Source organism: Helicoverpa zea, chromosome 22 (genome assembly GCF_022581195.2).
Source record: "Helicoverpa zea isolate HzStark_Cry1AcR chromosome 22, ilHelZeax1.1, whole genome shotgun sequence".
In the NCBI taxonomy this organism is placed as follows: domain Eukaryota; kingdom Metazoa; phylum Arthropoda; class Insecta; order Lepidoptera; family Noctuidae; genus Helicoverpa; species Helicoverpa zea.
The window spans coordinates 5382546-5510927 of NC_061473.1; the positions used below are offsets into that span (position 1 = coordinate 5382546).

At 38.1% G+C, this 128382-nt stretch overlaps 6 protein-coding genes, 1 long non-coding RNA gene and 1 other non-coding gene across 10 annotated transcripts; 4 read left to right on the forward strand and 4 right to left on the reverse strand.

Annotated features, from left to right (window-relative positions):
• Positions 1 to 2914: 2914 nt before the first annotated feature.
• LOC124641120 lies at positions 2915 to 18193 on the reverse strand. The gene is made up of 13 exons (XM_047179103.1): positions 17976 to 18193; positions 17478 to 17616; positions 16834 to 16978; positions 16024 to 16187; positions 13731 to 13848; positions 12976 to 13099; positions 12217 to 12346; positions 9147 to 9332; positions 8378 to 8522; positions 4756 to 4887; positions 4198 to 4285; positions 3623 to 3837; positions 2915 to 3175 (listed from the first exon to the last, which is right to left on the reverse strand). The coding sequence occupies exons 1-13, from the start codon at positions 18083 to 18085 to the stop codon at positions 2943 to 2945; spliced, it is 1929 nt and encodes a 642-aa protein (XP_047035059.1). The 5' UTR covers positions 18086 to 18193; the 3' UTR covers positions 2915 to 2942.
• On the reverse strand, positions 17746 to 17817 carry Trnae-uuc. Its single transcript has one exon. It is a non-coding gene; the product is annotated as a tRNA-Glu (tRNA).
• A 491-nt stretch (positions 18194 to 18684) lies between the features above and the next one.
• On the forward strand, positions 18685 to 21818 carry LOC124641121 (dysbindin protein homolog). The gene is made up of 3 exons (XM_047179104.1): positions 18685 to 19285; positions 19730 to 19894; positions 21621 to 21818. Exons 1-3 carry the CDS (start codon positions 18781 to 18783, stop codon positions 21704 to 21706), a joined length of 756 nt encoding a protein of 251 aa, XP_047035060.1. The 5' UTR covers positions 18685 to 18780; the 3' UTR covers positions 21707 to 21818.
• An 85-nt stretch (positions 21819 to 21903) lies between these two features.
• LOC124641122 lies at positions 21904 to 26724 on the reverse strand. Its single transcript, XM_047179105.1, has 7 exons — positions 26335 to 26724; positions 26130 to 26226; positions 25414 to 25543; positions 25016 to 25118; positions 24441 to 24538; positions 23838 to 24111; positions 21904 to 23732 (listed from the first exon to the last, which is right to left on the reverse strand). The coding sequence occupies exons 1-7, from the start codon at positions 26440 to 26442 to the stop codon at positions 22404 to 22406; spliced, it is 2139 nt and encodes a 712-aa protein (XP_047035061.1). The 5' UTR covers positions 26443 to 26724; the 3' UTR covers positions 21904 to 22403.
• Positions 26725 to 26987: 263 nt separating this feature from the next.
• LOC124641118 (serine/arginine repetitive matrix protein 1) lies at positions 26988 to 106159 on the forward strand. Of its 3 annotated transcripts, XM_047179101.1 has the most exons (18): positions 26988 to 27495; positions 76489 to 76528; positions 93940 to 94101; positions 94696 to 94986; positions 95458 to 95653; positions 96148 to 96235; positions 97404 to 97535; positions 97913 to 98206; positions 98609 to 98741; positions 99576 to 99689; positions 100737 to 100919; positions 101435 to 101569; positions 102100 to 102268; positions 102911 to 103041; positions 103487 to 103592; positions 104149 to 104267; positions 104678 to 104909; positions 105252 to 106159. In XM_047179101.1, the coding sequence occupies exons 3-18, from the start codon at positions 94046 to 94048 to the stop codon at positions 105381 to 105383; spliced, it is 2511 nt and encodes an 836-aa protein (XP_047035057.1). In that variant the 5' UTR covers positions 26988 to 27495; positions 76489 to 76528; positions 93940 to 94045; the 3' UTR covers positions 105384 to 106159. The 3 variants fall into 3 exon arrangements, with proteins under 3 accessions (XP_047035057.1, XP_047035056.1, XP_047035058.1); XM_047179100.1 differs by lacking the exon at positions 76489 to 76528; XM_047179102.1 differs by lacking the exon at positions 76489 to 76528 and having other exon boundaries at positions 98609 to 98732.
• An 11653-nt stretch (positions 106160 to 117812) lies between these two features.
• Positions 117813 to 120109, forward strand: LOC124641339. Its single transcript, XM_047179399.1, has 2 exons — positions 117813 to 118438; positions 119343 to 120109. The coding sequence occupies exons 1-2, from the start codon at positions 117863 to 117865 to the stop codon at positions 119976 to 119978; spliced, it is 1212 nt and encodes a 403-aa protein (XP_047035355.1). The 5' UTR covers positions 117813 to 117862; the 3' UTR covers positions 119979 to 120109.
• LOC124641338 lies at positions 118435 to 120951 on the reverse strand. The gene is made up of 3 exons (XM_047179398.1): positions 120629 to 120951; positions 120119 to 120431; positions 118435 to 119263 (listed from the first exon to the last, which is right to left on the reverse strand). Exons 1-3 carry the CDS (start codon positions 120772 to 120774, stop codon positions 118475 to 118477), a joined length of 1248 nt encoding a protein of 415 aa, XP_047035354.1. The 5' UTR covers positions 120775 to 120951; the 3' UTR covers positions 118435 to 118474.
• A 462-nt stretch (positions 120952 to 121413) lies between these two features.
• LOC124641340 lies at positions 121414 to 124005 on the forward strand. The gene is made up of 2 exons (XR_006985667.1): positions 121414 to 122473; positions 122819 to 124005. It is a non-coding gene; the product is annotated as an uncharacterized LOC124641340 (long non-coding RNA).
• Positions 124006 to 128382: the final 4377 nt, after the last annotated feature.

Genomic DNA, 128382 nt, shown 5'->3' on the forward strand with positions numbered 1-128382 from the left:
GTGTTTGAATCTGAGCTTTGCTTCTACGAGAATATTCTGCTTAGAGGTGACAAAATTGTTATCCCAAGAAAATTAAGGAAAGACGTACTCGATGCTGCACACGAGGGGCACCCAGGGATAGTAGCCATGAAAAGTCGACTGCGCACTAAGGTGTGGTGGTTGCGAATCGACAAAGATGCGGAAGCAATAGTCAAACAATGTAAAGGATGTACTCTTGTTGGATTGCCTAGTCATCCTGTACCTATGAAACGAAGAGAATTGCCTTCCGCCCCGTGGGTGGATATTGCCATAGACCTTCTGGGTCCTCTGCCAAATAGCGAGTACTTGTTAGTGGCCATCGATTATTACAGTAGATACAAAGAGATTAAGTTCACAAGGTCTATTATTACTAGTTCACAAATCATAAAACTATTAAAAGAAATTTTTAGCCGTCTTGGTTATCCCAGCTCGTTGACTGCGGATAATGGTGCTCAATTCGTAAGTCAAGAGTTCAAAGATTTCTGCCAACAATGTAATATACGATTATTTAACACGATACCCTACTGGCCTCAGCAGAATGGGGAAGTAGAAAGGCAAAATCGAGATATACTAAAGCGGTTAAAAATAAGCCAGGTTGATAAAAAAGATTTACATGAGAGCGTCTGGGAATATCTGATGATGTATAACTCAACACCACATTCAGTGACTGGTAAAACACCTTCAGAACTGTTTTTTAGAAGATTAAACCGGGATAAAATTCCATCTTTGATGGACAATGATTATAGAATTGAAGATTCAGAAGTTAGAGACAGAGACACAATTATGAAAGAGAAAGGAAAAGAATATGGGGATATGAAGAGAAAAGCACAGGATAGAACAATATCGGAAGGGGATAAAGTGTACGTAAGAGACATGAAGAAAGGAAACAAATTATCAACAAACTTTGAGGTAACACCCTATGTAGTAGAGAGAACTGAAGGTGAAACTGGAGACGTATTAGTTAGGAATGAAGAGACTGGTCAACAATTGAGAAGGAATGTAATTCATTTGAAAAAGGTTGAAGGAGAATGGAAAGTTCAACAAAACAAAGAAGACGGCAGACAAATCCAAAATGGTAATGGAAGTGACAGTGATTAAATTAAAATGGTTAATTATGGAATAATCAGAGGAAAATTAAAGTGATTTGATTGATATATAATAATATTATGTACATGAACATTGTTGAGTAAATAAAACAAAATTAATAACAAGGAAGGGATGTAGTGTTCTGTATTCAATAAATGTGTTGTCTCGTACACACGGGTAGTGGAGAGGGGGTAGTTGCGCGCGAGCAGTGAGCGAGAGCGCACGTTCTCCCGATACTGGTGTGTGACCGAGCCAATAGGCAGTGTTCGTGACATAGGGAGTACTACATTTACCTATGCTTACGTATTAGGTAATATTTAGTAATATGTACCCATACTCCATTTTAGTAGGCAATACAATAGTTAACTATAGAAAAATATTCTTGATATTACTTTTTATTTAAAAACTCAGTTTTAAAAAAGGCTATCTTAAAATTAGCGTAACTTTGTTTTCCTACTTAAATATTAATAAATTGTAAGAAGCAACCCTAAGCACGGCCACGTCACGGTTGCGGTTACTGAACTGTGCGCTATGGCATTGGAATAACAATCAAGCGCTCGAGCTTTTAAGGTTCATTTTATAACGCAGCTAGGAATTTGTAGGTAGTTGGGGAACTTGTAGGTGCTTATAACAGTAGGTATGGACTTTTTTGTATGGAGTGATTTATCTGTTACATAGTAACTATTATATAATCTGTGCTACTAGTCCGTACTTAGACTGTACACTAATAGCCGTTCCCAATATTCTATCTGTGGTTTTGCTTAAGTACCAGAGATAGGGATTTGACACCACTTGCGATGGACGTCGAAGTAATTAAGGCTGCGGCTATTTATTTGTTCACTACTACATATATTTATATTATACTACACTACTATATTTACTACTCTCCTCCGTGTTACTACTATATTTATTTTTACAAGCAACACAAAAATGTACTATCCTCAGCGGTCGGTGACGAACTAAACATTGGCCGAATGTGTAAACACCACCCGCCAAGCTGGGCCACGATTCCTTTGATGTGTGCCCAAAAAACCGACAACTCGCCGAATGCGCGCCAACCTTGACAAATGTCCGCCAACATGCACCAATACCCCGTGTACACATTGGTGATGGCGTGTATTGGCCACGCTTGGGCCAATGTGTATTGGGGGCTATAATCATCGGCAAGGATATTGAGCCTGACCTTCACCTGCGCAGAAGTGATTTATTGCCATAAGCGTACGGTGCGCAAAGCGATCCCCACTCTTCCGCCGAGAGCTCATTATCCGTGCCGATAACTATACTTATATGTACAAATCAACACATAGACAGAATTAATAGAGAATTTTGAGTACAACCGTTATAGAATAAGCTTCATATTGTTAGGCGCATCTTAGACGATCCTTTAAATTGCGCAACATTGCATATTCACGACTGAAGCAATGATTTTTGGCAAAAATGTCGGTCTAGGAACCGATAGACTTTTTTAAATTCTCAAGTGTTAGGTTTTGTTCTGAAAAGATGAACTGTTACCCACAGGAACTGGTAACTTGGGTTGTTCATGAATAATTTAAAGTTTAAAAGCTCTTCTTGAAATTATTATTGAGCGCACGTAGGTACTTACTACATGTCCGTTTCGGCCACGCGGCATCAGAAATTACAGCGTCATAAACTTAAAAAAAAATAAAGCCTTTATTTCCCTTTTCTGGTTTGATATAATTATATATGTATAGATTGTGTCAGCCAAGAATATTGTATAGGTCTGTTTTGCACTAGATTTAATACGAACAGTGTTTTTTTTACTTTTTACTTATAAAATAAAACAACTTTGTCGATTATACGTTTTTATTATTCTATTTTCACATGTTAAGATTCTCTATATAGTAAGCTTCATATTCTTTGTAAGTCTTGCCATCCACAGTTCTGTTACAAGATATATGTTTTTTCAGACTATTGTCCGACCAAAGTTGAAGGTTTTCCATACCCAAGTCGAGAGTTTTAGTGCTCTTTTGAAGGCCAATGATATTCTCGTTGAGTTTTTTCTTAATTTTGTCAATTGTGTTCCGTTCTTCGTCTATTTCTGCTGAGATATCTAAAAAAAAAGGTTTCATTTAAACAGAAGTTGTCTATGAAGCTGAAGAGTTTGTTTGTTTTAACGCGCTAATCTCAGGAAGTACTGGTCCGATTTGAAAAAAAAAAACCGCGTTAGAGAGCCAATTTATAAAATACGGCTAAAGATTTGCGCAGAAGATCCTACAGGATGGGAATGAATCCGCTAGCGAAACCACATCAGTAAACAAATAATTTTTTTTTGCACATCTTTGGTAGTAGTCACCGGTAGTCAGAAACCAGAAAGTCTCACAACCAGTTGTACTAAAGGCTATTGGGTTGCCAGGGTAACTGGGTAATGGAGGTCAGAAAGGCAGTCACTCCAAGTACTACACTGGCCTGCATCCTGTTAGACTGGAAGCCAACCTTAACATAGTTGGGAAAATGCCTAGCAGATGATATTTTTGTAATCAGGCTTGTAATATATTACCTATTGCCAATTCCTTAGTCTGATTCCACTCTAGCTCCTTCAAGAATGCTGCCGCATCTTCTTTTTTCTTCATCAAAAGTATCAATCGTTCCAGATTCTTCGCCAGACTGACAGACGGGCAGAGAAGCGAACTTGTGACGTCATCGCGTTGCCAACTCGAATGTAAGCGCTCGATTGAAGACTGTAGCGTTTCGAAAATCCAAATCTTTTCACCGCTGGAAAGTAAATGTGTGTGAATAACGTTTTATACAGAAGATTAGTTTATCCATGCTATGTTTTCAAAACCTCAGAAGTTGCTTATATGACGCTAATAAACATATTTACATGATATATGTAATATTGTTGTAACATTTATAGGCACCGAAATTATTGAACTGATTTGTAAAAAAATTTCACTGTTGGAAAGCCACACCCACAGTCATCTTGAGTAACATTGGCTATATTTTATCGCAAACTGCCGAACCAGTTTGGTTGAATATTAGTGATGAGGTACTTCAAGTCTAACACTTTTACTTACCTTTACCAGTTTTGTGGTAGTTTCTTAATAAAGTATAGCTTATTACTTGTTAACGTACCTATCCAAAACCAATTTTCTATTGTTTTCCAGACAGAAATTCTTCATGTAAATTTTAAGCTCATCAATGAACGTTGGAATCGCGTTTTCTGAAAAAGAGTATAAAAATGAAATTATCAGAATATTGCACTAATATTATATGAAAAAGTTTGTATGACATGTGTAGATGTTTGTTCCTTTTTCACTTAAAAAGTACTGAATGGATTTTGCTGAAACTTGGCAGTAATTTAGCTTCTGTGACATATACACTACTTTTTATACGGGTAAACATCGTTCTTTCAGTACGCGGACGAATTCTAGTTTTAAATGATAAGCAGGTATAATCGAGAGGCAAGATTTTTTTAGTTTGTTTCCATTGAAAACGCTCCTAACTGAATGGATTTGAAAATTTCTCGCAATGTTGCAAAGCTACACTATTCCCTGGCAAAGAATTCATCAAATGACCATTTGATGCCCGGCAGCGTGAGGGAGTGTCACTTTTACTGACTAGAACCCATCATGTTTATGTACCAGGGCTCTGATAACTCTTTTTTTAAGCCCCGGCAGTTTTTATGTTTACCTGAGTTATAAGAACAGTTGTCAGATGTGTCAAGGTCCATGCTCAGGTTGACTCTGTTCCTGTGCCTCTCCCTCCACTCTTCGTAGAAACGTCGGAGAGCTCCGACTGACTCCGATGGCAGTGACAGCTGACCTGACAAATGTAAAAAAACTATTAGACAGGGTTTTTAACTATAGTATGGCCATAACCGCTGCGCACTCCCCGAGGTACGCGCGGAGAGGCGGAGGGTGACGCAGTCTGTCAGTCCGCCGTCAACGCTCGTGGCGGCAGGTAGTGTTATTTGTATCGGACCGTCAATGTCAGATGCACATGAGATAAAAATTCAAAGATGGGTCGTGCGTTATCTCGAGATGTAAAAACCGTGATTTTTAAAGTGGCTGAATATTTCAAGAAAAGAAAAGTAGACAGAGAAAGCTTTCCGATCATGAAATATCATGTCCAGAAAAATGAAAATGATTACTGGAATCGCGATTTTAGGTTCGATAATATTATCGATTCATTCATAACAAATTTGCAAGACTCTGATTCAAGTTCCAATGGCGACACGGACAATGAAGATGATGACGAAATGGAAGATGAAGTTGAAACAGAATCTATGTCGGAATAACTTAACTTCTTATACTATCTACATATATCTATCTGTTTGTAATTATAGTAAATTTTCAATAAAAAAAATCCTGATTTGAATTTTAACTTTAGTTCTCATTCATCAACTGTCTAGGTTTTTTAATACAATATCGAGCATAATATAGATTCCGACCACCGTTCCGCCACAAGTCCTGCCTTAGCAATGAAAACTGATATCGTTAGATTTGTCTGACGTGTATTGATCTCATGTGAACTTATGCTCTTTTTTCCTCGCCTCCCACCTCGCCTTGCATACCTCAGGGAGTGCACAGCGGTTATGGCCATACTATACATATACTCCGTTTGAGTAGGCAACTGCGGTACAACTCAATTGAATAAAATTTTAAGTATTTCTTACTTTATTCAATACTACACCTGTTTTCCCGCGGTTTCACTCGCATCCCGTGGTAACTACTGCCCGTACCGGGGTAAAATGTAGCCTATGTTACTCGTGGATAATGTAGCTTTTGAATGGTGAAAGAATTTTTAAAAACGGTCCAATAGTTTTTGAGCCTATTCATTACAACCAAACAAACAAACAAAGTTTTCCTCTTTATAATATTAGTGTGTAGATGTAAGAAGATCCATCAAGATCATTTCTCATGATTCTACAATGACATGATCTTCGCATGTTATTATCGTATGTATCAATACAACGAAGGAGAAAAGACTAGCGGAGATGCCCTAACGCAGGTAGGTCACGCGCCTTCAGGTAGGTCAAATACGTCACGACTACGTCACGGCAGGCGTGGCTGGACACCGCCCATATATCGTCCTTTACATCAAACTGACATCTTGTCATGGTTGTATTTTACCACAATTTCAACAGATTTTATATGTTACTCGATTAAAACGATGAAATGCGCTATCATTAATTGTAGAAATTGCTCAGGATCCAAACTCAAACATACCATAGGATAACATTTTACGTGTAAGTAATATTTTAGCTTTAAAACATATTTTTTGCTAGAGACATCTGTCGTCGAATAGCTGCATTTCTAGAACCTCTAAGTGAATTTGTATTATTTTCGTATCAATCTTGTATCAATGTATATTATTGGTACCAATTTTTGCCTTAAAAAGCAGCTTCATTTTTCCTTGCATCCTACAAGTTTTTTTATAGATTATTTACAAACCAAAACATATGGTATATTATCATGAAAATTTAATATTATAAAAACACCATCTTTCGGTAAGTAGTCGACTTACGTATATTTGAAGTAAAATTGTGTTCATCAAGACAGAGAGACCCGTTACAAAATTAAGTGCTACCAGACATCGAAAATGCAATCACCCATTCTTAAAAAAGGTCTTATTTAAAAAAGCTGCAATTATCTTAAAATTAATCATAACTCTTACTATGTAGATTTATTTATATTCATCACTAGCCGTTTTCCCGCGGTTTCACCCGCGTACCGTGGGAGCTACTGCCCGCACCGGGATAAAATATAGCCTATGTTACTTGCATATAATATAGCTTTCTAATGGTGAAAGAATATTTAAAATCGGTCCAGTAGTTTTTTGAGTTTATCCATTACAGCCAAACAAACAAACAAAGTTTTCCTCTTGATAATATTAATAGATCACCAATGTTTTACATAGGTATATTTCTCTTGCCGTACATACTTTTTGAATGTACCTTTACTCAGAGCAACATCGGACACACATAATGTCAGCCACTTAGTGGATGCGCCGTTATGATATAGTTGTGAAAACTCTAATTTGATAAACACTGTCCCTATAATTTTAATTCCCATTTTTCTTGGTGAATTTCGTAATGTGGCAACATCGAAAATAACAACAGTCATCGCAGCACGGTTTTAGACATGTTCTAGAACAAATAGAACGAATTTTCGTGCTTGTGATGCCATAGTGGCTAGTAGACGAACTAACACAATGCCATAAGTTGATACTTAAATTACACCATGGGGGTATTTTAGACCCGTGGTGAATAAAAATGATTTTTCATCGAGTCTTCGTTTAATGGTTCCTAGATACCTATTTCATTTCTGGAGGAGTAAATAAATTGTTGTGGGGCAAGTTCTCTGCACAAAATAATACTTATATAACAATTAATTTTCTAACTTTTTATCTCTCTCTTTTTCTTCGTTCATTTCAAATGAATGCTTCTTTAAACTTTCTAATTGAATTACTATTTTAAAAGAATTATTAATTTTGAGTATTTACTTTACTTTTGAGTATGTCACTAGTGGTCGATGTTAGTTTAGGGTTAGATTTTAATCATCCTATTCCACGCTAGATGGATTTACAAAAAATGGGTGGCTTCCCATAAAAGGCGTATAAGGGTGGAGCACGGGTGGAGACAGTAACGTTCCTCGTCCCCGCTCACCCGAATTTTGGCGCGCTGCTTTGTTAGGAGATTTTTCGTTAGGGCATCTCCGCTAGTCTTTTCTCCTCCGTGATCAATACATACAAACTGTTATACCTATTACTTTTTTTAAAAGAGTAACCATGGAGTTTCTTGATCATTCTTCTCTATAAGAAGCTACTTTTGGAATGGGCAACTAGAATCACATCTATTTATAATTTTTGAAGTTCATAAGTGCTTGTAAGCTCATCAATGTACCTTTAGCGAGAGTTAAACTGCGGAATTTGTTAAACATAAGGGTGCGTCTACACGGTGCATGTATCTGGAGCAAGTTAACATGCGCAAGTGACAAGAGCACGTGAGGGGATATTTTGCTTTGGTACATGCGCGAGTCGCTGGCCCCGCACGTTTTTAAACTACATGTAACTTGCGCATGTGCCTCCACTTGCGCAAACTATTTGCACCTTGTAGATGCACCCTAACATACCTTTTTTTTAACGACGTCAAAAATTATCAAATGACCCCTCCCGCTGTGGGTTAGCAGCGGTGAGGGAGTGTCAGACTCTTACTGACTAAAAACCGTCGTGTTCCGTCATAGGGCTTTTATGTGCCAGGGCCGCGGTATCTCTTTCGAACAACCCGCAGCCCCGGCAGGCCCTAACATACCTGGGAATCGTTCGTGGTCATTGAACCCGGTGTCTGTGTGAAAGTTGTTGAACACATTTATAAGGCACTCCCTCACGTTCAGTATTTTACGATCAGTTATAGCTAATGATGTTATCAACCTCTTCAAGTCCTCGCGTTTGGTTATCTAGAAGAAAACATATGGGCAGATTAGTTTTTTTCTTCCTAGCAAAAATAAATAAATAAATAAAATAAAAATAAAAACACAGTGAACAGCGGTTGTTTATGGGGGCTGTCTTTTGTAAACTTGATTTTCAGAAACTGATGATTTTCAGCTTACTAACAGGGTAAGTAGGTTGTGGAGGTAGTCGATCCATGTAAAACACTGATTCTTAGCACCGGGTTAGACTGGAAGCCGATCCCAACAAGGCTAGGCAGATGAAGTTTTTGTAATCAGGCTTGTAAAACAATATCTATTGCCAGTCCCTTAGTCTGATTACACTACAGCTCCTTCAAGAATGTTGCCGCATCTTCCTTTTTCTGTACCATTCGTATCTAAAGTTCTATACTCTATCCACGGAAGCAAGAGCTAAAAGGTAAACAAAGAATGACACTTTTTCAAGATGGCGGTATAACCCGACCGATGACAAAACGTCACATTTTTGTGTAAAATGTTCGCAGTATCTGTGCTTTTGTCATCGGTCGGGTTATACCGCCATCTTGAAAAAGTGTCATTCTTTGTTTACCTTTTAGCTCTTGCTTCCGTGGATAGAGTATAGATTGATGTTTTTGTAGGTTCGGGTGTACTCACGATAGCCTTATCAAGTGCAGCAATATGTCCCCTGGCGCCGCTAGCCGGGAGCTGGTGCTCGGGTGCGTGGAACAGGCCGGCGCGTGACGAGACATGGCCGTGCAGTGCCCGCAGGCCGGCGGCGCGGGCTCCGCTGCACGCGCGGGCGGCGAGGAGCACGGCCAGCTCGCACGATGCGCCTGATAGCTGCAGGAAGTACATACAATAAGGGGCTGCCTCCACGAGCGAAAGAATCGCGGCGATATTATCGCCGTGTCACGTTTTTCTATACAATCTCTATGGAACCGTCTCCACACGGCGATATTATCGCCGTGATGCGACGAGTGGCAACGAGCGCGCAAAACGTCATTGGGTGATTTTCAGAAAAGAATACCCTGTGACGCACAGGAAATATTTTTTTTTTATTTCGTGAATTCTATTTTATTTACTCTAATATTAAAGAATATATTGTTAACTAGCTAAATCTGCATTTTAAATTAAAATTATAATATGATTTTAAGAAATATTAAAGTTTTTCTGTCAGCGTATGATGCATAGTATTCCTGAACGTCACAAAATATAATTAATTAGAAATAAAACAAACAAGTATTAAAACGAAATCAACTTATGGTGGCATAAAGATATACTTAAAATCTTTTAAAAACAAACAAAACGATAGCATAATTCTATAAGATTACTAAATAATCAGCTAAATAATTTCACTTTCGTCACTTCTTGGACACATCTCACTAGAAAAGTTGTCATTACTAATGATACCCGCTACAATTTCCAAAATCAAGCCTAGTGAGAAATTTTAGATACTAACAAAATACTATGATGCCAAAATAAACGCTATAAAATGAAAAATATATATTTTTAAACCATTTTTGTAACATCCAGAATATGGGACAGTGACTATTATGAAAATTTCGTGATGGATAAGAATAATTTGAGCAATGTCCACACTGCCGATTTTAAAACACAATTACAAAGAATAAAGTATTAACTCACTAAATTTTTAGATATAAACCTTTACACACACATATATAAACAAAACCGATTAAATGTAAGCCTTTTCGTTTGATACCTACCACACGCGCGGACAGGACGCTCCCATAAATTATTTAATTGTACACTAAGCTTTACAATTCAAGATCGTTACGATTTTGTTCCGGTAGTATGTAACGTGACGCACAGGAGGTGACGTTTTCAACTCACGAGACTTTTAAAATTGAAAATAACTAATATTTATTTAAAAAACCTTGTTTTTAGCCTTACTAATCTAATAATGATGAGTTGTTTATGTTATATACAGTGTTATAGAGTTAAGAAAACAATTTATTAACCTTTTAAATACTGCCACTATCCGGAACAAAAATTTTGCGCGCCGATGATACCAACATTGTCGTCACAGTTTTAGCCTTAACTGACTTTAAAACGGCAATGGCGGAATCCTAATACGGTCATAAAGTTGCCAAGAAGGTAAAAAAAACACAAATTAGTAGATTTTGTCTTGAGTACGATATCAAATTCACCGTGACGAAACCGGATTTTCCGGAACAATGATTTTCGTAGGACAACATTAAAATAATGATATTTCTTAAAATAACAATAAATTTTTGGCATAAAAATTAAAAATACGTTTTTAGAAATACAGAGACTAAGTTCAAAAACTTAAACATACCCAAAAACGAATATTTTAGAAGTAAGATGTATTTGAAATCTCCAAGAGCGCCATGGGACACACGATATTTATACGTCCTCTTTAGGTTTATTTTAAATATAAAAATAACTATCCACTTTTTATGCTACATATTGATTTAATTGTACATTAAAATATATACCTAAATTTATCAAAAACTCACTTTCACACGTGCCATATAAAAAAATCAAAATAAAAATGTTTGAAGGTGTGGGACAGGCCGATTTTGCTAGGGTCAAGTTTTCTGAAAAACACCCCATTACATCGTCGCTAGCCCGCCGCGACTAGCAACGCGGCCGCCGCGACTAGCAACGCGACCGCCGCGACTAGCAACGCGACCGCCGCGACTAGCAACGCGACCGCCGCGACTAGCACCGCGACTAGCAACGCGACCGCCGCGACTAGCAACGCGACCGCCGCGACTAGCAACGCGACCGCCGCGACTAGCAACGCGGCCGCCGCGACTAGCAACGCGACCGCCGCGACTAGCAACGCGACCGCCGCGACTAGCACCGCGACCGCCGCGACTAGCAACGCCGATCGACGAGCGCGCGGCGGCACAGTAACTGAATCCCTTCTTTGGCAACGTGACGTCAAGGAAACGCGGCGATACCGTTACGAGTCGCCGCGGAATCGCCGCGATACCGTAACGACTCGCGACGATACGCGGCGGAATTATCGCTCGTTCGCGGAGATTATCCGACGATATAAGGGCGGACTCGTCGCGATTCTCTCGCTCGTGGAGGCAGCCCCTAAGATATAGATAATCAAAAGTCATTTATTCAAAGTAGGCTTAAAATCAGCACTCTTTGAAGGTCAGATTTACAAAAGACATCCCCAAATGTGTTTTTGCTGGAAAGAAGTGGTGGACCAAACTCCCCAGCAAAGAAAGTTTTAATGTTGACAAAATGTAATTATATTTATTACTAACGTCCCGCTGCGGCTTTACATGGGATAACAATATTTCCCCACTATTCAATGGATGTTATTATACATATAAACCTTCCCCTTGAAACACTCTATCTGATACAAAAACCGCATGACAAATTGGTTGCGTAGTTTTGAAGATTTAAGCGAAGATACATAGGAATATAGAGACAAAAAAAGCATTTGTTTTATAATATGTAGTGAAGCCTTGTTAATTACACTATACTGAAAATTAGAGGGGAGGTAGCTGAGACCCAGGAGACGGATATAGGATTTTTTGCCACCATTAGGGTACGAGAAACAGGAAGCCAATGTAATTATATTAATTGCCAGTCTTGCTTTAATTCAAACTGTAAAACGCTTAACTCCAGTATACCAAGTTTCATCAAAATCCATCCACAGTAACAAAAATACATATAGCCTCACAAACTTTCGCATTTACAATATAAGTAGGATACTAACGTTGAGCTGCGCAAGAGTTTCAGCCAATTTGTTCTGCGTGTGTTTAATGTGTAGTTTGTTCTTCATCGCGTTGAGAGCGAGCGAGCAATGCATAGCCGATGTATGTGCCAGCACCCATTGTGGAGTTACCCTGAAATACAAAAAAAAACACAATTTTAGACACAACTGGTGTTAAGAAAAACGGCAAAACAAAAAATCTGATTACACTGTTCAACAGCATTTTGGTGCAAAGGTGAAATATATAATTTCTTACAGAATATTTGATACGTAATCGAAGTCCAGAACACAAAGTTGGTACTTTAAGAGGGGTATATCTCTAAATCCCGACGTGCTATTATGTTCTGGATTTCGATTACGTATCAAATATTCTACAAGAAACTGTATATTTCACCTTTGCACCAAAAAAAATAATAATAATTTGTTGACCAGTGTTAAATACGTAATAAGTTAAAGCCATGTATTCACTGGCAAACAATGTTTCAGATACACAGTTTCTGAAACATCACGTAGATGTTTACAGCAACAATGTTTCGGAAACTCTGCCGTCCACATCGTCCACAGAAACAAAATTATATGTTTCTGAAACAAAATTATTTGTTTCAGAAACACGTATGTAGATATTGTTTCTGAAACAGTGTTTATTAGCAATCTGACTAACTAGTTTTAAGTTAAAATACGAAAATGTTATTAATCTGGAAGCCTTCTGTAAGAAGCTACTTTATAATATTAGTGTTTTTAAGTTAATTGTATATATAATACCTCTTATTTTCCGTAATATCTTGTACAGTGGCTGCAGAGAGTGAAGTGACGAGTGACGCGCGCCTTTCACACAACTGTGGCCAAAGCGAAGCGCCGCATTTCACTAGGGACGATAGTTGCTCTTCTGTGAAGAAAAATCTTATATTTACTGCTGGGCAGTGCTGGGCTTAGAGCATTTAACCTACAGATCAAGCGAAGTGAGGCATGCTTGTTGTATTTATAAACAACTAGCTAGTTTTCTCGTGGTTTCACTGACGTCCCCTGGGAACTATGTAACTAGGGGACGATGAGGCTTCGCAACGGTGGAAGAATTCAAATCGGTTCAGAAGGTTCCTATTACACTATAGATATATCCTATGTTCCTATTACGCTATAGTGTAATAGGAGCCTTCAGGGTACAAACAAACCACCAAAAACACGTTTCTCTTTATTATATTGGTACAGGTGACTCGAGCTCGAGAACTCTGACAATATTGAGCGCTTTCGAGCTTACGCATACAAAGACAATGTGCTTGCATATGTATAAGTATGGCTCACAAGGTTTTGTGAGATGAAACATCTTTCTATAACAGGGCAGGTTAACTAAAAGCTTGTGAAATAATAATAGAATGGTGTACACACCATATAATATAATGGTATATGAGGTGGATATAGTAATAGGTATACACAGACAAGTATAGCCTTTTTCGATATAAAACATCTATAATAGGCAAGTTGAAAGCTTATAAAATAATAATAGAATATGTAAAACTGACCAGAGTCATTAAGTTCAGTATTGTTGGAGGCGATAGAAGAGCTCGCGAGCGGAGCCACGGTCACAGATAGGGCTGCGCGATTGTTCTGAGGGCGACTCGTCACCTTGTCCAGCTTGCTCTGAAAAATATACATAAAACAATATTTAGATTCACACACAGCACATTTGTGGGCATAAACAATATAGTTATCATCAGCCTATCCTTTTCTTGACTGTTTATGAACTATGTTGGGGTTGGGTTTCAGTCATACTGAATGCATCTCAGCACCAGTGTTCTGCATGGAATAACTGGCTATCTGACCTCCTCACCACAGTTACCCGGGCAAACAAATAGCCCTTGGTTAAAGGACAATGCTATTCTTTGTATGGAAGTTGGGCTCAAGAGTTGCCCACAGTCACTGAATAGTGTATTAGGTTCCATAGGCTTATAATAGGTCCCAGACCGAAATATTTCGAAATCTATCCCAGGAGTCCTGAGAAAAACTGGTTTGACTCTTATTCAATATTACGAAAAATATGCTTACGAACTCTTAATATTCCAGTTTTATTACCTTAATTGAAATTAATTATATTAATTGACAAACACGAGCGGTTGTATACGACAACTTTTTTTTAACCAACTTCCAAAACTGGAGGAGGTTCTCAGTTCGTTTATATTCTTTTTACGTTTGTACGAGCATAACTCCGCCGATTACCAAAAGATTTAAACAATTATTTCATTTTCTAAAGGGCTTATTTCCCAAATGGTTCCTTTATCATCCGGTCCAGGGTCTGATGATGGAAACCCTAAAAAATCGGGTGCAACTCTCAAAAATTGTAGGCTCATATCAAGTAAAACCTTGTCATTTGGGTAAATGTCTCCGACAACATAAAACAGTGGAGGTTAAGATCTGACCTGACGATGAAGGCGACAGAGAGACTAGGGAACTCCTCAACGGTATCTACTAACTACCTCGTGTTTGAGCTTATTTTATTCGTCTTGATAAGATTTTTCTAGTAGATAGCTCATAGCGCAGGAGTCTTGATCTTCTAGATTTTGTACTGCGGTAATTGCCTTTTTTTCGGGAAATCAGGGTCAGTTCTTATTAGAATAAAATGCTTTTAGAATTTATTTTAAAATCACAGTAAGTAAAAAAAAATAACCCATTCCAACATTTTCCACTACTGGATAGACCGCCACATACTGAGCGTTGAGATTGACAATGTATATATGAGACCTAATTGGAAGAAAAGTCTTGTCAGGTTAATTTCGCGGGAGCCCTGGGACCGATTTCAAAAATATTTGGGTTTCGTATTAAGAGTGAAGTAAATAACCTATTTTGACAACTCCCACTACTGGGTAAATGCCTTAGACTTTGTAAAGTGACTATCTATGGAAAACATTTGAACCGGTTTTCCTCGGGACCCCAGGGAGCAATTTCAAAAATATTTGGGTTTTGTATTAAGAGTGAAGTAAATAACATATTTTGACCACTCCCACTACTGGGCAAATGCGTAAGACTTTATAAAGTAACTATCTAAGGAGAACATTTGAACCGGTTTTCCTCGGGACCCCTCGGACCGATTTCAAAAATATTTTGATTTCTTGTTAAGAGTGAATTAAAGAACCTGTTTTGACCACTCCCACTACTGGACAAATGGCTCAAGCTTTGTAAAGCGACTGTTCACGTGGAACATTTAAACCGGTTTTTCTCGGGACCTCTGGGACCGATTTCTAAAATATTTGGATTTCGTATTAACAGTGAAGTAAAGAACCTATTCTAACCATTCCCACTACTGGGCAAATGGCTTGAGCTTTATAAAGTGACTGTTCGAGTTTGACATTAGAACCGGTTTTTCTCGGGACCTCTGGGACCGATTTCCAAAATATTTGGATTTCGTGTTAACAGTGCAGTAAAGAACCTGTTTTGACCACTCCCACTACTGGACAAATGGCTCAAGCTTTGTAAAGCGACTGTTCATGTGGAATATTTGAACCGGTTTTCCTCGGGACTCCAGGGAGCGATTTCAAAAATATTTGCATTACGTGTTCAAAGTGCACTATGGAACCCCCTGGAACTACTCCCACTGCTGGGCAAACTTTGAGCCCACACCCTGGCATTGTCCTTTGATGTCAGGCATTCTAACATCTGACTACCTTTTTTTTTAACGACGTCAAAAATCATGAAATGACCCCTCCCGCTGTGGGTTAGCAGCGGTGAGGGAGTGTCAGACTCTTAATGACTAAAAACCGTCGTGTTCCGTCGGTAACTCAAAGCAGGTAAAGCCATTTGCAGAAAAAAAAAAACAATAACCTCGATATCGCTGCAATCTTCAACGGTGGCCAGTGAGTCAGCTATGTTCTTGGCTTCACCGAGATTGTCCTTCTTGGCTCTCAACTCTTCAGCCAGCTGCTGTAGTAGCCAGGCGCGACGCTGGGCCGCCTGCACTCGTTCCCGGGCCAAGTTGCGTTGAGATACTAGTGCAGAAAATATGTTAGAAATAAATAAGCAAAGTATGTGTATATGGAAATCAGCCTCATTTAGATTATATGGGTGTTTGTTAGTCTTTCAATTTCAATTTGCAAATTAATACTGGACGAATTTCGATGAAGCTTAGAAGCGATGGATTCCAGATTCAACCGGCAGTTCTACCTCTGTCTTGTGGGAGTCTCGGAGAAAAGTTGCCAATAGATTTTCTGGCTAAATAATATATTTTTTTTCTTAGCCCTTATTGTCCCACTGCTGGACAAAGGCCTCCCCATTTTGTCCCTACACCTCTCGATCCTTAGAGTGCTCCCACCAGACAGGGTTGTAGGCATAGGCTAAATAAATTACCTAACACTAATATATTTATTCTGATTGGCCCAGTAGTTCCTGATATTAGCGTGTTCAAAAACTCTTCAGTTGTATAATGGCATTCAAGGCTTTTTATAGCCAAGTTGGATGTTATCATATAACAACACCAGCCAATTGTGCAGGACATATCGCAGCTGCACTCACTATTCCTTTATTCTCTGTCACAACCTCAGGTTTTTTAATATGTATTAGCAATGATATACACATACTTGCCCTATAGTACATCGCAAGCTAGAAATAACAAATATTTTAATGACTACTACTTACATCTGCTAGAAACTTTGTCTACAAGTTGGTTAAGCCCCTGTCGAGCCTCTAGTACTCTGGCTTCTGCGTCTTTTACTTTTTCTCTCAAAGCAGTCTGTTGTCTCCATAGTGCGAGTTCTTCTGGTATCACTATGCTTGAGTCAGCCTGTGAAAATTATGGATAAGTTGAAGTAAATAAATGTATGTTTAAGATTAATCACCATAGTTTCAGCGTACACAGTTTGATGTAGGTAATATGTAAGAATTTAATATTATTAAAAAAAAAATACATTCATAAGTTGGTTGTAAAGGCCTAAAAGAAGTAAAATGATTTGACTTTGATTCATACATAGGGAAATTCTTACAGCAAAAAGTTCTGCCCATTCTTCATATATGTAGTTCTGGTATAGCTATCTTATCTATGTACGCACTATTATTATATTTGAATAACTAAACTTAAAAAATATTGATGGAACCTTCTACAAAAAAAACTACACATAAGAGAAAGAAATTACTGCTTAAAGTAATGATTCAATTAATTAAGTCATTCTTACTATTGTATCTGCACTGGTTTTTAGCTACATTTTATTTCTAAACAGAGTCTTGATACAAAATGTAATATCAAGATTGTTGTGTCTGCTCAAATAATGATTGTATGTATTTACCTTCGAGAATGCATTATTTTCTTGGCAGCGTTGCATGTCATTGACAAAGACTTGAAAACGCTTGCTCCTGATGGCATCCTTGGGCTCTACATGCTCCATCAGGCTGCGCCACACCATATAATACTGACCTCGGCACATCCTTTAGTTAAAACAACATTAAATTAATAAAAATATACCACAAATATGACCCACTGATTATATAATTCATTATTATAAAGATATGATGATATGATTCAAAAATAATAATTATTAAATACAAAAAAGAATTTTCCCGTACCGGGAATCGAACCCGAGCCTCCTGGGTGAAAGCCAGGTATCCTAGCCACTAGACCATACGGGATATGAGAAGCCATTCAAAATTGGGGTTCTTATTATTGAAACCAATAATAGCATTGTTTTGCATAGATATTGATGAATTACTGCACAAAACACGGAATTTAAATTCGTACAACTTTAAAGGGTAACATTGTTTAGGGATTTGTATAATATATAACTCACTCGGCAAGTTTGTCTACCGTAGGCACTTTGTCCTGCGGACATCCCATGGATAGCAGCCATTCTGCGAATTTTTGAGGCACTTGATCACTGCTAAGTTTTTCTTTATTCATCTTAATAGAAATAGCTTTGCAATCAATCACAAAAATAGTTTCTTTGAACAATCGATAAAATGAACAATAACAAGCAACAGACGGAAATTCAAATCTGTCTGACAGTGACTTTTGACTTGACGTAACAATTGACATTTTAGCCATAGACTAACACCGACAAGAGACCAAATGAACTCACGAAGGAACTTGCAACTCGACTAAAATAGGAACATAAAGTTCGATTAGGATTGCTATTACATACAATTTAAGTTAACGTTATTTAGGTTTGTAATCGTACATGAATGCCTAAATTGAATGTAATTTTTTCAGCGGTTCTCAGCTAGCTTTCAAACACCAGGCGCGGTCATATCATAACATTTGGGGGGAGATTGGAGGACGGAGAGGGCTCACGAGTCCCGACTAAAGTCCATTTCACGAAAGAAGTCCCGCAGACGCAGCGCTAGTGTCTATGCGATAGCTCAGTAAATACGTACAAAAATAAATAGTCAAAGTCACAATTTTCTGCGGGGCTTCTTTCGTGAAATGGACAATAGAGCTGTACATGGACCTCCCCTATTGAAACAACCTTCGTGAATGCACACCTACTGCGTCAACCAACAGCTGCCAAAGTCAAAAGAATGTCTAAAATTTATAAAAGTTGACAAAGCAAACAATGTTGATATTTTTGTCATAATATTTTTATCAACTTTAAAATAATGCTAGGCAACTTAAAAGATTTTATTTCTGTTGTGCAAGATGGGCTGGCTTCTAACAACAATATAAGACAAACGCTACAAGAAGTGCAGAAGGTGAAAAATATATTCAAAGACAAGCAAAAGTTTGCTCACGAAAGCAAAGTTAATTACGGAGCTGGTGGTGCTTTGTTAGAGAAATATCAAGAAGATTGGGCAAAAATACATGAAAACGCTGATAATAATGCTAAGGCAGCCGACGAAGTAGATAAATTAATCGTAGAGTTACATGAAGTGACTAAAAAACGGTTGCAAAGTGCGAATGAATTGGCGCACAATTTGTCTTTTATTCCAAGTTTGACTGCCTCCGTGGCGGAGTGTATGGACAGCTTGAAGAATGTGCAGGAGATGCTGAAGTCGGTAGAGGAGGAGCTTGTGGAATTTGAGGATATTGTCGAGAGAAGTAAAATGGAGAACTGGAAACTAGATCACCATTATCATTTGACTATGTACAAGGAGAAGAAGATGGGTAAATTTTGTATAAGTCTTGTTTTAGTACCCACTATTTAAGAAATGGCCCTGTACAATATTTTCGTCAAGAGTAGCTGATTATTTTGTTGATGATACTGCTGACCTACTTCATCTCACGTACAGATAAGAGATGAGGTTTGATAAGGATTCATAGAAGTTTGAAAAAAATGTTTAATGTTTGAGTAATATTGAAATCCATTTTCATGAACTTCTTAATTCAGCTTTGTACAAAAAAAATTAAACCAACTTCAATAACACACCTTCTCCTAAGTCTGACGAAAACCATGCTTAAAACTGCGTCAACATTGGTTCAGCCAAGCATGTAATAATCTCGCACAAACATACATACAAGGTCAACCTGAGCTTGGTTAAAAACCTCCACGGTACACTGTTTTTTTTTTCATACCATTTTATATCTAACATCAAGCTTCCTCTATTCCAGTGGCATTAGAAGAGGTTCGCAACAAACTAGCAAAAGAAAACAGTCAACTGAACTACGAGAGAGAGCGTCAACAACTGGCCGAGTTACAGTCCAGAAGAGAACAGAGTTCCAATGCGTTCCAGCAAGACGTTGCCAAGTACTTAGCTAGCGGTACCATCACAACGAGTAAGTTGATTTCGTTGTTTCATTTATATGTGGCGCCAAGAATCTATGAAAACGTCAAGTTTTTCGAAGAAAAAAGACTCGAGGCTTTAGACAAAAAGCGCCAATTACTAAAAGAGAGACCTAAGCCTTCGTACACCTATCTAGACTCTAAATAGTGCGGGTCAATTGTACTGCAGCGCTTGCGACCGGGTCTTCAAATCCAAACTCGGTTTTGCCAGCCACATCAGGGCTCACGCTAGGAGGTGAATTTGTCATAGGTTGCCATTATCGAAATCGATAAGTAGGACTATATACATAAATATATATGGCAGTAGAAAATAACAAGATTCCTAAGTGTATGAATTTACTACGAAAATTATAAACATTTTGTGAAAATGTGTGAAAGTTATCTCTCGTTTAGAAAGCTACCAAAAGATTGTAAACTTACGGATCTTGTTAATTTTCGGTGATACAATCTCAGGAACTGCTGAAACAACAATCTATGAAATCTCAAGAGCTTCCAACTAAATCCATCAAACCAAATAAAGATATGGAAGAATCTTTGGATTCAAATATTGGTTGTCCTTATCAGAACCCAAATATTTATAAAAACCGAAGTTAATATTGAATCCATTCCAGATATCCTAGACTGAAAAATAGGTGTCTTTTTAGAAGCAAAACTGTGTTAGAAATTGCAAAGGAGATGGCCAAAAAAAAACCCAGAGTCGACAGAAACTTCGTATGTATGGTTGGATTCAGTATAATTTGTAGATTACAAAAAGTATTTCATATCATCTAAAAACCATGGGGTTCTCTTTTTACGCGGTTTTTTCGATTAAGATTTTAGTACATAAAAAAGCTTAACCTTTGTGTTTGCTGTTCATTAGAAGTTGTGCATAGGGTAAAAACTTTACACTCAGGTGTATGTCTGTTAGCACTATACACGAGTGAAGGTTTAGAGCTGACCTGATGATGGAGAAGAGAGAAGGTAAAGGGAACTCGGCAATGGTTAATATTAACAACCTAGTGTTTGGGCTTATATTATTCGCATTGACGAGAACTTTTCTCGTATGCGAATAGTGACTAAAAAGCTAAAAAAAAATACAAAAAAACTTTTTTTTTTACTTTTAAGTTTTTTTTACTAACCTTTGCCAGTTCAGAAGTTTACACGAAGTTTTTTTAACAGGGAAACCTCTTCAAGTAGGAAAGAAAAGAAAGGGTACTTAATCGTATCTGGAGTGGTTCATGTGAATAGTGCAATGGGTGGGGGTCAAACTCAAGACCTTTTAATTACCAGGCAAACTCTGTAACTATGGGGATATTACTATTCGCATGTATAATGTTAATGTTCCTTGTTTTTTAGGTCCTTTATGTAAATAATCTTTAAAATCAACATAAATTCAACATATCCTATTTTTGTGAAAATATGGTACAGCTCCTATACCCCATGGATTTCAGGCTTGACTTTTTGGCACCATCAAAAGTCTATCATAATGAACCCATTGGTACCCATTTCGTTGCTGTCGATTCTGGGTTTTTTTACTATGAAAATTTGGCCATCTCCTTTATGCTATTAAAATTATCAAAGTTTAAGGTAAACCAGAAGGAATTATTTCTATTAATTTTAATTTTTGAAAGAATTCCTGGTATTTTATGAAGCTTTTCTCAGACTTTTATTATATTTTTTGTTTGTTTATAATTTCCAAAACTCAACATATTTATGTTAATTTTACATGTCTGATTACAGGTCAGCCTTCGACTCCTAAAATCACGCTCGAGCAAATACAACTGGATGATGACCGCACAGATTTGGAGAAATTCCTCGATAGTTGATGTGAAGCTTTGTTAGCAGTGGGACGTTTCACGATATCAGAGCTTGTACAATTAAGACTAATGCATTCTATTTTAATATTCCAAAGTTAATATAATATTGTTGAGTATTTTATCTAAGATTTTTTTTAGTATCCAGTTGTTTGCCAAAGTATTTTGGCCTCATCCACTCTCTATGCTATCAAAATAACACCCTGAAGTTTGAACAATTCATATAAAATTTATTTTTTTCGTTAAATACCTAAAGAATTCAATTTTTGTACTGTTAACCTTTTTCATGAACTGAAATTATTTTTCTTATTCAATAATAAAGTCAAAAATACAAAAATATATATACAAAGCATTTATGACTAGTAAAAATAAGCACATTGCTAAAACAGCTTTATCGGTACACGGTTCACGCCGGTCACGACATAGTTCGATACAGGTCTACGAGGGATCCCACAAAAACTCCATTCACAGCAATAATTATATCAAAAACAAACTCCGACCACTAAAAGTTGACGGACGCATCATATAAAATAGTCAAAAATATATCAGTACGTCACACACGAAATGAATTTACTAATACGACAACTAGGACGGAGACTAGGCTTCGCTGGTGACCGGCCACGAATGCCACAATTCACAATTTGCCACTGCTGTTCAACTGTCAGTGGCGGGAGTGTACAGGGTAAGTACAAAGGGGTAGCTCGCGCCGCTACGTCTTCCTCATGATGGGGTGCAGGTCGCCGCCGCCGTGCGCCGACATCTTGACCTTGCCCGCCACGTGGTTCTTGATGCACGGGCCCGCGTCCTTCATGGACACGCCGCCGTCGTCCAAGTCTTCGTCCGACGAGAAGTCCGACACGCACAGCGTCAGGTGCCGCTTCTTGGGCGGCACCACGTGCAGCGTCCATCGCATGGGGCCCTTGTGGTTGCCTTTCAGGTTTTCCCGAGCTTCGTAGTCCGTGTCTGAGGCCGCTCGCTGGGACTCACTTTTTAAACTGCGCAAGTTCTTACTCGGTCTATGGGTTTGCTCCTTTTTTTCCCCCCTCGGGGGGGTGTGGAAGTTTTTTAAATTCATTACACTGGACGTCTGCCCCTTAGAATTCAGGTCAGGAAAATTCTGTGAGTATATGACGACACTGTCTACCGGTTTCTCCTTATGAAATTTTGCCGGCTGCTTGCTCTTTGTATCGCTCTCAGAAGGAGAGCTTGAAGCACGTTTCTCTGCAGAGTTGCCGCTGCTGCAGCTAGTATTACTGTTGCTTGTGCTATATTGCTCAACAGCTTGTTTTTCTAGTTCCCGAAACTTAGTGTCTATACTCTCATCTGAAGCTTTGTACTGCTCCAACGCTTCTTTCTCTAATTCTTCAAATTTATGATCGACAGTCGGTGGGCGCACCCTTGACCCAGGGAGCACCATTTTTGGGTTCAGTTTCAGTAGGCCAGGTGTAACTAATTTCTGCGCCAGCCTGACGACCGGGGTGAGTCCAATAGGCGCCGGTGCGCTCATGCTGAGCACTGTGCTGTACAGTCGCTTCTTCCTCAGTCCGGTGTCCATGGCGGCCGCGCTAGTCGATGGCAGCTGGCCATCAGCCACGTTTTTGTCTTGGGTATTTGGACTTTCGGGCTTATCACCTTGTGTGGTCTGAGGTTCGGTGGTAGGAACCGTTACTTGTTCGTTGGTACTGCTGGTCGTTTCCTTTTCCTCGGGTAATTCTTCCTTCTTGCCGTCTTCGGGGTCTGTCCGCGCGGGTGCCTTCTGTCCGGCAGGCCCGGGCGGCGCGTGGTGCACGTGCGTGAGGTGGAAGCGGTGGTCGAGGCGCGGCGACGGGTGGTCGCGCGGCCACCACACGCCGTAGCGGCGCTCGGGGCAGCGCGCCGGCCGCTGGCCCGTGGGCGCGTACCGGCTCACGTTGGTGCCGCGGTAGGGCGGACAGCGCGCCGCCGACGCGCGCATCACCGCCTGCACGCTCGCCGACAGCCGCCCCATGGCGCGCTGGCACTCCGTCAGCTGAGGAGGCCGCGGCGGATCGAACTGGAACTGAGACCACATACTCAACTATGAAACTGCTCAACAAATACTCGACTGGATCTTCGTTGTACGGTAAGCCTATCTGTGGTAATCAGTTATTAAAGTAAAGCTCACTTTGCAAGTCGGGTCGCAGAAGAGTTGTGCAGGCATGTCGAGGCAGTACGCCGGCGGCGGCGGGGCGAGTGCAGTCAGTCGCCGCGGCTGGCGACGCCTTGCCCGCATTTTCCGCGACACCGCCGGAGGGCTGGGCGCGCGGGGCGCGTGCGATGAATGTGCGGGGCCCCTGGGCGCCTGTGGCGGGGCCCATAGTGCCCGCACGCTGAGCACCCGCGCTGCCAGCGCCGCTTCTTCGCCTGCGGCTCGCGCCCCACTCGGGCCCCAGCGCTCGCTAGCTGCCGATCGGTGCCAATTAATTCCTCTGGTCGTAAGATTTAGATAAAACTTAATCTCAGTTTCCCCAAATAAACACTTACACTGTTGTTATGTAAGGTCATAAAAATGGGAATAGGGAATATAAAAATGGATTATACCTAAGTACAAGCTCAACATCATCACAACTGTGACGTTTTTGGTATCGTGTGATCGAGATCAATGAGTAGACCTACTTCAGAACTCGTATTCCCTTCGTTAACTACTGGGGCATCAGTTACGTTTTTTTTTTCAAATGAAACCTGACTCAGACATTGATGTGAGAGAGAAAGAAAAAGATGGACGCACAAATCCTCGTCGGGCAGCATCCTGTACTGACGACGGCGGCGCGGAAACATACTGCGCTCTGCTGACTCGTCTACTAACTTGCGGAACCAGTACTCCACCTGTACACATACAGTAAGTTTTTTACTAGCTATTTCTAAATAAACAATAATGACCTAAAATTTAATTAAATAAGACGGTAACATAACAGTTTCAGGTTTGACCAATGGGCGATAAGTATACGGCAATGTTTGGCTATCGTTTTTCGATCAATCTGACAACTCATGGTTGTAGAACAACGTTATCGTTCTTATGTTGAAAGGATGGTTAGGTGGTTGCTGAAGATGTCCTACAGCATTTTACGCTAGAAATTTTTAATCAAGGCCATCATCTTCCTTCCAAAGAATGTTACTTGTGAGATGACAGCAGACAGAAGAGTAAGGAAGAAGAATGTATGCTACGTCGATCCAAATAAAAACTGGGAAAAGGGCAAGAGGATGATGATGACCTTCTTCCTTCCTTCGTTCAAGAATTTTATCTTAGCTACAGGTTGAGAATTTTTGAGGTCAAACTATATTTTGAATTAATTGTGTGGTTACCTCAGGCAGCATCCAGCATTCCGTGAGGTCCGAGTTTTCGCAACCCTGTCCGTTATACCCTCGCAAGTTTGTTCTTTCATTCGTACTTGTATAACATTTCTCTCTTGAAATAGAAAACAGGTTTTGTGAAAATAGGGTTCAATTCAAATAAAAGATGACGTCTGGCCACTATTTGAAGTAAAGCTTTTCAAAAATTGGCTCTCAAACAGCGGAGACGGGGTGTGTAAAGGGGGCAGTGTTTTCACATTCTAAATAAGTTGTGAGAGGATGTGGCTACATTCTTTAGTCGTGACAAATCTAAGCTAGAAACGCAACATACTTTATGGAGTATACTGTGAAGTATGATAGTAACATTTATCTATCTCATCTGGAAAACGACAAAATTATAAATGAACAACCTGACTTCGTCGTAATAAAAATTTCCATAGAATTGTGCCAATCTGGACTCTGGTATGACGTCTTTCACACTTCTTCTGCCACTACTGCTTCCATTTTCTTGGCTTTGGCTTGATATGGCACGTTTATTATCTACAATTGATCGCAGTCAGGATTGGTTGCTTTAAAATTAGAAGACCTACAGTCCGACAGTCTTAGGGCAAACCAGATCATATCACTACGCTGTTCCGGTAGTTCCACCGTGAAATTAGTAGAAACTCCTTGAAACAATTGACTGTCAGTGACCAGTAGGCATGTAGAAATTTGTCTCATTGAAAATATAGGACGAATCAGTACACTGTTGGTTGTGAAGACCTGCATGTGTTTTCAGAGGGCAGTTAGTATGTTTCTGAGAAATCATGGTCTTCTTGGCTAGACTCTTGCCCAAGTTTGAAGTTGGGTGAAGACCCAGTGTGCCTAAGAAGTCCTGAACTTTTACAATGATGTTTTTGTTCTAAATTCGACACTTAAGTGTCCACTATCCCTGGTTAAGGCGAAATATTAAAGGTTTTTAGACTACAGCAGTAATGGTTTCGTAACTACCTGAGCCATAAAGTTTTCGAAGTCTTCACAAAAGTGACCATCAAATACCAAAAATTTACAGATTTTGCCTCTCACAGCAAGTAGCTACACTCAAAGGCATATCCCCATAATACATAGGTACAAATTCAAGTATTACCTGTTAATTCGCATTGATTATTTGATTGCAAACTTTGTGATTCCAATGATGTGTCTTGTAGAACTTGAGACACGCGACAATGCTGTGCCCAGAGACGCTGAAAATCAAGAAATGATATACATTAACATGACTGTAAGGAAAATCTACTTCAGGCTACAAAAATATCTAAATGTCAAAAATTTCAGGAATTTTATCTAGGAGTTACCTGATTAGCTATAATGAATTCATCGGGAGGTTCCGTAGCCCATGTGAGATCCGCACAAAGGGCGATATGTGCCCACGCAGACGAGTACCGATCCACTTCGAAGCTCATTCAATGTGACATTTCACACATACAATTAATTATCTTTAGAATAAGAAACGAACTAATATAATAGTCACTAAATTTTAAGAGAAAAATTAACGGTAAAACTGTTATTAAAAACGACGACAATTTGAAAGACATTGGTGGTTAAATCTACAATAACAAAATTTTCCTCTTTTTTGATAGATACATGATATATTTTTTTCTTTTATTTTAAATCGCTTTTCGAATTTCGTACCAAATGAAATGAAAGAAATTGTCATCGCGATGGCTTGGCCGGAGGTTTGTAAGTAGTTTTTAGTTGTAGCTTTATGGTAGACGCTATTATGTAGGATTTATTTCTCCGTATAGCTCAAGAATGATGAAGAATACACCAGAAATGCTTTAATTATGTGGTCTTACTATTGCGAATCCATTTTATATTGATTCCAACTTCAAACTTGGACTGAAAATAATTATTTAACTTTGTATTGTGGCAACATAGCATTGGTAAGCAGGCGTTTTTGTGTGCTTACAACATTGTGTTGGTCCCGCCCGCTGGCGCTCGCCCGTCACCCGTTCACCCGTTATGTCAGTTTGGCTTGCGCAGGCAGGTGGCGTTGTCGTGACGATCGTCCGCGCAAGCGCGCTCAGCTGAGGTGGCTGAATGGACATTGACAGATCAGTTAAATAATTATAATTTATTTTATAATACTAAAAAAATAAACCTAATCAATTAAACAAACTTGGGCTTTTATTAAAAAAAAGTGTTACAAAGATTTGGCATTGTCGAGTTTGTATTGTGAACAATCAAAGAAGAAGAGTTTTTATAAAAAATCGATGATATTAAAACGAAAGATCGTATTTTCGTTGATATTTGTGTGTTAAACGACTTTAGTTTTGCAACAAGTGTGAGCCCCGCTAGTCGTGCTGAGAACGGGTTTCGGGACCGTTGGGTTTTTTGTTTATGTATATTTGTTTGTGGTATATATATTTTGCGAGTGAGTGTGGAGTGTCCGTTAGTGATGCTGCAATCGGGTGCAAGTGGTGACCGCTGAGCCGTCATCTCGCCAGCGTTGCTCGGTGAGTGATGTCCCTTTACTTGTCGATATTGCTATAACAGTGGTTATGCAAGTATTGTCACTGGAAAGTGCGCCGTTTCGTACTTGTTCGGAGTTCAGTTGAGCAGCGTGAACTATCTACCTGCCATGTGGATGTACCTGTTACTTTGGCGCAAGTTACTGTCTTTTCTAACATACAAATGATATATCGATCACACTTTTTTCTTGTCTTCGCAATACTTATTATTCTGTAGAGTCGTACCCACACGCCTTTGAAACAATTAATATATTGTTCTTATTGTTTTAATGACACCCAACAACCCAGTAGAGATACAAAAAAATCCTACCATTTTTTCTCGTTGATATGGTAACAAAGACAATTTCTAAAGTATGTAGTTGGAATGGTTCTATACAGTTTATTTATTTGTAGATATCTATCTATAACAGATATATATTTGCATAATAATGTTGTTTAGTTGTTGTATTCAAATTGTTATGAAATGCATCACAATAGATGATCGAACATGAATTATGCATCACTGTAATTATGTAGGTTAACATCACAGTTTATCAACTTGATTTATTTGATAAGATACGCCTTAAAGAGGTTATTGTTTCATTGATATAAATATACTTACAATATATGAATGTATACAGCCATGTATTTATTTGTATGTGTATCTATTAACATTGTTTGGATCAAAAGGTATATTTTCAGCCTAATTGTATTCCAAAATTAGTCACTTTTTCACTAACAATAGCTTAAAGATTTGCTCGAGATTACTAAAAAACGTCTCAAATAAACAATTTTGTGTAACATAACCACCTTTTAAAGCACTGCTATCAATTTATCCTTTTGCATGACCTTCCTTTTATCTTAACTATCCTGGTTTTGGCTTCCAGTCTAACTAGATCCCGTTTTCTTTTGCATTGTCATTAATTTTTCTTTTGTTTGATCCAGGTTTGGTTGTGGGCTGCCTGACTTGGCTTGAAATGGAGATATTTTCTTCACTTACCTGCATTTTAGCCCATTGCTTGTTTGGCTTGTATTTCATCTTAATGTACTGCTTAATTAATCATAGTTTGTAAAAAATCGGCATTTCTTCTCAGAGGTCTGTCAAGAGTAGCCACTGCAAGAAAGTTGTTGAAAATACATCGAACATTTTGTATAAACGTGATTATGGAGTTAACAATAATAACATAAACTTAAATGACCACGAAGATCACACTTGCTTGTATGTATTTCAACAGTCTGATTTAAATTCTTATTAGAATCTTATAACACTTTATTCTAAAGACTTAATAGGTTCTTACGCTATTTAAATCAGGTTGTTGTCTTAAAATGCAAGATGCACGCTATACTAAAACTGCCTAATTTTATTATGTTGTGCATGTTATTCGACTAAATTGGTTTCATTAAACATTTTTTTGTGGCATTAAACTAACTAACATCGTAAAATATCCATTGTGTTTCCATATTCCAAAATTCCCGCACGCATTCTATGTTACCCATTTATCTATGTGTTTACTAAAAACTACTAATAATAACATTAATGACTGGAAAGTCGCAATTAATCAAAATATCATATACTAGAAAGGTACCTACGAATTATGTATCCTTGGCTTATAGTTTCTATCTAGAAACCTCCATATTGTCAGACAGGATTATGTGGTCTATACTGTCAACCTCTGATATGACGTAAGCAGCCTAAACATTACATTATGGTACATTATCCGTAGCGAGAGCCTTACTATCGCCGGGCCAGGCTGCCCTTGGCCCCATTTCCCATTCTAAGTCTTCCCTAAGGACACCGCGATCCCTATATTTCGCCGAATGTAATGTAACTGAATTCTCAATGCGGCATCTTTTGGGAGCTCAAATTTTTTGAGAAAATTTAACGGTTTCCAATGGGTCTTAAGTACTGAACCTAGTAATTATACCTACATACAGGTTTGTTTACCTATTGTTTGGTGACGGCTAATAGATGTATGTAGGTATGTATTTTGTTACCATAGAATATATTACTGCCAAACTGATGCTAAATACGTTGTTTGTTCAATTAGCTTTTACAGAAAATTCATTCAGTTTTTAATTTAATTCAACACGTACCATTCATGTAAAGAAATCACTATGATATCATAATGCAAGATGGCGTGTTTGGGTACAAGATAGTCAACTTGACTGTTCAAGGTTTGATCCTAAAGACCCTTTTGTACCTATTTGTATTCTTATCTGTATCTCTGTATCATTTAAACCGCGTGTTCACAAACACTCATGACACTCTCAATCTGGTTATATTTATTGCACTATTTACCTACCCTCGTTCAAACTCCCCGACTTTTTCATGCGGGCCTAAGCAAATACATTTCAATATAACATCCAAATATTTTTTTGTTACGTCTTTCTCATCTGCATGCAGTATACCGCCCGGCTGTGTGACCTTGGCCCATTTTGGGGAGCTATCCCTCTAGGATCTTTTCAAACGCCCTCTTAGTTAAATAAATTATTCTTCAGATGGGGGAGGGGGCTTGGGGCACGTGTATTTGTATTTTTGAGAGGGTGCTGTGTTTTGAGTAGATAACATAACGTATTTTTCTTTATTGCCAGCATTTTATTTGAAGCCCTGATTAACATTGCATAAACTATACTGATTGCAAGCCATTTTTTAACTTACATAGCGTGAAGAATCGTAACATTTTGGATTCGTCTACTTTTATAACTGCCTTAAACAATGGGTCTAAAATAGACCCATTACATTGATCAATTACTTTCACTGTTCATCTTTAGAGCCCCTAAAGTAACTAAACGATTAGATTTCACTGTTACAGAATGCGAAGACAGTTAATCCTTCTAATTACATGAAAATACAAAGCGCACAGCCTCGGTTTGTGAGTTACAGACTAATTAAATAGCCTATTAAAATCTTACGTAATGCCCAGCTTCATAAAAAAGCAGTATCGAACGAAACTGTTGATTTTATGGCGTACTCGTTCCATGGTTGATTTGCGTAGATACTGCTACTGTTTACAAGTGACCCAGTTAGGATAATTTTTCATTTTGATGTAAACCGCTGACTTTAGATTATGAATTTTACGTAGTTTTATTAGAGTATAATATTGCTTAGCTGGGCTGGTTTTGCAATGTTCGGTTTTAGATCAGATGCAAAATAAATTGAGCTGCTTCACACGAAGCAAGGAGCGTGTATGTTGTAATTAGGTCCCCTGGAACGTATGGTTTAGTACCTAGTCATAAAATGATGGAACTGGATTAGATGCTGCTCATGGCTCAAGGCTCAAGGCGTCGACCATCCACCTCATATTACGCTCGATGGAACTCCTCTAGAAATTGTTGATCACTTTTGCTATCTCGGATCTACTACAACATCCAATCTTTGTAACAATAAGGAAATTGATACTCGCATTGGAAGAGCGGCTTCCAACTTTGGCAAACTCTCTACGCGTGTTTGGAGAAACAACAAGCTCACCATTACTACCAAGATCCTTGTATACAAAACCTGCGTACTCAACACGCTACTATACGGCTCGGAAACATGGACCACTTACTCCAAGCAAGAACGTCGCCTTAACGCTTTCCACATGCGCTGCTTGCGCGCGATACTCGGTGTCACTTGGAAGGACAGGGTACCTAACGAAGCTGTCCTAAGCAAGACCAACTGCAACAGCATCCTAGCAATTCTGAAACAGAGAAGACTTCGCTGGCTGGGACACGTTCATCGTATGGACACCGAAAGATTGCCACGTGAAGTCATGCTCGGGCAGATTGCTGATGCAAAAAGACGAGTGGGTCGTCCAAACTTACGTTTCAAGGATTGTTGCAAACGTGACATGGACAGCTTCAACATCAACGCTAATTCTTGGGAAGCACGCGCCAATGAGAGGCTCTTATGGAGACGCGACCTGCGCACCGGAACTGCAATATATGACGAAGCCTGGCTCGACAACATTAAGCAGAAAAGGCTTCGCATTAAGAATGCTGCACCCATGGTCGACCCGCGCTTCACCTGCGACAAATGCGGCAAGAAGTGTCGTGCAGCTATTGGCTTATTTAGTCATAAAAGAAAGTGCTTGCGGCACTAATAACCGCATAGACAAGCACTGCCACAATCATCTGTCCGAGATGCTCTGTGGCCAATGATGAATGATGATGGATTAGATGCTTGACTAATCACAGACAGAAAACAAAACAGGAAAAAGCCGAAAGCAGAAGTAAGAAGGCATATTTTAATACAAAATGTATCATTAGATTTTTCTTGTCGCCTTATCGATGTTGCCAAGATCCTTCGTGCAGTTATGAATGGCTATACGCTAGGTGATTAGCTTGCTAATTACTAGCATACTAAATGCATAGCTGAGCTTGTACTAACTACCCACACAACACACATACCCGATTAGTTACAATTGCAACACATTTTTCCCGCGTGAGTGAGTTTTTAAAGGTTAGGTGTGTTATCTAGGTGGATGACGTTACATGACCCTAGTGCGGTCAGTATAGGTAGTAAGTTTTACAAGTACTAGACTTCCAGCCAGCGATTTCAACCGCATCCCATGGGGATAACTTAGGACACCTCAATAAGCTATCTAAGCTAGGGCTATCTAACAATAGAATATGTCTGTAGCATCTAAGCGAGATGCTCATAAGCATACTACGCAGGATTCTAACTAAATAAAAATGCTTCATCAAGATTGTAAAAGTATTGTAATCTGTCAGTTTATTTTTTGAAGGAGAAAAATTAATAAAATATAAAACATAACACACACACAAAAAGTTCCGACTGTACAGGTTTTAGTCCGCCACATGTCAATAGAAGTAACTATATAACTACTTATTAAAAAACAAAAAACAATAGCCAGTTGTTCTAGGAAGCTACCTACTAAAAAACTAGTTATATCTACCGGTTATATCAAAACATGTATTATACCGTAGCGAATGCATTTTATACCATGCACATCCATGACCTTGAATCTTGCGCATCGTACACAATCATTTATTTACAGTGTTAATGAAATACGATAATTTGACCTTCTCTCTGTGATATTGGTTTTAGGCCGAAGTTCACCGACAACATAAACGTCAGTATCAAAACTCGTCTCAAATCAATTTTAACTTAATTTAATTTTGTCCCTCAAATACATAATTGTTGTTTTCTAAAACACTTCAAATTAATGAACACCAATTCGTCAGCCAACCAGCTCGTTTCAATATACTGCAGTGTCCAAGTGACAGTAGAACACTGGCTCCTAAGTTACAGGCATTCCTAGTTTAGGGGCCAGGGTCTCAACATTTTGTGCCTTCATTAAACTGTAAACCTGCTAGATATTAAGAATAAATTGTAAGGATTTGACAAAATGCTTTATTGATTAAAGCATTTTGTTATTATTTATTTAATTTATTAGCTTCATAAAACAACTGTTTACTTTGAAAACTGACGTTTATGTTGTCTGTGAACTTGGGCCTTAAACGTTTTGTCATTCTTATGAACCGGTCTTAATGTTGATTCAATACTGATTACGTTACATTGATTACTCAATAAAGAAAATAAATTACGAAGAATGGCCGGATGTAATCTTAACAATGTGCACTTTTAAATAGATTGTGATAAAATACAATCAATAACATGCCATTCACTTAAAAATAAGTAAACTTATGAATGTTGAGACCTTTTTCTCATAGTAATAACTAATTCTAATTAGGCAAACGATATTGATAGATATAGATACGCTATGTTCAATCATAGATGCATCTGCATTGATTTTTACTTTTTTTATTTGAAAACATTGACAAGTAAGAAACTCTGGAATCAGGAATGCCACAGAACTTATGCACGAACCTAAAGTTCTGAAAAATATGGAAAATTCTTCTCCAACACAATAAAAATGGCGTGGAATAAGAACAAAATTTAAAATTGCCTCTCGCAACTGTATTCCGCATCTCAAAACTTGCAGTGCATTCAGTCGTTGAGAGTTTTTCAATACAACTTGTGCTGGCAACGAGGCACTGTAGAGCAGACAAGCAAACAGGGAGTCGCTCATTGTTTTTCAATGTTTATTTTACTTGGCTCCACAGCACGGTGTTATGAACTCACAGGGTTATTTTACTCGTCTAATGCTCTTTAAGCTGTTAACGTAGTACTTATCATAAATTTATTAATAGTGAGTGCAGATTATGGGTGTAAAGCTCGCCAGTTTAAGTGTTTTGAGATTTTATGTGCTGGTTTATTTTTAGAATTGATGTTGTCTCTTGTGGTTCTGTACCTAATGGCTTGTTTTTCTTAAACTCATCTACATCTTAAGATGTAGTGCAGATTCCATCTTTGAGTATATTTTTCGGTACATTGGTGACACTAAAAGTAAAATTAGGAAAAGAAAGATGATGAGGATGGTAACATTGGTCTCTATTACCCGTCATTTTTTATCGAGCACGACACAATACATAAGTCTTTCTGCAAGGTTATTACACAGTACAATTTTCAATCAAGCTATTATCCATTCAAAATAACGATATCTAACTTGGCTGTAAGTCCCAATAAGCAACGTTACAAGTTACGGTAATAAGATACTCTATTCAGTCTCCCACGCATTGCCCATCGTATTCCCATAACCTACTGATTCACAATGATGCTAATTTACAATAATAGTATTTGTTATTTACGATTTTAAGTCTTATTTCGATTGACATAAGGAACAGTTAGGTGTTAGATATCTGGCTATAGATTTTATCATTGTTTTATGACGTGGTCTTTTTACGTGAATTATAAATAGCTGAAAGTATGTTTTTTATTAACTACAAATATAACTTTTTTGGCTAGAATCTAAGGCAATTTGAGGACGGAAAATGAAGAACATTCATATTGTTCTATTAGGAACTGAATCGATTAAAAAGAACAGTTGGACTGATTAAAACTTTGTCTTCGAAGTTTATCTCGGTTCAGTCTAGCCTATCAATAATGTAGCAACTCTGTTTTGGTCTGAAAACTAAAAGGAAAAGTAACGGTTTCAGAGTTTTTGAAATTGGAAACTTAGCAAGCGTTTCGATCGGATAATTTTTAATTTAAAAAATACCAAAAGAAGAGTTATTTGCCAAATTGCAGATTACAAATCTATAATTTAATTCATAAAATGAAAATGGCTTGTTTGTTTGAACACGTGTTTCGATTTATGAACATAATATTTTATTAATGGAACGCGCAATTTGTATCTTCAAAAGTTGCCATTTACAAAATCCAAATATTCAATAAAAGAGTTCCTTGACTTCGTAATGTTGAGAAACTTTCCTGTTTTCTAGAATCAATTTCAATGGCACAGCTTGCAAAAATACGGTTTCTTGAAAGATAAAAACAATGATGCATACAAAAGCATTGAAAAACATCTGCTACATTGTATTCTGTCACTGGCTAGCGTGTGGGGACCAGCTATGTTATTATTGCCATGTGCAAAAATTACATGTGGTGCGGTAACCCAGAATGACAGATGTTTTTTCATTTAAGAAATTGGATCATCATCAGCCTATCGCAGTCCACTGCTGGACATAGGCCTCTCCAAGTGCACGCCACTGAGATCGATTTTCGGCTACTCGCATCCAGCTCCTGCCAGCCGTCTTGCGCAAGTCATCACTCCACCGTGCCTGAGGACGTCCTACACTACGCTTGCCGAGGCGTGGTCTCCACTCTAGAACTCGTTTACCCCAACGGTTATCGGTTCTTCGGCTAATATGGCCAGCCCACTGCCACTTCAGCTTGCTGATTCGGTGGGCTATGTCGATGACCTTGGAAATTGGATGCGACAGTTTAAATATTCGTAATGTTATTTAGATATGAACATAGATATGTACGTTAAAAAAACATTTGTACAACTCATACATATTGTTTTCTAATTAGATCATGATTTTGGATTGAAGATTTATTGGTGAAAATAAATACAAAATTCAATGTAATAAGTAATCCATCATTTGAGCGACTTTTTGATTTCTAAAAAACACTTATCGGTGAAATGATATCATCACAAGTCATTAGAAACTTGTGATTTATTTACGAGCATAGACTTTGTTTAATTGTCTTAATAAAAGATAGTAGCATTTATTGTTGCCGCCAAAATTATTACAAAAGTGTACAAAAAGGTCATGAACTATTTTCCAGAGTAGGTACATACAGAAAAGTAGGTAAAGCTTTTTTAATTCGAATGTAGGTAGCTGAAATATTCATGAAATTCATCATAGTATGAATTTTAATATACAGGTCTCACTCGAAATGACAAATATGACTCGCACAAGTCACACTTTATGTAGGCATGTAGTTATGCAAGTGACTGATACATATGTTTATGACTTACACGTAGTTATTTAACTGATGTTCCATCTTCTCCTGTTATGTAAACTGATTTTGAGAAACATCAAAACAAAGGCCACTACCTAGATCTTAAAATTCAGGTAATTTCATGCCATAAGTAGTGAGTGGGTTCTGCGGCAAGATGGTTAATAAACACCTGATCAGCCAACTGTCATCTAGCTTCATATTTCTACTTAAACTTCAAGCCCAAAGTTTCCAGTCGCTTTCTCATTAATCACTGGTAAAGTGCAAACCCGATAATCGAGACAGTTCAATTTTAAAACTGCTATCGAGCAATATTCCGAATGAATCATGAAATGGACGACTAATGAAAAATTCCTATTGTGAATCGTGTGAAAGAAATAAAAGGGAATTTTGCATTCATAGTCATATGGGAAGTGGTTATGGTACTGTATCTATTGAAATTGTAGAAGATAGGTTAGTAGGAGAATAAACACGTGGGAAATGCGATTTGTTTAGGATTAAAAGTACCTTCATATGCAGGGAAAGCAAAGGTGCAATGATTAGCTACCTAGATCCGAATTCTGAGGGTTGTCTCTAGAGTTCTCGTCAAAAATTATGGCCCTTTGAAGTCAGTCACTTGACGCCTCAAGCTCATATTTGTGGTTAAGTCCTCATGCAGTTGAGTAAGAGTGTTCTGTTAGTAAATGTTGACTGTCGTGAAATAGCAAGTAGAAAACTGAGGGGTTTTCAAAGCTTATTTAGTGTGTGTCAGGATGGCATACTGTATCTACACACTGTTTACGATGTCCGTAGGGATTATTAAGTATTCTATGCTAATAAGTACTAAATATAATCCTCTTTATGACCCTTAATTAAATCAATAAAGTATTAATGTACATTTTTAGTACCTAGGTACCGTTATTGTGACCAGTAACTGTAGAAAAGCTTTTCACTCAGAAACTACACTATCTACAAAAGCTTTGAACGTACTCATTATTGCAAAAGACCAACAGATATCAGAGCATGACACGAGGCATTGAAAGAACAGTTTTCAAGGTCCCCTCGGACCGTTTCCGCAGAAGACTGCAGCAGATTCCATTGTTGGTGAACACAATAATATAATTGTGTAGAACATAGTATTGACAAGAATTGACGAGCCATTTGTTCGGTTTGTCTCTGGACAGTTCTAAGGTGGGAGTATAAACTCCTTGTATGTCAAAGTCTTATATACAAGGAGATACATAAGTATGTACTTAAATAAAATATTCGAAACTATTTTTTTATCAAAATCAAAAAACTTTATTTTCAGGGTGCATTGGCCCATAGACATGTTACCGTAAGATTACAAACATCGTTAGATTACAATCTATCTCGAGAGATTGTAAACTGTCGAATTATTGTGAACCGTAACATCTGATTGCAATTTAACGCATTATTTTTCGCTATATTATAATCTATCGATGAGAAATTGTCAAATTGTCAACTGTCCGAAAGCTCTCTCTGATTGGTCAGTCTTTTTGTAAGATCGACCAATCACGACCAGCCGTTCTGTTCCCATGGAGTTCCCGTAGAGTTAGGAATGAAATAGAGGTGTCAGTTAAATAAAATAAATGCTCTTCAAAAATTCTTCAAGTATTAAATTTATATAAAAATAACTCTTATAAAAATACAGTTAGGTATTTTGTCTTCAAATACAAACTAATATTTAAAAATAAAATAAAAGGGGTGCTAATTAAACAGGCTTCTTTTTAATATCATTATTCGCCCCCAAAAATGTATGTTGCCTTCTAAATTACTAAGTCAGCCACAATTAATAAAGCGTCGAGTATCTAAATAATACTATCTTAGCCACGAGTTATCTTCCACTCTAAATACAACTCAGCATGATGGTTATTTTTTTGCATCTAAATTTGTAGCATGCATTCTAACAGTAAACTTCTTAAATACTATTAAATGACATCATAAAAATATTTATTTACCTTCTAATTTTTTAACTCGTACCTACTGAATTTTTTGTTTAAAATATAACACATCCCATATTAATTGACCCAGCATGGAAGTAAGCATGCAACATGCAGCAAGCATAACTTCTGTCACGGCTCCGGCGCTGCGGGGCTCCGGCGGTCCCATGCGAGCTTATCGTCGCAGATGGTTTTCACGCTCACCACCGCAGCTTCGGCTTGCTGGCCGGCGGAGCCGGCCAGCCTCAGCCGCGGCGGCGAGCGCTGAAACTACCTGCGCCTCAGCTCGCAGGCCGCCTCGCCCCTCCGCGCCTACGCGGTTTTGAATTGCACTCTAGGGGTAGGGCAGACAAGACTACGTGGAGTCGGTTTTGCAGCGATTCGTTTTCGTCACTAACTTCAATTTTTAATACAATTTTTATAGTTCGGCCATTCAGAGAATGCGTTCCTGACACGTCGCGATTGAACTGACGACGTAACTACATTCATTGATTATTGATATAATAATGTTGTTTTAATGCTCCTCAATTGTTAAAACGGTAAACAACCAGCAAAAATATTTTTATCGTAACTGCAACGCCATTGCAAAGTTACGTCGTCAGTTCAATCGCGACGTGTCAGGAACGCATTCTCTGAATGGCCGAACTATAATTGTGTGTAATTTGAGTCTTAAAAATTAAGTACAATTTTTGATTTTATAAAAAATTAAACCGTCACTTATTTTTGCACGTCAAAGAGCTGTGACACCGGGAGTTGCAAAGAACATTGTCTTTTTTGACGTTCTACCAATCAGCGCGCAAGATGCATTCCGTTCTACGCCAGTTGACAATTTGACCGCTCTACATCGCTCTCGATCTTACAAAAAGACTGACCAATCAGGGAGAGCTTTCGGACAGTTGACAATTTGACAATTTCTCATCGATAGATTATAATATAGCGAAAAATAATGCGTTAAATTGCAATCAGGTGTTACGGTTTACAATAATTCGACAGTTTACAATCTCTCGAGATAGATTGTAATCTAACGATGTTTGTAATCTTACGGTGACAGACATACACCTTAAAGACTAACATATACATATATTATATTTACAAAATTGTTAGTTAATAAAAACTTAAACCTATGTTAGTAACACTCCTCTATGCACTTGTGCGGTTCAGTGGCACTTGTCCACGTATCACACGTATTATTTAGAGTTAAAGGTGCTGTGAATATTGAATTAATTAAAAATAAAATATGCGATCTTGCAACTAATCTAGCGGCTGTTCCCAACACTCGCCCTAAGTGAGCTGTGGTGCCATGATGTCATGTCATGTGTAATGTCACATTTTAGAGAAGGATGGTGGGTCATTTCTATTATTTCACTTGAAACCATCCTCATTACGCAGTCCAGCTGTAGTTGAATATGAAATTAGTCTAAACTGTTATGAATTCCGTACACAAACACTATGTTTAAGTCATGTCAACATCATATTCTGTGTACCGCGACAATTATTTATTCAATACCACACAGCTTTATAAGTTGCTTCTATGTTCGTTCACGACTTCGTCTAGCGTGAAACGATTTATGACCTTTTAACGTTGGACAAAATCATGACACCTTCGTACTGGAAATAATATCTACAATGGTTGTAGCAAATATTTAGTAAGAAAAGAAAGGTTGCCATTACAATATTTTACAAGGAGCGACTGCCTATCTGACCTCATCAACCCAGTTACCTGGGCAACCCAATATCCCTTTATAAGACTGGTTGTCAGACTTTCTGGCTTCCGACTGCCAAAGATGTCTAACTGACAGCCATCTTATGTAAATTAGTTAAGATATAAAACCGAGGCATTAGTTATAAACGAATTATAAGAAACTTCGATTTTAATGCATCAGCATGTTATATTCTGCTTAGCATAATGGCACATACATACTTATGCACGCTAGACAGTGTTGCGACATGCGTTATAAAGTAGATCTGCGCATGCGACGCGATTGCTAATACACGTGTTTCTGTCACACGTTGCAATATAACCGCTATGTTTTAGTGTCGACTTAATTTGCATCTTATCTTCTCTGCTACTTTTACATTCTTATACATTTGGATGTAAAAAGTTTTTATGGGAGAGTCCATTACGTTTCTTGCCAGTTCTTCTCCGTGAGATTATAATCTCCTTGGAACAGTGCAAATAGGTTGACTTCATAAGAAACTTTTAAAGGTTTATTTTTAATGTAAAGAAATAATTATTAAAGCCAGTAGTTATAGTGTATCAGATCAGGTAAAAATAAAATAATTAAGAACGATCCCATAAAATTATACTTAGGACAGATACGAATTAAAACTTGTATTCAACTTAATTTAGAAATTGATAAAAAAAGGGGGCATATCGACGGTTAACCACCAAGAAGTCCTAACTCAATATGTCAAAACTTTTCAGTAGAGGCACAAAAAAGCCACCAAAGTCCACGCTCGTAAAGTTAGTAGATAATTCCATGATTGTAAAAATGCCCGAAATATTACGAATTATAAATAGAAGATTTTTCTATTAGATGAGATACAATATTTTTGAATAGAATCCGCGAAAAAACCAATTGGTCAAAATATGTCAGTTAGGAGGTCTTGGTAGTTAACCGTCGATATGTACCTACTTTAAAATAATAAAAAGGAAAATTGCATCAACGCAAAACGGTCTTCCGGATAACAGACTGAAAAATAACGGTGCCCCAGAAATCGGGAAACTAACCCACTTGTATCTACAAACAATCGTGAGCAGGTAATGTGCACCGCTTTTAGATCTAGACACGACTGAGAAACCATCTGGTATGATGGACTTATTATCTGTCACTAGCTTCTAATGAATGGTTCCGTAGATATCTTGAACAACGGCGATGAAACTAATGTGGGTAGTGTTTGAAATGGCATTAAAGCTAAGTGGGTATGTTGCAATCACTACCTACGTGGCTATTATAAAACAAAGTCATACTCAGTGTTTGCCTGTTGCGATAAACTCTAAAACTGCTGAATGAACTTTCGTGTGTCTTCATCAAAAAAGGTAGAATATGCTTTTCTCTAATCATAATCATATCGTGTCGTCCACCTTTTCCTAACATCAAAGAAGATAGCGTGAGTTATGTTATTAATCTCTTCCATCTCAAGCTTAGAGTATCTAGACAACAGAAGACGCCATATGCCATGCCTTTCCATCTGGCAAAGATAGGCGACCGCCTCTCATACTTATCCTATGGATTAAAGTAGTGCAGTAAAGAAATTTTCATCTTTCATGGCTATAATGTGATTCAAAAATTCTTAAGCACCTAAGCACTCTTTGTTGCCTCGATCTCCACGCGTAATTTGGCAGACCTGGACAACCTAAGAATAGTTTTTTTTTGCTTTTCAGTGTTTTTGGGAGTCGGTTTTATTTTTTTGTAAAAAGTTTTTTATTTTTGGCTTTTCAGTGACAAGTATAGTTGTCACTATCCGCATTAGTGGAAAGTTCTTATCGATACGAATAATATAAGCCCAAACACAAGGTAGTTTAGGTACATATTTAGTTGACGAGTTCCCTCGACATTCTCTGGTCTCCATCATCAGGTCAGCTCCAAACCTTCACTGTTACAAAGGTCTCGTCAATACAAAGAATATAAGCCCAAACACGAGGTAGTTTACATATTCAGTTGTCGAGTTCCCTCGAACTTCTCTCGTCTCCATCATCAGGTCAGCTCCAAACCTTCACTGTTGCATAGTATTATCAGACGTACACCTCATTGTCAAGTTTTTAACCTATGCATGCCTACAATTTTAGAAAGTTGCTCTCGATTTCTCAGGGTTTCCATCATCAGATGATGATTATGGGACCACATGTGAGGTATACCCTATCAAACAAAAAAAGAACTTTGCAAATCGGTCCAGGCGTCTTCGAGTAATCCGTGAACATACATAAAAAAAAAAATCCCGACGAATTGAGAACATCCTCCTTTTTGGGAAGTCGGTTAATAATATTGGGAACGGCCGTTAGAGACATGTGTTCATGGCATCTCCGGTAGGCTGAATGCTCTAAGATCACAAGCGAAGACAAATGCGCCAAAACGGTGTTAGTCGAGTACGTGCTCTGGCGCATCGAACGGCGTGAAATTATAAATTTCTTATATACCCGCTAATGATACATGTCCGCCATTGTGATGCTCTAATACACATCGTATGAAAGCTGTGTTGGGGCTTAACAGTCACGATAATGGTCGATACCTACAGCTTGTGATTTGATCGAATAAAATACGGCGTGTCTCATTGTGTACTAGTTTTATGAGGACGCATATACGCTTACACATATACGCTGACACACCTAGGCTTTAAAATCTTACTCATATCAATTATTTTTATTTATCAATGTATTTTTATTTGCAAAAGCTCTATCTTTGAAGTTAGTTCAAGAAAAATTTACGTTTCAATTAAACGTGCAAAAATGAAAAAGGCTGCATTTATACTTCAAATCCTGAATAGCACTCGGAACTCCATTAAACGGTCTACGTATTACGACTCTAGATAAGTTGAGGACTCCTGGATCCTGGCGGTAACGGGCTTTTTCCTGATTCCCTTCCGCTTCTACCTTCATTCACCTCGCTATCTCATTCAACTGTTTATAAAACTCACCTCTACCATAAACAAACGAGAGCAGTGACGCAATTTTTAATCAGGCAACATTGTATTTTTAATCTGGCGCATTGTCGTTGTCAGTTGGCAATTTTAAATAGTGGCCATTCTTTAAATTGTACGTCGAAGTTAATTGTATTTTGTATTGTGAACAGAAGTTAGTACTGTTTACATTTATTTAACTTGTGATGAGATATAGGTACCTACTACTAGATTTCTACCTACGTCAATAATGCTTGGTAGGTAAATGTTACACTAATTTACTTTGAATGACAATATTGCCCCTACGATTCCATCAGCTACCTTCATAAAAGGAATTTAAAAGAACGTATACATGTTAAGAAATAGGATTCTCGCCAAAAAGTAAAAAAAAATATGGGTTTCCTTATTAAGAGATCGCCATTTTAAGTAGAAACAATGAACTCACTGACAAATAGGTGAGGTTAAGTGCGATACCTTATTTGGCTACTGTATTGTTTCTAAACAAAAATGGAGTGTACCTGTAGCTACCTTATGCACACATAAAATTTATACTACATTCTGACTTGGATTATTTACCTAAGGGCGTGACGTGTAACATTTTACAATGTTCAGCTAAGCAGTGTTTGGCACAAAGGAAATTATAAAAAAAATTAAGATGAGGGAATTTGACTATATAGGTAGTTTCTTCATCTTAGTTCTTATTATTCGCAATCTATTCACTCCTAGTACCATCTCGCCATAAACTATTGTTTGTGTTCCTTACCTACATTGTTCAACCTTCACTGATCACTATTCTATACGAGGAATAGTCCAGAATATTGCTAGGCCTATGGAATGGACAGACGTGTGGCGGCCAGGTGTCAGCCACGCGTTCAACTGACACGCAGCCGACCGTACAGAGTAGGGCCGCCATGTTTCTGACAATTTGTGGATAGGAAACTGCTGTACAAATTACTTCTTCTTTTTTTTTTTGTTCGTCATCGGAAATTATCAAATGACCCGCCGCCGTGGGTTAGCAGCGTGAAGGAGCATGAGAGTGACGAATGGTAATAAGCTCAAAATTAAGAACTCATAGTAAAATAAAGAATACAGAATTTGTAACTGACTCGCTACATTTCTCCAAAATGGCGGTTTACTTTACAAACATTTTAATTAAATATTCCTGTTAAAATAAATACCTTGTTTTTAATCATCGTTTATTTTCTCTCTAATATTACATCTTACGTACATTATTACTTAGTATTTTAATATAACTTAGGACAAGAGAGAACCTTGGCAATAGACAACAGTGTTACCATAATTTTATACAGAAGAAATATAAATGTACCACAGATACTAACAATTCCGTATGAACTTCAATAATAAACAATAATAACTGTGATCTCTTTTTTGTCGTTTGGATTTCCCTTATATCTACTTACCAATAAAAACTGACGACACAACACATCTGCGGACTTGCTTCAGACAGAGTCCAGACACCACGGCTTGCAAAAGAATTGTTTTTATAAAACCCGCCGAGCTGGTTTACAGCAACCAAAACCAGTTTAATTACACATAATGTGTGTTGTTTACCATATTGATTTAGACCCGGTTCAAGATCGTTCAACTTTGAAAAGTAAAGAAGATGGATCAAAATTGCCCCACGTCCTATAACACTGTGACGTATCTCAAAAAAAAAGATAAAAATGTTTATAAAAATATGTGCAACAGTGAAGGTTTTTAAAGTTATATTCAGTTGTCGACTTCCCTCGACCTTCGTCTCCATCATCAGGTCAGTTCCAAACCTTCACTGTTGCAAAGGTCTATTCAATACAAATAATATAAGCCCAAACACGAGGTAGTTTACATATTCAGTTGTTGAGTTCCCTCGACTTTTTTTCGTCTCCATCATCAGGTCAGCTCCACACCTTCACTGTTGCATAGTGTTACCAGTCATACACCTCATAGTCAAGTTTTTATCCTGCGCATGCCTACAACTTTTAAAAGTTGCCCTGGATTTCTCAGGGTTTCCATCGTCAGATCCTGACCTGATGATTATGGGACCACCTGTGTGGTATACCCTATCAAACAAAAAAAAAAAATTAGTAAAATGGTTTATAAATAGTCCCATGAACGATGTTTTCATAATAGCGCCTGAACAATTTTTAAAGCATTTTTTTCGTATGAAGGTGTGAAAAAAATAAATTAGAGAGTATGTCATATTTTTTTTAACATTTTTATCTTTTTTTTGAGATACGTCACATTGTTATAGGACGTGGGGCAATTTTGTATGAATTGTGATCCGTCTTCTTTCGTAATGTCAAGGACTTGAGAAGAGTTAAGTATTTATAATTAGGTGTGGTGAAAATTAGATATGTACTTGAATAGAAATTGATGAAAATGATTATTTAAATTGAAATCGATTATTTGCATCTCATTAAAATAAGTTTATTAGTAGAAAGATGTTGGCTAACGTTAATGTTTATAAAATTCTACATTTACCGTAGTTTTTATAGAAAAATAGTTCACCAACCACTGCACAAAAACAGTTTGGAAAAATAAACCCTAAAAATGGTTTCAACAAAGTCTTGAAGCGTGGTCACTATACTCCTCATGCCCTGCAGTTGCACAAACCCTTCACGGTGGGTGCGCAATCTGTAAAACTCCAAGATACTGGTGCATATTGCAGACGGTAACCTTTACTTTAAATTATGCGTCGCATCTAGCTTTATGAAAACTTGGGGCATATAGTTTTTATGATTGTTGATGACGTGTCTATGGCATTCGGGAAGAAGTTTTTTAACAGCGTATTTGGTTCAGTAGTTTTGATCATTACCGTCTGTGCGTTATAGTAAAACTCAAATACGTTTAATTATCGAATGTTTGGCTATCTTATTTATCTTGTTAAGGCAGGGCCCAGGGCAGGGATCCTACTAACGTCGTCCTGGCTGGTAACAAAATACTAATTTTGAAAGAGGATTGCCTCTTAAATACCAGTAAATAGGAGCAAATGTTATGTTTATTAACCCTTTATTTCCATCAAACCCCAATTCCGTTGATGTTTACGTCAGTATGATACGTAATTAATTCATATTTCTTAGCTTGTGGTTATTATCTTACTATACATATCTTATTCTGTTAGTTGCATAAACCCTTCACGGTCGTTGATCACGTTTGAAGGCAGAGATGTTTTAATGACTGACTTGCCATTGTACAATATTGTTGCAGCTACCATTAAGGTTTGAAGCTATTGTTTTTGGCAGGTATTTTAATACGTCAAATGAATCCTATTTCTTAATAAATAAAATAAATTATAAGTAGCTTATTAGTTTGAAAAGAAAAACTAAATAGCTTTATGAATATTAAATTAATATTGACACAACAACAACTGGTTCTAGTTTTTTTTGGTAGCGCGTAAATGTCAATGCACTTAGGGCAATGCTAATCTTAGAATATCTAAATTACTGCTTTCTTATTAATATTAATTTTGACAGTTAGGTTGATAGATCTTCAGATATTTAACGAGCTGTTCCTCGCAGTTTTACCCGCCTCATAAAATTACGCATTCTGTGGCCACGTTTCTTACTGCCCCATTTTCTTCAACTAGTAGAAACCGAGCCTTTAGTTCAACTAAAGATTCAATACCTTAGCATGTCTAGTTTCCATTATACTTACTCTTATCTACTAGTCTCGTCAGTGCTTCATTTTAACCAGCGTTAGACGATTAGTTAGATACAGTCGGAATGGCGCGTGGTCGACGGACGATTGAAGAGATTAGTACATGCGATGAATCACTAGTCTTCACTGGCTTTATATGTGGCCCCAATATTGGTTCAAATGTGTTTATAAGGATTTGGACCAACATTTGTTGTTAGACATTTTTTTACACCAGTTTAGTTTCATAGTTTTGTCCTTCCAACATTTGAGACTGGCCTTTTTGTTTTTTTAACCATAGACTGAGGAATACCCGTATGATGTTAACTATTGTCTTTGTAAAAGAAAACCTACTGAAGGCTCATAAGAAAAAAGATTCCTATGGCTGGGCCGATATCTATTCGTCTTATAATAATCTAGGGCTCGTTTCATCTACTTTTCAAATAACCTTCTACCAAAAGAGATAGAGATTTCTAATTGTTTCTTTTGGCGTGTTTTATTTCGTAATTTTTTTACAGATGTTATGACTTATGTTGGCAACAACATTTGGATCCGTAAGACAAACGTGTGACACCCGACGCCACGTCTTGTGTCTATTGCCTGCCAGTCCACATAACGTTTACGTCATACGATATGTAGTTATAAACAGCCCCGGATCTTCAATTTTTTTTAGGCGGGGCAAAAACTGTAAAATGCCGCCCCGCCTACCTACGTACTTATGTTTATTTTCACCAACGAAAGTCACTTTTTTGGTAGGTAAAGGACTTAAAAAAATGTGTCCAAATCATTGTAGGCTCAAACTGTTCGCCAGGTTTAAGTTATGAAGTCGAGATAGACAGTGCCGGCTTTAACTCTACTAGCGCCCTGGGCGAGATTTCTACGGCGCCCCCAACTGCAATTCAAACCCATACGAAAAACAGAGACATATGTAGTTACCGATTGCGCGAGCGAAGCGAGCGCGAATTTTTTTTTTATAGTTAACAAGTCAAAGCAAAAATTACCTACAATGTAGCCCAATCGTACATAAGTTATTGCTGGTTGGTGAATGCAAAAACACGGGAACACAGGTTGTGATTGCGCGAATTGAGCGCGAAATTTTTTGTTATATTTTAGAACTCAAAACAAAAATGACTTAAAATGTAGCGAAAACGTAGATAACTCTTTGTTGGTGTTGGCGCCTATGAATTAAAATTTTGGGACTTAAAGTAGTACCATAAATAGAAACTAGAAGTTACTTTCTTATTAATAAAAGGACTTAAAAACGACGCTACCTTTTTGCTAGGGTAGACAAAAAAACTATAAAGTGAAGCAAGCCCGAAAAAGCTTTTTTGAGATTTGGATCACTAAAAGTCCTTAACATATAAAATAAAAGGCGACTGTGAAGTGAAGAAGCCGCGAGCGAAGGGAGCGCGAATTTTTTTGAGTATTGGGACATTAAATTAAAAAGTAGCTATATGTTAAAAAAAATATAAGTGTAAAGTAAAGAAACCGCGAGCGACGCGAGCGCGAAAATTTTTGAGTTTTGGGACATAAAAGTAGTGTATCTAACGCGCGCGGCATTGTATGACAATACATTAATTTAATTGAAATTTCTTGGCCCAGGAGCGTACCGCGGTGCCCCTGAGCTCGCGGCGCCCGGGTTATTCGAACACCCTGCACCATAGGTTAAGGCGGCCCTGATGCTATCCATACATTTGGATACCGTTCTTGTAAGCTGCGATCTTTGATGAAATTTAAAACAAAAATAGGAGTAAAATTCTGATCAAGGATAGGTTGGGGGCGCCTGCGGCGCCCCTTATGTCCGGCGCCCTGGGCCGTCACCCAACCGCGCCCTACCCTAAAGCCGCTACTCTAGACAGATTAATGTACACAAAAAGTTAATAAGTAGGTAAAAAGCGCTGTAGTAGTAGCAAGCAGTCGGAAGCGCAAACTTTTTTGTTTTTGAGAACTCCATAAATATATTTTTTTGCTACATTTGACTTATAAAAGGTAAGATAGCGCGGATTAGACTAATGAAGCCAATAAGGCAATGCCTGTGTAACATTGCGCGAGCGAAGCGAGCGCGAAATTTTTTGAGTCTACGACACAAAAGTACCTACATTGTCAAGCAACAAGTAGCCGCGAGCGCTACATTTTTTGAGTCTACGACACAAAAGTACCTACATTGTCAAGCAACAAGTAGCCGCGAGCGCAGCGAGCGCGAACTTCTTTAAGTTGTTTGTTTGAAGACTCACAAATTAAACTGGGAATCATGTACAAATAAAAAGAAACCGTGATTAGAGCGAGTGCTATTTGTGTTCGTTGATTGGGTGCGTAAAAATAATAAACCATCAGAAAAACAGCACAGAAACGGTAATTTAACCGCGAGCGTAGCGAGCGAGAATTTTTTCACTTATTTGGAGGATGTTATGAAAAATAATCAAAATGATCAATTAAACATAGCGAAGGCGACTTTTTTTGAAACTTTGCTTGTCAGTATCATGATACAATGGAACTTCCTTATCAAACGGGTGTAATTTCATCGAAATTTTCTGGTGGTGGGGCGTCCCGTGGCGACCCCTGAGACCGAGGCGCCCGGGTTATTCGCACACCCTGCACCATAGGTTAAGACGGCCCTGTAGGTAACTATTATGGTAATCTGTGATGTAGGATTTAAAATCAGGCAGCCGCCTGATTTTACCGCCCCCTGAATTTGCCGCCCGGGGCATGGGCCCCGGCTTGCCCCCCCCCTAGATCCGGGGCTGAAACCATCAGAAAAACAGCACAGAAACGGTAATTTAACCGCGAGCGTAGCGAGCGAGAATTTTTTCACTTATTTGGAGGATGTTATGAAAAATAATCAAAATGATCAATTAAACATAGCGAAGGCGACTTTTTTTGAAACTTTGCTTGTCAGTATCATGATACAATGGAACTTCCTTATCAAACGGGTGTAATTTCATCGAAATTTTCTGGTGGTGGGGCGTCCCGTGGCGACCCCTGAGACCGAGGCGCCCGGGTTATTCGCACACCCTGCACCATAGGTTAAGACGGCCCTGTAGGTAACTATTATGGTAATCTGTGATGTAGGATTTAAAATCAGGCAGCCGCCTGATTTTGCCGCCCCCTGAATTTGCCGCCCGGGGCATGGGCCCCGGCTTGCCCCCCCCTAGATCCGGGGCTGGTTATAAATATGCTATGTGCTTCATTGATTGATGACTTGTGGACTAACAGCCGATCCCAATTACCTTTCTATCTGTTGATTTGCATACTGAAGGTTGAATTTTGACGTAAGCCCCACACAAGTAATGTCAAAATCCTATCTCTTGCGAGACAAAACTATAGATGGATTGAATATTGGGAACGGCCGTAACTGTGTTTACAGCTTGAGATTTAAGTGCAATAAAATTGTTTATATACGGTCAGCGTCTTCCGGGACATTAAAAGTATAGTGTAAGACGATTTGTTATGTCATGTGGTCTCCTTTTAATGACAGTTCGACTCTATGGTTCGTTGTGACAGTTCTGAGTTAACTGCTCTCTATCTAGATCAGTGGTTCTTAACCGGTGGTCCGCGGACCACTGGTGGTCCCTGGAGGCATTCCAAGTGGTCCGCGAAGCTTAGCTTCGCGACGTTGCTATACGTTATCTAACTTAATTTTTATCGACTTATAACTGCGAGCGGGGGTTTTCGCATGGGCGTATATCGGGTGTATCGTACCTAGTAATTTGTAATTTTGGTTTTGAGTCTTAAAAAATAATTAAAATTTCGCGCTCGCTTCGCTCGCGTATTCAGAAACTGTATGCCTTTATTTTTGCATTTGTCAACAAACAAAAAGTTAAGTACGTTTGGGCTAAATTTTACGTAATATTTGGTTGAAGTCCGATAAAAATTTCGCGCTCGCTTCGCTCGCGTATTCAGAAACTATTTGTCCTTATTTTTGCATTTGTCAACAAACGAAAAGTTAAGTACGTTTGGGCTACATTTTACGTAATATTTGGTTTAAGTCCGATAAAAATTTCGCGGTCGCGTCGCTCGCGCATTTGGAAACTACAAAGGCAAATTTTTATTTATTTGCATTTGCTTACCTACACATCTGCCGATATGCTTTATGCCGATAGCTTTGAGTAGACCTGACCCAAAAATTCAGTTTTTTTTTTGCATAAATAATAAAGAAATGAGTACTAATTTAGGTAAACCGATGAGGTGGTCCCCGGCAAGACAAACTTCAGTCAAAGTGGTCCCTCATGTCAAAAAGGTTAAGAACCACTGATCTAGATGTTGTTAGTTCTTGTAGAAACCCATAAATATCACAGAATGTTTCAGTGAACTTTCGACAATATTATATATTATTTATTTATGAAATCCAATCGGCAAACTAAGTTCTCGTGGAACAGAGAGGATTACATGTAGGTTTTACCCACTTAAATATTCTTCTATTTCGGGAAGTCACGGGATATTTTCAAGTTTCATACAATATTAATTCGAAAAGGTTTCGGGTTTCGATGTACTTAAGTTAATAACAAAATAATAATTTATTAGTTTGCTAAATAAAAAACTTTTAATTACAATATTGTCGTTTTTCTGGTAACATTTATTTGAAAGCGTGCGTGGCTATTCGAGATTCAAATTGCATAGTAATTCAAAATGGCTGGCGTGACAAGCCGCGATAAAATATAACTTTAATAAGTTGGTGGAATATAGCCAACATGCTAGTTTTTAATGCATTTGACCTAACTGTATCTATTATCTGGAACATTTTTGTAATCATAGCTATTAGAAACTTAATTTCCGGTAAAAAATAAGACCTAATTGAACCTTTAGCCGTTCGATTCCAAAAAGAAGAAGTAAATACTACTTCTGACTAACGTTGGTGTCATCTTAGGAATAAAAAACTCATTCGTGCTTTTTAGCTATAACAGCGTTTCTTACTGAAATCCATATTTATTCTTTCCTTAAGATGTTAACGAGAAATGTGCGTAGATAATGGTTAGATATCAATCTTAATAGGAAAAATTGAAATATTAAACGTTGAGTGAGTCTTACAACATTATTACACAATCGTTACAACTGTTTTGAATTTGAAATTCGATACGAGAAATCCACTATTAGGTTTCTTAGTTTCTTTTTGTTGCAAAATTGTAGTTTTTATCAGGTCAATATTTTTATTCAAACAGCTTAGGTATGTACATCTTATGAATTGGTATTTTTAAAAGTGCAGTCTCAAGTCTCAAAAACCAGGTAGTCCAAAATGTATGAGAAGAGACCTTTGTCCAGCAGTGGGTCAGAAAACTGATGATCATTTTTAATAATAATAATGTTTCAATACCTTATCTATCAACAAAGCTACAAGGAGTGACTTCATATCTGACCTTCTCAACCCAGTTTACCATGGCAAACCTATACCCCTGGCTGCCAAAGATGTGCAATGGCAGTCAATCTATACTAATAATATTATAAAACTGAAGAGTTTGTTTGTTTGCTTGAACGCGCTAATCTCAGGAACTACTGGTCCGATTTGAAAAATTCTTTCAGTGTTAGATAGCCCATTTATCGAGTAACTTTTTATCCCAGTTCGTGCCGAGGTTCCCACGGGATGCGGGTGAAACCGCTGGCAGAAGTTAGTGAATTATAATTAGGTAGATAACTATGAAAGCTTTCAAGTTATGTACCTGCACATGTAATATGCTGAACCTATATAGTCCATCATATCTTAAAAACATGAACATAGATCTAATGGAATTGCGATATAACTCTTCCAATCCATCTCGGGTTTAATCCGCGAGGTTTTTTGCTTGTTCGTTCAATTTCGATCATGTTCCGCTGAGTTCATTGTGCCAACTGATTGAATTCCCATCGTTCGCGTGATTTCCGACACTATGGCCGGTCGTGATGGAACCACGCTTGTCTCAATTTGACAATTTATTATCTTCTTATTTGACAGCTTTAAGATATAGAACTTATTGTTGAAGCATCAAGTGCGAAAATGTAATTGTATGCTTTATTCCTACCTACTGGTTAGTGCGCAATGTAATGTTAGGTATGTGTCTAGGAATATTTGTCTCTAATGGTTCTGAAGCTTAATTTACCTTTAAGAAACTCAAACTGTATATCTCGCTTATATTCTCGAGGGCGCTTATATTCAAGTGTTAAGAACTGCCTTGTTACACAATCTAACGCTATTGAAACGCTTTGCCCCCTAAACAAAAATCTAAAATCCTTTTATCCATTATTCAACCACAAATTGCACTATTTCCTTCGGTTAAAAAGTTCACAACGTTTTACAAAGCGATCTCCGTCTGTAACTGAAGTATGAACGAACTACTTTTTTCAGAAAAACGAAAAGTCGTGGTCTGTTTCCGAGCTTCAGTCAATCGCTCCGCCCCTTCCGTCTGGCGCACTTACCAGCAGATTTTTAACCGCTACTATTTTTATGAAAAACTTTAAAAGAGGTCTTTGGGCAGCATTGGTAAGTTACCTACTTGTTTAAAAAACGTTTATAAGGTTTAATTTGAAATTAAAATGCTCCCAATTGTCTGTGGTTTAATCACTTTTTAAACCTGGCAACATTCAGAACATGAAGTTGATGAGACTAACGTCTTTTGTTAGGGGTATAATTTAGGCGGTCATCAAAAATATTTTTAAGACTCTAAGCTGAGGCACCAAATAAAATAAACAACTGCAAAAAAAATAAATTGACTTTATTAAAAGGGCACTAAAGTATATAATGTTATGATCCAAAAAAAATAAAATAACATCAGAAAAATCGCAAATCTCGCACAAATATTATTTTTGGTTCCCAAAATGGATTAATGGTCACCAAATTCTATCCAACTAAAAGATTAATATTACTACCAAAAAGTTAGTGACGAAAACGAATCGCTGCAAAACCGACTCCACGTAGTCTGGTCTGCCCTACCCCTAGAGTGCAATTCAAAACCGCGTAGGCGCGGAGGGGCGAGGCGGCCTGCGAGCTGAGGCGCAGGTAGTTTCAGCGCTCGCCGCCACGGCTGAGGCTGGCCGGCGGAGCCGGCCAGCAAGCCGAAGCTGCGGTGGTGAGCGAAAACCATTTGCGACGATAAGCTCGCATGGGACCGCTGGAGCCCCGCAGCGCCGGAGCCGTGACAGAAGCCATGCTTGCTGCATGTTGCGTGCTTACATTTTAAACGCACTGAGTTACACACAAATTCATATAACAATAAATAAGCGACGTATGTTTGGGAACCCTAGTATATTATATAATTGGTATTTGGGAAATATTCTAGCGATCGTTAGCTTTTTTAGTCTAACAAAAATGACCAAATTAGGAGTCATGGTATTACATAATTGGTAACATCTAAGTAGTGACAATATATAATATTTGGTCTAAAGTGTATTTTAAAGGCGTCCATATATTTTTTTAGTAGTCAATAATACGAAAAAATGGTTTTATCTAATAATATTTTTGGAAACGTTATTTGGTGACCATTTATCCATTTTGGTAACCGTTTAGAATTTTTTTGGTAGTAAAATAGGTACTTTTTTGGGTGGTGTTTAAACACAAGCCTTTTGTTAGCACAAATTTCAGTAAGACCCCGATGACATGAAAGAGAGAATTGAAACTAGAAATTAACAATACACAAAAAGAAAATCACCAATATTTTTGTCACTCCCACAAAATGAATAAAATTCCATCACGTTTTTTCTCAGCTGTCATTAAGGTCACCGATTGGACTGGATTCGGAAACACTTAGCACGTCTCATAGCCCAGAGGTTACAACGCAAATTGCTGCCACTTACCAGTTACCCAGTCCCCAGTACCCAGATTGGCACGCATTGTAATACGATCCCAGTTGACAGCCATGAGAAAACCGCATGGAAATCAGTTCAGTAGTCCAGGCAATGTGTCAAGTTGACACGTAGACAGTTAAACGTTTTTTTTTATTATCTTTGGTTTTTTTGTGTGAACCGATTCCCAAGAGTGGGAGGGCATTACTGTATGGATAGGCTTTGTAAATGGTTTTTGTTGATAGTCTCATAATTATAGTGCGGTGTTTTGTATCACTTTCTTTGATCTTCAGTATTGAATCGCGGTTGTGATGTTGAAGAGTTAATAAACAGAGCTGTAGTTTAGGTCCCATTTAAGAAATCGTGAGCTTTCATACAAGCTTATGTTTAGTTTTCTAGTGAGAAATTACCCAAGTACTTTTTACAATGGTTTGATCGTACAAAAATGCTAGAAATCCATTCTTCCTTGATTCAAGACTATCAAAGGTTGTACCTATCTACGTTAATGACATTTCACACACCTACAGCCTGAAATATATACTTTTGTTGTAAGTACCTCGACCGTTTTTTGGAGTAGTTGACAGTTGCTGTCAGTCAGTACAAACGACGCTATTAAAATTTTCCTTTGAAAACAGACAGCTGTCAACTGCACAATACATTATTTACTCCTATATTTAGGTAATATATGTCATACATAACTCAAAATACACGCAGTAACTGAAGCTCACCAAACCGTAGTTTAAATTGTAGCTCCGAGACCGACCGATGCCATTCTTAATTTACGTGATTACTAAAGCATGAAAATTGACGTCTGATTGACTATATAGCTTGTCACAATTATTTGTTTTGATACCAGTATTCTTGACGTACCAATTAAAAGTTGTAATTAGAAAATACGATATCCATTGTGATAAGAAATTGGTATGAAACGATATGCTTCCTTGATGAACTTTTTTTGTGAAAGAAATATGACTTCCTCTGTTAATTGAAAAGGAAAACTTATTACTTTACGTTTGTTTTTTAGGAAATTCGCTGCATGCAATATTGACTTCACATTATGTCACAAATAGGTATTAAATGAACTAAACAAAATAAAATAAATAAATAAACGGTCTATTTCATAAAAACATCTGAAGGTAGAAATAATTATGTCGTAAAGTGAAGCTGAACAATCTAACTAAACGAATTGAGCCTTGGCAGTCTATAATATTTTATCTATTCTATGACACAATGAAGTGCAGCGAATAATATTGCAGTTAATATACAATGCTCAGTCATAAAGTTGCATTTAAAAATGGCGGACATTAGCTGTTCATCATATTATTTTCTTAAATGAGAAAATGTTTTTTTCCGAATGCTATGGGTGAGTTGCACCATCTTACTATAATGATAAGCAAATCAAAACCAGCCCTATAATTGCGGCCCATTGGTCAAATTAGCGATTTGACAATTGAAAATGGTTCTGTGAACGGTTTAATGGTGCAACTTATCGTAAATCCATTCTATTCTTGTTAATGGAAAGTCAAATTGAAACGCTGACATTCTACGAAGATTCATTGAATTACCTTTTCAAAGAATCGTTGTTTGTGAGTGATTTCATTGTACTAATGTCCAGAGCTAACCCACTTTTTGATGTCATTCAGCCAGCATTGTCTTTCCTCTCAATAGAAACTCTATGTGGGACAAGACAATTTGTGAAGGACGGGGATATAGCAGACTATGAGAAGGTTGGATAGGTAGACACCTTGTAAAATACTGGTACTCAGCTGCATCCGGGTAGACTGGAGACCGACTCTAACATAGTTGGGAAAAGGCTCTTGAGATGAAAAAGGATATGGTAGACTAGCTCACATCTATAATTAGATATTGTTGAAAAGTGATTGCCGAAGAACGTTGATTTAGCCTACCCTAAAAATATAACTCATTAATCCCTTGTCAAAACAAATTCCAGGCCCATTTTGTACCAATTTTGGCAAGTTTCCGAACTTTTGCTAACGTTGAAAAGGTTCTAAAGCGCAGCGTCATGGGCTTACGTACCTACATGGAACAAACTCTTGATTAAAAGGAGGCACCTTCTCCGAACGGAAAATCCCTGTTTCATCCAATGACGTAAACCTCCAACAGCTGGCTTAATGAGGCGGTTAGAAACTAGTTCCAATTTTAAATTCAAATTCGAACAGTTGTCAAATGGAACGCTACTTCTAAATGCCATCGTATACTGCCTATTAAGCTCTATGGTCTTATTTTAATGACGCAATTTGTTGCCAGTGTCAAAATATTGTAAAAACATTGTTGCGGTGGTAAAGGTAATTGCAGGTATAGTTATTTGATGATCCAAATTGTAGGCTAACGTGGTAATTTGCTTTTGTTCGGTTACATAAAAATATGTTGAAGTATTGGTTTCTATTTGAAAATAATGTGTGTTGCCTCATTGTTTCAAAACCACAAATAGAAACGGTGGTTCAAAATGTTTCTTTAGTTTGTTAAAAATGAGTTTGTATATGTCAAAACTTGCCTATATTCTCAGCCCTTATCTACACAGCTTCAGTCCTCAATCAACAAATCTAGAGTCTATCAATTCTGCTGTCCGTCTGTCCATTGAAGCGTATTGAACTTTGCTTCTAATTTATAACAATAAAGATATTTCGCTGCACCGTGAACTAGTAATAAGGCTGTGGATACATTGATTGAACATTGATTTTAATCTCTATTTTACAGTCTAAAGTTTTGCTCTTCAATCGTATCCATAGTTTAACCCCTCTGCTCGACAAGGTTTTGACATATGACTTTACCGTTGATTCGGCGGGATATTTTGAATCGCGACATGGAAGTCAAAAATTTGTACTAACTTTCAACACATGAATTCTAAGTCCGTAATGCCTGATCAGAAGTATTTTAACTATAACTTTAGAGCTCACTTATTTGACAACAACGTGCGAAGGTCAAATGGGGTCAGTTAATTCAGAAAAAGATAAAAATTACGGTGTTTTTAAGTCTATCGAAAAGTTAGGCCTTTCAAATTTGGTGAAAACTTACCAATAAATAATCGCATCACTTTCTCAAACACAACACAAACGTCATATTTATAACATTTTCAATCCATTGCAACACATTTCGTGCACTTATTTATGTTCAATAACTAAAAAATCAGCACATAAAATACACAATAAAAATGAACAATTTACAGGATCAAAGTCACAGACAAGAAGTAGATTTGGAATAGAGTATTTTTTTTTTTCAATCAGCGGTGTGCATTCGATATCTACCTAAATCGGATATTTATTATAAATAATCGAATACCAATTTTATATATATATTTTTAATAGCAACTTATTTCAATTTTATTAATTAATTTTAAATTATAGGTTCAATTTGTTTTTGTTGTTAAGAAAAATGATATTTAAGTGTTATGAAAGTTTTTAGCATTAAATTTTTATATGTATTATTTATTTTGGTGTTGCGTCATTCGTAATAATTTTTAACTTTAATTGAATTTTTATTACCTATTACGGAATTTTAATTTATTCTTATATTATTTCTCAACAATTCTAAGATTTTTGTTTCGGCGGAGGGTAAGCCTGGCGTTCTGAAATATAATGCAATTTGTAACTACCAAAGTCATGTACTTATTTGATGATGAGAAACAATAATAATAATTGATTGATTTTAAAGTCACCAAATATTTTTAACCGAATCCCAAAAAAGGAGGTGGTTCTCAATTTGGATGCTTGTTTTTGGTCGAAAGGGGTCCCCATATTTGTTATTAGGTCCAGGATCTGATGATGGAAACCTTGAGAAATCGAGGGCAACTCTCGAAAATTGTAAGCATAGATAAGGTTATAACTTGACACTCAGATGTATATCTGATAACACTATGAAACAGTAAAGGTTTAGAGCTGACCTGATGATGGAGACGAGAGAAGTTCGGTTGTCGAGTTCCCTCGACCTTCTCTGGTCTCCATCATCAGGTCAGCTCCAAACCTTCACTGTTGCAGAGGCCTCGTAAATACGAATAATATAAGCCCAAACACGAGAAAGTTTACATATTCAGTTGTCGAGTTCCCTCGACCTTCACTGGTCTCCATCATCGGGTCAGCTCAAAACCTTCACTGTTGAATAGTGCTACCAGGCAACTTTCGAAAGTCGCCCTCGATTTCTCAAGGTTTCCATCGTCAGATCCTGACCTGATGATAATGGGACCACCTCGGAAGTATACGCTATCAAACAAAAAAAGAATCATCAAAATCGATAAATAAATGGCTGAGTAATCGCGTAACAAACATACAAAAAAAACGGTCGAATTGAGAACCTCCGCTTTTTGGGAAGTCGGTTAAAAATAAGTCGGCGGCGGCCATCTTTCCATCTTGGACCAACTTTCGATGAACAGCGAGTAGCACTTCCGACTACCTATTTTCCCTTTCAAACAATAAAATCGTCATAAAATTTTGCGATAACTACACCTAACTACAGCTCTCGTCAAATAGCTTTGCCGCTCAGTTAAAAAGTTGGAAGTAACGAATCGCCATTAAGTTTGGCAGGTCTACAGGAATTCTGCACATAAAACACCCGAAGAAATAAATAAGTCTTCATTTGCCGTCTTCAGAAACCCTAAAAACCGAAGATTTTTTTTATTCCGGCTACAACGTATTTTCTACCACTGATTTTCTAGCATTTTTTTTTTTCAAAATAAATTAAGTCATTTTACTTTTCCTAATTTATTTTCAGATTATGATAAGTATACAAAAGTGCAATTTAGTAATATTATAATATCAAATAATATAAAATTATTAAATCGATTCTTTATTTTAACGAATCGGATCATTCGATGCAAAACTTCTATCACCGTCGCCATCTTGTCTATGCGTCTTCAAATTTAAAAAAACAACTAATGTAAACAAACATGGCGAGTTCGATCAGAATTCGCGGTAATTACGATTGGATTTTAAAAAGGTATATTTCTAACGGGATGCTAAATATGAAAGGTTTGAATGCGTAAAAATAATTTAAATTTATTTAATTATTTTATTTAGTACTCACAAATGCGGTTTGATTGGAAAGAAAATAAATATGAGCGTAAACAATTAGGAAAATGTATGACTGATTCGCAGACCCCGATTGGGGTCTAAACCGAGCTTACGGTGACATTGATGTTCAGACCCCGATCGGGGTCCGCTACGGATTTGACGGTTAACGTGTCGACATTGCAAAACCCAGTAACTTATCTACAACTTAATTTTTCTTAAGAACTAATTTAGTGGTAGAAAATTCGTTTTCGAAAGTTGCCACAACAACAACAACAAGCCACGTTCATACGTAATGTTTAAAAAATGCATAAAAAATAAATTGACAGTGCATACCAGTTAACTTTATAAGAAGTAGATGCTCTCAAATGTATTCTTGGCCTAACGTCCACAACATTATTAAGTGCCTACAGATTGGTACAATGTCCATATCGATGCTTGTTTGAGTTTGATATTGTAAGGCCAAAAGCAAATAGTTTCCACTAAGTTAGTTTCAACTAACTGTTCCCCGCGGTTTCACTCGCATCCCATACTTTCCGCATTTGAATCAGAAATAACCGATTTAGGTACTGTCTCTAGCTACACAATATCTGTGAGCCAACTATCATTAAGATCAGTTCAATAGTTTAAGCCTGACAGAAAGACAATTATTATTATAATATTAGTCCTATGAATAGAACAGTCTCATTATTCACAACAAAGAATAGTAGAAAGTCTATTTCTTGTGGAAATAAGTACGATACCTAAATACCTATACTACCATTAATCGATTTTTTACCCGAGTATTCGACTTAAATCGCGAGTAGGGCTGCCCCTGATCCGATTGAAGGGGATTATCCAATAAATTGCAAATGATTTTGATACACTGAAGTTTAATAGGTTTCATGAATTTTGAGCTGTAATCCGAAACTAGACGATTTGTTTGAGCTTCTTTGTATAGACTGGCTAATACTCTTGGCTGAGCATCAGACAACATTAATAGATGATGTGTTCAACTTAAGTAACCGTTGTCTTCGTTAGACATTCGTTAGACTTTGAGGAATTTATTTGAGGTTCCGTTCCTTGTTATCGCCGGCAACAGTGAATACCTAAAAAGGTAGATCATATGATTTTCATCCATACTTGGTATCCTTATTCAATTGAACCCATTATTGCCCATACCTAGGCCTTGTATGGTAAAGATTGTATCTCACGCTACAAATTACTTACTAACAGCCAGCTTCTTCATCAAAAGTAAAAGCCAAAGTAATGTCATAAAGTAAAAGTAACGGTCAAATTCGTTTTTTCACGATTTTATCTATTAGTTTTGCTGTTACTCTATACTTGAAAAACCGGCCAAGTGCGAGTCGGACTCGTGCACGAAGGGTTCCGTAAATTACAGTTAAATCAACCTATCTCAAAAACTATAAGAGATACTTTGATCAAACCAAAAATCGTTGAAAGAGTTAATTAGCATGCATCACCTCTATTTTTTTTAGAATTTTATACCCCGTAGTTATAAAAATAGAGGGGGGGGGACATACTTTTTACGACTTTGAGAGCTGATATCTCAAAAACCGTTCACTTTAAGAAAAATGTTTTTTAGAAAACTTTATATCATTTTAAAAGACCTTTCCATTGATACCCCACACGGGTATGTACATCGAAAAAAAAAATTTCATCCCTCAGTTACATGTATGGGGGGCCCCACCCCCAATTCTTTTTTTTTACTATTTAGTGTCATATTTTTGTAGCGGTTCATACAACACATATTCCCATCAAATTTCATCACTGTAGTACTTATAGTTTCCGAGTAAATCGGCTGTGACAGACGGACAGACGGACAGACGGACATGACGAAACTATAAGGGTTCCGTTTTTGCCATTTTGGCTACGGAACCCTAAAAACGAATTTGACCGTTGCTTTTACTTTATGACATTACTTTGGCTTTTACTTTTGATGAAGAAACTGGCTGTAAGAAAGGCATTACATTGCTACTGCAAAAGTCAATGCTACCCTTAATTGAGCTGTATTCTCCGCAGTCCTAAACAAGTTCGATTGAAATTAAGCAACCCTAATCACAGAGCGAATCAAAGCCGGGAGCGTAACGAAGTTTTTACAAAAAAGTTTCAAACTCGTGGGTGCACCAAACGTGACTGGCTGCTAATCGCAAAAAAAAGAATACAAAATGGCTGGCGCTTGTCGTGAAAATCAATAATGGCGGCAAAAAGGCGGGTTCAGTTTGAGGTTATATTTTAGACTTCTGTATTATTATTCTAGCCAGGATGACTATAGGATAACTGGTTTGAGGAAGTCAGATAGACAGTTCATCCTCCGAGCCTTTTTCCCAAACTATGTTGGGGTCGGCTTCCAGTCTAACCGGATGTAGCTGAGTACTACTGCTTTACAAGGAGCGACTGCCCTGCCTGACCTCCTCAACCCAGTTACCCGGGCAACCCAATACCCCTTGGTTAGACTGGTGTCAGACTTACTGGCTTCTGACTACCCGTAACGACTGCCAAGGATGTTCTATGACAGCCGCGTGCCATCCGAAACACAGTCATTGGTGTCTAAGATATACTTAGAAAGTACATACAAACTTAGAAAAGTTGCATTGGTACTTGCCTGACCTGGAATCGAACCCGCGCCCTCATACTCGAGAGGTTGGTTCTTTGCCCACTAGGCCACCACGACACTAAAGACACAAAGTCAGATAGACAGTTGTTCCTTGTAAAACACTGGTACTCAGCTGCATTTGGTTAGACCGGTAGCTGACCCCAACATAGTTGGGAAAGGGGTCTTGAGATGATGAGGACGCCTTGAGTAAGCGTGGTGGTTAACGCATGTCATTCCTTCTCTGTATGAAAAGGTTTATCAGTGGGACAATAAAAAAAGCTGATGATGGTGATGATTACATTTTACCTATTGCGGTATAACAGCATGACGATCATGCTGTATGTACCTATGTACATAGGTATGTATTCACAGGATCCCTCGGTTATCTTGCATCGTAAAAACTTAAAATGACTATGACGTTCAAATAAAACATTGTCCTCATATTTTTTCCATGAAAAACCAAACTAAGTAAGGATAACTTTTTTCCGTGAATCAACGTCAGTGCAGTATATATACATTTAAGTTTTACAATATCGACAGCTTTTGTTCTTACAAAAACTATTCAATAGGTTTCTGTCTATAAAGAGATTTTTCATTAAACCCAGGGAACAAAATAATAGAAAATAAAAATTGTTGTATTCTCATCCTATCTTGAATAGGTTTCATCCTACTATACCTTTGTAATTTTCTTTTGTTGCAAAAGGTAATATACCCTGATCTATTAACAACCGATCTCAATATTTATAATCGTGTCACTTACTAAAGATAAGAATTTGACATAACTTGTATGGGGCTAATGTCAAAATTCAATCTCCAATTGCAAAACAACGGACAGATCGCTTATCGAAATCCGCAATCAGTATAGGTATGGAGTGTTTCGTACCTAATCACATTAAATCGAACACGTTAATACACTCGAAAAAAGTAAAATACGCAAAAAAATGAATTTAAAAAAATATGCGAAAAGTAGAACGCCATTTATGAGTCAGTCATTACCATAGACATAATATTAGTAAACAGGACTGCGCATATAAACCCAAAAAACGAGCCGAGTGAAACAGTTAGTACGGAGGCTGTCTGTCCCTTTCTAATAGGGTGACTATGAGATTAAGCTATGTGAGACAAATCCGAATTTGCTAAGATTATTATACACAGATTGGTATTGAAGTTTTAACTTACGCAGTTTGTGCCCTTAAGATACTAATAAAGGCTTTTAATAATTAGCGGGAATTCGCAGTATAAAAGCAGGAAGATTCGAAGTGAAGACTGTTTTTTTTGTATTTCTACTTCATATATAGACTGCTGAGCCATTTATGTCGCCTTTTTTCTTTTTTTGGGAAGCTATAACAATAGTACAACAGTTTTAAAATCCATCACCCATATTTTGACTCGTTACAAGAATTCATGGGCACCCTAGTTGTTTGGTTTACGAAAATGTTATTATTAGCTTACCTGTGGAACGATATATTGCAACCACCATAGGATTCACTTTTACAAGTATAAACGCAACACTTTTTCACCATTTAAATAGTTTAAATTGATTTAATACAAAAAATATAAACAAAATTTTAAATGCTGATTACGCGCCAAGAATGTTCAGGGTTACCGCTAGAAAAAAAATAAAAATTTATGTTGTTTATGTTTTAATAATAAATAAGAATAAATTAATGCGATTGTTATTAATATGTTGACTTACAATTGTTAAAATAAGATAAAAATTTTATGTGATTCAATTGTTTTTTGGGAAGACAAAACTTTTGATCACAACATTTTTTTATGCTGGCAAGGTGTTAGAAAGAGACAAACAGCCTCCGTTCGAACTATCCCTCTCGGCTCGGATTTGCCTCTGTGTATTATGCAACCAATTTAGTACCTTATTGCGTTAGAATAGAGATCATTTTCGTAAATATATATTTTGAGCGTGCGCAATCTTGTTTAGTAATATTATATCTATGGTCATTACAAACAACGGACATTTTCCCTTGAAAACTGACAGCTGTCAACTGGTCAAAACATTCGATACTTTACACATGATATTGTAAATCACGAAAACGACAAATGTCTCCAGTGGCCAAACCACTGAATGAATGAGGTTTATTTTTTTACAATTCGCCATAGAATATCATAAAGTATGTATGATAGAATTTAATGTGATTAGGTACGAAACACCTGATAAAAGCAACATACAAATTCCCAGAATACATTGCCCTTTACATTCCACTAAAAGGGTTGGTAACATTAAACATAGGTAGCTATTTAAATCAAACATCAGTTGATAGGGAACCAGATGATAGTAAAATGGTTAATTCAGTACATAGCGGCCATTGGTTGCGGTAGGTCAGTGACCGATGAGCGGAATTGATTCGGCTGAAGTAGGTACTTGCCTGAGTGGTATTTGTAGTACTAAATGTTAATATATGAGGTTAACAGGGTAATTTTACTGTAAGGTGTTGCTGAAATTATACGAATGTTGTTGATAGACAAATGAGTTTGTACTCGTTTTCGAATTTAACTTGGAAGAAAGTATCTATACTTCTAAACTAATGCTATAAAGAGGAATTGTTACCCCATTTCTACCCTAAAGGCTTCGTAATTACTGAACTGATTTCAAAAAATCTTTCACTATTTTGAAGATGCAACATCCCCGACTGACATACATAGACTATATTTTATCCGTGTACAGGGTGTGGTGTCCACGGGTACTCAGCATGAAGCTGTTGGAACCACCTCGTCCTCATTAAGAGTGTATCTGATGGAAATACGGTACGAAGCTAGGGCCAACTGCCCTAGCAATTATGCCAAAGCAATTTATTATAATCGAAATAAAAAGATTACACACGCATTTTACAAAACAAAAGTAAAAAGCATAAAGAATTAATATAAAACTGTAACCAAGTAGGATGGTTACGATTGTTCAATAAGCAGTAGCCAATTCTTGAACCCGGATCTCCAGTGCTTCGCAAGTGAAGTCCAATTCTCATCATAGAGTAGGTAAAATAATAGTCTATGCAAACAATATCTCGAACTGACATACAGCGAGAAGCAGTAAATTACAGATAAACACTATTTCTATTTTCGTTACAGATGATATCGAATGATTTACGTCCAGAGTTGAACAAACTGCCTACTATTGATTTGGGAATTAATTTGTGGCTTGCCAAGATTATCGCTTTATGTAAAGGCATTTATTTTGGGATAGTTGGTCTTATATTAGACATGCTTGCCCAAATAGAGAACTTCAATTAACTAAATCTCAGTTTTGTGACAGAAGTTTCAGGTACAGTTCGCCCCAAATTACGTTGCGTCTCAGAAGTTAGCCATTTAACAACTACTTACATACTTTTTCATACAGATCTTCTTCGGAAGCCTTGCTTGTCCGAAGTTGGCTACTAATGACTTCATGGTACTGTTACAGCCTTTTTGTCGTCCCACTGCTGGGAACAGGCCTCCTCTCACACGGAGAAAGATTGAGCACTTATCACCTTCATGGTAGAAAGAACAATTTGCATAGAGTTTTGACAGTTCCAGGCATCTTGTACTCATACATACCGTTATTCTTTACCAAATCTTTCAATCAGATTCCCTCTTACTTGAAGTCCAAATCTAGGTAACGTATCAGTTAACCAAATAAGCTTGTAGTTAACCAATAAATAACTTTGTCCTTGATAGCTGACTGTATTCGGTCCGTTTCCAAACTAGCCTGCCCACATACGCCCACTGAGTGTCGAAACTTGATGCTTAAGTTACTGTTAGTAATTACTTTAAGCAGAATGCATTTAATGTGACTGCCGAACTTGGAACTTTGCGGGGATTTATTATAATCTATAGATACCTACTTATAATAGGCATAGCTCATCAGTGGACTGAAATTGGCTGATATGATGATGATGATGATACACATAATATGAAGGGTTTTGTTTGTTTGTAAAGGCTACGGAAATACTGAACCTACTTCAAAATTCTTTCGCTGTTCGGAAACTGCACTATCCCTTATACATTTTGTAACAATCTGGTACCCCTTGGTAACTCCGGTTGGGACTTCCCTTAACGGATGCCAAGATGTTTAAATGACAGTCGGGACCCACCAACTTAACGTCCCATTTCACAAGTGACCAAGTCCAAAACAAGAGTCCTTCTGTCCTTAATTAATCAATTACCAACTCACAATAACTTATCTGAACATGAAAGTCTTTGAAACTAACTTTGTATGTCTTAAATAATTTATTCGACAAAGGTTTCCTAACTGGACGAAAGTCACTGGGATGCAGAGTTGTTTACGCTGTATCGATCGGTGGCGGGAGGTTACCATGGCAACCGGTTACTCGATACCTACCTACCAATTTGATTCGAATAAATTCAGAGCATTCATGCTGTATTTTATCTCCGTTTATTGGTTTTTGGATTACGCAGTCGCGGTTTTGGGTGTTATTTTCATCTCTGGATTAAGCTACCGATGTTTTGTTGTTTACAGTCGCAAATCTTGTGATGGAGTAAATTCGGTAAAAGCAGGATATTCTTTCTATCCTGTTTAGGCCCGAATCCTGTTTAAGTAAATTTAATTTACATGCATCGGATTTCTTCGGCTGATATCCATAATATAGTGATTGTATATCGAAATATAACACAGTGTACCTACTAGGGACCTACCTACTAAGACATAATTGAATTGCCACTTTTACCTACTAGTCCCTGTCCCTGAGTAGATAAATTAAGTAATAATTATATCCAGTTAGAGCGTTTCATGATTGGAGTCCTAAACTGGAAATGAAAGCAAAGTTAACTATTACGAAAAATTGGGAAAGCTACGTTGATTTTCGTTTCATAAAACGACTCTACAGCCGAGGCCAACCAAAATGGATGTTCATTTCAGAGAAAAAGTTTTTAAAGCTTGTTAAAAGTTTGTAATTAAATTTTAATCAATGGTCCACGTGCCTCTAGAGTCCTTCGGTTACGTCAGAACCGTGGAGGTTACACTGTGACGTCATAACGTGATTTTGTCAATGAAATTAGTACCGAAATTGACCGTGTTGATATACCTTTGTAAAAAGCTTTACCCGAATGCCAAAAAGGTTTAAGTTTGTATGTATGTATGTGCCTTTGTAATATTGTAATATTTTTTATTAAATGCTTACCTTATATCTTCTGGCCTTCAATTAATCAGGGTATCGTCGGATTTGCCTCGATTATTAAGTTTTCTTAGATATGTGACGTTACAAAATCGAACATTGCGTTTTAGATCTGTCAAAAAAGTTTGAAAGAATGAAAGAAAAGAAATGAAATGAAACTGAAAGAAAATTTGAAAGAATATAAACAAATTAATAATAGTACTCGCACAGGTACTCCTCAAGTATATTTTCCAAGATTTTCCCTATATAATGTGGCAAGTTATTTGCGTCAAATGCTTTCACTTTCGATCGGCGACAGGTCTCACATTGCATCGCATTATGTAGACGATAACTGATACTATTGGTGTAAAAGTTGCATACTTGCAAGCTGCAACATAAAAATCCACGTAATTAATAAACTCCTCTTAAATACACGAATTGTTCAATTATTAGGTATATATTTCATAGATTGTCTTTATACCCAAAAATATCATAAAGCTGGTGAATTTGAAGGTATCTTATTCTTCCTATGTGTGACAATTTTGTCGTATGTGTGCGAAACGATAAGACCGAAAATGCATGAGTGTTTTTGCTCTTGGCGGCTCAGACTTGTTAAATGGTCTGAGGCAATAAATAAAAATGTATAGAAATTGTCGATTAGCTAGTGACAGAGCGCATAAGACTGCACTCGACCAGTATTTACATGAACTGTCGGTTTTCCGATCTTGGGAGTAAGATCTGAAGCCCTACTATGGGTTCCAAGAACTAATAGACGAATTGTGTTTTGGTAAGTTTTGTTTCCTCCTGACTGCTCAATAATATTACCTACTTATGTAGAACTAGATTCCTTCAGCTGTTTTGCCCGCGTCCTATGAAGACGCATTTGCCTTCATTGATGCACCAGGCCTTAATTACAATCTTGAATCTTGGCAGATCTTCAGAAACTATTGTAACTACATTTTGTGATTCATTCCTGAAAATGATTAACTTGAATCACTACAAAACAAACAAAAGCATGCTGTTTCATCAGTACCTAATCGATTTCCATTATTATCTGAACGTTACCTATTAAAACAAGGCATTGTTCTATAAAAGTATCGGAAGAACCGTGAAGAGTTTCTGCGTAATCTGTGGTAATACTATGACTGTTTGTTCATGGTAATTTTGTTGGTGTTTTACAGGTAAAATTATACCGATTTATTGCTAATCGATTTCATGGGGCCATGTGATTGGTCGCAGTCGCGAGTTCAACTAGCAAGTTGAGCTGATAATTATGAAATAGAGGGAAAAAGTCGCCTAAACTTTTTTTTGTTATTAAAACAGTTAACTATTTCATAGATAACTATCGCAGATTCCCAGAGACCAACTCAAAGACAAGACCTAAAAATACGACGAAGACTAAGAAGGATCGATTCCCGATAGAGTCATAGAGTCAACATTTGTGTGATGAGCATGTTTGTTGCCTGTGGTCTTGATCTTGGGTGCTATAATATTTCTGTCTTAAAATTTACCAACGTATTATATAGTTTGTCAGTTGTATTACCACCCATATCACAAGCAAATCCATAGCTTACACAGGATATGACCGATAGTATGAGAAAAGTGTCAAAACGCTACAAAGATCACAAGACAAATAATTTCGGGCCAGTTTTCATTGCAATACAAATTCGTAGTTCCACAGTAGGAGACAAGACGGTTGGCTAGACAGGGCGACCGGTTCCCACGGTGCAAGTATACCTGGCTAGGCAAGAAGTTTGCATGCCTGTCGGATCCAGTCACTTGCAGCGTGAATGTAACAACATAGGCAGTATACTGTTCAATATGGCGACTAGGACTTTTTTTGTATTAGGAAGTGTGATAGTTCAAAATTATGATGCTCGTTTGTTTGAATATGCAGAATTATAGGTTAACCTTATTTTTGTCGATAATAGAATAGATGTATCTTGCGCTATGGAAATGAAAAGATGTCAAAATAAAACAGTTAATTAACTCGACCAGGGATTTAGAGCCTACACCTTATACTTGTATTAATAGTGTGAGTCTTTAATGCTTGAACAAAGTATGATGCAAACAAAAAATAAGTTCAAGATACTACGCAGACAAACTTGAAAACCACGGAATGAACATGAGCTTTAAAAAAAATATGATCAAAAAAATCACAGACTAAAAACAGGTTTCATAAAAATGAATGAAACCTTGCGGTTATCACGTTACAAGTAAAAGAAATGAATGAAGCCCTAAGAGCTCAAGTGGCGATGTAAGCCAGATTTCCCGCCCTTATTGGATATGCACAGATTATATAACGGATTTAGTAAATGCGAGCAAAGCGCTCTTTATGAAGAAGCATTAAAAAGGCTGACGGAATTGTTTTTTGAAGAAAATAATATGGAAAGTAAATCCGAGGCATCCTTGGGTTTTGTTAGACTTAAAATCAGAAAGTATTGTGAAATGACAGTAGATAAATACATTTCCAAAACATCTGATGGACTAAAAGAAACTAAAGCTTTAATAGATATTGTATTGTATATATATATTTTTCAATATAAGTTACTAGGTCTTGTAGGTGCAAGGCTTAGCGGTGCGTTGATGTTTTTTATGTAACTTATATTCACGTTGACAAAAACCTATATTAGTTTGAGGTAGGAACAGTTTTATGCTAGGCATAAACTACACCTTAAGCTACCATAGGTTTGAGGTAAAGAATAGATTAGCATAAAACGGTAGCCGCCCAGACAGATAAGGCAAGCATTTCCGTTGGAGCTTTTGTCTTTGAACTTGCATATAAAAAGCGGTATTTTTAAGTACTGGTTTATTATTAAAATATGTATGGTTAACGGCCGATTTTCCAATCATAAGTTAACTTCTATCTCAGGAATAAATTCTTCTTCTTTTTTCGTGTCGATGACATTTCTTATAGTGAGACTACACTTTGTCAGCCCAATATTATTGCTGAATGCGCTCATTAGGTCCTCCCGCGAGCAAGTTTCAGGGCACAGTGGACATGCGATGAGGTGGGACTTGGTCTGTACAGCACCAGTAGAAATAAATGTAGCAGTTTGACACATTTACTTGACAAAAGCTGTTAAAACGACAAACATATTCTTCAGATAAAAGACTGGCGTTTGAAAAATCGCGTTGGTTTTTCTATGCGGTTACAAATCTTGGCAAGCCTAAGTTTGTAGCCAAAATCCGTAGCTAAAATATATTTTTCTAGAATTATTTAATCTATAACCACCGAATCTTTTGGTCCTCTGATACGGCACGCGTAAATCAATATCGATGAAGGGATGTAGGTGAGATTTGTATCGTATCTAGATAATAATACGTGGAAAAAGTGCTTTCTGTGGGGATATTAGGGATTTTCCTCCTTTCTGATGTCATCTATCACGTCTCGAAAAGCATTTTTGTCCATTTACTGGTCTAAGGCTTCTGCTGTCTTGTGATAGGCATTTTATCAGCATCTGAAATGCGTAGGTATGAATATTTTTCTCTTTGAAGTAAATAATGATACGTAATCGTCCTTTTCCCTGCTTTTTATTAACATATCCCATATCATAAAAGTAAATATAAAAGTTTTTGCTACTTATTTTATGTCCCTATGTCCAGCTGCTTACCGGATATCCGGTCATTCATATCTTCTATTGCTGGTCTGGATACCATTGTTGGATTTTTTCTTTTTATCTCTTTTATCGCCACTATTTTTATTTGAGTCGTAGGCGCGTTATTCGTATCTTGTATCTCACATCAATCCGTATTTACCCCCTGTTTTCTAAACGGCTACGATTGTGGTCAATATACCTACTCATCACTTGTTTTTTTTTGTTTTAATGGAACAAAATTATAGCTTCCTAGTGAGATGGTTGTTTTGGTTAACTACAAATATATCTTGAGTATTTAGGTTTAACAACAATTTTATTTCTCATAAAGAATTTACATAATTCACTTACTGAGAAACAATATTTAAAACTAACATAAATGATTCGAGCGCACAAAGGTAGGTACTTCTATAAAATGAGAGGAGAGTATATGATGGAAGACCCGACAGAGCAATGAATCATTTTAGCAAACGAAACGAAAAATTGAGTGTAGTGACCATTGAAGCTTAAGCTATGCACACATTTGCCTAATGACTTACCAAGAACTAAACTTAAAATTATTCATAGCAAAAGTAAAATTGCTTGAACATTAAATAGTATTATGCGCAACGTCTAGCGGATATCCGGCGATCCATCTTTGATTATATCCTTCGATTAGTCACCGGGATCGATTCGAAGCGGTAATGACATTGTTTTGCGGCCTTCGAAGGGACAATGGCGGCCATATTTGACACTTTGTTGGCTGTCAGTCGGCCATTGTGATTTAAGTCAATGTAAAGATTTTACTTTGAATTAAGTAATGAGTTTGCCATTGATAGATTTTCTGGTTTTTGCGTTTGGGATTTCCCAGTAGCAATTCGAAAATTTGAACTAATTTTCTCTGGCGTGGCCGTTAGTATATGGGTTTGCCTACGATCTCAGTAAGTGAAGGCAAACCTCACATCGACTCACTTAGTTGCTTAAAAAAAGTTGTTATAATTTCAGTATTTTATTAAATTTACTTAATCGAAATAAAGTATGATTTGTGTATTTTCACCCAGTACATACATATGTATATCTAAGCCTGTGGTGGATTTTCCCGAAAAACATTCAGCAAAAACACAGCAGTGATTAATTACGACCACATAAAGGTATTCTCTTTCTCTTTGCTGCCCTATTTCTGGAAAACAAATAGTTTTATCGGAACAAAAGCCTCTTAGACTAGACACTTGGGATCGGCACGATTTTATATGTTCCCTATATTGGTGTCAATGACCTGTCTAAGGGGACTATGTTAGCTGTATCTTATGGAAGACTACGAAAGTAGTTATGTCAAAGACTGAAAGAGATAAATATGAAGGCGGTATAATTTTGCTGTAATCCAAAATTCAGTCAATGAGTCTTTTCATGAAAACAGTTTGTTTGAAGGTTCTAAACAAACTTGATTTTCCAAAACTAAATTATTTGGTTCTTGATAAGCCTATTAAAGTGTAAGTGTATGATATATTAGTCTCTTTTCTTAATTAGGTACTCGTTTCTTAAATCGATCGAAAATGACGCCAACTCTACACTCACTGGTAAAGTTACCACCATATTATGCAGTTATTTGTACTGGGTTACCATATTGAAAATTAAAAACACCCAACTCAAAAGCAGTTTAAAACGTTACATTGAAAGACGAGTGGCAGTAACCTCAAGTGTAACTATGTGACATATTCAGCTCTGAATGCATTCCGGCGTCACGCGAGACAATGGCTGCCGAATGTCGGCGCCGGCGCAGCTACATGCAGCACAGATATTTATCTAGATTGAAGAGAATATTAGTATGTATTGTGGAATGTGGAGTTATAGGGTACTTGTTTGACAAGATGTGTGGTTTGTAATTAATTCATCTTTTAAAGGAATAAGGGGTCATTAGGGCGCCAGAATTAGGTGATAGAGCTGATCAGATTTTGAGTAAAAATATTGTTTATCTTTAGCTGTTCATCCGTCCATACTTTAATTTCCATAGATATTTTAATAACAGTGTCAAGATAATTACGTGTGATGGAAATACATGTAATCTTCTAATAAGTCTACTAATTTTTTATTTTTTTTTATATAGATACTTAGTCACAGATGATATAAAAGTGTACCTTAATATACAGACATTAAACTATCAATGATAAAATTCGGTTGTGTTAGGACAGCATATAACGAGCTTACAGAGAAGCCTTATGTAAAGTAAATACATTACATAAGTACTCAGGTAAACTTCTTTCTTAACACTCAGTGCATCTTCAAAATTAAGTTCAAAAAATGCAAATGCAACCGAACATGACGTATTGTCACAACGTTAAACATGTGTACTGTAGTTATCGAGTAAACCCGGGTGACGCGTCATTGTCGCGATGTGAACGAACCGAGAGACGACGCCGTGAATAAATAATGCTCTTGTGTCGTAACTATAGCGTAGATTTACTTAATATGTGAAATTCTGGATAATTTTCATGAAATGCGACGATTTCTGTGGGTAAACACGGTATTGACAGACAGAAATAAGCCGATATATTTGTATTTACTTCAGGAAAAGACAAAGATTCGGTATCGTGAAATATTGTTCGATATTTTTTCTGTAGAACCAACTTCAATTTGTAACATTTTTTTTGTCATAAAATGTAATATTATTTTTTTACAATTCGGCCAAATGTGGATGACAAAATCGTTAAACGTAAACGATTTTATTTGACTAAATTAAGTTGCCCTTGCTCATGCATCCTCATCATGCGGTCATTCATATATCATGAAATGCGACCATATTATGATATTATCGAGCAATTCATAAAGTGCCCAAATCTACGACATGGCTCCTACAATAGTACAATGTTTGTTGATACAGCTGATTTTAATCTCTGAAGCAAATGTGCTTATTAGATAATGAGGTTTCGATGGAATCTTAGAAATGTTTGTTATTATGGCATATTTTTGGTTTTGCTGAAGAATATTTCAGAAAACAAAACCTTCCTTGGCAGTCGGGTAAAAAGGAAATAAATACTAATGATGATAGGTTCTACACGGCACTTTTCGATATGCCAAACAGATAGCCAAGAAAGTAAAAATCTATTATCATGCCTATATATATATATATATATATCAACATAAAAAGTTATATATATATATAACTTTAAATTATATATCGACTGCAAGCAAGCAATACCTCCTATCTGACTCCGGGTGGATTTTAAAGGGGAACAATAAAACTTAATAAAATCCTTATTCCGAGGTAGGTATAATGAGATACTGAAAATCCAAGTTTTCTTTATTTACGCATAGTATTGATTAATAAAGTTTTTTGTTTTTATTTTGAATCTTAAGCTACCTTAAACCTTTTTGGTAGATACAAGTTTTTTGAAACAAAAATGTCAGATAGGAGGTATTGCTTGCTTGCAGTCGATATATATATATATAACTTAAAATTCAGTTTTATTCTATTCTTAACTTATCCTTGAACCATTCTTAACACAAGACCTCACACCATTAAAAAAATAAAACAAACTGTCCTTAGAAGTGCACAAAGGAGGTTGGTTACGAACTTACCACAGACTCTGTGGTATACTTACTACGTTTTTGTTAGCATACTCTCTGTTATTTCTTGTCTTTTAGCTCTTTACACTGCATTAATGAGGGGATACCACAACACTTTACGTGTAGTTTTACTCAAAATGAAACAAGTTTTTTTAATTTACAGAAAGTAAATGCAAAAGACAGTTCCGAAACTATCACACGCTTTCTGATCGATCTCAACCCGTTTTTAAATACCATTAAGCTTATTTAAAAACAATTGTGTGACTCCTGCATCATTGAGTGCATCAGAACGGTACTCGTGTCGTAACTCTTGGCTTGTCAAAAGGCATCGACAACTGATTTCGGTCACGTTCGCAATGGCCGACGAAAAAAACCTTTTTAAATGTCTTCGGAGGTCAGGCGGGAGCGATGGACCGTCTCTTTGTTGTGATGATTTAATTTTAGAACTGATCGCGTAGTCTATGGTTAGGCGTGAGGTCTCTTGATTTTTAGACTGTGTCTCTTTGCTGTCTGCTAGTTTACAATAGATAATACATATTTGTGTCTGATATTTTTAGTGTGTTCTTAATATTTGTACGTCCCTGGGTAAAACATGGAGAATCTACTTACCTACTTATAAAATCTCAAACTCTGATTCTGTAGGTTAACATGATTGCCACACAATCAAAGTTAAACATATATTTCTACCGCAGATGTCTGATGATTAAACAATCAAGGCCTTAGAAACGGCAAGTTCCTATAAAAACAACTCTCTGCAATAAAATATAACAGTTTTTTTGTATTATTAAAATCATATCATTTCAATGAGTGTGAGAATAGGAATGTAATTAATACAATTAACAATAGGTACTGCATATCTACTGGCGATCGTACTCTGTGTTCAGATGTACTACATTTTATATACAGAGGCGAGATTCCATTAGTTTGCCTTCGCTAATATACAAACAATAATATAATTTTCTTTTTAACTCGCTTATATTAGCTTCACTTGTAACTAACTACCTACATATGTAAGTATGTAAGAAAATCTTGGAATATTAATTTGACCCACCCGGTCTTCGATTAGGATGAAATGAACACGCTCTGAGTTCTGATGACAATACATGACTAGCGTGTCTTTTTTTAGTTTTTTAAACTATTATTTTTTTGTGGTCTACTCACTTTAGCGAACAGTAACAAATAGCATGCAAACATTTCTCAAATGTCCGCAAAATTACAACCTATGTACCTACGCGAGCACAATGCTGAGAGTGGATTAGGGCCCTATGGCCGAGATGCATATAATTTTTTACTAGTGAACAATTTTGATCAAGTGATCGACATGCAAAATTAATGCATTTACTGCACTTTAACATAAAAATTGCAAATTGGAACAGCACTCTAAGGTTAAGCTCCCATTTATTCATAAACTGTGCTGTATAATATGTTTACAACACTTACAAAATATATTCGTAGCGAGAAAGTCGGAATAAATAAATAAAGTTTTAAAATTATTGCTGAAAGAAAGAGCATACAAAAGAAATCTTTTAATTATCAAAGCCAAAGTTATAAAAGAGACTGCAAACCACACAGAATGCCATGTGGTGTTATTTTGATACAAAATGCAATAAAACAAGTGACAGCCGAGCGTGGCGTCGTATTTACGGCGTATAATGCGCATCTGTGTCATAGCTTGTGGACTCCATGAGTTCTTTAATTTATGGGATATTTGTCTTTTATTTTAGGTGTTTCTAAGGCGCTTTGTAAAGATATTTAACCACTTCACTGTCCATGATGGCATAATAGTTAAACAATCAGTGTGTATCATACAGGTATGACTCTTGGGACAGGGAGGTTATTCAAATTAAGTATTTTAAGCTATGCCGCTGCAACAGTTATTAATTAATGCATAAGTTAATAAGAATGGATGGATAAGACTAATACTTGTGACTGTATGATTTAACTAAACTTTCATCACACAAACATTTGTGTACCTACCTATCTACCTCTTGTGAAAATATTAGATTTTCTGAAATTTTAATGTTTTTTTTTAAATTACCCATTGTAGGTACCTCTCGACCACATTTACAATAACCACCTAAGCCTACTAGCCCACATTAAACTTCTTTTAGAACAGAGATACCTATTAATCCGATTTTATGCAGTACATATTGACAAGGATTTTCTCGCCGACTTTTTATGGGACGTGTGCGATGCACTGTTGTTAACAGTGTTAACAACAAAAAATCGGTCACTGATGGTAGGTCGTGGGCGGGTAGCCTAAAAATGTAGGACCATCTAACAAAAGCATATGCACATGGACACAGTATTCACCCCGCGGATGACCGGGCGAGGGCCGATAGCTGCTCAGGAATAGTATCGATTACACACAGCTTCCGCGTTCGGTGTCATAGATAATAGAAATTAATGTTTCCACTACATTTTGTACTGATTTGTATCTCACACTTACTTACTCGCATATTTTATGTTAACAAAGTAGAACATTAGCTGTGTTTGGAGCGAACTTCTTCGCGAATAGAATTATAGCATAAAAGGGGGCCTTTTTCGAGATGTATTCCCAGTAAATCCCACTTTTGGAGACATTCATGATCCCAATCGCTATTCCCATTGAATCCCGTCTTGGGCACATGCGAGAAGAAAAGTGATTTACCCCCATGGAATTACCAGATAGATGGGCTTGATAACACTGAAATAATTTACGTTGTCGCATAGAAAGTGAATGTGATGCAAATATTTTGTTATTTGGGTTTATACCCATTGATGAAAAATCGTAAATACCTATATTGCTACGCTCCTGACAGTTTCATCTGTGTTGCCAGTAAGAAATGAGGTTACAAAATTACCATTTTAATAATGCAAAAATGCTAATGAAAATTTTCCTCTATTTTCAGGTAATTAAGGCAGTCACAGGTTGCGGATTAAGATTGTCAGGTATTAATTATTCAGAGGGAATCGGTCTTGAATGCTTAACACTGCTCTATTGAGTAACTGCGCCAATTTAGGCTGTTACGACGATTTAGGCTGATGTCTTTACTCTGACTTAGTTGTTGAATTAGTTTGGGTACTACTAAAATACCTCTATCTAATCTTCGAATCCTAAATAATCGAACACATTATGTTAAACCAAATGATCGATCGAACGTTCAAATTATTGAATGCTTACAAATTGAATTGCCAGATACATCGAATACCAGCCGTTTTCCCGCGGTTTCTCCCGCGTCCAGTGGGAACTAGTGCCCGTACCCGGATATAATATAGCATATGTTTCTCGGGAAGATTGTAACTTTCCAACAGTGAACGAATTTTTAAAATTGGTTCAGTAATTTCAGAGACAAGGATACAAACATTTTTTTCCTCTTAATTATATTAGTATTTGGATATAGTACCTACTTTTTATCCAGGCACGGAAAGTGGTTCCCTCGAAGCATCAAAGCTAGTGTATCACATACTGCACATGAATAACAGGTCATTATACAGGGTGGTGTTTATTCAGCCGTTATTATCGGTCTGTCATCCACTAGAGCGACACGCGACAATGGCCGATAAGAGCGGTTGATATAATTAATGGCATTACAGCTCGGGCTTGACCGTTTTCATTGGGGTTATTGTTAATTATTATTTGAATTTTGACAGACTTGAAAATTAAGGCACTGATTTTGACCGCGGTGTCTCTATTTTGTTTTAACTGAACAATGAAGTATGGAATTCCAAAACTATAGGTCCTGGCTGTCATTGAACATCTTTGGCAATCGTTACGGATAGTCAGAAGCCAGCAAGTCTGCCAACCAGTCTTACCTAAGGATATTGAGTTGCCCGGGTAAGTGGGCTGAGGAGGTCAGATAGGCAGTCGCTCCTTGTAACTGGTACTCAGCTACATCTGGTTAGACTGGAAGCCGACCCCAACATAGTGGGGAAAAGGCTCGGGAGATGGGACTTGAGTAGGTAATAATAAGATAGGATAGACCAAAGAGTGTATGTATATTTAAATACCTAATATTCGAACAGTTAATTTATTGTCTCTACGTCAAGAAATAATCATAACATAAGCAATAAATACACCGAGATTCATATTAAACAGACAGCGCCATTGAAAATATTATCGATGTTTCATAAATAAGTGAATTATTAATAAAATTAATAATAATAATAATAAGCCCCGCAGGGCATCTGAGGCGGATGACGGGGAGTAGCGACCCCGCGGGGCTATATATCCGAGTGCTCCAGGGAGAGTATACTGTCCCCCATCTCCGGCCTGCCGGAGTGAAGCATGACGGGGGATAGGTCTCCCGCCTCTTGGCTTGCCTTCATCGGCCGGTCAGAGTGGAGTCGCTAGAGCAAGGTTAGTCCTGCTCGGAGGGTAGGTGCCTCGTGGTAAGTGGCGAGTGGGCCGGTGATGCTGGACCCACAGGGAGCGCGTGATCTGCGTTTAAAGTCCGCCGAGGTATCCTCACCCTTCTCAGCCGCTCATGTCCCTGTTGCCCTCTTGTTGCTTTTCAGTGACTGATTCCCGGGGGCCCAGTAAGTGAGTTGGCGAGTCTCCACCTGCCATTTTAACATGTATTTAATACATTGTCATCGGCAGGTGCCATAGTTCCCGTAGTTTCCCCATTCCTAGTCCATTAGCATCCCATCACAATAGCCCAAGTAGTTTTCATCCATAGTTAGCAATAGTTTAGCACAGAACCGGGGATTGTCCTTGGGTACATTTCTATAGTGTATACGGGGATAATCGTCGGTTTTGTGTCGCCATTTCATTAAAGTTGTCTCAAAAGGGCTTCAGCGTGTTGGCTTCGGCCCCACGTTCGCCTTCCAAAAATCCGGGACTCTGTAGTCCCGTGGTCGGTCAGAGACATACAAGATAATAATAACCCCGCAGGGCATCTGAGGCGGATGACGGGGAGTAGCGACCCCGCGGGGCTATATATCCGAGTGCTCCAGGGAGAGTATACTGTCCCCCACCTCCGGCTTGCCGGAGTGAAGCATGACGGGGGATAGGTCTCCCGCCTCTTGGCTTGCCTTCATCGGCCGGTCAGAGTGGAGTCGCTAGAGCAAGGTTAGTCCTGCTCGGAGGATAGGTGCCTCGTGGTAAGTGGCGAGTGGGCCGGTGATGCTGGACCCACAGGGAGCGCGTGATCTGCGTTTAAAGTCCGCCGAGGTATCCTCACCCTTCAGCCGCTCATGTACCTGTTGCCCCCTTGTTGCGATTTAGCGACTGATTCCCGGGGGCCCAGTAAGTGAGTTGGCGAGTCTCCACCTGCCATTTTTACGTGTATTTATTACATTGTTATCGGCAGGTGCCATAGTTCCCGTAGTTTCCCCATTCCTAGTCCACTAGCATCCCATCACAATAGCCCAAGTAGTTTTCATCCATAGTTAGCAATAGTTTAGCACAGAACCGGGGATTGTCCTTGGGTACATTTCTATAGTGTATACAGGGATAATTGTCGGTTTTGTGTCACCATTTCATTAAAGTTGTCTCAAAAGGGCTTCAGCGTGTTGGTTTCGGCCCCACGTTCGCCTCCCAAAAATCCGGGACTCTATAGTCCCGAGGTCTGGTAGAGACATACAAGATAATAATAATGCGTTTAAAGTCCGCCGAGGTATCCTCACCCTTCTCAGCCGCTCATGTCCCTGTTGCCCTCTTGTTGCTTTTCAGTGACTGATTCCCGGGGGCCCAGTAAGTGAGTTGGCGAGTCTCCACCTGCCATTTTAACATGTATTTAATACATTGTCATCGGCAGGTGCCATAGTTCCCGTAGTTTCCCCATTCCTAGTCCATTAGCATCCCATCACAATAGCCCAAGTAGTTTTCATCCATAGTTAGCAATAGTTTAGCACAGAACCGGGGATTGTCCTTGGGTACATTTCTATAGTGTATACGGGGATAATCGTCGGTTTTGTGTCGCCATTTCATTAAAGTTGTCTCAAAAGGGCTTCAGCGTGTTGGCTTCGGCCCCACGTTCGCCTTCCAAAAATCCGGGACTCTGTAGTCCCGTGGTCGGTCAGAGACATACAAGATAATAATAATAATAAAGCCCCGCAGGGCATCTGAGGCGGATGACGGGGAGTAGCGACCCCGCGGGGCTATATATCCGAGTGCTCCAGGGAGAGTATACTGTCCCCCATCTCCGGCCTGCCGGAGTGAAGCATGACGGGGGATAGGTCTCCCGCCTCTTGGCTTGCCTTCATCGGCCGGTCAGAGTGGAGTCGCTAGAGCAGGGTTAACAGCCCACTCGGAGGGTAGGTGCCTCGTGGTAAGTGGCGAGTGGGCCGGTGATGCTGGACCCACAGGGAGCGCGTGATCTGCGTTTAAAGTCCGCCGAGGTATCCTCACCCTTCAGCCGCTCATGTACCTGTTGCCCCCTTGTTGCGATTTAGCGACTGATTCCCGGGGGCCCAGTAAGTGAGTTGGCGAGTCTCCACCTGCTATTTTTACGTGTATTTATTACATTGTTATCGGCAGGTGCCATAGTTCCCGTAGTTTCCCCATTCCTAGTCCACTAGCATCCCATCACAATAGCCCAAGTAGTTTTCATCCATAGTTAGCAATAGTTTAGCACTGAACCGGGGATTGTCCTTGGGTACATTTCTATAGTGTATACAGGGATAATCGTCGGTTTTGTGTCACCATTTCATTAAAGTTGTCTCAAAAGGGCTTCAGCGTGTTGGCTTCGGCCCCACGTTCGCCTCCCAAAAATCCGGGACTCTATAGTCCCGAGGTCTGGTAGAGACATACAAGATAATAATAATAATAGCCCCGCAGGGCATCTGAGGCGGATGACGGGGAGTAGCGACCCCGCGGGGCTATATATCCGAGTGCTCCAGGGAGAGTATACTGTCCCCCATCTCCGGCCTGCCGGAGTGAAGCATGACGGGGGATAGGTCTCCCGCCTCTTGGCTTGCCTTCATCGGCCGGTCAGAGTGGAGTCGCTAGAGCAGGGTTAACAGCCCACTCGGAGGGTAGGTGCCTCGTGGTAAGTGGCGAGTGGGCCGGTGATGCTGGACCCACAGGGAGCGCGTGATCTGCGTTTAAAGTCCGCCGAGGTATCCTCACCCTTCAGCCGCTCATGTACCTGTTGCCCCCTTGTTGCGATTTAGCGACTGATTCCCGGGGGCCCAGTAAGTGAGTTGGCGAGTCTCCACCTGCCATTTTTACGTGTATTTATTACATTGTTATCGGCAGGTGCCATAGTTCCCGTAGTTTCCCCATTCCTAGTCCACTAGCATCCCATCACAATAGCCCAAGTAGTTTTCATCCATAGTTAGCAATAGTTTAGCACAGAACCGGGGATTGTCCTTGGGTACATTTCTATAGTGTATACAGGGATAATCGTCGGTTTTGTGTCACCATTTCATTAAAGTTGTCTCAAAAGGGCTTCAGCGTGTTGGCTTCGGCCCCACGTTCGCCTCCCAAAAATCCGGGACTCTATAGTCCCGAGGTCTGATAGAGACATACAATATAATAATAATGTCGGGACACCTTTTTCACACACGGTCGGTTAACCCCATGGTAAGTTATTTATTAACTTGTGTTATGGGTGCTAACACAACTGATAAACTACATATAGCTACATATATACATATTTATAAATACATATCATAACACCCAGACCACGGCCAACAAGCATGCTCATCACACAAATGTCGACCGAACCGGGAATCGAACCCGGGACCTCAGGTTCGGCGGTCCGGCATGATGACCATTGCGCCATCGAGGTCGTCTAAATTGATTAATTAACTTATTAATAAACACATATATTTATCACGTGTGTGGTATTATGTTATTACGTTTTAAATAGCAATGCCAATACCACAAAAGCCAATACCTACCACAGCACAAAATGACATTCACTTGGTTTATGTTTAAATTCTATTGGTCGTTAAAAAAAATCTCCGCTCTATTTCACTTTGGTATAGTCAGGCCCTTAGAATGGTTTTGATGCCTCAAATATTACTCCAAGAAGTGACATTCTTCAAACCCAATTTTTATGACAAAGTAGCTTCCACAAGAGGTTTCAACCGCGTCCCGAGAAAACTAAGTACTGCCCGTTTCGATATGGTGCCAAAAATATCACATGTAAAAACATGGGGTATTTTTCTCCATGGTATAAGCTGCCTCCCGTCTAATTTTCAGCTTAATCGGTTCAGCCATTCCTGATTACATTACTCATCATTCATGGCATTTTTCAAAAATAAAAAGTTACTCTCCCAAATGTAAAAATATCAACATTCTATCATTTTCTTTATAAACAATCCTTTTCGATCAAAACTATACAACAATATGGTCATATAGACACAAGATTAACTCTGTTAGTAACTTAGCTACGTAATAAATAATTTAAATATTTGTCTTCTTATTCCACGCACGAGACGTGAGGACGAACAAACCGCGTGAGAAACATACACAATGATAGCAATGTTGGTAAATATTGTGATGATCTATCTAATGCTAATATTTTCAAACTGCAAGTATTGCTCCGACTAATGAAGTTTGCGTACATACCGATTATTTCAATATAACATTGAAATTATCACGGACTAATATGTAAATTACTCGTCCGTGGAAATTAATACAAACGAGATAGAAATTAAAGATATGTAGCGGTTAGGCCTAGACCAAAATGACAGGTTCAAACACTCGAAAGGGAAAATCAAAACACATTTTTTTCGTAGGACTTAAACTCGTAGGTGCGCGGCCCTGGTATATAAAAGGCCTACGAAGGAACACGATGGATTTTTAGTCAGTAAAAGTCTGACACTTCCTCACCGCTGCTAACCCACAGCGGGAGGGGTCATTTGATGATTTTTGCAATCGCAATTTTTTTTTTCGTATATTATTGTGAATTTTAAATGTAAAGCCTTTGGAAAATCATACCGTAACTAACGAATACAAATGAATCGCCACGACCAAAGTTTCCAAGAAAAGTTCCAAAGTTTGAAATCAACTGATCTCCATAAAGTTAACCGAACGACATCAAGACGATATTTTTAACCGATTTATTGATTTTAACTAACTTGTTCACGGTTATGTTACGGCTAATTATTTAACGGGGACTCCATTAAATTACTAAATAAGTATGCGAAGAATATTAGATACCATTTAACCCGTGAAGGGAAGGCTGGCTTGGACGCATTATTTTAAAATACCGTGTAGAAATTGATACGGTTATGATCTTGAGACACGATACTTAAATGTTAAAATAACCTTAAAACCATCGACTATGAGCAATATCTGCCTGTTAATAATGCAATTTTCCGGGTACGTTCGTTATGTACGCCCAATTTATCAAAAAGCAAATCCTGGAATCATTTGAACCATTTGATGATGGCAATGGGCAAAGGTTTGCTTTGTAGTGATACCCACATTGTCCAAGATGACCCATGATGTTAGGTTTTTGGTCAGCGACATTACAGCTATTGGGTATTATAAATGACCAATAAACTTTTTGTTTCTGGTTTTGTTTGAACACGGTAGCCACAGGAACCACTAGGCCGATTTGTAAAATTCTGTTTTAGTTAGGCCATAAATCGAAGAAGGCTATTTAATGTAATTTTTATAAGGGTGCGCGATGTAGTCCCCATGGGACACGGGTTAATACCTAAGAGGTAGTAGTAGTCTCAGTAGAATTTAAACTAGGTACCTACAAGTACAATTTTTTTGACTCAACCATGGCTTAATGACACGGTACTATAAAATTGATTAAACCCATGATCCAAGATCATCACGGTATTGACCTTGTCACTAATTTATCCACCATGAAACAAATAGCGTGTACAAATTAACCATGACTTTGTATCGTTAATACTTCGGGGAACTAGTGCTGCCATCTAGTTTAATTTTAGTGAAAATATCTTAAGTTATGATATTTTTCATTCGATGTACAGAATATGAATATGGTTTGGATAAATAGATATATTATAATCAGGCCCGCCGTATGCGGGCGTGCAGCGCGTGCACAGCACGCGGGCGGCACGTCCTAGGGGGCGGCAAATCTAGCGAGTTATCACGTAATATTTAAAAAATACAATATCTTTTTACTAATGATTTGATTTCAATATTTCCGAACACAGCAATAGCGCTAAGAATATTACTTACCTACACAGCCGGTTTCAGTTAGGTACATCTGTTGAAAGGACATTTTCAAAATTAAAGATTCTTAAAAACGATTTAAGATCAACCAGTGGCGTAGCGTGGGGCAAATGCTATTTAGGGGGCGGCAAAATTAAACCAATAAAATTTCAGAAAAAGCCGCCCTAGCTTTGGTCGTCTCCTATCAATTTTGACTGTTTCACCCTTTGCATCCCCAAAAAAATTCGCGCTCGCTGCGCTCGCGGCTCCATGTCAGATGTCGCATTTTGTCTGTGTTTAATTGTTGAGGCATTCAATTCCGAAAAAACAATTTTCGCGCACGTCCGTTATGGCTTTTTATGATAATATGTTTACTTCATGAAAACTCTAAGGAAAAAATCGCGCTCGCTTCGCTCGCGGCTTTTGCACTTCACTTCTGTGCATATCTTACTTTTTGACTTTGCTTTGTTAATTTACAGTGGTTTTTATTTGTTTTGTGTCCTTAGACTAAAAAATTTTCGCGCTCGCTCCGCTCGCGCTTCCTTACATAATGTGACATATGCCTTATAAGTTTTCAACGGGAAACCCACCAAATAACATATTTTACTGACTTTAAACATTGTTATAGATATTTAAGTGCGTTAGTTTAAGTTAATCACAATCTTTCAATACATAGGGGTAATACACTTGGGTAATGATTGCACTGCATTGATGCCCTAAGCAATTGCTTAGTTTGCTTATGGGCTAACCCAGGACTGCTTAGGTTACTCTGAACATTTCAAGTAAATAAAAAGTTATGTGTAGGTAATGTATGTTATGTATTGCAATAGTTATTTATCCAAAAGTAGGTGGGTTTTCTGCAATCAGAGCGGTGCATGTACATATTTTATTCTGTTGGACAAGTAAGATGGATATGAATTGGCGGGGGGGTCCGGACCCCTTGGATCTACCCCCCCCCCCTTATATATTTTTTGTCAAAACGTATGTAGTCGTAGGGTGGCATAATCAGTTTTGCACGCGGGCGAACAAACAGCTAGCGGCGGGCCTGATTATAATGCAAAGGCTGGCCTTCGGATGGCACGTTAAACTGTAGGTCCCGGCTGTCATTGAACATCCTTGGCAGTCGTTACGGGTAGTCAGAAGCCAGTAAGTCTGACACCAGTCTAACCAAGGGGTATCGGGTTGCCCGGGTAACTGGGTTGAGGAGGTCAGATAGGCAGTCGCTTCTTGTAAAGCACTGGTACTCAGCTGAATCCGGTTAGACTGGAAGCCGACCCCAACATGATTGGGAAAAAGGCTCGGAGGATGATGAAAGGCTGGCCTTAAAAATCATAACAGTTTATGATTAAATTAACAAAGTTTTAAATTATAATGTATTTCAAATAAGTAACAGTTTTGCTAACGGTTAGAATTTAAAAATTGTTAAAATTGAGTTATTTACCCAGAAACCGGTTGAGAGTGAGAGTGACATTACGGTTTCTGAATTCTGAATTAACCGTAAAATTATTAATATAAAATTACTGACCTTGCATCGATATACACCAAGAACATATTGTACAAGTATGTAGACATTACAGACATAAAAATTAATTACCGAATAGTTAAAAAAACACTACAGATATTCTTAATATACCTAAGCACCTATGAAAATTGATACACTGATTCTCAGGAAACGTAAACAAGAAATGTAGCCCAAATCGTGTAGAACACTTCAGATTGGCGTATTTATCCATTTTTTTCCGTTGCAAAATGAACTTTAATAAAAAAGAACAAGGATTATATTGTTTTGGCTGAGTAACGTGTTGTTATTAGGACACAATAATTCGATTGAAGTGCTCTTCAATAATAGATGTAGGTTGTTGATAATATTGATTGCTTGGATTGTGTTTACTTGTACTTACTTACACTGTGAAATAGTGTTGTTTGTGGATCATCAAATCAGCACAATGTACTACGGATCTCATTTGTAGAACAAAGATCTTCGATTGGCCATAGATTCTCACTATCTCAGCATCATACCTAGCATTTTCCCAATTATGGGGTCGGCGCCCAGACTAACCGAATGCAACTGAGTACCAGTGTTTTACAAGGATCGATTCTCTATCTGACCCCCTCAACCCAGTTACCCAAGCAACTCAATACGCCTTGGTCTTCTTCTTCCTGACCTGTTACCAATTTTATTTGGGTTTGGGGTTAGCTTGCCTCTTTATATCTTTTACTGGTATAATAACCAATAACAAACATATTTTTGATCTGCCTCCATGGCACAGGTCACATACAAATAGGCTGTATCTAGTTGAATCTCATGCGCGAATGCGCACGCGCGGTATTTCGCAATGTACAGTTAGACCGCGGTATGCGTGTGTGTGTGATATAATTGTGCTAGTATGTGTTACGTGGGGTAATGAGCAGCTTCACCTGTGATCGAATGAGTAATAACCGCCGCGCCGGTTTGTTTGAACTAAGCCGTATTTGATTATTTTATAAGAGCGGTAAAAAATTAATACTTAATGTGTGAAATGATTATGGTTTTTCTTCCAAATTTATAGAATTTTATTGTTTGAGAAATGCGAGTTGACGAACAAAAAAGATAGCGTTAGAAGTCAGTGATTTTTGATAATAACACACTCGTTCAAGGCAAAAAATTTGCCCAGTGTGATATTACTTACCTACTGCCATTTGATTTGGCGTGAAAGAGTTACAAACATAGCATCCTGCTCTGTTTATTTTGACGCTAGTAGGTAAGCCAACTGAATTATTCATTCATTTAAAAAAAAAACTGTTCCGTAAATAATATCAACGAGAATTATCCTTAGTAAGTCAACAACTCGAAATGAGTGGTATAATTTTTGTTTGGCTCAATTTCTCTTTGAAAATTCCTCAACTCGCTTTGAACACCCCCTTTATGAATTTGTAATGTTTTTTTTTCTGCCGTTATTTCGCCTTTACAAAATTCGTGATGTTCTGAATATTGGAGTTGTATAGTTTTGCTGTAATTAATAGTTTTAAATAAGCTTTTAATGAGTGGAATCTGGTACCTAATTAATTTACCCATCTACCAAGGATCGTAGGGTCATGAAAATTGGCACCTATATGCTTGTAATATCGATCTAGTAGATCTGATGATGCAGCCGGAAAATATGAACTGGAATTTCAGGATGGATTTTAGATGTTACGTGCATAAGTGCATCATAAGCGGTAGAAACACACTCTTTTATTTATAAAAGCGTCTAAGTACCGTTTTTTTTTTACTAGTAGGTACTTAATTTTTGATCTCTTAATTTTCGTGGGTTAAGTAGTTTATTAAATACCTATTCAATTTGGACTTTGGCGCGCTTTCAAAAAGGTAATAGCATAAAAACATAACTTAGGTACATGCTTATGAATTGTCATTAACAAGTTGCTAGAACTCCTCAATTAAATAAACCCCGCGTATTTACTTGAGTAACGTTTTGTTCAAAGCGTACCCAAGTTCTTAGTAATTGAGCATGCTAAATAGATAGTAATTAGCACATCGAAGAATTTAACTACGCTAATTAACGAATGTTCGTACAACTGGGTACGTACAGTATTAATTAGGGTATTTAAGGAATCTTCATTTAATAGTACAATATATCTTTTACGTTCCACTATTTATTTGGTGATGCGAATTGAGAGTCTAGTTATTAGCATTTTGGACACTGAAGCGAACGCACCCAGTGATATTCTCGGTTTTGTGAATGAAATATCTATGGATCGGAAAGTGGCGTTTTAATTTAAAATTAATATATAGTTGTTATTCTCGTCATTGACTAACACCAAACTTGGAGTGCCAGAAAAAAAAATAGTTTTTGGTTTTGTGTTTGTGGCCGTTAAAGTTTTATACTTTAGTGTTTGTGGAAGCATGTCAATTATAATGTAAGTGGATAATTAATTTTTTCGCGTTAATATTTTTTTAGCTACTTATTTTCTCTCAAAGAACAATATTTCACCCATTAGGTATGTATAAATCATGTATATTTGTCTAATGAGTTGCGACCATAATACAATTTTTAGTAAGCTTGCAAAAATTACTCACAAGTAAGTGCTGCGTATGGTTTGATGTGACGATAAAAACCACCAAACGTGCTATTGTTGAAAAATTTTGCACGCCGAATACCAAATTCGTCGAATTTGTGTCATATCTTTGTGAAATTCGACATTAATTTACTTAGCGAAATAATTTTGATAAGCACCTAATTTCGCCGATCGATACGCGCCATAAAAATTGTGTTCCACATTTGAAAATAATAAGATGGCGCGCACTGCTCCACTTACTAACTAGGTAATATTAACAGCAAGTGCGATGCTCAGCTTTATTTATGCTATACGTATACTTAATGTGTACGTAAACATACATAGATATTCTGCAAGCCATTAAATTAGCGGGAGATATCTTGGAGAAATAGCTAATCTGATGACAAAGACTTTATCTTACTCAATTGTAAACGTTAATATCTATTCGTAAGGACATTGATATCCTACTACGTAATACTTACTTTGAGTGTTTCACTCAATTGAAGCCTCCTGAACTTACGTGGGTATTAAAGACCTGAAAGCACGATTGGCAATAACTGGCGACATTTATAAATAACTTTCTGTAGAAATTAATTGTGACCAAAGTCCAAATAAAGGTAGCTTCAGTTTATAAAAGTGACTGTTGTTGTTTCAACAAAAAAAAAGTATTTTTGCAACTTTTCGCATCTCCATGTATAGAGGTATATGTATAGAGGTGGGATGCTTATTTTGTGGCCCACGGAACGAACTTATTTATTTATTTATGCTAATTTCTTAACGTAACATATGACACTATTACCATATGGACCGTTAAGCCCATCTTTTAATTTAAATCTTAATTTTATTGCTTAAAAAATATGAATAAATTAATTTTAACGTAATTATAGGAAGTTTAAAAGGCTGTTACAAAACTAGGTCCATATGTCTACTGGCGTGTTTTTTTGTATTTCAACATTTATTTTGACCATAGCAAAGGATAAATTACCTATGTATTAGGTAAGTTCATGTATTTTCCTCGTGGCTTTATTTTAAAGGTTTCTCACACACACTGGCTATTAGAAATTTCTTAATTGACCTCATGCAAAATTCTGATAAGTTCAGACGATTACCGTGAAAAACTTACAGGCAAACTTATCATACTATGTTTTAATAGAAATATATTAAATACCGTTTTCCCGCGGTTTCCCCACCCCACCCACCTTGCAGAGGAAGTCCTTCACGTACCCGGGATAAAATGAAGCCTATATTACTCGGGGTACGTGTAGCTTTTCAACAGTGAAAGAATTTTACAAATCTGCTTATCAGTTTTGGAGCTTTTCGCGCACAAACAAACGAAAAAATGTTTCTTCTATAGTATATTAGTTCTTACCTATAGATCAGAACGTAACAATGAAAGTGAACATCTTACGCAACAGATGCACGCGTGACATCTTGTTTGTGAGTCTTATTTGCATCGATTTCGGGTCAAGGATAGTTTAGTGAATGATCTTCGCATTATTTATTTATTGCAATGTTTTTGTCGATATTTCTTACGTCATTGACAATAGGCATGATGACAGTAATCAAAAATCATTAAAATAATATATTTATTAAATTAAACTTGAAGCTTGGAATATAAAACGCGCATTGTTTTCTTTATTAATAATGTGATTAATATGTATTTTTATAAAATAAAATTACGAAATAAGGCAATCCGCCATGATACCTTGAACACCAATCAGAGCTCGTGACGTCATTTCTCAAAACAACTCGCGCGAAAGTCACATTTCGTTATTGTGAACTTCCACTGCGATCTTTGTTTTTAATTAATTAATTGTGTATAACACGAGTTTATGGAGCCCGTATTTATCAAGGCAAACAGCGCTAATTTGCCTAGAATTTATATCATAATGCTGGGAGAGTTTTTGGCATCAAATAAAGATTTTTGTTCAGCTGAATTTAGAAATGTTAAAACTTCCATGTAAGTATACTAGTTTAATTAAAAAAAACTTCCATGTAAGTGTATTAGTTTAATTAAAAAAACGTCTATGTTAGAATCTAGAGAACTATGTAATAACTTACATCAAAGTGATCTTCACAAAAATAAAGTTGTACCCTGGGCAATATTGCTTTTGAATCTCGCCTTGCAAGTTTAAGCCACTTGTTTCGTATTTTTTTATTGTGAGGAACGTACACAAATAACTTATCAGGAGTTGTTTTGGATGTGTTCTTACACTGGGGGACCCCACAACACCTATGCACTTTCGAATTCATATTTAATAACACAAAAAACTTAATTATTGCACGAGCGTTGTTTACTTGCGTCTTGTAATTTCAGTCGTGACGTCACAAGTGACGACATGACACTGACAAGCGTTTTCGCGCCGGATTCAAAGTGGACAGAGAAAAATGCAATTATTTGATAAAAAAACTTCGCATTTTCTTAAAATTAATAATTTTTCATATAAAATAGACGTATACCTACATCATACAAAGGAATTTAAAAATTTGTCATCATGCCTATTCTAACATTTGAATCGGTTCTACATTGGTTTCACTGGTATCCCGAGGAAAATACTTGACTCAGCCGGCTAAGAAGTAGCCTATAGTTTTCCTCGGCAAAAGTGAACACTAAAATAAAACAATATATGAAAAATATGTAGCGTTAATTGCTGCCAGACAGTTAATCGAGACTTTGGATACTCGACACGTGTTTGAAATGTAGGTAACACTGAAAGAAATCTTCAAATCAACCAGTAGCGCGTTCAACCAGTTCTTGAAAAAAACTCTTGAGATTCATCAAATGATATACAATTAAATCAAAGAGAAGCTAAGTAGGTAGGTACTATTTGTTTTCGCTGACGCCGCGTCCAGTCTGCATCACGCCATGCAATCACTCCTCAAACGCTGATCTAACGAGTTTGCACTACGTAGCTTGCACCTTCCTGCTAATGCTGAATACGTAATTGATTCGGTGTCTTATTTCCTTGATCAGGGATTATGTGTAAACTTACAAGCTCGTGTCTGCGACTTTGTCTAGCCGGTGGTCAAATTACATTATGACTTTCATGCCAAAAGTCATCATTAGCCTTTATTATTGTCCCATTGCTGAGCAAAGGTCTCATAAAGAGAAGGATTGAGTGTTTATCCTAAACTACTGAACTGATTTAAGTTCTTGATACATATACCACCTTATTATCAAATGTGGTTTTAAAAAGCACCAGCTTGGTGTAAACCTAGGTTTAGACCATTTACTTTGTTTACGACGATCTAAACTTAGTACCTACTAATGCTTGTTAAGACCACGTTTTGTAATAAGGTGAATATAGTATAGAGCCTGAAAAAGGACATAGGTTACCTAGGCTCTACTTTTTAACCAGGTCCTAGTAGTAGTTCTCAAGAGCTGCGGGAGGAATCTCAAGGAAGAGTTTGCATTAGTTGGTAAAAATCGGCAAAATAGAAACATGAACGACGCAGTTACTCGTCAGAATGGTTACCAATGAACGAACATCTTTTTGTTACAAAAGTTACGAGTAAGCGCCGTGACACAGCGGTACTCCGCTTTCAAAGATAACTAGTTTCTTTTTATTCTCAGACGTGATATCGATTGGTACTTCCTCTTATATAAGATGTTGACTAGTCTTCCAATCAATGAGGAGTCATTCATCTCAAACAGTCTAGTTTTGTAGAAAACAATAGCGCACTGAGGGATAAGTAGGTATGTAGGTTGAAGACAAAGGGATATTAATGTATTGGGATAATTGCTTGTTTGTTAGTGCTAAATAAAAGAGATAATTCGTGTCTCAAGGTGTAGGTATTGCTTCCTGATGACCTAATATCTGATGAAAATGGGCGTTCAATAGGTTCAACCAATGCGTTCTTAAATCTTATCGAATATTACAAACGCAGTACTTTTGCAGCGTCGTGAAACTCTAAGTATGTAATCATGGGTGTTTAAAATAACTTGCTATATATACATACATGGCTAAAGATTACTACAAAGCGTTAACTCGAAATGCGAGGAAAGCCTTAGAATACTCTTATCTCAATTATTATTTGTAATTTACAAAACTGTCTCAAAAAACAAACACAAAATACTCTAATTACCCTCGCACTAAATACCCAAGGTCAAAACCATTAAGTTTAAATGGTGGAATTATCAAAAACACTCATTACAATTTATTACTGTCCTAAAGACATCATAATCTTTCTCAAAGCGACGTTATTTCTTTCAATTGACTCAAGCGTGGCATTAGTCTGCTTTGTTTACGAAGAAGTTTCACATAAACGCGGGTAATTTGTGAAGAAAAAACTAGATAAACACTGCGTACGTACTTTCGTTTTCCCGTGGTGACTGGTGCCAACTTTCTATACAGCAAATTGAAGTGGATAAGCTTTTAAGTGTATTTAGTTCAATTTGTGGAAGCATTTGGACAATGTGGATAATGTGGTAGGTTCGCGAAAATGGCAGACGAAATTGCAATCTACGTACGTACTTCGTTCGTGAATTCGTACGTGTGATTCTCTGAGTTTGAGGGCGATTCCGGTCCTTTGGTCGCGTTTAAATCTGTCAGATTTCCTTACAGACAGAAATATGTAGATCCGCCTCCACTCTATGTTACCAAGTTTGTTCCTTTTTTCCAAACCCAGAGCCTAGCTTGGAAAATTGCCAGAAGGTTGTGTAATCATAGGAAAATTTGTGTAACTGCAGACTGGACTGTGTTCTTCAACTTTCAAGGCACTACTTCGTGTCTGTACGCGTTGAAGCTTTAATTGAAATGTTACAAGCTTTGCTTACAACAATAAAAATCATGTGGCTTACATTCGAAAGACAAACATTTCGTATCCTATTTGAACATTCAATAGGGCATGAATGATCGGCTCGAAGGACCTATATACATAGGCCTAGGCACAAATATACATGCTAAAAATATTTGATCAACGTTTAATTAAACTGAACCACATAAAATAATAGCACACTAACCACCAACCGGAGCACAATAACGTCATTAAGGCACTCGGTCAGTACTGTCATGCCGCTTAATAGAGCTAATGTGTGTGCGGATACTATTCATCAATATGGACAGTGGTCAGCCTTAATTGTGGGACGCGACCCAAATATTCTATAACATTAATTAGAACATTCGGTAATTGTAATTATTCCTTTATTAGCTCTAAATTGGATAGAGTTCATTGGTATTTAGTACGATAAGTAGATATAAGGTATATAACTTTTCCAATTTATAACTTACAAATGGATAATTAAAATTTATATAAGAACATACCTATATAATATATGATATTGAGGTAGTTGGAAGTCCTATTGTCTTTACATAATGTTTTTGGTCAAAAGTAACTTTGGGAGTAGTCATATCTAAAGTCTCACTGCAGGATATACATATGTAGACTGCACATATAGAGAAGGAATGAGCATTAATCACCACGCTTGCTCAAGACGGATTGGCGATTTCAGACTCTAAAGAATCATCTATTACTTAGTACTTATTTCATTTATCACTCTTTGTTTCACGTATAGACGAATCGTTACTTAACTCTATGGCTGACACGGCACTTTTTCCAGCTAAGTTAAACAGGTACCTATAGTTTACGCTACTCTTCATTCTTACCTAACAGTTGATGTCGCGTCATACGGTGAAAGTAGCGGGAGTTCAAATATTTAACTTGTAGGCACTTATAGCATTCATTGGTGATGTAAACTGACAAATTATAACAAATTACCACAAACTGTGTTGAAGTATTTTTGCTATTTATCCTATTATGTATTCGGATTACGATCGATACTGTGTTACGGATTGCACGTTAAACTGTAGGTCCCGGCTGTCATGGAACATCCTTGGCAGTCGTTACGGGTAGTCAGAAGCCAGTAAGTCTGACACCAGTCTAACCAAGGGGTATCGGGTTGACCGGGTAACTGGGTTGAGGAGGTCAGATAGGCAGTCGCTTCTTGTAAAGCACTGGTACTCAGCTGAATCCGGTTAGACTGGAAGCCGACCCCAACAAGGAAAAAGACTCGGAGGATGATGATCCTATTATGTATTCGCACGAGGCTAGTATTCCTACAAGCTTCCATTTTAATGTTAATTTTGCTACCTTCTGACTATATAGAGGTACAAAACGTAACCTACAGACATACAAACAGCCGAATAGTCTTTCTTTCAAAGTAAAAAATATCGTATAAACATTCCCATGGGGGACTTTGTGATAGTTGAAGTTCTCAACTCCTCAATTCTTGTTACAGAAGCCAGTGTTAGCAGCGGAGTCTCGAGTGACGGCTGTTCGAATGATGAGCGGCGCAGGCGTCGGCCCCTGCACTCCGCGCCCGCCCCGGCTGCCCCACCCGAGACATGGCCGCCCTATCCTGCTACCAGCCTTGCAGGTCGCACCTTGCGCAACCCGCTAGGTGAGGGTTGAAAGACCAGGATTTGTTGGGTTGAACTATCTCTAGTTGAACCTCTAGTTAACCTTGAAAACCTCTCTCCTTCTTCTTCTTCTTATCGAGTGAGCTGCAGGTTTAATCACCTATATAACAAGCCCTAGTGTCAGAGTTTTTTTGAATCCGCCTGACGGCCTCTGACGTGGAAGCAATAGGAGGTTGTTCAGCTACTTTTATAAGTCGTTGAACATGTGTTTGTACTCCAAAAAAACACATAAGTCAGTTAGCTATTTAAATATCAAGGTAAACGGTAGAAGTCAGCAAATATTTGCAGCTTTAGACATGACTAGCTAGCTAGACAAGACTGTGCAAAAATTTATTTGCCTAATCATTAGAATAATTTCCAAGTTATGGTGACATCGTGGAAAAATCTATTTATTTATTCTAGACCAAATAGTAGGTAAACTTCACCATTGATGTCATATTTCATCAACACAGCAAAAACTATGCAGTCGTTTTTGTCAATTGCAATTTTTATTAACACCACTAAGCACGTTTCTATTTATCTTTTTGCGTCAAAGAAATAATATTAAACGGCAAAAAATAAATACACAATTCCAGGTGTTTAGACGACGACGAAGACTGTCACCAATCAGTGAATTTCTCGCTTCGGCGGCAGCAGTTTATCGAGAGATGCCACGAGGCCCGGGGCCTTCGCCCCCGTGACCAGATCCCCGAGGTGTCAGTCAAGAGGACCAGGGAGGAGCTCGCGAAGCATGCGTCACAAGCCACGCCGCTAAACCGCCGGCTTAACGTGGAAGCCGGCTGGTCCAAGGTCGAGGAAGTGCGCAAGAAATTTGAAGGAGCTGCCAATTGCCCGTCGTTTTCGAGGTCCTTTGAGTCGCCGCCTAGGTAAGTCAGATAGACATGTTCCTACTTAGTAACGTAAGAAGAATGGGTCTATAAAAATAGTGATACGAACCTTTCATAACATACCATTTATAAATCTGTAGAGCTTGCAATCTAACAAACAATGCTTGATCGCTCTCACTACTGAACCGATTTGAGAAAATTCCTCACACTTGGAAGCTTCTCTATTCCAGAGAAGAAGTTGCTCTGGGATTTGGCTGCAACGGCCGAAATTTCCATAGTTAATTTTATAAATATTTGCGGCATGCAAATATGGCAAGTGACAAACATGTTTTTAAGCACATATCTACCTTATTGTATAATCACCCTGCACGCATGCACCTGGGTGTGTAGGTACACACATGTTTATGGCAAATAAATGATTGTATTCTAAAAAAATAGGGAAAACAGTTATATTCCAGACTAGTAACCCTACATTAATCCAACACCGCAAATTTTCTTTCTACTTCTCAGGCGTCGTCTCGCAGACTCTCTATTCGCCAGCTTCAAGCTCCCACGCAAAGCAAGGGACGGTATGGCGGCTCCGCGCTCCCTAGCGCCGCCTCAGCAGCAGAAACGCAAGTCCGCTGTCGAACTGCTGGCAGAAACCAAGGCCTTCTATGTCAAGTCTGAGACTGTGCTGGATAGGAAGCAGGAACTGCCTTTGAGGGTGAGTTGTTGTAATTGGGTATATGGGTCTTCCAGAAAATAAAATGAAAAAAATTGAGGGTCAGGTCAGATTTCCAAAAGGCAGGGTCATTCATGATAATAGTATTCTACCAGGTACCAGTACCTGACACCAGCCCGTAGTCAAAGGAGCTATGTTCTACATGCCATTGCCGTTCGCCTATCTCATTTTTTTTGTACCCATCAGGGATATCATAATACCCAGTTTTTATTACTTGATTTGCAAAATAGCTAAAATTCTAATTGGCTCTCTGTCGACTATGACTGATATGATTCTTTCTATTGTTAAGTTTTTGTATAGCTGTAAGTCTTTCATAGTTTATTTATTAAATAAATAAAAGAATATATGTTACGTACATAACACTAACATATTCCTCTTTCACGACAAAAGAATGGGGAGTAGGTATACAAATGGCATGTCCTTTCAAGCTTGCAAATATTCTTGCAATCCTACAATGTAATCCTCTTGTCTGTCAGATGAGCAGTGGCCTGGGGCAGGCGATAGCTGCCGGTGGCTGCCACCTCGTCAGCTCCGGCACCTTGAACGATGCTTGCTGCAATCCTTGTGAGTACCTGATGACGATCTTATTTATCACTTATGTTTTGTATGGCATTGACAATTCTGCAACATGAGAACAAATACGATCAGGTTGATCATCACCTTGAACGATGCTTCCTGCAATCCTTAACCTTATAATAAGGAGCATAATATAGCACCTGTGTTTTTGGTATGATGACAATACAAGAGGTTCGACTAGAATTGGGAGTTAAATGAATGATTTTTGTGTGATTACAACAAGGTTGAAATTAGTGTCAGAAGAGAAATATGGAATAAGCGTTTGACTAAATTCTACTTGTTATTACTATTCTACACCTATTTCTTTGATCTGAGATTCTACATGAAAAAATTAAATAAGAGTAACTGAAGCTGATCTCGGGCATTGTCCTTTTATTTGTTATTTAAATGTAACTCCGACTTGAAATTGAAACCCGAATAATAATTGGCAGAATCAAATGATGTATTCAGAATCCAGCACATCAAAACCTTTTGTCTCAAACAAATTAAAGAAAAAAACAATTCATCACTTGTATTCCTCGTTATCAGTGCACTGCATAAATCGGCTTGTTTTGACATGTTCTCAAAGATGAATAGCGGTGGTCTGGCCATCGTTAATTCATGGCTTTGTCGGCCATCAGTCATTGTCAACCGCATTCGAGAGCTGACGGATCTGTGGCTACGAGTTCTAGATGTGTTTATTTGATGACGATTTATGCTGACTGCCGAAATGAGGCGGTTGATATGGCTTTATTTGTTTCAATTTCATACATCAAATGTGACTTAAGTTAATTGAGTCATGAAATTACATTATTTTTCAACTTTTTTCATGTAGCCCTAGTAATAACCAGTTTTGGAAAAAAATTTGGGAGTAACTAAAGGTTTCAAAAAAATTCTATCACAGCTACTTTTTACTCGGGTCCACTCAGAAGATCCCCTGAACGCAGGTCACTGTTACTTATAGTTTAATGTATGTTGATCCTGTACCTCAGGAAATGGACTAAGTACTTATGTTCCCGATAAATATGACGTTTTAAAAAAGAGTATTCATGGAGTTTGTTGTTGGTTCTTCTCCATGAGACCATGCAATTAACTTGACGTTTCAAAAGAGCTTTTGTAGCCTTTTTGAAATAAATAAAAAAAGGTTTATTATTGAGTTTTGATAAAATACTTGCAGACGGCACAACCCGCAGCATGGGCGGCGGGCGGCGCGCAGTCAGCGCGGGCGAGGGCCTGCAGCACACGCTGCGGCGTCTGCTCGAGCATGCCGACAGCAGGGAGAACGTCTACTCGCCGCCTTTCGCTGTTTGTTAGTATATTTGTAACTTAAGAAGTTAGGAAGTTTGATAGACAGACTTATCGAGGGGTACCAGGTTGCCTTAAGGGGGTTGAAGAGGCCAGATAAGCAGTTGCTCCATGTGAGAAACTGGTAATCAGCTGAATCCGGTTACACTAGGAGCTAATCCCAAAAAATGTATTTGGGAAAAGAGTAAGCAGCACTTTTCCTCGAAAGTAATCATGATTTATACCAAGGTCTTTCGTTAAAATTGAAAAATAAGGCATTGTTATAGTGCACCCTTTTGCCAGAATGTAAGGTCCACGTACCTAATGACCAATTTAAAGTGGCAAATGAAGTCGAATAAAGTATTGGGTACTTGACTAAAATCTTCTCTTTTCTTCCCACAGGTACACTTTCAGCGCACAAAGTATACGCTGACACAAGACGGCTAAAGGACTCATACCCTGAACGGGAGACCATGCCTCGTTCCCAGCACAACTCAGGCACCTTCTCCGGGACCTTCTCAGGGACCTCCTCCTCAGGGACCTCAGGGTCCAAGGCCCAGAAGTCGGACCCTGACCACAGGGACAAGATGAACAGGCCTCTGAGCTTTGGAGACGCGAGGGTGTTCTTCCCGGAGTCTTTTGTTATACCTCGGCAGAGACCCAGTGAGGTGGTGATCAAGAGTGGATATTCTATGCGTAAGTATTTATTTATCGGCTAAAGTGTCCATGAGGTATATAGGGATCTTTCCGGTTCCCGGACCTACTTCAGAATCGTGCATAGGTAGTGCTAGTATTTGACTTCCCATGGCAATACTCATAGTTTTTTTTTATATTTTTTTTATACTTTGGCCAGTTAAAATGAAGAGTAACGACCTTCATTCCCATAATTATATTTTATACCCTCATTTCTTCAGTAACCCCCATTTCTGCAAAATTATTTCTGGTCCTTTTTATTTCCTCTGTACTCAGTGGTCTTTTGATCCGTATTTAAAACCATAGTATAAGGCCTACGTTCAGCAATGGACTTGGTTGATATCATGATCATGATGTTAACTTGATATGGTAATTAAGTCCTCATTTTTATCTCTTTCTTTCCAGCGAGTTCCCACTCAAGCCCGGAGAACATGGAGTTACCAGAGCCGGTAGGGAGCGGGTCGGGGTCCCCGGCGGACCCCGTGGCCGCCATTTCCCCGCCCGCGCAGTACGCACACTCCGCACCACGGTACATCAGGTACCTCTATTGGGGGTCGTTTGTAGTTTTTGTAGGTGTTGGGAAGACCTGGTTTAGAGACATTATGTGAATGATTTGAAGGATTTACACTTTTTTAGAGAACTTTTTTGTAATTAATGAAAATAAGAAACAAACGGATAAGAAAAAGAGAACCCCTTTTTTGGCAGTCGGGCAGTCTTTTTACCACAAAATAATATGAAACACTATAGTCTATTTATTAATCTCGTAGACTAAATTGACACTTGCAATATGTCAAACTTACAAATAATGTTGCTAGCTCTTTGGTGCAGTGTTGTACTTACTATACCGGTTCGTTGAATCGTAACTCAAACTCAACTCGTCATTCAAAGTCATATATTTAAAATTCACGTACGTACACACGGCTGTACGACGTGCTACAAGCTGCCAGGGATATCTGACCACGCAAAGCCATGCGTAATCATCAAGGATAAGCCCATTATTTCAGGATGACTTATTGTAAAAAAACGATACTTGATTTTATTAACGCTAAGTTTCGGTCGTGCCACATCACTATTTAAGAATTTGCAATAAACTGACCACACTCGTAATGTCAGTTTAGTCTACGAGATTAAAAAACAGACTATAGAGAGGGTTCAATAGCCCTTGAACAGAAATTACAGTCATCCTCACAAATCAAACTTTGCACGGAAAATATAAGAATATAGGTAGCTTCTAGACTGGTTCAAATTGCAAACCTTCTTCTTCGGAAGTCGGTAAAAATACTTCAGGTTTCTTTAGTAAGCTCTGAAAATGCCTGAAACATTAAATACTTTTCAAGACTCTGTAACTAAACATTCAACTGCATCTTTCCAGGTCGAACTCCCACTCGCAGCCGAGCATGCGCGAGGATGACAGCGGCTGCCCCAACATCAACAGCCACAAGTCGCTGCCCGACCTGCACACGCAGACACGCTGCTATCCTGAACAGTGAGTTACTGCCTTTAATGTTATTTAATATCCATAGTTCATCATCATCGTCGTCCTCCTGCCCTTAACCCAATTTTATTTGGGGTCGGCGCAGCATGTTTTCTCCTTCCATACTCTTCTATTTAATATCCGTAGTTACTAATACTAGAGATTGATTGACTTTCTGAAAGAGGACTATAGCTGCTTATACTTAAAGATTATTGTCTTTCAGGCAATCATCAATAGATCAATCAAATAAAATCAATGAATGCATGTATAAAATAGATTGGTTGTTAGTATGATGGCTGGCAGTATGAAATAGAAGCGGAAAACTTGATGCTCCGACACCTAATAACTTGGGGGTAGGGCAAGAAGAAGACTGGTTTGAATGATCCAGGATACAATTTTACAAATTATTAGATAGCTAAGAAAAGCTGGAGCAAACGCAGTAAACCGTGTATTTTCTGCATTCATAATCCAGCATGTGCACATAAAAGTCGGATGATCACGGAAGAAAGAGAAGGTTCTCCTATTTTCATGGTTATCATCCCACTGTCATATCATCCACTGGGAGGATTGCACCAACTTTTGGACCTTGATTACACGAACTCTTTAGAGTTATATGTATACTAAATATATCGGTCCTGGTTGTGATCTCTCTCCGGTGGTGTCGAATTGCCGTCCCATCGGGCTACGAGAGTGAACGAATAGTGAGTGCACCTGTGTCCAAGCAAATGCTGGTGCATTATAAATAGTACTATAACATGTCCTGCACAGTTGGATAATCTCCTTATATGTATAAGGACATCGTCTTCATCATGAGGGAAACACATAAAAGTGGGATGATCTCGTAAGAAAGAGAAGGTTCTCTTTCTTTTACGATCATAACCCCACTGGGGGTAGGTGACACACCATTACGGAGAATCAGAGAATACAAGATCTTGATTACCCCAACTAAACAACAATTACTTCCGAGTCTTTTCCCAACAATTTTAGGGTCGGCAACTCTTTAAAGTTATATACCTCTCATCTAAATTATCTTAAAATATAAATCTATCTTCTCCGTAGTGCTAACGCTGGCCACACAGACACCCTGGGCCGGTCCCCGCGCCGGCGCCGCCACTCCACGCACCAGCGCACGGCGTCGTGCTCGTCCAAGGGCACGCGCTCCAACCACTCCTCGCTCATGTCCTGCGACGCCTTCTCCGAGCACCCCTCGCCGGGGGACGACAACTATCAGTCTTATAACAGGTGAGCAAGGGGGAAGAAAACCGTCATTTTAGGAGAGCCTTGCAGGTTCCTAAGATATGCGGATTGTTTGTAGATTAGTCAACAGGAACTTTACAAAAGTCATCTCCAACTATCCTCGCCCGGAGTCTTATAGACTGGTATTCTCGTCTAACAGCTTGAGCTTTGGAAGGATCGAATTTCAGGGTTACTTAGATAGTGTAGGGGAAGAATAAGCGAGTTTTTTTTAGATTTTTAAAAGGGCAGTTCTTAAAGTCCTACAACGTCTTCTCCGAATACTCTTTGTAATATGTGAAATTCTGGACAAACAGTAAAGGTTGGTATATTTGGAAATATAACTCGTTTAATATAAAAATGAAAGGGATTTGGAATACATAGTTTACTTTTTGCAAGAGTTGAAATTTTACGCAGTAGATGTTTGGGAAAACTAGTAACAGTCGTGATCTATGACAGTTATTTTGAAAAAGCTACCTCTTCAGCGAATAAAAGCCTAACAAACACTTATTTGTATCTCCCAGTCGTTGCGGTTCATCGTTCGCCCGCGACTCGGGCGGCTCGAGCGGGCACTACACGCAGCGCAGCGCCCCCGCGCACTCGCAGCAGCAGCATCGACGCACCGACTCCGGCTCTTCTACGCAACATGAACATGCCAGGTAGTTACAGTGGATTACTACAACTTTCTTTACAATCAGTTTTTCAGGTCAAATCAAATCATTTATTCATTTAGGCCTTTACACGCACTTATGAACGTCAAAAATAGAAATAAGTTTGATTCTAGTTGATGATGATCTTCTTTTCTCAAATATATATAGGTTTTGGACTTCTATTGTAGTGACAAAAAATTTCGACAACTGTGACATATGAATTCATCTTTTACCCACCTTTAACTCCATTGGATTGGAGAATTCTGCGCTTCGCTTTAGTAAAATCTCGGCCTTACACTTGTGGCAAAATTGTGATTGTCCACTCGCCCATATGAAAACTGGTCCAAAATTCTCTCATACATCACTCCAAAGAAAGCTAAGAGCTAGAGAGAGCGCGCTCTGGTGACTTTTGTCAGCGTGTCAATTTTGACACCCTTATCAAGTCTGCGGATATGTCACCCAGTTGTCATCTCTGACAAAAGTCACCAGCTCTTATTCTTACTAAAAAAATCCTATAACCGCTCTTCTTTCTCTACCAGCCGCTACAACTCCTACGTGTCAGAGTACGGGGCATCCCTGGAGTGCTACGTGTCGGCGCCGCCGCAGTTCCAGGACGGCGCCCCCTCGCCCCCCGCGCCGCCCCCGCCGCCGCCCCACCGCCATCACCACCACTACGCACATGCACCCAGAGTGGGGATACACTTCCAGGTATATATAGACATTCCTCCACCAGCCGGTACATATCCTACGTATCAGAGAGCATCAGAATATGGAGCATTAGAGTAAGAAGCATCAGAGTATGGAGCATTAGAGCACGGAGGTCAGATAGGCAGTCGCTCCTTGTAAAACACTGGTACTCAGCTGCATCCGGTTAGACTGGAAGCCGACCAACTATGTTGGTCGGCCGGCTCGGGGCATGATGAGTACGGAGCCTCCCTGGAGTGCTACGTGTCGGCTCCCACCTCGCCCCCCGCGCTGCCCCCCCCACCGCCCCACAAGCATCACCACCACTATGCACATGCACATACACTTCGACAACATAGGTCACATTCGTACTGCTCAATAAAAGATAGGCGGCTCTAAACATATCAATCAGCTCTACAATATCTAGTCTAAATTGTCTGTCGGTGGATTTCCATATTCTATCTATCCATTCTTTTACGATTACGAATGAAATATTGACCTCAGTTCCATATAAATTATGTGAAATTTCTATGTATCTATCTAATCAAAATACAGTGGATAAATAGGTTACATAATTCCGCAGTACATGGAACACCTTCTTTCCTTAGAAAACATTCATTTTTTCACATTCTGTTTTTTTCACTAGTAAAGTTTCTCGTCCCCCAGGCCAGCGCTCCGCCCCCACAGTTCCAGGACGAGCCCCCGGGGTACGACTACGGCGACTACGAGTGCACCTACAAGGCGCCGCTCAAGTGCCTCAGCGTCGGACGGAAGGATGTGCCCCGGGACTACCCCAGGTAATGAACTAAGTATACCCTGGTGCCAAACTTTAAGGCGGCTCAGAACAGGGAACCAAGTAGATATACTGTATACCATGGTGTCAAATATCTTGGCGGCCCAGAACATACCGAGAGGCGAAAATGATGGAGATGTCTTCCTAGCCGATTATCGTGATTATACAACTGCGCAGGACATATTATAGTACACAAGCATTTGCTTGGACACAGGTGCACTCCCTATTCCTTCACTCTCATTACCCGATGGGACGGCAATCCGACACGACCGGAAAGAGACCAGGCGAACGTACTGCGTATGTAGGATTCATTTTTAGGTATCCGGGGTATGTGTGTACCAAAGGTGTGTCTTGGCAAGAATTATAGCAACTTATGAGGAGAAAACATATCTATGATGGTAACGCATGATGATTTAATATGAAATTAATAGTAACGCCTTCCCCTGCAGGTACCACGAGCCGAGCACGGAGCTGGTGAGCAAGCAGCCGCACTACCAGGAGCTGCGCGTGAGGAGTCGTCCTGATGACAACCAGGACTATGTCAACGCTACGCAGGTCAGCACAGTCTACTTCTTAGTTTATGACTACAATAGTTGCTGGAGCAAAACTTCTATTAGGAGGTCATAAATTTCGCGCCATCATCTTCTCACGATTTACCTATTTATTGAAACTGAGAAATAATACTTTGAAAAATCGCTATCTTGAGCCTTTATTGTTGTCCCAATGCTGGGCTGCGGCCTCTTCTCGCACATAGAAGGATTGAGCATTAATCACCACGCTTGCTCAATGCAGATTGGTGACTTTGTAGTCTATGTTTCCTCGAGATGTTTTCCTTCGCTTTTAACCAGCCTTTGGTATCTTTATATGAAATTACATACAAAGTTAGGAAAGGTGCTTTGGTACCTGAGCTGGAATAGCTCCTTCACACTATACTTCAGAGATTGTGGTGCTTTAAACACTAGACCCCCACGACTTGTGAAAAATCGTTAAGATTTTTAAAACGACTTTACCTTTAAAGTTTGGGGACAACAGGCAAGATGATGTTCTTGTTGCTCACATTATACAGTTACATAATAAAATTATATAAATTAATTAAATGTTTTGTTAACAGATATGTCCGCCGGAGGAGGTGACGTCACCACTCGGCACGTTCAAGCGGCAGCGGTGTCTGCGCTACAAGCAGAGGCGTCCCAGACCTATACTCCGGTCCAAATCCGATATCTCTGACAGGTAAATATAGTTCTAAATTATCATTATTATCAGCCATTGTATTGTCTCACTGCAGCCACAAGCATCTGAGCTTTTGTTCATATAGAGAAGGGATAACATGATCAGAATTTCACAATTTCCTTTAAGACTTCGTAATGTCTCCTATCGAATATTCATCTGTTTCATAATGAAAATATACTTTTACTTTAGTGCCTATCCATGATAATAAAACTAATAATGTATGAAAAAGGTTTTAAGCAATAAATCTAAATTATGATAGTTATTATTATTTAATTTTCATAAAAGACCGAAGTAATGTCCCAGCAAAAGTTACCCGTTCAAATCACTTTCTACCCTCCCAAATTCAAACTGTACCCCCAAAATGTATTTAAAACCACATAACTCTAGCTACAAAATGTCCTTTCAATCAGGTACAGACGCACAGACGGGCGCAGCCCCGCCTCAGCCCCCTGCGAGGGCGAGGAGTCTCCCGACAGCCCCTCAGAGGAAGCCTCGCGTCTGCAGGACTTCTTCGAGCGCCTCGGCCTCGAGCCCCGGCAGTACGACGCGCTAGTCCGGGATGCAGTCCCGGACAGTCCCGTGTTCTTCTCGTCGGCATCCACTGTGGATTCCAACCAGTTGGCTGCTACTGCTGATTATACGGTAAGGAGTTTGAGGGTTGAGGGCATTTTGGGATATAAAGGCTGTTTGAAGTAATGCATCAGACTCTTAATTCAGTCTTATGTCTTATCCCTGTGAAGGGATGAGCCTTCGAGTCTGCTCAAAACAGAATGATTGATCTAATATCTTAATAATTACTATATATACTTTAGGAATTTTATACTTTTGTGTACCTACTTACTTATGTCACATTGGGCGGCCATCTTGGATGAAATGAGTTTTCAAAAGTAGATACATCCCCAGTGTTTTATCTTATAATGGTCCGACATTTTCACATCCTATTTTTTTAACTCTCTAATAACCTCCATTATTTTATTATTCTAGGTGCAAGGCCCAGGCGGCGTTCAGAAACAAATCTACCGCAACACAGAGCCACCTAGCGTCGTGGAACGGAACGCTCGCATCATCAAATGGCTTTGCCAATGTCGGAAAACGCAAATGCAAACACCACAGTGAACACAAACACTTACGGTGGATTCCTATAAGCTATCTATCCATCAATTTGGCTGTTAGAGATTGAATATTGACTATCAGCTCATTATGTCAACGTCAAATAATGGATAGATAGGTTTTAGTAGTTAGATAGGTACAACACTAGTACTCAATTAGTTTGATCCGAAAACATTCAAAAGATGCTAATATTTATTATAGGACCCAATCGAATTAAAGTCAGAATTTTCGGAAGAATATACGCTCAATGACTGACTTGAAATATCGATTAAGTAAAATCGTATACCTAAGCTTAAAATGCTTCTTAAAGATTCTATTAATATACAAGTTGTGAAATAGGGGATGCTACTAAAATTAATTACTATCTCTAATTTTTACGGTTAGCTACTCGAGTAAAAACATAACCCTGCAGTCGGGTAAAATGTCATTCGATTAATCGAAATAAAATCGACTAAATAAAATGAAAAATCGACTATGGTATGTTACTACTAAATTGTAATAAACCCATGAGAGAACCAAATGTTGCTCATACGTCAATATAGATGACGCTTAAATCTAATTTCTAAGACTAGATTTAGGAGATTAAAAGATAGATTTCGATAATTACATAAATTCATTGAAAAATTCTTTGCAAAGATAATAAATTAAATTTATTGAGATCTGGTCCAGATAACACAGGTTTGTGTGAAATAAATAAAATGTAATAATCTACGCTTTGCTTCTATAAAAAAAAACAGTATTAATGTAAAAGTCTGAGATCAAATAATCATAAATCCAGCCCATACTCAATCAACTATATCGATCAATAATCGGTGCAAAATAGTCGATTTCTACATTATAACTGGCTCGCCCAATATAAATACTTCACTAATTAGTAAGTATGTGGGAACAAAGCCACTAAAGGCTGTGCGTATCTGGACGAGTGACGAGCGAGCGATAGCTCTCGACTGCTGGAATATTTGGTAACTAAGCGATACTAGTTCATTAGTCAGTACGGTTCTTAGTGTAACGTTGGCATAATAATTCTTTAAATTTTAATAAGAGACTGAATAATAAGCATGGCGTATAAGAAGCAAACTACTTATATGTTTTTTTTTAACCGACTTCAAAAAAGGAGGTTCTCAATTCGACCGTATTTTTTTTTTTTTTTTTTTTTTTTTGTATGTTTGTTACGCGATTACTCCGCCAGTTATTAATCGATTTTGATGATTATTTTTTTGTTTGATAGGATATACTCCCGAGGTGGTCCCATAGTCATCAGGTCAGGATCTGATGATGGAAACCCTGAGAAATCGAGGGCAACCTTCGAAAGTTGTAGGCATACATAGGGTAAAAACTTGACACTCAGGTGTACGCCTAAAAGCACTATTCAACTGTGAAGATTTGGAGCTGATCTGATGATGGAAACCAGAGAGGGTCGAGGGAACTCGACAACTGAATATATAAACTACCTCGTGTTTGGGCTTAAATTATTTGTATTGACAAGACCTTTGCAACAGTGAAGGTTTGGAGCTGACCTGATGATGGAGACCAGAGAAAGTAAGTCGAGGGAACTCGACAACTGAATATGTAAAATACCTCGTATTTGGACTTATATTCTTTGTATTGATGAGAACTTCTCACTTGTATGGATAGTGACAACTATTCGTATCACTGAAAAGCTTTAAATAAAAAACTTTTTTACAAAAAAATTAAACCGACTTCCCAAAACACTAAAAAGCAAAAAAAAAACTATTTTTAGGTGCATCGGCCTAGAAGTCGGTGGCAAAATTAACTTAGTAACATCCATTAGACACCGACTTCTAGGCCGATGCACCTAAAAATAGTTTTTTTTTTGCTTTTTAGTGTTTTGGGAAGTCGGTTTAATTTTTTTGTAAAAAAGTTTTATCTAATAAAATATCTTCGTGAAAACACAGTACTAGTTTTATATACTTTGCTGTATTTTGTTTCAAAACCGAACAATTTTTGTCTTAATTTTGGTGATGTTTTTCAATATTACTTAGTCGATTCTTAAATCGAATGAGATGGGATTAAAAAAAATCGACTAAAATCACTCACAAACAGCCATGCCTTATTATTTAGTCTTAACTAAGAATACGTACGTAAATAAATACATAATTAAAAATAATCTAATATATTTTTTTGTCATCAAGACGTAAAATGGAAGATGTTAAAAATGTAAATAACGAAAGGTATTTTTGTCTCGACAACTATGTACAAGTCGCGAGCTTAGCCGTGAGGCGGGAAAACGTTATTTTCGAAACGAAAAAACATTTAAAGATAGTTCGACTATCATACGGTTTTTACTGTTTATTTAAAATTTCTTTTAGATTCTATCGTGTTTATTTATATTGAGTGTTATAAATCAAACTGTTTGTATTCCTGTTTATTCATTGATTGTGTATGCCTAACCGACTAAGCCATTTCCAGGCCTCGAGTTTGAGTCTTCTTATTTAATGAAATACTAGATATTTAAATTATATTAAGTACTTTTATGTATTGAGCTTTCATATTTTTATTCCAATGTTAAAGTTTTGAAAACATACCAAAATGAAGGATTAAAATCATGCCAAGAAAATCAAATAGCAAAAACTGAACTTATGTTCGTTTATGCAAATATTTCTTCAGTTTTAGATATTTCTTCATCAAGGTCTACAAATTATAGGTATGCTCTAAGACTTAGTAGAAACCAAATGATAAGAAATATTGTAAAAAAAACATGTTCCTGTTATGGATTTGTCATAAATATTTTCAAGTCTGTATTTAAGTATATTATTTATTAATGTTATCCTAGCTATTTAAGATAACGTACCTACCGCGATATGGGAGCACAAAATGGATCAAACTGATGCTGTATCTTAGTTCTGAAACCTTTCAGTAACTGTACATTTAACTATTTTGACTCAAATACAGTGTTCGTGGACTTAGTTGTTGTAAAAGTTGAGTAAACTTGACTCCTTGGTGTTTCAAATTAGTCATGTATTTATATCCTAAACCTGTGTCGTTTTGTACGATGATATATAGCTTTACCATTTATTGAATAGGTACTTATTTATTCCAGCTAAATATCTGAAAAATTTGATATTTAATATGTGGTATGGTTCTATTTCATCTTAAAACTTCACTAGGCCTAATAAGTGTAACTTGCATTATTCCACAGTGTCATTTATCCTCATCCAATATAGCTAAGGCCTTTATATTTCTATTTTGAAGACAGCTAGGTATAGAATATCTTTACATACTATGTCTTTCGGCCTATACTTACACCTAAATAAAATTATAGCTGGCTGTCAAACAAAATAGAATATTACTAAAGACAATATAACAAGAACGAAATATGTTTTATGGCTTATAGCATAATATTTAATTATAGTTCAGATAACGCAACAATTAACGTATTTAATCGTTCATGATAATATGTAAATAACCATTAGACTGGTCTAATCTCAATAGGTTAGTGTTAGCATAAGAATTCATGGTTTTCTTTCATACAAAAAACAGGTAAAAAATACTACATTATCTTTTATTGTAGATTTTCTGCCTACAAGACTGTCGCTTCGTATTTCGGTTTGTATGTTCTGTGATATGATAGAAAAATCTAGATTTTATGTAGACTTTGTTGATATACTATCACTGCCTTCTTCCTATCATTTTTGTAAACCTATCTTAGAATCGAATTTGTTACTATGAATAAAAATGCAAAAGTGAAGACTCCTATCAAAAAGAAACATTCATTCCTTCTGTTATTATTTGTTCTTCAAGACAATATTCCATAATCGGTCTAAAAAAGAGGCTCGACTTATTGTAATGTGTTTTTCACTATAATAATGTGAGATATACTTAAAATAGATTCCAAAAACTCTCTACTACTTTCCATTGCGCATTTATTATTAGTTCCGAATATTTATAGTCGATTTTTTCGAGCGGAATCGTTTAGTCGATTCCCAATCGTTATGATTCAATAGTAACTAAGTTTTCGCTGTCTACTGTGATGTATCATGAATTATTATCATTATTCTTTGCGGTTTACCTACTTTACTGGACTAATTAATATGAAATTGAATAAATAAGGTTGCACCGTTTTACTATAACGATAACCAAACCATAGCCAGTCGTCAACTTGCGTCTCATTGGTGAATCGCTGATTTGACAGCTGAAAATGGTTCCGTTATCATTATAGTTAAATGATGCAACGCACAGTAACTTTCAGTGTTTTACATCAGGATTAAGGAATTTTACCTTCAATTTAATGATTCTGTATAGTTATAAAATGTATTGACAATGGTTAGCATTACAGTATTAGCAAGTTCAGCATTCGATGCTTCCATTAATTGTGTAAATAAGATTTACGTAAATTGTTAGAAGTTTATCGTGAAGAAAGAATTATATTGTGGTCTGATAATATGCGATTTTATTTATTTTACTTACATTATGCTTACCTCCCCCGTAGTAAGTAAAAACACTACATGGTATAAATCAAAGTAGCTTTTCCTGTCCCAACATCCCATTGTATGCTTAAGAGGACGAATTGGAAATTTTGGCGCCAATGATCTCAATTTTTCTCAGTAAATACAAAACGGATCAAAATACAACTTAGTTAACTGAAAGTTCATGATAAAAACCTTATTTTGTCAGACTTCAAAACATGATTAGGTAACTTTTATAATAGAGAAAAATATATCAAACATACCTCTTTTTAAAAAGAGATTCACATATTATGGGCAAACGGAACCGATTTAAGCCTCTTAACTTTTTTCGTAGTTGAGTATATACATACTCTTTAAAATTGTAGAAGGAATTTTTATCAAATTATCATTTCTAAATAATAAAATTACAAAACCATTTTGTCGCTTACGACTTTTAGTTATAAGCTAGCGCGCGTATTGTAATCCTCGCCCCGCTCAGACGCTCCGTCCCCTCTTGGCCCCTTAGGTGCGCGTGCCGGTTATGGAATTATTGTTTACCAATTCGTCGCCTTAAATCTCAAAACTACGCAACCGATTTTCATGCGTATGTAAGGAAATACATAGGGGAGTTCATAAAATGTACATAAGGAAATACATAGGGAAGTTCATAGTTTACAAAAGGAAATAGATAGGGGAGTTCATAGAGCGTACATATGGAAATACACAGGGGAGTTCATAGAGTGTACATATGGAAATACATAGGGGAGTACATAGAGTGTACATAAGGAAATACATAGAGTGTATATGTCACCGTAAGATTACAAATATCGTTAGATTACAATCTATCTCGAGAGATTGTAAACTGTCGAATTATTGTGAACCGTAACATCTGATTGCAATTTAACGTATTATTTTTCACTCCGCCATTGACGGTCCCAAGCCCGTATGAGAAAGGAGGAGGGTTAGTTGCCTAGGAAAGACCAAACCAACTGTAAAAGGTTAACGTCGAGTATCGGGCGACGGTTAATTAACCCGAACGTGTAATAGCAGAGGTAGGAAATGACCACTGCACCCGCAACTTCGCCACACTTTCCCAAGCGAAATCGGGGGCTTCGGCTTAACCGCCCGAGTCAAGAGGTAGAAAGCCTCCATAAAAATTCACCCCAATCCTACGATGGGATACGCGTCAAAAGGATGAATGGCTGATGGGTTATCAGCCGCGAGCGCCAACCTCAATGGACCTGGCTCACATTGTTGTATAGTGCCTTCACATGGGAATGGGCGTCACCCCGTGTGCGACCTGTTTAATCGACCCTACTCGTGGGAACCACATGGATAATATAGAAAATGAAAACCCTATTCCTTCTCAACCACAACAAACTCAGAACAAATTACTATCTCAAAAGATTTTCCACAAATCTTTCTCTAACAAAACAAGAACACAGTCACTGAGTAATCTTCATCTTCATAACGTCACACCGGCCAAGACTGATGTGGAAATGCCAACATCAGCTGATGACGAGCAATGGAGGACAGTACCTGAAAGGAAGAGACAACGTGAAAGCCCTGAAATAAACAAAACCCTAAAACAAAAGAAACTGGATACCTACTGGTTAAGTCAACCTATACCAACCTCGAATAGATTCTCAGACCTAATCGATGATTCGCAAATAGCACAAACCAATGACACCGTTGTAAAACCTGTGAAACCTCCACCCTTATATGTTGACCGAGTTAGCAATATTCAACCACTACTAAAAATGCTTGATGAGGTGGCAGCTGATAACTACGAAGTAAAAGTCCTTCGTAATGACCAAGTTAGAATACAGCCTGTGTCTACTGAAACATATAAAAAAATAGTTAAAAACCTGCAGGAAAAAGACACAGAATTCTATACTTATAGACCCAAACAGGACCGCTGGTTCAAGGTAGTACTCAAAAATCTTCACCCTTCTACCGATGCAGAAGAAATTAAAGCTGAATTGGAAATGCAAGGACACAAAGTTACCAACATTTGGAATGTTAAACAAAGGAACACTAAAAAAGCATTACCGTTGCACTTCGTAGAACTAGAACCCAATAGCAACAATAAACAAATCTACAACATTAAGAGTCTTTTGCACTGCAGAGTACATATATTTATACAAATATAAAGAAATATAATATATAATTTTAATTGTAAATTAACTACTCCTATTATACCTAATGTTTAAAACTACCTTAAAAATTTAGAATTAGTTTTAAGTGTTTTAAATGTACTGGCATTAAATGCTAAATGTTGCTGTGCCCTAACAGGGTCCACAAATGTACCTAGCTGTAAGCTTTTTGTAACACCATATGAAACTTGTGGAATGCAATAAATGATATGAATATGAATATGAATATGAGTGGATTTCGAACCACCAAGACCAAAACGGGATATTCCACAATGTGGCAACTGCCAACAATATGGGCATACAAAGAAATATTGCTTTAGGAAACCCAAATGTATAAAATGCGCCGGAGATCATGCATCATCAAAATGCGAACGAAAGGAAAGATCAGACTCAGTAAAATGTATACTTTGTGATGGCAACCACCCTGCCAACTATAAAGGCTGCGCTGTCTATAAGGAGCTCCAGAAAATTAAGTACCCGCCTCAACTAGTAAAACATAGACAGACGACACGTCCTGTTCACCAAACAGGCGATAAGGAAACTACAACTGAGCAAAAAGACCAACGATCATATAAACAAGCAACAATGTCCGATAAAATCCTACAGCCACCCCTACCTACAAATAAGCAAGGTCCAAATGAATCAATTGATCTCCAAACAAGCAACAATGATACGAAAATGATCATGAATACTATGTCCCAACTACTGCAGCAATTGACCTCTATGACAAACCTCCTAATGGAAATCATGACTAAACTGTCAAGTTCTATTCATTAAAAATAGCCCTCTGGAATGCCAATGGGCTCTCACAACACGTCTTAGAAGTAGAGACATTTTTAAAGATAAACAAAATTGACATCCTGCTAGTGTCTGAAACACACTTTACAAATAAGAGTTACCTCAAAATAAACAATTATAAATTTTACCAAACCATGCATCCAGACGGTACGGCGCACGGAGGATCAGCTTTACTAATCAAGAATAATATTAAACATCATGAGACCGAACCATTTAGAACTCCTAAGATACAAGCCACAAGTGTTGTTGTTGAAGACTGGCGGGGTCACTTGACCGTCACTGCACTCTATTCTCCTCCAAAACATATCATTAATAAGGAAGAATACATCAACTTCTTCAAAACACTAGGACCAAGATTTATAGCAGGTGGAGACTATAATTCCAAAAACACTCAATGGGGCTCTCGCCTAACAACCTCCAAAGGACGCCAGCTACAAGCCGCTATAAATAACCTACACTTGAATACAATATCTAATGGAGAACCAACTTACTGGCCTTCCGACCCAAGAAAAGTCCCTGACTTGATAGACTTCAGTGTAGTTAAGGGGATTCCTACTAATTGCTTCAAATGTACTTCCCTACAAGATCTCTCTTCGGATCACAGTGTTGTTCTGCTTGAAGTTTCTCATAGATTTACATGTGTTACACCTATAGCAAGACTACACGAGCGTACGACCAATTGGAATTTGTTCCGTTCTTTAGTAGAGTCTAACATTAATACTAATCTGACTCTTAAAACAGAAATCGACATCATGGCGGCAGTGGAACACTTCAACGAATGCGTCCAACATGCCGCTTGGGATAGTACTCCAAATACTAAGAAATATACAGAACCAGAATGCTCGAAGACTATCCGTGAACTAGTAGCAGAAAAACGACAGGCTCGTAAATTATGGCAAACCACCAGATACAACAAAGACAAAACACGTCTAAATTACCTAACAGCTAAACTTAAAGAAATGATTCAAACAGAAAGAAATACAGTTGTACAGAACCACCTACGGAATCTGGACGCCACTGCTGCTAGTGACTACTCCCTTTGGAAAGCAACCAAAAAACTCAAAAGACCCACTGCTTCTAATCCGCCAATACGTAGAAAGGACGGTTCCTGGGCAAAAAGTGATTCAGAGAAAGGCGAGGCCTTTGCTTCCCATTTGGATGACGTCTTTCAGCCAAATCCATCGACAACCAGTAGTGAGGATCTCACATTCTTCCTTAATCAACCTTACCAACTTGACCCACCAATTAAAAGGATCGAGAAGTGTGAGGTTATAGAAACAATTAAAAACTTAAAACAGGGAAAAGCTCCGGGATACGATTTAATTACTGCTAAAATCCTTCAAGAATTACCTGGAAAAGCAATACACTTCTTGACGCAACTATTTAATTGCATACTGACTAGAGGCATCTTCCCACCGCAGTGGAAGATAGCTGAAATCAAAATGGTTCTGAAACCTGGCAAAGCCCCCGAAGAAACATCATCCTACAGACCGATTAGTTTACTGCCTGTATTGTCAAAAGCTATGGAAATACTTTTCTTAAAGCGATTAACCACAGTAATCGAAGAAAATAAGATCATACCTGACCACCAATTTGGTTTTAGAAAAAAACATGGTACTATTGAACAGGTCCATAGATTAGTGGAACTAATACACAGGGCCTTTGAAAACAAAAAATATTGCTGTGCAACATTTCTCGACATATCCCAGGCATTTGATAAAGTTTGGCACAAAGGTTTATTATACAAACTAAAAAAACAACTCCCAGCAAATTATTACATTTTTCTAAAATCGTATCTAGCTGACAGATTTTTTTGTATTAAGCTAGGAGAAGCGATTACTGGGCTGCATAGAATTAACGCGGGAGTACCGCAAGGGAGTGTGCTTGGCCCGATCCTCTACTTGATCTTTACTGCAGACCTACCAACCATGGATGGCGTCGAAATTGGTACCTTTGCTGATGACACCGCGGCTTTAACAGTTCATGATGAACCAACCCATGCAAGTCACATGTTACAGCGTTCTCTAAACAGCATCACGGAATGGCTAATTACCTGGCGAATAAAGGCAAACGAAGCAAAGTCGGTACAGGTGACCTTTACGACTAGACGCGATACGTGCCCGCCTGTAAAGCTTAATGGAGTCCAAATACCCCAAGCAAATGAAGTCAGATACCTTGGGATTTATCTTGATCGGCGTCTCACCTGGAGGAAACACATTTTCACCAAGCGAAAGGCACTAGGGATCCAACTGAGAAAGATATACTGGATGCTTGAAAAAAGATCACAGCTGTCCATGGAGAACAAACTCCTGTTATACAAGTGTATACTTAAACCAATCTGGACTTACGGAATCCAACTATGGGGCACAGCTGCCAATTCGAACGTGGAAATACTCCAGAGGTTTCAGTCCAAAATCCTGAGGATAATCGTAGACGCTCCATGGTTTGTAACAAATCAGCAAATACACCACGACCTTGAGATCAGGACAGTCCAAGAAGAGATCAAACACTCAATGAAGTCCTACAGGAATAGACTGAAAAACCATCCAAACATTCTGACCACGCAGTTGATGAGCCTTCCATTCGGGAGACTAAAGAGAAAGACTCCTAGAGATTTATAGGGATCTGTTTAACATAAAGGGAGCTGTCGCTGGACTGATTGCCCTACAAGACACAATTTTTAAGTCCTTAACCCTATGCTGAATGTTCACATGAAACAGATTGCAATTAATAAATACAAAAAAAAAAAAAAAAAAAATTTTTCGCTATATTATAATCTATCAATGTAAAGCGGTCAAATTGTCAACTGGCGTAGAACGGAATGCATCTTGCGCGCTGATTGGTAGAACGTAATATGCCCCCGCCGCTCCGGCATTCGCCATTTTGTTTGTTTATTTCGTTTGTTGTCGATTGTGTAAACAACTGTGTTTTCGTGATTATTATAATTTTCCAATTTCAATTTGTGTTTGAAGAATAAATATTTCGTTACAATTTGTTCCCTCCATATGTCAGGAATATTAATTACATACTCGTACTAAATAGTAAATACTTGAAGAATTTTTGAAGAGCATTTATTTTATTTAACTGACACCTCTATTTCATTCCTAACTCTACGGGAACTCCATGGGAACAGAACGGCTGGTCGTGATTAGTCGATCTTACAAAAAGACTGACCAATCAGGGAGAGCTTTCGGACAGTTGACAAAGTGACAATTTCTCATCGATAGATTATAATATAGCGAAAAATAATGCGTTAAATTGCAATCAGATGTTACGGTTCACAATAATTCGACAGTTTACAATCTCTCGAGATAGATTGTAATCTTACGGTGACATAAGTCTTAGCGTGATGATATAAATGGGCTATCTATCTAACACTGAAAGAATTTTCCAAATTGGACCAATAGTTCCTGAGATTAGCGCGTTCGAACAAACAAACTCTTCAGCTCTATAATATTAGTATAGATATGTCGGGAATGCCCCTGAGGAAAGTCCTGAAATATTCTACCATTATAAAAAGGTCTTTGATTATAACTATAATTTACAGTAGTTATAATTTCAAATTCATTTCAAATTTAGTTTAATTTCTTGGCAAGATGGCACAGGTTAGTCTTGAGTTCGGACTTAAGATAAACCGGAATAAAACAAAAATGATGATGGTCGACCGCATGAATAACAATTCTCCAGAAATTACAAAAATTGCAAATTGTGATGTGGTGCAATCGTACATTTATCTGGGGGCCTTAATAACGAACAACGGTGGATGTATCGACGAAGTCAAAAGGCGTATGGCGATCTCCAGATCTGCAATGGACAAGCTGAGGAAAATATGGAGGAATCGCAACATTTTTAGAGCCACAAAGATCCGACTAGTACGGACACTCGTATTCCCCATATTCCTATGCCGCAGAAACGTGGACCCTTCGGGAGGTAGAGAGGAAGAAGATAGACGCCCTAGAGATGTGGTGCTGGAGAAGAATGCTCGGAGTATCGTGGACTGAATTTCGTACCAACGAATCTATACTTCGAGAACTAGGCATCAAGCAACGTCTATCGTCTTTGGTACAGTCTCGTATCCTCAGCTATTTTGGTCACGTATGCCGCCGAGGGGAGGTGGATATTGAGCGACTTGTGGTTCAGGGCAGGGTTAAGGGTACCAGGCCACGAGGAAGATGGCCTATGAGGTGGACTGACCAGATAAAAGCGGCAGTAAATGGCTCATCGTCACTCTACGAATGCACGAAGAAGGCGGCCATCAGAGAGGAGTGGCGGCGGGTTGTAAAGCTTGCCACCAACACCTGAAGTGATGACCACGACCACTCTGTCAAGAGTGATATCGACAAAGAAGAAAAAGAAGAAGTTATAATTTATAATCTATACTAATATTATAAAGAGGAAAACTTTGTTTGTTTGTTTGGTTGTAATGAATAGGCTCAAAAACTAATGGACCGTTTTTAAAAATTCTTTCACCATTTGACAGCTACATTATCCACGAGTAACATAGGTAGGTTTATCCTGGTACGGGCAGTAGTTACCACGGGACGCGGGTGAAACCGCGGGGAAAACGGCTAGTTAACAAATAAATGTATCTTTAATTTTACAGCCTGTGAGAATTCTACAATTAAAACCAAAAAGCTTGGATTCCGTTTCTGAACGGACTCAGAGTTTGACAATGACAGTTGTAATGTTTAGGCCTGTAAGTCGATAATTTTTGTCTTATCGATATCGATTGATTTACTTGCGATGCCACACCACAAAAAAAATACATTTAATTTTTATAATATCTTTAAAAAAATTGCATTGTATTTTTTATTGTAATAACATTATGCAGAATTCAATATTGTTAATAAAACACATTCTTTGTAAATAAACTGAAGTCAGAAAAATGTTCTTTATTTGACCTTGACTTAAAAAAAACAGAGATAATATTTATTTATATCGACATTCGACAAAACGTTTTCTTGAAATCCTTACTTCCCAGTGACGTCAGCAGCTCTCGCAAAATGACGTCAATTGATTGACTACTGCTGAGCTATTTTTATTTTGCGTGACTATTACGCATCGGAAAAGCCGTCTACACACTCGCGCGCGAACCGCGCGCGAAGGCGCGAAACACCCGCGTAACATGAGTGTAGATCCGATTCGCATATTCTTCGCGGCTTCGCGGCTCGTTCGCGCTGTGTTCCCCGAAAATTGTCGGTTTTTTGTCCCGCGACAAAGCGCTCGCAGGCGCGAAGCGCGACGTGAACGCGACAAGACTATACATTCGCGCCTCGGGCAGCTCAGTCGCTCAGTAGCAATTGACACGGATGGTTGTGTTTTAGTTTTTTTTTTAGGTATATGCTACGATTTTGCTTGCAAAATGAGTAACGTGTGGAGCAATGAATTAGAACTAACATTTATAGAATGTTTTCGTGCTGAGCCGGTATTATGGGACATTAATTTGAAAGATTATAAAAATAAACTGAAAACCCATGATGCTTGGATGCGGATAAGTACGGTGATGGAAATACCAATTGATGAATTGAAAAAGAAAAAAGGTTCTCTCATGTCAAGCTATAGGAGCTACAAGGGAAAAGTTAAGAAGTCCGTTCAATCGGGAGCTGGTGCCGATGAGATATATCAGCCCATTTGGTTCGCTTATGAAGCAATGGATGCTTTTTTGGGAGATACTCTAAAGTGTAAAAAAAGTATGAATACGGTTAGTAGATAACTTTATTTTTTAATAGTTAGGTACTTAAATATTACTTAAATATTTTGTGAATTCGTTTCTTATTTCTGTGGCGTTATTTGCTGATCGCCGAGGTACTCTTCTCAAGTTACGAAAAGCGGATGTATTTTCTTGATCTGTCCTCCATGATCCAGGTTGTATAAGTACTCCATCATCATCAAACATATCAATAGATCCGGGTGGTGTATAGATATGTAAAGAAGTAGAACTTCGTCTCAAGAAGTTATGTAGTAGTATACAAGTATATGTTATAAGGCGAGCCTTTTGTGGTTGTAATGGGATTGGTTTTCTAAACACTCTAAATCTGGCCGCCAATATACCAAAAGTATTTTCTACCACTACCCGAGCTGAAGATAATCTTTTGTTGAATTCACGTTTTGCAGATCCTATGTTGTGCTGATCAGGATAGGGCTTCATTAAATGTTCTGACAGTGCAAAGGCTCCATCCCCCAAAAAAACGTAGGGCACATCAATGTTCGAACCTGGTAATGGATGCGGTGGTGGTAAATTTAAGCTGTTTGTACACATCTTGTTCCATAAAATACTATTTGTAAAAACTCCACCGTCACTTATTCTGCCTTGGCAACCAATGTCAGCAAACATGAAATTGTATTGACTATCAACTAATGCTAGTAATACTATACTGTAGGTTCTTTTATAATTATAGTATACAGAACCAGAATTGAATGGACAGTCGAGAACAATATGTTTGCCGTCAATAGATCCAACCGCTCGAGGAAACTTCCTTGCAAATCCTCTTTCAATACGCAGCCACTCTTCTGGACAAGATGGTATCTGCAAAAAACATAACATATATAAAACCTTCATGTAAAAAACAGTATTTAAGTGCCTAAATGTATGTGTGTTTTTTTAGGAACGTGGAATAAAGGAGCCTAAAGAAGTAAATCTCGAAGCTATTAAAGAGAATGTTGAAGAAATGAATGAAAATCGAAGTCAGTCTATTAACACCCAAAAAGACAGTGACCAGACAATCCACCGACGCAAAATCTCTTCAGAAGTGGTTGACGCAGGAAATGTCGTTAAAGACGCTCTTATCACCTTCAAATCCACGCTAAAAAGGAACCCATTACAGCCTATTCAGCAAGACGATGATTGCGATTTATACGGAAAACTATTAGCAAATAAGTTGCGAAAATTATCTGAAAAGAATAGATTGAAGTTGATGCACGACATTGATGGGATGTATTTACAATACCAATTTGATGACCCTTTAGTGATGACTCCATCGCCACCTCATTTTTATGAACCAAGAACAGGCACATCATCATCTACGCATTCAGAGCCTCCATTTCATTACGGGCAGGCGAATCAAAATACTTATTACCAAAATAGACAAGTAATATCAGCCCCACCTTCTAATATCATTATTCAATCGAACCGGCTAATTCGTACACCAGATTATCCTGTCCTTCATTTACCAGAGAACCAAGATGCAAACACATCTGATCATAATAATGATATAGTTCAGACAGCTTTTGACTTAAGTTAAATACCTACTGAAATTACCGAATTTTGTTTTTATTGTCTATTGAATTTTGTTATTATATTTGGTTGATTTTGCAAAGTTATATTCTAGATTCTAAGTAGTTCTGTATATGCATAATAAAAGTATTAAATTGATGTCCTTACTTTTATTTCATCCTCTAACACTTCACATAGGGCATGGCAAACTTCGGGTATAATTTTTGATATTATTTGTGGTGAAACTTTGAACAAAAAATGAAGGCTTTCAAAGTCATCTCCTGTTGCTAAGTATCTCAGTGTTATAGCGAGACGTATCTGGGCAGGAATAGCTTTTCGTAATTGGGTGTCTTGTTTTGAAATTCGTGTTGAAATTTGACTAAGCAAATATTCAAAATCATTTAATGACATCCGGGAAAACTTTTTGAATTCATCTGTAGGTTCTGCAACTAGTTCATTCAACTGCTCCTCCATGGTTGCACTGTAACAAAATACAAAGTTATCAAGTATCAGATCCCACATCACAAGATATGTTACAGCGGCGTATTACATTTTAACTGTTATTAAAACTGTAATTTTATATAGCTAAAAGTGAATATATATTTATTTCACCCATCTTGTACTACGTACTTACTATATCCTAAACTCTATGAGAAAGCATAATAAATTGGTACTTACCTGGTTCTGTTTCGGTGAATGGTGGTAATCCACCATCTCCGTTTTCTTTGCTTCTTTTGAATTGTTTGTTTTTTCTTTATGGCGTAACTATAAATTGCTAAAGCGCAAAGTAGCCCCGCAGCTGCTGTAGTGGTTTCACTGTCCATACCGACTACAAATAAACTATATTGATTAAATGCTTGGCGTGCATACGCGTCAAGTGCGCGAACTATACTGAGAGCCCGGCGCGAACCTCTGCCAGTGTGGACAGTTGGCAGTTCTTGCTCCAATTCGCGCCGCGATTCGCGTCGCGATTGGCGCCGTGATTCGCGCGCGAGTGTGTAGATGGCTAAACTGTGTAAATATAATAACAGATTGCAAACGTGTTATTGTTGCATGTGTTTTTAGTTCCAGTGAGACAGGTTACGCTTTTCAAAAGGGATTCTTAAAAAAGAACATTTTAAAGTCTTTATGCGAAGTAAGTTGCACAATAAACTCGATCACAGTAAAAGTGATCCAGTTTACCAACAGTGCGTCATTATTTCTAGCTACCTATATCTTGCAGAAAAGTAAAAAAGTAAAGTTAAAATCTCCGTACGTGTTACAGGTGTGTTGTAATAACTTCAAAGTGAATTTAGTGAAGAAAGCGCGGCGTTTGTCGTATAAGCAGTTTGATGATATTAGACGAACTTGAAGATTTCTTTGACATGGCTCCGAATAAACGAGGGCGGCGGGGCGTCAGTGACGCTGACGACGAAGACGACGAGTACAGACGCAAAAGGGACAGAAATAATGAGGTAAGAAACCTTTATGAATTACAATTTTTTAAGTCTCTAGTCCTGTGGTCTTTGCACACTATGCAACACTGACCCTTATTGAGAGTGAATGAACAAGTCAACAGTGGGTAACCAGACCTTATCAAGTAAACTAGATGATTATAGTAAAGATATCAGTAATATCAGGGTGAAATGGTTTAGTGTCATAGATTTATTGAATGATTGTGACAAATAGTAAAAGCGTGTAGTAAATACGGCTAATATGAATGGTTATACTTAACATTGAACAAAAATGCAATTTATAGAGAAACATGCTGTGCATATTGTAGCTTATGATATGCAGGATGAAGATAGTGATCTTACTTCCTAAACATTCTTATTTACAATTCAAACTAGTATTATAAAACTGAAGATTTTATTTGAATGTACTAATCTCGGGAAGTATTGGACCAATTTGAAAAAGTGTTTCACTGTTAGATAGCCCATTTATGGAGAAAGGCTGTAGACTAATTTCTATCTAGGTACTTATAGACGTCCCCATGAGACGAGAGTGAAACTGCTGGTGGAAGCTAGTAGTGAATAAAAGAAATACTTTATACATTTTTTAAGCATCAACAAAGTCAAATTTATGTACAGAAATTTAATCAACACAAAACCAGTGTTATTAAAATTGGGGATTCCCAAGTATCACATAAACAGTTGAGGAAAATAAACAGAGAACAGCCATGTTATTGCACAAGAATATTAACAAGCCAAGTTCTTTAACATGCTATATTATTGGCATATTCTTATCTGGGTTAGTTTGGAGTACAAGCAGAAATGCTGATGTTAAAACATTGTGCAATTCGCCCTGTAAATTCAGTAATCATGATGCAATAGTCCCACTATATTTATTTCCGTTGCTATCAAGTTAGTGGCATTGTTTATTCCAAAATGGCACTACAAGGCTTGTTCCGTACCTCTATTCTTTTAAGTTTAAAAAATTCTGTGATATTTTTGTTTATTTAGAGCCAGTGAAAATGTTTTAGTGGTGTTTGTTTGCGATTTTAAATTGTTTGAATATTTGCGCGTGTGTTTTACGGAAAGAATGGTATTGTTTACATTTTTATTTACTACTGAATGTTTATTGGTCTGTGTATTACTATTTCGAGGTGTTATCTTGTTATGCAGAACCCTGTTTTTTAAGACAAATGAAATAAGTTGTGAGCTGATGCATTAGCTGTCTAGCAAGGCAGAATTTGGTCCGGCTATTTTGTTGATTAAACTTATGAAAAAATATATATTGAGACAAACAGACACCCTGAACTTATTTATTAGTATTGATTATATATATTGTTTATAGTGAGGTAGATAAAGTGATGCAACAAAAACCTGACCTGTCCTCATTCAGTGTCAAGAGTTACAAGATAATAATAGATAACGTTAATTGTTTCAGGCAGTAAAAAAGAGCAGATTCAAGACAAAACAACGGACTCAAGAAACATTTACTCGAGTAAACAAATTGAAAGCTGAAAACCAAATGTTGGAAGAGAAAGTGAAAACACTGACGAAGGAATTGCAGTTTCTTAAAGAACTATTCTTAGCTCATGCATCAAACACACCCAACGCTAAGTTTGAAGGGATCGACCTTGACAAACTGTTAGAGGACATACCTGAAGATAAAAAATAGGTAGTGGTTTATCAATAGTACTACAGACTTGCCGTAAATAGTGTTAGTGGGAGGAGTGATCACAGGACAGACAAATGAATTGTTCCGTGGCTCAATTAGATGAAAATTAAAGCTATTATGTACTGGCACCTAAGAATAAAATACAAATTGTTCTTCAATACAATAACACAGCTGTTATGAGTCAGGTTGCAAGTGCGTAGTAGCGCCAAAACCACATATTTGTATACTATGTATACTAAGATATATAGATAAGATATTATACCTTATGGTATATAAAAAAAAATTAAGGAAGGTCTATAGATTATTTGGCATTTATTGTTATAATATAATTTTGTTATCTGTTATCTTAAATTTTAGGCGTCGGATAACAGTGTTTTTATTTTTATAAGTACATTGCTATCAGATCTATACATTATTGATCAACTCGGTTTTTGAAAGTATTAAAAATAAATATTTTTGATACTTTGCACAAACTGTAATACACTACATGCTCGCTTGTGTGCATTTTTAAACTAGAGATGCCTGTTGATGCAGATGTCCATAGTGAAGTAATATGATGTTGAACACCAATACTGGACACAATAAATTTTTGAATAAAAAAATATGAACTAAGTTACTGTTTGACAGTAGTTATCGCTAGAATTCTAAATCTATAGTTTGGCTTATAAGCTACCAAAGCACAATGCAGCTGAGATGGTTTTAATCAACCAATAGAATTACTACTGGTTTTCTTTCGGTTGTTTAAAAACTTCCACATCTCTGGTGGAGCCATGGCTTAAGTGCACCTTAAACCTATATCATGTAATGTAGGCATCTAAAATAGACAACACTAAAGTTCCTTAGTTAGTACAAAAAGGCAATATTTTACACTCTACTACCTATAACTATAATTATGTATTAAAATCATTCTGTACAAAATTTAAAATGTGATGTAACATTAATAAGAAAAATAATGTAATTTAAAAAAATGCAGCTTTTTAAAATGTAATTCAACTATGCAATTTTTAAATATCAACCAACTGTGTTATATAATATTATTTTTATATCTACTTCACCAGCAAGGAATAAATAATATCTACCGAATTTATTTGGTTTTATTTTGATGAATACTTTTATGGAATTTTGACTACGCAATCCATTATAATGTACTGAAATTGCAGAGATTTTGGTTTAGTGCAGTTTGCAGGTCAGATAGGCAGTCGCTTCTTATAAAGCACTGGTACTCAGCTGAATCCGGTTAGACTGGAAGCGTACCCCAACATAGTTGGGAAAAAGGCTCGGAGGATGATACAGTTTGCTGATTACTGTATCAGCGAAAAAGTGTCAATCTACAAGGAACGTTTATTGAGGTTAGCACAGTAGCTCTCCTGCCAGGGCTGCGGGATTGTTCGAAAGAGTAACCTCAGCCCTGGTACATAAAAGGCCTACGACGGTTTTTAGTCAGTAAGAGTCTGACACTCCCTCGCCACTGCTAACCCACAGCGGGAGGGGTCATTTGATGATTTATGACGTCGTACAGTAGCTCCACATGATTACCGATACTCATACTTTGCTGCATCTACATTTAAGGGATAAGAAGGCTACACAGCCTTTGATTATAGAAATACAATACAGAAATACGTAAGCTTCTAAAATCTGCAAAGCTGTTTGAGCTCTACCTGGGAATCGAACCCGAGACCTCGTCAACAGCAACGAGGCAGTCATAGACTAGCGGCATGCAGGAACATCATAAAAATCAAAAGAATTAGCATCAACTCCATCCAGGAACAAAAGCAATCATATTCATGAGATTCTAAATTCTGTTTAAGAAAAATGCATAGTGCTCAAATCATTAGGTAACATTCCTCCTATTCCTATCCTTCCAATAAAAATATATTCAGTGCAAGTGGTTACTCCAGTTACATTGACAAATTCTTGGTCTTGGCATTAAATACAGTATTGCCAAATAGAGAATAGTTTCCCCGATTTCGACGACAATCAAAATTCTCAAAAGTAAATTCCTGATAAAATCTCTTACAATCAAGTATTATCAAGCAATTAATTAAGCTTCACACGTATTATGCTAATTAGCGGAGATGAAAACAAAAGAAAGTAAATGAGTAGAAAGTAGAAATGTCAGTTGTGGGAAATTAAGTATTATACGTTTGGCAGCATTTACGTTCTCGTTTCAATACGCAGCACAGAGTAACTTTGTAAATAATGAGAGATTTCATTGCTTGTTCCGTGGATTTCATCATTTTTCAATCCAAGTGAATTGACTTCATTTAATAACACGTCTGTTCATTATCATCAGCTCTCGAGAGCTCTGGGTTCTGTCTAATCTCTGATCTATTACAGTCAGTTTGCACTAAACACAAGAAGTAAACTTTACAACTTGTAAATACTCGGATTTAGTTTCATTTTTTTACAAGTTTTGTGGATTGAATTAATCTCCAGCTACTGCTACTATTGTGTGTGTGTGGCAGGGGGCACTCGGGTAACTGAGTGTACGGGCACGCGATCCCGCCTTCCCTGAGCTACCTTAGTCCACATTCTGATTATCCGTGGCTATGGTATCCCACCTCTCCTATTCCTGAATTCCTTCCTCATAAATCAAAATCCTTTCCTTGTGGTTCCCTCCCGCTCAAACCACAAAGTCTGGCTCGGTGAGGAAGGCAACACAACGCAGATATGCAATGTGATTTGGCGGACTCGGCGGGTCAGCAAGGCAAGGTGGATGGCCTAGGGCGACAGTGGAGGGTGTATAGTCACTGTCGGCCAGACACAGCATCCGACCCCTCCTTCAGTCGTAGCGGTTTCCGTTCCACTGATCCAAGGAGGGTAAGGACGAGTGTGTGCGCCTGCGTATGCGCGAACGTTTGCGCACCTTAATATATCCTGCGTATTTGACCGCTTCCGTTAATGGACTCCGATTCAGTTAAGTCCTGTGGCGATAGGTAGAAGTAGAGAGGTTTAGACAGATGCATCTAGGCTTTGTCTGATACCTGCACATAGGCGGTCTCGGGGGTGTGAGTACATGCCGTGGTCGCTTCTGCGCTGCACTCTGGGACGACAGCGTGGATTCGGCAGCACCCGAGATGACAAAGCAGCCCTATTTAGGGAGACACTGCTTTCCCTGCTCAGCCAGAGAGGGGGCTAGAAAAGGTGCCCTAAAAAAATGTTCGTCCCGTCTCGATAGGTGGTAGTAACCGCGGCTGCCATCGCATCACTTTGAATCGTGGTCGAAAGTACAGAACTTTTAACGACAATAAAGTAACACCGGTTATGACATTCGGAGCGTGGAACGTGAGAACTCTACTTGATCGAGATGGTAATGCCTGTCCTGAACGCAAGACCGCCATCGTAGCTCGGGAACTTCATCGCTATAACGTGGATGTGGCTGCTCTCAGCGAAACACATCTTGCCGATGAAGGAGAGATGGTAGAAGCAGGTGGTGGATACACTTTCTTTTGGAAAGGTACTGCTGCCTCCGAAACTCGGCGATCAGGTGTAGGATTTGCCATCAAGAATCACTTAGCAAAGCGACTGAGCGAGTGCCCTGTTCACATTTCCGACCGCGTAACCACGCTGCGCCTTCATTTGGACAAAGACAATTACCTTAATGTCATCAGTGTCTATGCGCCTACGTTAGACAAATCTGATGACATCAAGGACAAATTTTACGAGGAAGTGTCTCTTTGTCTTGATCGCATAAACGCCAGAGAGCAGGTACTTTTGCTGGGCGATTTCAATGCCAGGGTTGGCCGGGACTATGAAGCCTGGCCTGGAGTTTTGGGTAGACACGGTGTTGGCAACATGAACAGCAATGGTCAACTTTTGCTTAGTCTTTGTGCTCAGTACGGCTTGGCAATTACGAACACCATGTTTAGACTTGCCGCCAAGTACAAGACGACATGGATGCACCCAAGATCCAAGCACTGGCATTTGATCGACTATGCTATTGTGAGGCAAAGAGATTACAGCCAAGTGCAGATAACCCGCGCTATGCGAGGTGCGCACTGTTGGTCCGACCACCGACTTATTGTCACTAAGCTGCGAATCCGCCTCCTTCGCCCGCGTCGGTCTCAGATAAGAAAGCTTGCGTACTTAAACGTGGAAAAGCTGAAAGATCGCGAGGCGAGGGAGAAATATGCTGATTCGTTGTCAAGAAAGCTGTCATCCGCTACCGAAGTAGATAATGTTGATGTTGCCTGGGGAACTTTAGCATCTCATATCTTAGAAACCGCTTCAACTGCACTGGGCAATAAATGCTGTCGCAATGAAGACTGGTTTGATGAGAATGATGAAGTTCTGCGGGCGGCACTTGACAAACATCGGGACCTTCTACGACAGCATACAAGGCGAAGAGGAAGCGTTGCGGACGTCAAAGCTAGTGACCAAGAAGTGTGTAAGCTGTCTCGACAAATTAAAGATAAGTGGTGGCGGGACAAGGCTTGTCACATGCAATGGCTCAATGACACAAACCAGCTAGGGGAGTTTTACAGTGAGGTGCGTAAGCTGATTGGCACATCCTACCATACGAAGGTTCCTTTAAGGTCTCTTGATGGTAGGCACCTATTGACAAGCAGGGAGGATGTGTTAAAACGCTGGGCGGAGCACTTTAATACCTTGCTTAATGTGGATCGATCAGCTGATCTGCAAAGTATTAGTTTGATGCCCCAACTCTCTTCTGCCATTGAACTGGATGAGCCCCTGCTGCGTGACGAGGTTATTTCTGCCATCAGACAGCAACAAAACAACCGGGCGGCTGGCATTGATCTTATACCGGGAGAGCTGATTAAGTACGGCGGAGAGGAGTTGCACACGTCAATATGGAGATTCTTTGAACGTATGTGGGAGGAAGAGCGCGTTCCTGATACTTTTAAAGTGTCGCGAATTTGTGCTCTGTATAAGAACAAGGGCAACCGGTCTGACTGCAACTCTTACCGTGGTATTTCACTCCTTTCGGCCCCTGGGAAGGTCTTTGCCAGAATTCTTCTGAATCGCCTAAAGGCCTTATCGGAAAAGATTTTGCCAGAAACTCAATTTGGCTTCCGACCTGACCGAGGTACATGTGAAGCAATTTTCGCGGTACGGCAAGTACAGGAAAAGAGCAGAGAACAAGGTCGTCAACTGTACCTCTGCTTCGTTGACCTGGAGAAAGCTTTCGACAGTGTGCCTCGTGAAGCGCTTTGGGTGGTGTTGGGAAGGCTCGGGTGCACGGAAAAGTTTGTAAGACTTCTTAGACTACTGCATGATGACATGCAATGTTGTGTCGCCGTAGACGGTGAACAGACAGAATTCTTCCCCGTTACCTGTGGAGTGAAGCAAGGATGTGTGTTAGCACCTAC

Bases quoted from the DNA above. Each gene is read 5' to 3' on its own strand.
- LOC124641120 (XM_047179103.1), bottom strand. From the start codon at position 18,085: ATGAATAAAGAAAAACTTAGCAGTGATCAAGTGCCTCAAAAATTCGCA. The intron at 8,523-9,146 runs GTGAGTACACCC...GTTTTCTTCTAG, and splicing joins CTGCACTTGATAAGGCTATC to ATAACCAAACGCGAGGACTT. The intron at 3,176-3,622 runs GTAATATATTAC...CTTTTTTTTTAG, and splicing joins GACTAAGGAATTGGCAATAG to ATATCTCAGCAGAAATAGAC.
- LOC124641121 (XM_047179104.1), top strand. From the start codon at position 18,781: ATGCTAGGCAACTTAAAAGATTTTATTTCTGTTGTGCAAGATGGGCTG. The intron at 19,286-19,729 runs GTAAATTTTGTA...CCTCTATTCCAG, and splicing joins GTACAAGGAGAAGAAGATGG to TGGCATTAGAAGAGGTTCGC. The intron at 19,895-21,620 runs GTAAGTTGATTT...GTCTGATTACAG, and splicing joins TAGCGGTACCATCACAACGA to GTCAGCCTTCGACTCCTAAA.
- LOC124641122 (XM_047179105.1), bottom strand. From the start codon at position 26,442: ATGAGCTTCGAAGTGGATCGGTACTCGTCTGCGTGGGCACATATCGCC. The intron at 26,227-26,334 runs GTAACTCCTAGA...CTTGATTTTCAG, and splicing joins AATTCATTATAGCTAATCAG to CGTCTCTGGGCACAGCATTG. The intron at 23,733-23,837 runs GTGAGCTTTACT...ATGTGGTCTCAG, and splicing joins TCTGCGACCCGACTTGCAAA to TTCCAGTTCGATCCGCCGCG.
- LOC124641118 (XM_047179101.1), top strand. From the start codon at position 94,046: ATGGCCGCCCTATCCTGCTACCAGCCTTGCAGGTCGCACCTTGCGCAA. The intron at 103,042-103,486 runs GTAATGAACTAA...CTTCCCCTGCAG, and splicing joins GTGCCCCGGGACTACCCCAG to GTACCACGAGCCGAGCACGG. The intron at 104,910-105,251 runs GTAAGGAGTTTG...TTATTATTCTAG, and splicing joins CTGCTACTGCTGATTATACG to GTGCAAGGCCCAGGCGGCGT.
- LOC124641339 (XM_047179399.1), top strand. From the start codon at position 117,863: ATGAGTGTAGATCCGATTCGCATATTCTTCGCGGCTTCGCGGCTCGTT. The intron at 118,439-119,342 runs GTTAGTAGATAA...GTGTTTTTTTAG, and splicing joins GTAAAAAAAGTATGAATACG to GAACGTGGAATAAAGGAGCC.
- LOC124641338 (XM_047179398.1), bottom strand. From the start codon at position 120,774: ATGGACAGTGAAACCACTACAGCAGCTGCGGGGCTACTTTGCGCTTTA. The intron at 120,432-120,628 runs GTAAGTACCAAT...ATTTTGTTACAG, and splicing joins ATTCACCGAAACAGAACCAG to TGCAACCATGGAGGAGCAGT. The intron at 119,264-120,118 runs GTAAGGACATCA...TGTTTTTTGCAG, and splicing joins TGTTAGAGGATGAAATAAAA to ATACCATCTTGTCCAGAAGA.